We start from the raw sequence: 122,887 nt of genomic DNA, 5'->3' as shown, positions 1-122,887 counted from the left end.
TACATATCCTTTGGAGCAAATTTAACATAACTTAATGATTTACTGATTCGAAGGGTATAATTCAGTGTTTTTTAGTACGGTTGTGTTGTATAACCATCGTCCTAATCTAATTTTAGAACATCTACATCACCTAATCCATGTGCCCATTTGCATCGCTTACTGTTCTTGCCCTAACCTAAGCTAACTGCTCAGTTTCTTCCTGCCTTGGTGTACTAGTCTTGTCCGACAGGTCCTATAATTAGAACTTTGCAATATGTTATCTTTGGTGTGTGCCTTCTTTCACTTAGCTCATTTCTGAATTTATTCACATTGTAGCATGTATCAGTACTTCATTCCATTTTGTTGCTGCATACTATTCGATTGTGAATATGCAACACTTTATCCATTTACTAGTCAGTGGGCATTTGGGTTGCTTCTGCTTTTTGGAACATTCCCAATCCAGTCTTTGTATGCATCTGTTTTCATTTCTCCTGGGAGTAGAACTGCTAGATTGTATGGTAAGTCTGTACTCAGCAGAGGAGGGTTCCAGTGACTCTATTCTCTGACCAGTGCTCACCTTCCTGTTGACGATTGCTGTTCTAGTGAAGATGGATAGTATTGCATTATGGTTTCCCTCTGCATTTTCCTAATGAAGGTGACACCTGTTTGACCATTCATGCAACTTCTTTGGTGGAATGTCTATTCAGATCTTTTGTCCCATTTTGAAATTAGGGTTTTTGTCATCTTGTTGAATGGTGTTTCCTATAAATTCTGGATGCAAGTTCTTTACCGGATATGCGATTTGCAGGTTTTTTTTTTTCTGCGGTCTGTGACTTGTCTTTTCATTTTCTTAATGGTCCCTGTTTGAAGCAAAAAGTTTTTGATTTTTTTTAAAGTTCCTATTAACAGCTTGTTCTTTATTGCTAGAAACCTCGATATCATGTCTAAGAAATCTTTGCCTGATCCAAGGTCACAGACACCTTTATTTTCTATAAGAGTTTTATGGTTTTAGCTCTTAATTAAGCCTATCGTATTTGTCCTTTGGCATGTGGGTCTCTCTTTTTTTTTTATTCTAATTAGTTATACATGACGGCAGAATGCATTTCGACTCCTTGGGCACAAATGGAACACAGCTTTTCATTCCTCTGTTGCACGTGATGCAGTCACACCATTCATGTGGCCATGCACATACATAGGGTAATATAAAGTCCATCTCATTCCACCATCTTTCCTACCCCACACCCTCCCCTCCCCCACCCTATCCAAAGTTCCTCCATTCTTCCCTTGCCCCCTCCCCGCCCTTTATGGATCACCATCCACTTGAGAAAACATTTGGCCTTTGGGTTTTGGCTTACTTTGCTTAGTTAGCATGATAGTCATATATCCATTTGCCTGCAAATGCCATGATTTCATTCTTCTTTAAGGCTGAGTAATAGTCCATATTGTATATATACCACAGTTTCTTTATCCATTCATCTACTGAAGGGCACCTAGGTTCCACAGTTTAGCTGTTGTAAACATTGATGTGACTATGTCACTGTACTTATGCTGGTTTTAAGTCCTTTGACTATAGACTTAGAGTGGGATAGCTGGGTCAAATGGTGGGTCCATTCCAAGTTTTCTGAGGAATCTCCACACTGCTTTCCAGAGTGGCTGCACCAATTTGCATCCCACCAGCAATGTATCAGTGTGCCCTTCTCCCCACATCCTTGCCAACGCCTGTTGTTGCCTGTGTTCTTGATAATTGCCATTCTGACTGACATAAGATGAAATCTTAGAGTAGTTTTGATTTGCATTTCTCTAATTGCTAGAGATGTTGAACATTTTTTCATACATTTGTTGGTCAGATGTGTGTCTTCTGAGGTTTCTGCCCAGTTCCTTAGCCTATTTATCGATTGGGTTATTTGGTTTTTTTGGTGTTAAGTTTTTTGAAATCTTTATATACCCTGGAGATTAGTGCTCTATCTCATGTGCGTGTGGTAAAGATTTTCTCCCACTCCGTAGGCTCTCTCATGATGTTTTTGATTGTTTCCTTTGCTGAGAAGCTGCTTTTTAATTTGAATCCATCCCATTTATTGATTCCTGATTTTATTGCTTGTGGTTTAGGAATCCTGTTAAGGAAGTCAGATCCTAGGTCAACATGGTGAAGATTTGGGCCTGTTTTTTCTTTTCTTATATGAAGGGTGGCTAGTCTAATTCCTAGGTCCTTGATTCACCTTCAGTTGAGTTTTGTGCAGGGTGAGAGATAAGGGTTTAATTTCATTTTACAGCGTATGGATTTCCAGTTTTCCCAGCACCATTTGTTGAAGAGGCTGTCTTTTCTCCATTGTATGTTTTTGGCTCCTGTGTCTAGTGTGCGGTGACTATGTGGGTTGGTGTCTGCGTCCTCTCTTCTGTACCAGTGGTCCACCTGTCTGTCTGGAGCCAGTGCCGAGCCGTTTTTACTGCGCTCTGCAGTGCAGTTAAGGCCTGTGTGACGCCTCCTGCTTCCCTCTTACTGAGGATTGCTTTGGCTATTATGGCCTCTTGTTTTTCCAAGGGAATTTCTTGCTTGCTTTCTCTGGTTTTGGAAGTACGTCACTGGGATCCTAATAGGAATCGCACCGAGTCTGCATGACTGCTTGGTGCTGAGGCCATTTGACAGTTTCAGTTCCGCCTGTCCAGGGCCAACGCAGCCAGGCAGACCCTGCCGCAGGGCCGTGTGGGGCGTGGCTAGGGGAGCTGCGCTGAGAGGACGCGGGGCGCTGGGGGCGGAGCGGGGAGTGACGGCTCGGTGCGTGGCCTGTGCGTGGCCGGGAGTGGCCTGCGCAGCTGGAGTGGGGAGCCAGGGGCAGCAGCGCTGCGGGCCACCCCGCTCTCCCCCGTACCGTGAAGACTCGCCTCTTCCCAGACTGAGTTCTGGGTGCTTAGTCCACCGGCCTTCTGGTGGCCCACACCGCGTGCTGCCAAGGTGGCGAGGGGTGGAAGGTCCGGGCTGACGCTACCACCCGTTTATCCGCCCTCAGCTCTACACTGAAGAGCTACCATCCCCTCCGTCCACACCGCCTCCCCGAGCCTCGTGTGGTTTGGCTTCATCGTCAGTTAACATTTGAGAAGTCTGACGACGCCCCTCGTGCTTAGGGCACCTTTGCTGCCTCTGGTTCACCGCTCTCCTTTACGTACTGCAAAGGCCTCCGTTCAATGATGTGTTTCCAGAATGCTGCTGCCAGACAGTCGTCTTCTGGGGCAAGGTACCGGGGCTTGAACCTGGGGGTGCTCAGCCACTGAGCCACGTCCCCAGCCCCTTTTAGATTTTTTTGCTCAGTTTCTCAGGGCCTCACTGAGTTGCTGAGGCTGGCTTTGAACTCAGGATCCTTCTGCCTCAGCCTCCTGAACTGCTGGGACGCCTGGCTGCCAAACAGTTCTTTGAATTCTTTCATCTTCCCTCTTTAAACTGCCTCCCTCCAAGTCACATTGCCTCAGGAATCATCCCGTGGTGGTTCATGACGGTCTGGTGAAATCCGGGTGGCGTTGGTGTGAGAGTCCACTGCTCAGTAGAGCGGCTCACATGGACCTGAACTGGCGTGGCTGCCTCCCGTTTCTGGCTCCTCCTCACAGGCAAAGCACACAGGAGGAGCTGCTTGGCTCCGTGACGCCTGCCGTGGGTGGCAGGCACCCAGCCTCGTGCTGGCTTCCGGTGTTGAGCAGGAGCCCCAGGCGCCCTGGGCGCATGCTCGCTGCCCTGCTCTCACCAGGCGGAGCGCTGCGCGGTGTTGTGGCCTTATTTTGTATGCACTTGAAACGTCTGAGCTACCCTGGACCGTCACCTACTTTCCCTGTCTGAGATGCCTCTGCTGACGTTTCTGAATGTCCAGGGTGCTTGGCAAGGATCTGGCTAAAACCAGCACTGGAGAAATAAAGAAGGGAAAGTAATATCTGGATAGTTGGGTTCATTTTCGAAACCTAAAGGAGTGATTACTCAGCGCCCTCCCTTTGCATTCATACCACTCCCCTCCTTACAGACAAGAACACAGATGCCAGAAACTTCCAGAACACCTGACTCCTGAGACGCGTAGAACAGAACTATATCTTTATGTGAAAAAGCGTGGAGGAGGAGAATTGTGTCTTACCCAGTGAAAACCTTTGCTAACCATCCTAGATACCGAGAAGCTCTAAGTAGGTGCTTAGTAAGTGCCTTTTAATACGTTCAAGCCTTGGTAACAAACTGGACAAGGCTGCGACCGAGGAGTCCTGTCCACCACTGCCCGCCTTACTGGAGAGCGACTGGGCTTTTCACTGCTGACTGCCTGCCAACCTCGACTTGATGCAGTTCTACCTATGAGAGGGTTTCTTCTTGTGTTAGGAAGGGGAATCAAAGGCAATTGAAATTCAGTTGTTCAGGCCTTCGTGAGGGCCTCTGGCTCAGGCTCTGATGGAGGGGCAGGCTTCTCTCTGCCCCCAGAGAGTTGATACCCTAAAGAGAACACACACAGCTTTCAGCTGTGAATAATTTCACATTGTAGTTGACCATCATGAATAGACACCGTGCCAGTTGGTGACAGATGCTATGAATTTCCTGAATGCAGTGACAGTACCCCTCCTTAGCTTTGCTCTCCTCTTTGGTGGTATGTCGAGTGCTTTGAAGCCATCTTGACAGGTCAAGGCCTCGAAACCCCCCAAATGCTTGGAAATTTGCTTGAAATCTGGAAGCACCCAAGCTCACACTTGAAATGCTGGGGCTTGGGGTGGTATGGGTGTGAATTAGAGCCACGAGGCCACATGGTGACTTGAGGTGTGGGCAGGCACCGTGCAGGCTTGGGGTTGTGTGCTGATGGAGCCCCTGGCCTTCCCACAGGTTGGTCCTGGGGAAGAGGCACTGCAGGCCTGCCCCTCCTGTCAAACATGGACAGCAAGGGTGGGATCATCCTGGCAGAAGAAGGAAAAAGGTGTTTGAAGGTATTTTGAGGAGGTGACCCTACCGAGAGGCAACTGACTTCTGACTCATCCCTACAGACACCAGCTCTTTATACAGACGGAAGGATCCAGGAAGCAGGAGTGTGGGCAGCTGGCCTGAAGTCCTTAAGGAGGGTTCAGAGTCTGAGGTGTCAGATGCTGGCCTCTGGGGACACACCTGTGAAACAAAGCTGGGTCACACTGCCCACGTGGAGTGCCAGCCCAGCCCACCTGGCGCCCACACTGCGGGGCGGTCCTGCCCCACTCCAGCAGTGGGTTTAGAGCAAGAGCCAGCAGTCTCGCCAGGCTCGGGGGTCCCGATCAGCAGCACCCGACGTCACCACTGGCTCCCCCGCTGCAGTGTTGGCAAGGGAGGCGATCCAGCCCCTCACGCAGCAGCGTGTCACGTTACACCAGCTGCATTTTATTCTCTGCCTCAGTTGAGGCCTTGAAGACACTGTTGCCGGTGGAGGCTGAACACGTTCCGAAACGGGTACCAGAGTGACCTCTCGTGCACTAAGTGCAGAGTCCCTTTGGCCAGGGCCTTCCGGGAGCGCAGGGGAGGATGCCTCCCCAGCCTACACGACTCCCTACAGACCCAGGCAGCAGAGGCCACCAGACACAGGCCACGGTGGCACCAAGCACTCCCCCAGCCAGCCCAGGGTTCCCTGGGAGACCTGCTGGCCAGCGGGTTGCTCCCTCCATCCGTCCCAGCACACCTGGAGCGCTGGCTCCTCCCAGCCTCGAGCAGGGTCAGCGGCCTCTGGCTGAGAGGTCTCGCCGGCTGCTTCTCTTGCTTGGGATGGGGCACCTGGGGGTGCTGGGTGGAGCGGTGTTTGGGAACTTAGATCGCCTCCTTAATGGGGGGAGAGTGACGCGCTGTCAGCACTGCCAGGCAGCTCCCGAGAGCTCCTGAGCAGTGGCCGTGTGGGCGCAGCTGTCCCCCTTCCCCGCGCTGCCCGCGTGCAGCGGGACTCCTGGTGCACCTCTTCCTGCCTGGTGCCAACCCCGGAGGTCAGCCTCACTCCCATTTCATGGATGCAGTGGGCACTGAGTGGGCTCTTCCAGTGAGTGACCTGTGCAGACTGCCACCTGGAATATCGTGGCACTTTAGAGGGGCCTCTGCCCCACTCTGGGCCCCAGCTGAGGCTGGCCCTGAAGTCCAGGGGCAGGCCAGCCAGGGCTCAGACAGGAGTGTGCACACTAAGTGCCTCGTGGGGCCCCACCCTGGGGAAGCACCCCGGTGTTCACCTGTGGAGCTGTGTGCTTCGGGCCTGGTCCTCGGGCAGGGGAGCCGCGAGTGGAAACTCGGTTTCCCACGAACGGGCAGGTCAGAGTAGCTCCTGTCTCACCAGCGGGACCTGTCAGTGGCACCCTGTTGTCTCTCAGAGCTCAGAGCTCGCTGGTACGGCTCATCAGGTGTCTTGTGCCTGGGGCGTGCTTAGTGACTGAGTGGGGCGTCCTGTGGTGGACTGCTTGGCCCGCCCTGGTGTGGACCAGTGCCTCTGCTGTGCAGCGCAGCACAGCAGCTTTTGCACACGGGGAGAAAGGCGGGTTTCATCCACGCTCATTCGTACCTGTCAGTCAAGTGCCACTGGCATCTCGACCTCAAAGGACAGACATGTTCAGTGTCCCCCTTCTGAAGAGCCGCTGCTTCAGGTTCCGCTGCTTGGCCTCTGGCCTCTGCTGGCTGACCGGGCTGCAGACTCCTCCCCGTTGGCCAGCTCTCCCAGGCCACTCAGTTTGCGAGAGCAGAGACTTTGAGTGGTGTGAAATGGGGTCTGGTTGAGAGCCACGGGGGAAGCCGAAGCTCAGAACGTCCTGGTCCACGGGAGCTGGTCTGTGGAGCCCGGCCCTTGGCTGCCCGGCCCTTGCTGTCTTTATCAAGACCCGGCTCTCTGAGGGGTCTGCGTCGCCGTTACTGCCGGGCTAACAGCAGGCGCAGGCCGTTTCCCGAATGGCTGCAGAACACCCGGGCTTGGTGGTGGCTTCATGTTCGAACCAAGATGAGCTTCTAGGGTTGGGCAGCTCCTTCAGGTTCACGCAGTGACTCCATGTCAGCAAGACAGAAACCAGAGCTGCCCTCCGGAGGACCTTCGCTGTCTCCAGCCCTGCTCGTCTCCACTTCCCACATCTTCGTCCTCCGAGAGGCTCCCGGAGGCACAGCCACCCAAGTTGCTGTGTGCCTGCAAGTCTGCCTCACCCCGGGCTCCCTGGCGGCTCCCGCTGTGAGCGTGGCGCGTGCCAGGGCAGAGCAGGGTGGAGGGCGGGCAGTGTAAACACGCACCACAGGTGACCCAGACAAACTCTTTAATTGTTTTTCGAGGCATAATTTAGTCATCTTACCTAAAGCACTTTTTGCTGTCTCTGGCAATCAGGGTTACAGAAGACTCAGCACCAGAGGATGGCGGGGTCCTGGCCCCTCTGTCCCAGCCCTGCTGCCCCGCAGCCTCCGAGACCCTTCGCATTCTCCCAGAGGCAGGCTCACACACAGCCGCACACGCTCTCCCCTGCCCGGCTCACACACATGCACACGCACACACACGCACACAGACACGAGTGAAGAGAACACCAGAACACACCGAATGACACAGGGAAGAAAAGCTCTGGGAGCGCCGTTGTCCCCGTCCACCTCCGAGACCAAACTCCATGGCGGGAAAGACCTTGATGTGTGCTCGTCCCAGCAGGGGCTGGCCCCACCTCATCACCGCGTCCCACTCAGAAGGCTATGCAGAGACCACCCGTTCCCCAGGTTCCTATCGGAGGCGGCTCGTCCCCGAGTCAGTCACTCTGCTTCTGTCTGTTGTCGATGTTGCCGTAGGCAGAGCCCTTGTCAATCTCTGTCACACCGATCATCCATCGGACTCCCATGGAAGCTGCAGAGACAGGGCGGGAGCAGAGGTTAGGAGGAGAACCTTGAGGAGGCAGCTGGCTGGGAGTCACAAACATCGGCTGAGAGCTGGCAGAGTTGGGGTGCCTTTTCACGACCCCCACTTTATATCAATCTCGTCTTAAGTGACGTTGAAAGGAACAGAGCAGGGCCGCTCTGTTGGGTTTTTGTTCTTTGCACTGGAAGTGAACCAAGCTCAGCAGCCATGTGCAGCTGTTCTGGGGCCCACAGAGCTCTGCTCTCCCTGCCGATCCCCATAGTGAGAGGATTCTTTTGCCAGCACAGGGCTCCAATATCTACCAAGCACCCAAGTTCAGCACTGCCTGGGGCGCGCATTGGCGCAGGAGTGAAGTCCCTCCCTGGCGGAGAGCCTTCGCCCCGCGGATGTGACCTGTAACAGAACCGCTGCGGGACCCAGGTGGAGCCCAGGTAGCCAGCAGGAGGCTGGAAAACAGGGTTGCTGCTCAGAAGTTCCCTCGGAGAAGGCAGTGTTCCCTCCGGAGAAAGCAGGCTTCCAGGTCTCTGGGTGCGAGGACCTCATCTCAGTCACCTTGATGTGCCCCCTGATCCCAGGGCCTGGCAAACATTGCGTGATCACCTCACGAACAAATGGGCATGTGCGCGTGTCAGAGCAGAGCAGTGGCGCCGGCTCTGTAGGCTTTCCCCGTCACGACCAGGCAGACAGGCAGGGGCGACGGCCCGCTCGGGTGGGCCACATACCCCGTAGGTCATTTAAAAGTTGAGGCCACCTCTCGGGAAGCCAGGACAGGAGCCCCGACCTGATTTAGAACTCGTGTGGAACGCCTCCCTGATACTGTCAGGTACGAGGGGAGCAGAGGCCGTGAGGAGGAGAGGGCAACATCACGGCTCAGGCCAGGCACAGGGTCCTGGCCACCAGGATGTGGAGCCCAGGAGTCTCCTGGAAAACCGCTGTCCACACCCTACTCCTGGGCTGAGGCTCCAGCCCTGGGCACTTACTGCACAACTAGGGACAGCGCTGTCCCCAGCCTCCTTCATCTCTAAGGGGTCGCAGCTTTCCCTGGGAGGGCACGGTCTTTCTTGGCCTTCCTGTTGTTGGGATCACAGGCTGAGCGTGTGCCCAGCCCCCTGGGGCTGGCAGCTGTGGCCTGCAGGACTTCTGGCCAGACTCCTGCACAGCACCCAGAGGTGGTGGTGGGAGAGGGGTCCCTGGACTGACCGGGGAGCAGGGGGTTTTCTTTTCCATCCTCTTCTGTGCTTTTTTTCTTACCAAGTGTGGTATTTAAAAAAATTTTTAACATTAAAATGTATCTTTTTAAAAAGCCACAGTGCGGCTTATTATAGGGACAGGAGAGGGTCTGCCCGTGGCAACCATACATCCTTGAATGCCTAGCCCGATGCCAGAGAATGAAATGGGTTCCTGTGTTGTGACCCAATCTGGTGTCACTGTTTATCAGGTGAAACTCCACTTGAGTGGCGTTTGCAACTGCACCAAACCACCAGTAATGGCTGTCTTTGGGGATGGCCCAAGTAGGATCTGGTACTGAGGCACTCCGTGTTGTGCACTCTGACGTCGTGTGGCCTCTGGCAGCGAGAGCATCTCTGTTTCACAGGTAGAGCAGACCCGGGCGGGGAACAGGCGCCGTGGTCTCCCGGCCTCGACCCTGTGCCATTTCTCCTCAGTCTTGGAAAGGTGCTCGGACTGTCCGTTCTCTCCGGAGCCTCAGGAGGCCACCCAGTCTCTGGGGGCAGGGAAGCTCCCTGTCTCCCTTGCCTCCACCAAGCACAGGGCAGGAAGCTGGCACCATGAGGTGGCAGCACGTGACAGGCTTGGTGCACAGAAGCAACGGCAGTGGCTGGGAAGGACAGCCAAACAGCCACTGCAGACGACGGACAGCGAGCTAGGGAGCACTCCCTGCACACCGTCCACTGGCCACCGAGCTAGGGAGCACCCACTGCACACCATCCACTGGCCACCGAGCTAGGGAGCACCCCCTGCACACCGTCCACTGGCCACCGAGCTAGGGAGCACCCACTGCACACCACCGGACCAGCCCAGGCCTGCGGAGGAGGCGAGGAGCTGCCTCCAGGTTCCCTGGGCTCCCCTCCTGGCCCTCCTCAGGAGGAGGGGACACTCAGACTGAGCAGAACTGTCTGCAGAGGCCAGGGCATGGGAGTGCTGCCCCCTGCCATGGGGCGGGGAGGAGGGGACCCAAGGGAGAGGGAGGTGAGGGACCGGTGCTCTAGGTCCCTGGGCCTGGGGCCTCTTGCTCTCCACTCACCCATGCAGAAGACAAGGATGAAGCTAGCCAGTGTCACAGAAGAGCCGCTGCTGACCATGCTGACCAGGAACTGGAGGAAAGGGTAAAGCAGCAGCGAGGCCCAGAACAGCCAGTTGAGCAGGGCCCAGGGCCGCCGTGCAGGGACCCGGGGGGTCTCTGGGAAGACACCGGTCCGGTAGTATTCCTCCTGAAAGGCATCCTGGGGGCAGAGAAGGGAACCCTCTGACACAGCACTGGACTGGGCTGAGCTGGCCCGCCCAACCCGGGACTCACACCACACGACATTCTGGCCTCTCAGCACAGGACCCTGCAGTCTCCACATGCAGCGCACCAGCACCACCGCCCTGTCTGCCCTGCAGCTTCCCAGGGACTGGGCTTCAAGACCACACTGATGGCAAAGGGCCGCAAGGCCCAGTAGGAGCTGCTCACGGGTGGTGCTGGGCACATGCAGGACTTCTCCCTGCACGAGAGCATGTGAGGGAAGTATTAGATGCCCCCGTCCCTAAGGTCCTGCTCAGAGGAAGGAAGAACCAGCCAGGGGCCCAGCAGCTGGACCACAGGCGGCACAGGAGGCTCAGGCAGGTCTGAACCCACCACGGCAAACCACCCTCGGGGCTGCATCCTGCTTGTGCTGGCGATGTTCTGATCAGGCCGGCAACGGAACTGTTGACCCAGAAGCAACTGAGACTGCGTCCACTGCTAAAGACGACGGCAGCATCCTGCAGACACGCCCTGCCCCGGGGCCACAGCCAGGAAGACGGGCAAGGCTGCTGGGCCCTTATCCGCCCTGGTGCCCTGCACTCATCAGATAGCTTCGTTCTCTCTGTGGAGCCCCGTAAAGACAGTCGCTGTCCCCTACCTTCTCCTGGTAGAGCTTGTGCAGCCAGGCGGAGCACTGGTCCTCGTCTTCAGGGATATCTTCCATTGGGATCCGCCTGCAAGGGCAGAGAGCGGTAGTGGGGAGCCCCGCCGGGCACCCAGCTGCTCCGTCAGTGTAACGGTGCAGCTGCTCAGGGCTTTCGCCTGGGTGACCCGCCCAGCGTGGAAGCAAAGAGGGCAAGTCCACGGATAGGACGAAGCCAGGGTGCAGCCATGGTCCACGCAGGGTGGAGCAGGACCTGACTGATGCCGACGGCCAAGAAGCGCCGACACCCGCCCGCTGCTGCTTCCTTCCCACCTCACAGAAACGCTCCCCAAATCTGACCCTTGCCTCTCCCAGAACACACAGCACTGCCCAGCCTCCACAGAAGGTGATCCGGCATAGACAGAGTCTGTGTTTAGCAGGTAACACGCTAATCGTTCCTTCAGCCAAGTAGCAACTTCATGGCAATGGCCGAATACCTCCCATCCAGTGCTCCTGCCTCGCGACAGCAGCGAGGCAGGCCCCTGCCAGAGTGTCCCACACGAAGTGACCTGGGTCGGGGAAAACAGGGCATCTGCCACAGACTCTGGGCTCAGGGATTCTGGTGTCACTTTGCACTGCAGTTCCTGTGTCACAGATTCAAGGGTGGCCCTGGGGCCATTGCTAGAAGGGGCATGAGGCTGGTGCTGCAAACGTCCGTCCTGAGCCAGGGAGGGAGCCACTTGGCCCTGACTCCTGTTCTCTTCCCCTCCCCCTCGGAGGCTGCTGGCTCTTGTGACTTCAAGGAATGTTCATTTACTTGCTTTGTCCTTGAGAAGGTCTGTCTGGGTCTCGGTTTCCCATGGCTCGTTTCACTTAGCACTGCGCCCAGGAGTATCTCAGGAAGAAGACACTTTCAGAACTTCTTGGCCACAGGTGTGGGCTGTTCAGAGAATGAACCATGGATTTCGTCTCATAAGGGATCACAATGAGCCGCCACTGTTGGAACAGGGGCTTCCTTTGAGGCAGTATTCTACAGAGGTAAGTTTTTCACCTCATGAAAACTGACCCTGCAAGTTCCTCTGGAAATATTCTTTCACCTTTTCTGTCCTTACATCTGTTTCCACAAGTACACGATTTCCTTCTTTGATCTTCTGATCTACCCTGGTTTGCAACTCAAGTCTTTCGGGGTGGTTCCTGAGGAGGTTGGAGAGGCCTGCCGACTCCTCCTCTCTTTGCACAGAGGGAGCCGGGGTGCTTCTGCTATTCCAGTGGCTTCCTTGGCACCGGTGCCCTGGACGTTTTCATGCTTCACCTGGAGGGGCAGCATGCCCTGGAGGAAGGCCTCGACCATCCTCACCGGGTCACTACACAGACGTGAATGGAGTAGCAAGAAGAATCTTCCTGGGGGTTGGGGATCCAGTCCCATGGTAGAGCTCCTGCCTTGTATGCATGAAGCCCTGGTTTGATCCCTCAGTCCAGGAAACAAAAGTCTTCCTGGGAGGCCATGAGTGAACTGGCTTAGAGGGCAAACTTGACAGCTTGGCAGGAGCACAGTTTGGGGCGTGTGCTCCGATTGCCACGAGGCTCTGGAGAATTTCAGTAACCAGGGAGACAGCCTCGTGGATCCGCACGTTGCCAGCGGTCCAAGTAGCTCCTGTATGGAGCTCCTGCCAAGTGTTGAAGGAACCTGGGGGAGAAAAGTCCACTTTGTCCCTGAAGAAGCCCTCCCTTAGGAAAGGTGAGACTCGCACACTTGTCAGGCAGCAGCTAGTGATAGAGCTGCGGACTGCACCATTAGGAAACAGCAGTTGCCGGAAACTGCTCTCTATTGTTTGTAGGAAGCTGGGTCATTTCCAGGCAGTAGAGTAACTTTGACTTAGGCTGTCAGTGCACCAAACATCTTGCAGAGCCCAGTGAGAACGATCAGCTGTGGCTGCCCAGCCGTGTGGCAAATTGGCATTGGTGGAGTCTCGAATCAGAAAGTGCGTACCACGTGCCTGTGTCTCTGCTGGGTTTTCAGAAGCTCTCAGTCAGCTTTGGAGGAGGCACCCACAGTGCAGGAAGCCAGGCCAACCCCACTGGGGTCAGAGGGGACTTGAATGAGTAAGTCACTGACCTAAGGCAAGTCACCCCATGTTTTACCATCTGTAGCTTCTCTGAATTCTTCCCACTCATCTTGGTGACATTCTGGAGATGAGGCGATTGGTCCATTATGTCAGTCACTGAGCAGGTGAAGAGAATCGGCCTTGGGAGGGTTTTCCATAGCGTCACGACTAACCTGGAAAGTCAGCCAGGCGAGGTCCTGCGGGAGTGTTCTCCACACTCTGCCCCTCCTCTCCGGCGGTACATGCCACCATTCAGGTGTATTTCCACAGGGCAGACCCATCTTCCAATAAGAAAATCGCTTGACACTCAATCTCGAAATGATCGATCATGAAATATGATCAGCCTTTGTCCAGCCAGGGCTCTGTGATCAAAATGAGCTGGGATAAGAGGGTCAGGAAGTAGCTGGGAGGGAAGGAGGCTTCCCCAGATTAGATCGTTCCAAACAGTAGGAAGTGTCTCAAGTCAGTAATATAAATAAATGAGTTCAAGGTAAAACAGCCTGAATTCGAGACATTAACCAGCTGTCCCTAGAAGAAGGTCTCTTGGTCATTTGTGACTTGTTTACTTAGAAACGAGCTGTCTCTTTTCTGGAAAGGAAACAGGCAACTCACCTCACATAGCAATCAGCATGATATTTCTTTCCATTTAGGACTCCCAGCAGTGTTGGATTTTCATTATTTCTGAAATTGAGTGTACAGTCATATACAGCTGGAACTATAAAAATAAGACAAACACAGAGCAGTATATAGCATGGGAACCCGTTTCTGATTGCAGACACACATTCGAAGACATCACATCGCTAACTGGTTGTCTACGAATGGCAGTCAGATTTCTTTTTGCTGTTCTCTGTTGTTCAGATGTTCTACGTTGAACATGTAATCAAAAACCCCACTGTAGTCTATTAATAGAAAACAGAATAACTGCTGAGGTCAGATCATTTTAAAACTGTAGCAGTGCTATGATATCAGACCTAGATGTGTGATAGCAATGATTTGCTACTTCCTAATATTCATGGCCTCAAATGCCCGTATTTACACAAATAGGGACAGGAGACAAATTAATTGAAAGCTTACTGCACATCTAAGCCATGTCTAATTTGCTGCACGGCCATTCCGTGAGCATTTCCCCCCTAGAACAATAAGACAGCTACAAGATACCGACTGGAAGTCCCTCAGGAATTGAATCAGAATCCACGGCAACGTGGCCAAGAAAGTGTCTGTGAGGTTAACGGTCGCGCTTGGTGGTGAGTGAACCCGTCAGCATATTGGAAGTAAAATGTGAAGAGCTGCCGTTGTAGCCCCGGGACCTGCACTTGCTCAAGAAGCTCTGGGTCAAAGGGTGGAAGGTGGCAAGAATGAACCAGTGAGCGGCAGAAGGACACGAGGAACGTGGACAGGCACGGGCCGTGGGGGGAACAGGAGGTTTGCAGTCAGGCTGGGCATGAGTCCCAGGGCAGCTTTCCCAGTCGTGTCCTTGGACAGGCTCCCCAGCCCTCCAAGCCTAGTTCCGGAGGGAGAACTTCCCCATGCCTCTGTCACCCGGTGGCTGAAATGACAGTTAGGCACCTACTGCAGACCCCGCACACTGCTCACTGCATCGTGAGCCTCGCCGCTGACTGAGAACTCTGTGTGTGCCCCTGCTGTCTGTCAACAGAAGGACCAGAAGGTGATGGGAAGATCAGAAATGCTTGTCTAGTTGGGAATGTGGAGAACCAAGGTTCAAAAGTGATGAAATCCCTGGCATATTCTTCTACCTGTTACCTGACCCCCGTGCATGTTCTGCAGGTCTGTCTTCGGCAGGGGGAGAGGGTCCCTCCCATGGACCTGAGATAGTGCCTGGAAGCAGGGCCCCCAAGTCCACTCTCCCCATCATTGGGGCCCCAATGTGAACAGCACCACAGAAATTGGCTGGTCCAGCTGGGCGCTGGACCACTTGTGATCCCGGTTTCTCCAGAGGCTGAGACTGGAGGATTGGGGGTTCAAAGCCAGCCTCAGCAACTTAGCAATAAGCAACTTAGTGGCACCCTGTTTCAAAATAAAATATGAAAAAGGGCTGGGATGTGGCTCAGTGGTTAAGCGCCCCTGGGTTCAATCCTTGGTACCAAAAGGAGAAAAGAAGAAAATAGTTGGTCCTCCATCCCCTCAGCACCCAGCTGAATCCTGAGGCTGACCTGGGGAACAGTTTGGGGGCTCTTGCCCTTTGCCCCCCACAGAGGAGAGGAGAAATGAGGACAAGGCCATGGGAAACCGGCAACACCAGGCAGGAAGCCGTAGGATGGCTCTGGTGACAAAGCAGGGCCCAGCCTTGCCCTCCTGTCCCCACAGGATGGAGCCCAGCCTTTCCTGGGTGTGCCTGGCACGTGACACCCAAGGAAGGCCTGTCCAGCCAACCGAGCTGCCCCGGAGACGAAGCTGTGTCGTGGCCCATCCGCCCTGAGGGAAGCGAGGCCTCCTTCTGAGCCCAGGGGCAGGACGTGGGGATTTGGGAGCAGGGGCCCATGAGAGAACAAGGAAGGGTGTTCTGAGCTGCAGAGAGGACAGAGGCCAGAAGCCAGGGCTGCTCTCCATCTTTCTCCTACTCCAGTAACTCGAGGCTCAGAACGCTTAGGTCAGAGCCAGACAGAGATGGCCATCAGCTGCAGGCCACTGATGCCAACAGAGCGGCCGCAGGAAATACCCCGGACCAACAGGGCTCCCTCGCGTCTGTGGCCAGGGTGCCCAGGATCCAGCACCCGCAGGCGGTCCTGCAGCAGTGCCACTGCTGAGCAGCAGAGGGCAGTGTTTGCTGGGACGCGCGGAGGAGAGGGGCCCAGCCAGCGTGCGCCTGCCCTCCCTGGTCTGAATCCCTCAGAGACCCTACTTTAGCAGCACTCCCGGCTGCCAGCCACGTGCTGGCTGCAAGGCGCTGCCAGGGAAGAGCGCTGCGGACCCCGGGCTGCGGGCTCCTGAGCTGGCGGGAGGCCTTCTCCTTACCTACGTCTCTCAAGCACCTCACAGTGATGGCGAAGCCCTTGGTGCGTGGCAGCAGGTGGTGCTTGAGGCTGGGCAGCCCCTTGGCTCGGGCCACCTGCATGCTGATCTGGTGCTTCTTCTCAGTGAACCGGGTGCCCTCGCAGTGGATCAGGAACTGGAAGGCAGAGGGCGGCGTCACACAGGGCCCTGTGGGTCCAGGGCGTCCCATGGGGACACACAGCCCTGGGTCACAGAGGCACCTGAGATTGTGCGCCACCCCAGGTCACACAGGGGTGTCACACCACACGTCCTGAGCTCACACGCCACACGCCACCCCAGGTCACATGCAATTCTGCGTTCACCCCATGACGTGCACCGGGTGTCATGGCCACAAAGTCCAACAGGCATCGGCAGGCACGCTGCCCCACGTACGAGGTACTTCTCGGGATAATCCCGGAGGTGCAGCAGGCTCCTGGCGACCGTCTGGCGATCTTGCTCCCACTTGCGTGTGCAGAAGATCATTTCTGTGAAGTACCACATCCAGCCGATGATTGGGACGTAAGACAGCTCTTTCTTGGCCAGGACCTTGGAGTTCTGAAACGGGAAGTAGCACAGGGTGTCCGTGAGAGAGAGGGGTCACCTCGCGTGCTGCCAGGGATTTTAGTGGGAAGAGCAATGTTCACGCTGGAGGCCGCCTGTGTTCCAGGACACCCTGAGGCCAAAGCTGGGGCCCTGGAGCCCTGCCCCTCATGTCAGCAGGAGTCAAGGCCTCTCACTGCCCGGGACCTGGAGGGAGGAGGGTGCTCCTCGCTCTCAGTCCTCAGCAAAGCTGCAAGGCAAGCTGGAGTCCTTTACAGACCAGGAAGTGGAGGCCAGCAGGGGTCCCAGGTCCCCAGCAGCGGGTGGCGCGGAGTCCTCTCAGACCAGCCGGGTGCCCTGGGCGCTCTGCCCAGCCCTTGCTCTGTCATCTCTGAGGCAAGGACCGGTGCTTGAGTGCCCAGAGACATCCCTGAGGTTGGTGAGGGCACCACAGCCCGGCCCACTTGCAGGCTGGAATCCCTGCTGCAGAGCCCCGAGGGCTGCTGGGGTGGCCCCACCAGCCGTGCCCCTGACACACTGGCCTCCTCCAGGCTGGGAGCCCCGGGGCTTCCACGGTGGTAGGGAGGTGACACAGAAGCAGCTCCCGAGAACTTGGGCTTCCATTCCTTCATCGTCTCTGGAACTGGCCAGGATGCTTCTCCCTCAGGGCCGGGAGGTCCCTGATGTGCCTGTGGGAGTCAGCCTGAGCCGCCCCGACGGCTGTGTGGGTGAGCCCTACACCTGAGCGTCCAGCGCCAAAGCGGAGGTGCTCCCACACAGCACCCCCGCTTCTACCTTGTTTAAAAAACAAACTTCGTCCATGGAGAAGAGGAAGCACAGGCACCTTTCAGGTTGAATGTCTCCATGTTTTGATGGGCTTTTTGTTTTTGACACAAGTTCAACATGGAAATTCTCTTAAAGAGAACCTGGCCATAATATCTGCCTGCCACGGAGGACTTAGGAGTGAGTGCTGGCAATTGTGGGTACTCTTCAGTGGGAGCAATGGATGCCCTTTTGCCCACACGAGGCCACACACTTTACACGAGTTCTATGTGATTCTAAAGCCCCAGGAACAGGAACCTCACTTTAAAAACCAAGGTTCAGAGACATGAAGTAACTTGCCCAGCATCACACATCACACGGCTAACAGCTGGAGAAGCTGAGAATGTTGGCCAGTCCTCCCTTGAAGGCTGAAGTCCATGGGTTGTGTTAATGAGCATGGGAGCGGATGCTGTGGGCCACCTTCCCAAGAGCCATGCCCTCCTCTTCCATTCAGACTCTCCCTTCTGTTCTAAGTACCCTTTGCACAGGGACAGAGGTCCCGGGGATTGCTCTGAGTGACAGGAGCCCACATTTTCTGAGCTCCGGGCTTCACAGCTGTGCCACGAGGAAACGGACGCTGATCACGCAGCGTCCCACGAGGACCGACCAGCATGACCCCACCACCGCACATCACACCGCACCAAAAAAATATGGGAAAGAGCTGGACGGACATGGAAACCCAGAGAAGCTGTGCTGGGCTTCCCCCAAGAACTCCGGAGCGTGGCTCTGATCATGGACCAGGGCCCACACTGAGCAAGTGTTTCTCCTCGTTCAACCCATTTTCTAAGCCCAAGGTTAGCACGATGATAAGTCAATGTTCTGTTTATTCCAGCATTGAACAGTGGGCTCTGTGCTAACAACTTCCTTGACTTAACTCACTTATTACTAACAGACTAGAAGTTTCAGTCCCCAGAAACAATGAACCCTAAAGATCAGGGCGCTCCCAGGCCCTTTGGCGGTCTCTGTACGTGGGTGGCAACAGTCTCAAGAGAATGTGCAGGAAACGGACACTGACTCTGGAGCTCGCTCGAAGGTAGGCCCAGCGGGCTCGTCTCGTGACTCAGGTTTGATGCGCAGACTAGAGGCAGCACGTCTAGAAAACCCAAGTCTCTCAGGCAGTACAGGCCAATCTCTACTGGCTGTTGGGTCACCACCATTATGACACATCCTGCAGTTAAAAGTTTACCAAACTCGTGTGTGTGTGTGTGTGAGAGAGAGAGAGCGTGAGTTAGGGGTATGTGGGATAGTGAGGGGTGCGGCTCTCCTGGTCATCCCATGAGGTAGCCAAAGTCAGGACCACTGTCACCCAGGGAAACAGCCATCGCTAAGCCCAGAAGGCAGCACCTTGGCCAAGTGGACCACCCAGTACAGGGACCCATGGTGGTGGAATCACAGATCAGTGCTTTCCAGTCCTGAGATTGGGTGGCTGTCTTCACTTCTGCAGTGAAAAATGGTCAGAATGGGCCCTTCTAGTTACCTGTCCTTCAGCATCATCGATGGCTGCTAGTTAAGGTTTCCTCCAACATGGCGGCCGGCCAGGCGGTAGGATGAAAACCCTCAGTGCTGGTGCCTGATTTTAAGTGCCTGGAGGCAGGAGGCACACACATCCGGCCAGGTTTCTGCGATGCCCCCACGTGCTCCAGCCACTCGACAGGGACCAGCAGAGAGCCTGAGCAGGGCAAAGACCAGGAGGGAGATGGCCCCTGATCCAGGTGTCGATGCACGACTTTCTCTTTCTGGCTGTCAAGCGCAGGCCCGTTCCTACAGGTTTATCAGTTTGGCCCTAGTTAGTCATTTGGTTCACCCGTGGGCATTTCTTTTTGCTATGTATATAAAACGAGGTCTCTTACACAGCAATCTGAAAACAAGTGAGACGTTTGTTAAAAATAAGCGAGGCAGCCGGGCGTGGTGGTGCATGCCTGTAATCCCAGCAGCGCAGGAGGCTGAGGCAGGAGGATTGTGAGTTCAAATCCAGCCTCAGCAACAGCGAGGACCTAAATAACCCACTGAGATCCTGTCTCTAAGTAAAATACAAAATAGGGCTGGGGATGTGGCTCAGTGGTCAAGTGCCCCAGAGTTCAATCCCTGGTACAAAAAAAAAAAAAAAAAGCTAGCCAAAATGCCCACACTTCAACTCTTGATGTTTTCATTGGCCACGAGCCGGAGAAGGTGGAAACTGACGTTTGGTGGAGACCAGCCGCGAGCCTCGTGGGCAAGGAGAGCAAAGCTGGCCATTTCTGTTACGTCTCTGCCACTGACTCCCGCAGGCGCACGCTCCTGCACAGCTGCTGCATGGAGAGGGACCGGCCGCGCCGAGACCCGCCTCTGAAGTCCAAGTCCCCAGCGGGGGACACACGGGAGATGAGAGCGGAGCTCAAACTGATGCCCCAGGAACGCACGTGCATGTGTGTGTGTGTGTGTGTGTGTGCGCGCGCACGTGTGTGAGTGTGTGTGGTGTGTGTGTGCATGCACAAGCATGTTTGTGTGTTAGTGTTGTTAGTGTGTGAGTGTGTGTGTGTGTTAGTGTGTGTGAGTGCACACATGTGAGTGTGTGTGTGTGTGAGTACACACATGTGAGTGTGTGTGTGAGTGTGAGTCTGTGAGTATGCTTGTGGGTGTGTGTGCTCATGTGTGTTTGTGTGTGTGTGAGTGTGTGTGTGTACGCATGCACATGCACTGAAAGATGAGAGACTCCATTTGTGCAAACTAGGGTGCTGCGGATGAGGCCCGGGATTGCTTAGGGTGCGCTCCCTTCGCTGCTTTCTACTTTCTCTGAAGCTCAGAGGAAATGCTGTGGACTGTGCACTACCGGAAAATTCTCTGCAGCCTCTAAGCAAAATGAGCCCTGTTCCAGGATTAGTCACAGCCCTGGGGGCACGCACACACCCAGCCCGAGACACGCTCTCTAGAAGCCATCCCTCCTAGGCTGGGCGTGCACACGCGGCCGGTCACTGCCAAGCCCACTGCGCGCAGCCCTTGGGTTCTGATGACACCTGCACCAATGCCCCCGCCCCCACGTCGCTCCCCTCACCACGCCTGGTGACGAGTTCAAGGTTGGGCAGGGACATTTGGTGACCAGTCAGGGAGCAGAGTCCAGCAAGATAATCACCACTGCTGACTCTGCCCCAAGGGGCTGTGGCGGTCAGGACGGCACGGAGGAGAGGAGGGCCTGCGGTCTGCCCTTGCTGGACGCAGGTCCTCACGGCCCCTCTGAACGGCTGGTCCAGGGCCTTCCTGGGGGGCTGAGTAGGTGGGAAGACGAGAGAGCACACGAGGGCAGGTCGCGGGGCAGCTTGCCCACGTCAGTGGCAGGCATGTGCCCGACAGCGGTGGCGGACGGCAGCCCTGAGCCAGCGTGTGGGGAAGGGCGGGCGGTGCAGCTGGCGGCACCCCAGAGCAGACCACGCGGCTGGCACGGTGCCTCGGGCCACGGGGGACCAGGCCGCCCCTCTACAACTGGACGGCACGCGCAGCTTGGCCCGTTGAAGACGCTGCCCGAGGACGCCAGTCCACCAAGCAGGGCCTGCGGCGTCTGCCGGAGACCAGCTTTGAAAGCCCAGGGCAGGCTGGCGGTCCCAGGACCGTGCTCACGAGGGGCAGGAGCCGGGAGCTCCTCTCCTGGCCCTGCTGGTCACTGTCCTCCCAGGCCCTTGCCCGTGCCAACCAGACCCAGCAGCCCTGCCCGCTCCACCGTCCGCAGGGGCCTGCCAGTGCTGCAGACGGGCGCACGCACCGCAGCCCCGCTGTGCCCAGGCGGGTGCTGCTTCTGAACAGGCTGCGTCTGCACGGGCGCCTAGCACAGAACTCTGGGTAAAGCCCGGGCAGCAGGTTCGCAGGCGCTCCCCTCAGCCTTACCCTGCTCTTCAAAAGAGGGAAACAGCCGCAAAGGCACCAGTGTCCCCTCTCTGGAGCCTTCGCCCTCTCCGGCGAGCTGGGGAACACCTCGGCCTTAGGCTGGCTGCTCACCCGGTGAAACTCCTCCCTGCAGACTCACCACCACCCCTTCCCACCCCTCCTGTGTTCTGTCTTGGCCACGTTGGCCCCAGCTCCTGCCTGGGACTCCAACAGCACCAAGGGCTAAGACCCACAGCCTCCCAGCCTCCCGGGCCTAAGACCCACAGCCTCCCAGCCTCCCAGGCCTAAGACCCACAGCCTCCCGGGGCACTCCAGGGAGCTGCGCGGAGAGCAGGCAGTACCAGCCCGGCCACCCGCTCCCTGTTGCCCTGGCAACACCAGGCCTCACAGGACAGCCACGCACCCTGTCCTTCACCTCCCTTCATACAGCACAGGGTCCTCAGGGGCACGACCTTATCCCTCAACCCACAGCACCCGGCAGTGTCCCTCCCCGGGAACTCGCGCCCACGGTAAGTACTCCTTGGAGACGTATTGTGAAGTTATTGGGATTGTTACCATCATCAAGAATCTTCTTATTTAACAGGCAAGACGTAGCTTTGTGAGGGGCATCAAGTCCCTCTCCTCAGGAGGAGTAATTCTGCGCTCCTCCTTCAACCATTTTCTAAACAGAGATGCAACGAAGTTTCAATCTGTTTGCAGACGGAGCTGCATTATCCTCTCTGGATCCTATTTATCAAGCGGAAGCGGGCAGGTCTGAGACTCTGGGATGGCCCAGTGATTTCCGGGCCTCATGCTCCTGAATCCCCTTCTAACAAATGGCATTCACAGAAGTGATGGGCGTCCCTTCTGAGTTCCAGCTGCAAAGTGCCCTGGCTTCTGTCCTGGGTGTTCGCTCTGGGCAGTGTGCTGGTCACATCCAGGGGAACCTGCACCGAGGCCCAGGTGGAGGGTCAGCAGTACCTGCAATGAGATTCGAGGTGGGCCACAGACACACGGAGCCCTTGGGTGGGACCACCGGCTCCGCCACAGTTTGCACCCTTGTGAGGGACTCCTGCTGAGCCGTGGCTGGACTCCTGACCAGGCGAGCGGAGGTCATTGTCCACGTGCCTGGGGACGTAAGCTGCTGTTTGGGGCTCCTCACGCCGCCGCAGATAACTCAGGCACAGGGCTTCTTTAAGGATCTGGAGGAAGATACCCCGATGGCCCTGGAATGCCCCCGAGCCACACCTACCCAGCAGGTGAACACTGAAGAGAGCAACAGCTACATCCCTGGATGCAGGGCCCGCGCTGCCCGGAGGGAGGCAGGACAATCTTGACCGTGGCGTGTGCATATTTTACCAAGGTGAAAGATAAGCAAACGGGGCCTTTGCCTGCACACCCCAGTTTCCCCGGCTCGGTGGCAAGCACCCTCGGCCATCTCCAGGCCACACGCTTCCCAGGAAGGAAGAAGCCAGTGAGCTCCGAGATCCCATGCAAGGCTGTGCAGCCAGAGTCTCCCGGTCAGGGGAGTGGACTTGCCACCAGCCATACTGACGGGGCCTTCGGTGGTTTTCAAAGGTCAGAGGCTTGTGTTCCAGATAATCCCATCACTCTCCCCTCAAAACAAATCTAATAACCCCTTGTTCTAGATTTTCTGCAAATTTCATTTAATTGGGTTTAAACCCATTTCCTCTGGGGCTGTTCCACAGGTGAGCATGGAAGCTGCCTGGTCAGGACCTGCTTTCTTCCTTCCTTAAAAATAATCTGCTCCGGCTCCAGAAAGATCTCCCAACGCCAGTTATGAACAAGAGAGCGTGGGAATAAGGGGCTGTTATTAAAGTTCTTCGAAGACAAAAGATTCTGCTGATCGATACAAAACGCTGTTCTTACACTTTCTAAGGTGGCAGGGGCTCTGGAGAGAGGCCAGGCACTCGTCCAGCATCCTCTGCGAGACCGCAAAGCTGCTCCTACTGCACACGGAGCGGGGCCTGGCACCTCCCGCCACTCCCCACCAAGTCCCCGGTCCCCGTGCTCTCCGGCCTCCCCTTCCTCCTGCTCACCCCCGGCCTCCCTCACTCCCCTCCTCCCCTGCTCACCAGGGTCCACTCTCCACCAATACTCGGCTTCACTGGGATTCGGGCGGCTAGAGCACCAGAGAGAACGGGAGGGGCGCGCCTCCTTTCCACCCTCCTCCCAATTCTAAGGACACTCAGGGGCTCTTCAGTGAGAATCCAGAAAACCCGAGGCGCCACTGAGCATCACTGCCACCTCCAGCGGGGACGGAGGCGGCACCTGGCCCCAGGCCTAGAGACCCGCCCCCTGGCCTCCGGGTGGCCTCCGAAACCCCAGCTCCTAGGACCAGTCGCACACTTACACACATCAGGTGTGCAGGTGCAACGGCTCAGGTGAACGCCTCGGGATCGGGGACTGGCTTAAGGAACCGAGGGCGAGGACAAGGAGCTCCCGACGCACAGCCGGGCTGCCAACGTCCAGCCAGGGCCCTGCGTCCAGGGAGGAGTCTCTCAGGTCTCAAAGCTCTGGGGAGAAAACTCTAGCAAGGGTTAGATGGAGTCTGCTCTGGGGAGGCCCTCGCTCTGGGGCCCAGAGTCCCTTCTCAGCCCTGGGCCCCCTCCTGTCCTGGGTCCCTCTCTGACCTGGGGCCCCTCTCCTGTCCTGGGTCCCTCTCTGACCTGGGTCCCCTCTCCTCTCCTGGATCCCTCTCTGCCCCTGGGTCCTCTCTCCTTTCCTGAGTCTTCTCTTTGTCCCTAGGTCCCCTCCACTCTCCTCTCCTGGATCCCTCTCTGACCCTGGGTCCCCTCTCCTCTCCTGGATCCCTCTCTGCCCCTGGGTCCTCTCTCCTTTCCTGAGTCTTCTCTTTGTCCCTAGGTCCCCTCCACTCTCCTCTCCTGGATCCCTCTCTGACCCTGGGTCCCCTCTCCTCTCCTGGATCCCTCTCTGCCCCTGGGTCCTCTCTCCTTTCCTGAGTCTTCTCTTTGTCCCTAGGTCCCCTCCACTCTCCTCTCCTGGATCCCTCTCTGACCCTGGGTCCCCTCTCCTCTCCTGGATCCCTCTCTGCCCCTGGGTCCTCTCTCCTTTCCTGAGTCTTCTCTTTGTCCCTAGGTCCCCTCCACTCTCCTCTCCTGGATCCCTCTCTGACCCTGGGTCCCCTCTCCTCTCCTGGATCCCTCTCTGCCCCTGGGTCCTCTCTCCTTTCCTGAGTCTTCTCTTTGTCCCTAGGTCCCCTCCGCTCTCCTCTCCTGGATCCTTCTCTGTCCCTGGGTCCCCTCTCCTCTCCTGAGTCCTCTCTCTGTCCCTAGGTCCCCTCCGCTCTCCTCTCCTGGATCCCTCTCTGACCCTGGGTCCCTCTCTGACCCTGGATCCCTCTCTGACCCTGGGTCCCTCTCTGACCCTGGGTCCCCTTCTCCTCTCCTGGGTCCCTCCCCTCCCGCTGCTTCTCCCTGTGCACTGTGGGTTCCATTTTGTGCTGGCCGTGGACCCTGGGCCATCTGTGTCCCTGAGCTCTTTGTTCCCGTGGCTCCATCTCTGACCTGGTGGGGGACCGAGCCCTGGGTGCACCCCAAGCTAGGACAGTGCTCGAAGCCTGGTCCCTCTGCTGCTGGCTGTCATTTCCTGTCTCTGAGGCAGGCCCCTGGCCCAGGGCCCTGCTTTCCTTCCACACCTTCCAGGGGAAGAGCAGGGCTCTGGAGTGTGACTCACTAGCTGCCACCCCTGGGAAAGTCCTTACTGGACTGAGGCGCTGGGGCTTATTTATAAAGCGCGACTGATGCTGTTCAAGGTCAGCTGCGGCCAGACATGGGCAGGGTGCGCACAAGGAGCCCGAGCGGCAAAGCTGCCACGCACAGAGGGGTCTGAGACCCCGGAGCCCAGGAGGCCCTTTGCTCTGGCACAGGCACCCCTGCCTTGCGGCCACTGACGCCTTCGCGTTCTGAGCAGGCATTGCCGCCAAAGCCACCTGGGCAGCGGGACACCAGCCGCCTGGACGACCCGGTTCCAGGGGCTGTTGGCATATCAGGAAGCAAGTTCTGAGGGCCAGCACCTGGGCACCGCGTGCCGCTCCCACACGCAGGAAGGGTTCCATCACCGACCACCGGTTCCAGGACAAACCAGGTCAGGGACTATGATGTGAAGGGTGGTCCTGCCTCAGAGGGTACAGACTGCAGGACTGTGACAAGACCCCAGGCCAGGAGCTCTAGGGAAGCAGAGGCTGGGGCCGCAGTTCCCCTCAGCCACGACCCAGTTTCCATGGTCTCAGTTACCCAGGGTCAACAGTGGAAAATTCTAGAAATAAACAATTCAGGAATTCCAAATACTTTTGTTATAGTATATTATAATTATGTGGGTTTTTTGAGTAGCTATTATTAATTTCTTGCTGGGTCTAATTTATAAATTAGACTCTATCATAGGTGTGCATAAGAAAAACCGTGCACACTGGTGTTCAGAAGAATCTGTCATGTTGGGCATCCTCAAAATGGCTTGGAATTCGCCCCAGAAGGATAAAGGGGAAACTGTACTAGATGGTTACTTTTGTTTTACACACACACACACACACACACACACCAAAGCAGCACTGGAGGACTAAACAGAAAAATGAAGGAGAAGCTGGCAGCAGGAGGCTCCGTCCCCTTCCAGACAACACAGCCCCACTGCGGTTTGCCATTCCCAGCTGTGCTCGGGTCCCAGTACTCTAAACACCATGACAGGTCTCGGTGGGCTGCCAAGAACAAGGGTGATGTGAGCAACCCCCAATGCGCTTGTTCCCAGGTGCAGAGCCCTGAACTCCAAGTCGAGGTGCAAACCGCCGAGCCCCTCCTGCCAGGCCCGGGGACGCTGGGCTTCCTACTGCAACTCTCCAGTGCCACTGGAGGTTCAGGGATGTGACGCAGGCTCAACCATGACACACCTTTGTGTATCAGAGATGATCAACGTCCACGGGGAGACCCAGTTCCAAAGGCACGTGAGCTCCATGCAAGAAGAAATCAAACTCAGTCGAGAGACACAGAACTTAGTAATATTTAGGAATCATGCAATTCACACTTGCTCACTAGGGAGCTCAACGTTCCTAAGCCTGTGATGATGGAAATTCGGAGATGAATTTTGTGAGCCACATAGGCAGGAGAGCAGGGTAATTAAGAAGGGAGATGGGAGTCAAAGCAGACAAGTTCAAATCCAAATCCAATTACAGCTGTGGACCCTGAGCAGAATATTTAAGCTCTAACTTAGATTTTTTAAAAGGGAGGGCGGTGTCTGTCACCCACTGGCCTGGCATCTCCTCTGTCTCTGTACAGATGAAATAAACTGTTACAATGCCTGGTCCCAGCAAAGGCCAGGACCCTCCTTACTGCTCAGCCTACGAGGTTAATCCCCATCCCAGCAAGAATAAAAAAGCGGCTCTTAAAGAACATCCAGCAAAACCTCCGCCGAGTCTTTGGCAAATTCTGGATGAGACCAAAGAGGCAAGTGAGGTGGATGCAGAGAAAGGCGCGGCGGTAACCGCACCGCTTACCCCCAAGATCCCGAAGCGCTCGGCCAGGCTCCAGCCGCAGAGGAAGTCGATCTCGAATTTGTGGTTGAGGATGACGATGGCGTTCTCCTTTCCGTACTTGGGGAAGGCGCCGGGGTCGGTGTAGATGGTGCACTCCGTGCCCGACCACCACTCCAGCAGCATCACCAGCTCTGGAACGAACCACAAGGACAGACGCTTACTTTGCCACCTGTGCGCTCAGCGGGCTCCTCCGGGCCAGGCCAGGAGCAGGGCGCGGCCCTCCCCGCGGGGGCAGAGAGCAACTTTTAGGGGGAAAGCCCCGGGTCACTTCAGACTAGAGCCCAGACCTCGGCAGGGTGTAGAAGCAGAAGGAAACGTGAGCGGCCACAAGTCTCCAGGGGAGAAGGGGACGCTCTGGAACAGCCAGGGACGTGCATCCCTCGATTAAGGGCCCTGGGGAAAATAAAACAAGTGGGACAGGCAGGAGCCACCCTGCATCCCCGTCCTTGTCGACAGCAAAGGCGGCGCGAGATGACGTGCAGCATCCTGAACGTCCTGGGAAATGACCGACTGGCACACGTACAGACCACCAAGGAACACCGAGCGCCCCGTGTCCTCTCCCGGGAGATGCGGGAGCTGCGGGGCTCAGGCGCAGCCGCGGCCCGGGAAGACGAGGGCGAGCCCCGGCCGTCACCCCCAGGGCTGGCAGGAAGCTGACATGTCCTTCGGGAGACCTGACACGTGGACTTCCTTTTTTAGGTGATAATGACCAAGTATATTCTTGAACGATGCCTCCGAGCGACCAGTTTCCAACCTGGTAGCCTCAGGAAAAGCCCCGGTGACGCATGTTGTCCAGAAACACTTCAGAGTGCGTGACCGCCCGGTACCCCGAAAGGAACGCTAAAGCAGACTTAGGTGGGCGCTGGGGGCCCGAGCCTCCGTGAAGGCTGTTCCCTGTCACTCACCCCTGGGCAGAGAGCTCCCTCCCCACCCCACCCACACGCACGCGAAGGCAGGTGGCGGTCCTGGGCTGCCCTGGGACCCTTCCTCCCGGAGCCTGGCCCCTGTAAGGCCTCCAGTCTGGTGTCCACGGAGGGACACGGTGGGACTTTGGACAAGCTCACCTCACAGTGCCACAGCGTCCTAGTCTAGGATGGCACGGTCTCGTGGAGGCACATGGCGGGCACACAGAACACAGAACACAGGAAGCCTTGATCAGTGTCATTAAAAGCAAGTGAGAAGGTGCCCTTCCTTTCGCAGAAGCGGATGACAGACGTGACCGCCTCGTCCTAGGAGTGGGGAGCGTGCCCCGCTCTGCGCAGCTGTCCCACAAGGTGTCGACCTCCGCGGGATCCAGACGTGGCAAGCCAGGGAACAACCAGGCACGGCCAGCAGGGACCCCACTCTCCCGGCAGCGGGGAAGGAGGCTTCTCGTGCTGCAGGGTCTGAGAAACAGGAGGGCAGGCCCCGCTCCCAGCAGGGGAGTCGGTGACACAGTGCGATCGCTGGTGCCACTCGCATCCTAGGATGCCACAGGGCTCGCGGGACTCCCCTGCCTAAGCCAGCGTGCACCCCACCAGCTGCAGGTCCCCGGCACCCTCTCCTGCCCAGCACCGTGATGACAGCAGACGATCTCCCTCATTGCGACCCAGGCGCCAGGAGGCAGGAGCTGCATCGTTGGGCTCACCCAGGGCCTGGTGCTTTTGACTTGTGGTTACCTAGTGCATGTGAGCACCCTGGGATTAGACCTGCTCCTGGGGATCCCTGCTCAGGGACGACAGCGCAGTGACCACAAAGCAGCATGACAAGGGGAAGGAGACGCGTCTGTCAGCGACAGCTGTGGACCGTCTGCTCGGGGAGTTGCCTCCAGACCTGCTGCGCCACCCCCAGTGGTGAGGCTCTGGCTTGTGTCTCAGGACCCCCTGGTCTGTGTCTCAGGAACCCCTGGTCTGTGTCTCAAATAGGGGTAGCAAGTGCTGATCGAGAGGCTGTGTATTAAACACGACTCTGCATGCAAGGTGCCCGGCGGGTTGCTGAGCATAGTAGGTGATCAATAAACAGCCAACTTTTCAAGCCATCCTAGGCAAGACCATTTATCACACATAGGTTCTGGGACCGCAGACGGTAGAGGGGGGATGGAGACAGAGACCCAGAGAGACTTCTGGACCAGGGTTGTGATTTATGACTTCACAAGGCCATGAGAAGCCACTGGAGCATTCTTAAACAGGCACACTGCCAATTCCTGCTCTGAAGCATCGGTCTGACCCAAGTGGGACAGACACGAACAGGGAAGGCAGAAGCAGGCGAGCCAGTGAGGAGGAGATCACAGTAACCCAGCAAGGGGATGGTGGCTGGTGGGCACCAGCACGATATTCCTCACTCGCAGGCCAACTCTATATGGGACCAATCTCACTGCTAAAAGAGTTTTATTTCCCTTCTTTTGTTTTCTTCTTTTACCTTTTTCTTTTCTTTTCTTCATTTTTAACCAAAAGGTTTCCACTGTTTTTTCTGTTCACAAACAAACATGACAATATAGTCCCATTGTAGGAGAATTCAAATGGCCCAGCGGGACAGAGAGCAAGCGTGAACTTCCTCTGGGTGGCCATGGGATGTGGTCACTAGGCTGGCCAGGGCCGCTTTTCCCAGACTCCCTTCCTGTGCATTCCTGGGTGGGGAGGCCCCTGGGCTGCCCGTGGGCAGCAATGGCAGACGGCAAGTGGCTCAGGTCTGCCCCTCACACGCTGCTGCTGATCCGCTCCTACACTGCGTGGGCTTCAAGCAGCGTCCGCAGCCTCTCCTTTCCCGATTCATCACCAGCTTCTCTGACTCCCTGGCCAGGTGCTTGGGCAAGATGCCCACCCCATCAATGCCAGACCCCACCAATGCCAGATCCCCACCAAAGCCAGATCCAATCAATGTCAGATCCACCAATGCCAGATCCCACCAATGCCAGATCCAATCAATGCCAGACCCCACCAATGCCAGATCCCACCAATGCCAGATCCCATCAATGCCAGATCCCACCAATGCCAGATCCCACCAATGCCAGATCCAATCAATGCCAGACCCCACCAATGCCAGATCCCACCAATGCCAGATCCCACCAATGCCAGATCCCGCCAATGCCAGATCCCACCAATGCCAAATCCCATCAATGCCAGATCCCCATCAATGCCAGATCTGTCAGATCCCCACCAATGCCAGATCCCAACAATGCCAGATCCCCACCAATGCCAGATCCCAACAATGCCAGATCCCCACCAATGCCAGACCCCACCAATGCCAGATCCCACCAATGCCAGATCCCACCAATGCCAGACCCCACCAATGCCAGATCCCATCAATGCCAGATCCCCAACAATGCCAGATCTGTCAGATCCCCACCAATGCCAGATCCCATCAATGCCAGATCCCCATCAATGCCAGATCTGTCGGATCCCCACCAATGCCAGATCCCACCAATGCCAGATCCCCACCAATGCCAGATCCCACCAATGCCAGATCCCATCAATGCCAGATCTGTCAGATCCCCACCAATGCCAGATCCCACCAATGCCAGACCCCACCAATGCCAGATCCCACCAATGCCAGATCCCACCAATGCCAGATCCCATCAATGCCAGATCCCCACCAATGCCAGACCCCTCCAATGCCAGATCCCCACCAATGCCAGACCCCACCAATGCCAGATCCCACCAATGCCAGATCCCACGAATGCCAGATCCAATCAATGCCAGATCCCACCAATACCAGATCCCACCAATACCAGATCCCACCAATGCCAGATCCTCATCAATGCCAGATCTATCAGATCCCCACTAACGCCAGATCCCCTCAATGCCAGATCCCACCAATACCAGATCCCACCAATACCAGATCCCACCAATGCCAGATCCTCATCAATGCCAGATCTGTCAGATCCCCACTAACGCCAGATCCCCTCAATGCCAGACCCCACCAATGCCAGACCCCATCAATGCCAGATCCACTCAATGCCAGATCCCACCAATGCCAGATCCCCATCAAAGTCAGATCCCTACCAATGCTAGATTCCCTCAATGTCAGATCCCCCTCAACGCCAGATCCCCTCAAAGCCAATCCCCTCGGTGCCAGATCCCCTCAATGCCAGATCCCCAACAACACTAGATGCAACAAGATCTGATACAAGTTTCAGCCCACTCCCGTGGGGCTCCCACCCTTCCTCTCCCCTCTCCCCATTTTACATCCCTGGCCCCTCCTGCCTGCCCGTCCTGTGAACTCCTGGCTCCAGCCTCAGATGCAGGTGACAGCCCTCTGGAGACCCCCTGAGCACTCCAGTTGGTCAGGCCGTTCCTGTGACCAATGCCTTGACAGCACGTGGCTGTGTTGGCTCTCCCAGCAGCTCTGCTTCTCTGGTAGAGTGAACCGAGAGCCTTCTGCCCAGACCACCCCTGCTCCAAGGCTAACCATATGAACAGTAAGGACAGTTTGGAAGGAAGACTTCCAGTGTGTGGCATCTACACACACACGCACTTCCTCCACAAATGAACCCAGGGGTGCTTAACTATTGAACTACATCCCAGCCCTTTTATTTTTTATTTTGAGACAGGGCCTCACTAAGTTGCTCAGGGCCTCACGGCATTTCTGAGGTTGGCCTCAAACTTGCGATCCTCCTGCCTCAGCCTCCTGAGACACTGGAATTGCAGTCATGTGCCGCTATGCCCAGAAATTATCCTCACTTTAAAGATGAAGAAATGGAGATATGGGGGATCTTTCATTCTTTTTTAATACGTAAAAAAGTCATTTCAAGGTTGAAAATAGCTAAAAGGGCAATTTCACAAATTTCAACAGCAGTTGATGTTAAGGGTGTAACATGACTTCTTTTTTAGCCATTCATCTCCTGATTAACATCTCTCCGTCTTTTTTATTGTAACTTTTTTACTATAAGAATCATCATTGAAAATATATGGTTTTAAAAATATTTGTACAAGTATTTCTCCAACTTGGATATACAAAAAACTGGAATTGAGGACTGAAGAGTATACATATTTAAAATTGTACAGATACTTCCAAATTGTTCCTCCAAAAGAACTTTCAAATTTATGCTGAGTCAACAGTGTCCCAGAGAGTCCCCTTCCTATCGCCTGGACTCATATGCAAGCTCCTGGAAGGCCAAGCCAAGCGCAGGGCACACGCTGCGCAGATATGGACAGTTCCTGTCCGTCGCACTGTGACGCCCACTGGTTCGCCTCTGCATTCCCACGTCCTTGCCCAGATATCCAGCCCGCGCTAGATACTCGAAGGCTCTGCCTTCAGCTGAACGGCGACTTCCTGGTGGTGGTTTGGTTAGGTGTTCCCATGTGAACGCCTGGGTGCCACTTGCAAACACCTCCGCGGATTCGGGTTTCACTTACTCCCCGTGCCCTCAGCCTGGGCTGCCGGGCCCTGTGGGTGCCGGGGTCCACCTCACTAATGCATTTCAGCCCGTCCTGCCCCGCCTGCCCTCCGCCCCGCCAGCTCTGACTCCCTCACTGCGCCGGGTTCCACCCTCCACTCTCCCTCCACGGTCTATCACAGGACACATCCTTGGGCACCTCCAGGGTAACTTAGAAAGATACCAAAGGCCATCCAGGGTCGCTCCTGACCAGGTGCGTTAGGCAGATTTCTGTTGCTGTGACAAAACACCCGAGAGGAATCAACCTACAGGAGGAAAGGCTCATTTGGTCATGGTTTTGGGCTGTGGCTCCCTGGTTGGGGCCTGTGTCGAGGCGGCACGTCACGGCAGGAAGCATCGATGGGACAAGACCACTCACCTCATAGTCACTGGGAAGTGAGAGAGAGAAGGGCCAGGGTCCCAAATCCCCTTTAAGGGCACGTCCTCAGTGACCCAACCTCCTTTCACCAGGCCCCCAACCTCCCAAAGAGCCACAGGTCGACAACCAAGCCTTTAGCAAACGGGCCTCTGGGCGACATTTAAGACCCAAATAACAGCACCAGGGGAAGAGGGGCCTGTGGAGCCAGTGCCCCTGGTTAGGGGAAAGTCGCTGGTCGAGAGCTACGGTCTCACTATAACCCGCACTGGGAGGCCAGGAGCCTGAGATCAACGCGAGCAGGGCAAGTCCAAGAGGACAGAGGCCGGGCGTTGCCACTCAGGCGACCCTGCGCATCAGCAGTCACTAAAAGCTACTGAGATTGTCACCTAAGAAGGACTGGAGCCATGCATGGAGAGCTGATCAAAAACCCTGCTGGTAATCCAAACCCTGCAGCCAATAAGACTGAGGCAGAAGGGGAAGAGAGGTGCTCTGTGGGCCCCGCCCAGGACCCAGGCTGCAAAGGACGGCCCTGGGGGAGGCTGGGGAGCCAGGCCGAGGGAGCGGGCCTGGAGGCGGGAGAGTGAGCTCGTGCCCGCCAGCTGGCTGGAGAGACGGGGGATGCACGAGTGTGGGCACCCAGAGGCACGTACAGACCTAGCGAGTCGCAGGAACCAGGACCACCAGGGTGCCCACCCAGGAAGGCCACCTGGGAACAGCCAGTGCGTCCAGGTAGAGGAGGCGTCCGCACAGCCCCGCCGACCCCCACGCTGCTCACTGGGCTATCCGGCGAGTCCAGGGCAGGCCACGGGCCCTGCGGCTGGTCATCTGGGTGGGGTCCTGCTGGTCTGGCATCCCTGGAACAGGGAAGGCAAACAGGAACCTAAGGACGCCGGCCACGGAGCTGCATCTGTTGTGGCCTGGGTGCCGTCCCCACAGAGTGACTCCACTGGAGCATTTGATGACCCAGAAGTTCCTTCTCTGCCCAGTCTGTGACCCTGACTTTGAGAGTGATGCCAATAGCCGCCGAGGCTGTCCTGGTCGGTGTGTGGTCCCTCCGGGCCCTTTCCCGGCTCCAACATGTCAGCAGCCTGAATCCCCTGCACCTGCAGGCCTCGGAGCCATCAGACATTCCCAGGGGCTCCTGGTGAGACTGAACCCTGTGCCCCAGGCTGGGCGCATAGCCCCAGCTCCGCCAGTCAGCCACACCCCAGGAACTCATGTCCTGCGTGGGGCGGCAGTGAGTCACGCGCAGGCCAGGAGCCGTCCAGCTCACCTTCCCCAGACCCCGGGCTGCTTCTTCCTGAAGCGTCTTGTGTGTTGACCTAATGTCCTTCCAGTAAGTCTCATTGTAGGGCTTACATCGTCACTACTGGTAGCCACTGAAGACCTTTGCTCCCTGGCCCGGGAAGCACCTGGGCCGTCCTCCCTCTCCTCCACCCCCTCCCCCTCGGAGGAGTCCCCCAGAGCTGCTTCTGCCGGAAATCACTCTCTTCCCGGCACCACCTGAGGCTGGGGACCCAACGTGCTCTTGGTGGCACCTGCAGCAGGGAAGGTGCAGGGACTGGAGCTGGGGTGGCGTCTGGGGACGACTCTGGCCTGCTATGCCTGTCGTTGTGCTGTTCTGCTTCAAAGAAGTAAGAAGAAGTGGATGGGCCAGTGGAGGAGGGAGAGGAAGAGGCTCGGGGCTTTCCTGGCTGTAGAGGAGGGAACGGCGGAGAAGGTCAGTGGCCCCTGAGTTAGCTCCTGACATCCTGTGTGAGACACTACTACACTGTCCCCTGTGGAAGAGGAGGACACTGAAATACAGAGAGAGGAGACCAGGGCCCACCCCCACTGCCAGGATGCGGGCGTGCTGGGGCTGAGCCCAGACAGGGCCACCAGAGCCCACGGCACCCTAAGAGGCCTAGGGACACTAAAGCCATGATTACGTGGGGGGTGGGGAGGGGCGAATGAGGGGTGGAAAAGAAAGCTCGGAGTGCAAGGACCGCGCCTTGACCTCTGCAGGCCTGTGGGCAGGTCCTCATCTGCAACAGACGCATACAATGCCAACATACAACGGTGGTGCCCGCCTGGAACCCCAGGGGCTCGGGAGGCTGAAGCAGGAGGACTGAAAGTTCCAAGCCAGTCTCAGCAACTTAGCAAGGCCCTGAGCAACGAAGTGAGACCCTGTCTCAAAATATAAAAAATAAAAAGGGCTGGGGGTGTTTCAGTGGTTAGGTGCCCTTGGGTTCAATCCCTGGTACCAAAGTGAAAAAAAAAAAAAAAAAGTTTTCTGAAGATGGACCGTGCTGAGGTCCCGAGGGCGCCGGGCGCAGGCCCGGCTCAGAGCCAGTGCCCTGCCTTCTCCGCAGCACACGGCATGGTGGCAACGGTGGGAAAGCCACCAGGAGCAGAGAAAGGGAAGAAGGGAGAAACCTGCCCGCAGTCTGCCTCTCGACGGCCCTGAGGCCTCTAGACACGGCTGACCTGCAGCAGCAGGTCAGGCTCCGCGGGACGGGGACCCTGGGTTCCACCTCCTCCCTGGAAACCCCAAGGCTGCATCAACCCTGCCGACACGGTCACCCCAGCCCAGGGTCTGCCTCCTCTTCCCTCCGCCCCCGAGCTGCTAGGAGAAGTGCCAGGAGGAATTCTGCCAAAACCGAGGATGCCAAGGCCCTGCAGCGAGAGCCCAGGTGCCTCAGGCCGTTGAGGGAGCCCTGAAGAGCTGGGAGTCCCTCGTGGGAACGCCCCGCCCCCGCCAGCCTCCCGTCAGACACGAGCCGCACCCGGGTTGCCACCTTCATCCTTCACCTCACCCCACCAGTGACAAGACCGGCAGCTAACCGTGACGAGTACCTGGAGCCGCGCAGTTGTAGTAGCTTTAAACCATCATGATTAGGTTGGGAAGTAAACAAACCTCTCTTCCTCAAAAGCCTCAGTGCAGAGGCGCAGCCGGGAAGACCCTGGTGCCCGAACCCGAGAGCGTTTCCCGGGAGCAACGCCAGAGGCAAACGTGTCCCCCGCATCTCTCCAAGGCCTGGAAGGCCTGTGCGCCCTGCCACAGCTTCACCTGGAGGTCAGTCTGCCAACGGCAGGCCTCCCCGGGCCCTCAGGGCCTTGCACACAACTGAAAGCACCATGTCAGACATCAGCAGAAGCCCAGCGACAGGCAGGCTTGGCTCCAGCTCCAGTTCTCACCACAGGTGTGAGGGTCTGTCCCAGCTGAGCCTAGGATGCTGCCAGCTCCAAACCTGGCTGGGGACCCCAAGGCTACCACACCCCAGCTCCCGCTCACCACGCCCTCCCTCTCCAGCCCCGGCCTCCCTCCCCACGCCCGGCCTGGCCTCCAATCCCCACACATCCCCAGCCTTCCGCCCAGCCGCCTTGGGATCTCAGCCCACGCAGCCGCTGGGTCTTCCTGAGCTACTAACGCCAGCACGGTCGCTTCACTCGGACCCTTGCTGACATTAGATGTGTTTTCTCCATAATCCCATTTTAACGCTTTCTGTGACGCCCAACTGGAGCCCAGGTGTGTCTGACATTCCCATCCCCATCCCAGAATCTCCCCAGGGTCTGCATTTCCCACCTATCTGCCCAGATCCTGGAGTGGAGCCGAGATTCTGCTCTGAGGGGAATGGAGTTTCTGCCTGAGGTCTTAGAGGCTCCTTCTGGCTTCTTGGTTATGGTCAGATGATTTTCTGTGTTCTGGAGAACCAGCAGGTCTTGATTTGTGCTGACATATCAAGCGTCCTCAGTGGGGTGACATTGCCCCCCAAGGGGTGAGATTTGTTTCTTGGGGGAAAGATGTGGGGACAAATCTTATTGTGTTAAAGCAGATGTATACACAGCACGTAAAGAGCACGCAATCCGACTGTATGTTAAAGCTTCATGGGGCCACTTGAAAAAACTAGTCTCAGAAGGGTTTTAGAGAGGGCAGTAATGAAGCCTGCTGAGCAGGCTTGTGGAGTGGGGTGGCCCGCCTCTGACGGAGCTGGTCTGTTGGGAGCTGGCACCACCACAAGCCAATTCCTCTGGGTGCCTGTGAGCTTGGCACACCCATCCTGCCTCCTAGGCCCAGTGCGGGACCCAGGTCTGTGCAGGGCTTGCCGGGCAGGCAGAGGGAGGTGCTGGGCTGCCGTGTGCCCACCCTGACGTGCGGAGCTGCTGCTGACAGCTCGGTCAGCACACGTGAGCTCCACAGCCTGAGGGTGGCAGCGTGTGGAAAACGCCATGGAGGAGGACAGGGAGGGACCTGGGCAGAGAAGCAGCCTGGAGGCTCTGGGGACGTCACGGAGGCAGAGCCGGCCTCACTGCTCAGGACAGCAGGGAGGCCATGAGGTTCCAGGGGTTTAGATCTGGAGTGGGCCTCCCCGTCTCATGGTGAAGTGTGGTTCCGGTGCTTGGGAAGAGACCGGATCACAAGGGCTCTGGTCTCATCTCAGATGACTCCACTGATGGCTGAATGGACTACTGGGAGGTGGGACGAGCGGAGGAAGTGGTCCCTGGGGGTGTGCCCTGGAAGGCTGCACCTCCCCTCTGGCAGCTGCCTCCCTCTCTCTCTCTCTCTGTCTCACTCTCTCTCTGTCTCTCTTTCTCTCTCTGTCTCTCTCTCTCTCTGTCTCTCTCTCTCTCTCTCTCTCTGTCTCTCTTTCTCTGTCTCTCTCTTTGTCTCTCTCTCTCTCTCTCTCTCTCTCCTCTCTCTCTCTCTCTCTCTCTCTCTCTCTCTCCTTCCTGGTTCCATGGTCTGAGAAGCTTTCCTCTGCTACACCCTTCCGCCATGACCAATTGTCTTGAAGTCAGCAAACCACGGACTGAACCTCTAAAACTGTGAGTCAAATAAATCTTTCCTCTCTTCAGTTGTTTGGTCAGGTGTTCTGGTCACAGCCAGGAAAAGCTAGCCAACTGCAGTACCACACAGTCTGTCTCATAACCGGGACGGCCGCTTGGGAGTAACGGGCGGGTAGCGTATACAATGTGGACACACAGGACAAAGGATGATTTATGTTCCAGGCAGGACGGGGAAGGAAGCTGCTAGGTTTCATCACCACACTCAGAATGGTATGCAATTTAAAACTTACTTATTGTTTATTTCAGGAATTTTTCATTTAATATTTTTGGACTGCGGTTGATTGTGAATAACTGAAACCAAGGGAAGCAGAACCGCAGACGAGGGGGCCTGGAGTGCATTGGGCCTAGAAGCAACGCAAGCTCAGTATCAGTAGCACTGTTAGCACCCGGAGTTTGTTCCCGTCTCCCTGCTGCTTTTTTTAAGGACCTTGCCCCCCACGGTGAGGCAACACTGTGTGGAGCATTGGGAAAAACCATTGCACTCGAATCTCTCAAGAATTCATACCTAGAGAACATCCAGAATGTGGGATGGGGTACCAGACGGGGCTGCTTTTTAAAATATTTTTATTATTATCTTTTCCCAACAAATCCATGGCAAAATTAAAAAAAAAATTTTTTTTAAAGAATGGAGGTTTGTTCTAAATTGAGAGACTTCAAAGACTTCAAACACATAACAACTACACACAATGCGTGGGCTGTGTTTGAATCCTGGTTTAAACACTCCAAAAGTGCAAAAGAAAAAAAAAAAAAGAGGGCATTTTGGAAACAAGCAGAGAAAGCTGAGTATTACATGATATTAAGAGAATATTGTTAATTTCTATAGTTGTGATAACGACATTGTGGTTATGTTAGTGAGAAGTTCTTACTCTTTATAAAACACGTCTCATAACCCAGCGTGATGTTTCATGACAAACATGTCGGGAATTTATAAATTTTCATCACCCAATTAATAATTCAATAACTGCCAGTAGGATAAAATATTGAAAGTTAAATGTAGGTGCTATAAATATGGGGAAATCTGGAGCTGTCTCTGTGTACTTGATATAGAAATTTTTTTGGAATAAAAATAATTAAAGGAATCAAGTTGCCTCTTTCATGGAAGAGGAAATCCAGCAGGCAGGAGCCCGGACAGAGGCACTGCCGGAACACCCAGCCTGGGATCCCAGGTCCTCCACCACTTCCCTAGAGCAGCGAGGACAGGGACAGAGACAGACATCCGGCGAAGGGTGCCCTCGAACAGTGAAGGCCAAAGTTGTCCATGGATTTTCTTTTGTTTTTTACTTTCTGAAAGATGAAGATTAAAATGCAGTTTGAAAATACCTCACATCCCAATGCTGCTGTACTTGAAGAGATTAAAAGCTCTGAAGTTCCCCCAGCTTCCCCAGGGCTTGGCCCCCCAACATCTGACATGGAGGCAACGTCACCTCATGGGCTGCAACGCAGCCTGTGTCAGTACTTGGCACATAGGCCACAAGCACCAGGAGCCGCTCTGTAACCATTGAGGGCTTTGGGCACCCTCTTAAATCTAACGAGCAAGTACAGGGTTGGCTAAGTGCTTTCTCTGTCGGGGAAGGGAAGACAGCAGAAATTTAAGCTTCCATTCGATGTAACAAGACCCCGAAGAGAGGCACCCCCGCTGACCGGGGTTATGAGCATGCCCTAGAGCACCTGCCGCGGGAGGCCAGCGAAGGGCCACTCACTAGCCACTCCGACCCTTGCCCCTCTCCTTTTCTCCTGATCCAAATGCCACGCCCCTCAAAAGAAGGGCCGGCCCCCTTCCCAGAGCTGCCCCAGGCCGCAGCCTCAGGCCGTGCGCACGCCTGGCTCTCGCTGGAATGCCTGCGATTTCAACTCCTGTGGTTCAGGAGCTCTGCCAACAGACAGGGCGCTCAGGCTTCACCTCTCCCCTCCCAGCGGGCACTGCTAATGTGTTTGGGAGGAGGGACACTTTCTGAAGCCGTGGTTCTCCGCCGAGGCTTTACCTCCCCACAGGTGAAATAACCTTGCTGAGCGTCAGGTCCAAATGATCCACTTGAAGACAGGGGTCTTCCTCCTCCAGGAAGAGACGTTCCTGAAGCTGGGGTGTGCTCTAGACATGGGTGACCCACATGCAAGCTGGAAATAGGGGCACACTCTGGTGGCTTGTCCCCTGGGGCTTCGTGGGTGGAGGCGGGGTCCTCAGTGGGGCCTTTAAGAGTGGCGCCTGCAGGGAGCGGCAGGCCTGGCCCTCCCAGGTGTGCTCTGGCTCTCTTCCTCTCCCTGTGTGCCTCTGATCTCTTCCTCTCACACACATTCCGGCCACTGCCATGCTGCCTGGAGTGAAACCCTGCCCAGGCTGAGCTGATGCCAGCATTATGCCCTTGAACCTCCTCTACTGTCAGTTAAATAAACCTCTCTTCTTTATGAAATACCCGGTTTCAGATATTTAATTACAATATTGAAAAACGGACTAATATAGACTTCAAGGAGGTTCCAGCAAAGTTAAACTGTGAGACAAATATCAAGGAACAGGGCAGAGATGTGCCAAGAGAGCCGATGGTCCCAGGCCTAGCCTTGGATACCAGCTTAGTCTACAGACAGGGCACATTTGTAGGAAGAATGCACCAAGAGGAAGGAAGGCCCATGGGCGTTCGGGAGGCAAGGTGCTTCTTGGCTCCAGGCAGCGAGGCCTGAGCACGCAGGGGGGCCTGTCCGCCCCACCACACACCTCAGTCACTTCTGTCTCACTGCCTTCCAGTCACTGGTGGTGACTGGTGGAACCTCCCTTCCAGCTCTCTGTGTGGAGATTGCAGATGTTCTCATCAACCTCCGAGTGTCACCAGATGTCACTGTGGGTGAGCCTTCGGGACAAACGTGCTGACGGGCACACAGAGGCTCCAGACTGCCTTTTCATTATCGAGAGACTGATGATTAGCTGCGTTCCTGCTTCTATGCGTACACATTTCATGAGCTTGCTTGGCATGAGTTCATCACAGCCTGGTCAAAATGACAATTCACCAGATTTCTTACCCTAAACACTGAGGACCATACTCTGCGATGCAGTGACTCTTCAGAGGCACGCCTGCCCTTGAGAACCTCCACACACCTCGCTGCTCTGCCCCGGAGCTCCCTGCAGACAGCCACACTGTACGTACCCAGGAAATTCAGCGCAGGGCCAGCCCCTCCGTTCACAGCCCATTTCACTTTGCTTTTCTCTGCCCATGGCACAGAGTCTGTAAAGCAGGGGGCGGTGGGGTGGGTGGGGTTTCTCTTTCATATTGTCCTTGTGGCTGCCCCCAGGATACAGGGCAGGGTTTGCACATACTGGGTCTCAACAAATACTTGTAATTCAACAACCTGAGTCACCTAGCTAGGAGAAGATTCACCAAGATCCAGTTCATGTCAAAAACCAATGAAGAGCTAGGAGCAGTTGTGCACAGCTGTAATCCCAGCAGCTCAGGAGGCTGAGGTATGAGGATGGCAAGTTCCAGGCCAGCCTCAGCAACTTAGTGAGGTCCTAAGCAATGAAGTGAGACCTTGTCTCAAAGTAAAGGGGCTGGGTATGTGGCATACCTGGGTTCAATCCCCAGTACAAAAAAAAAAAAAAATCAATTAAGGATGGTACAGTCCTAGAGCCATCTAAAAAGTTTACTTTAAAAGCAGCATTAAAAAACCAAGAAATCAATCCAATCTTTTTAAGAACATTTAAAGCAAATTTAAAATCTACGTAAGAATTCTTGCTTTAAGTTTTCATCTTTTAATACCTTCTCTTGCTTTCTCTCGTTGGGATATAATCAGGCTTATTTTCATAACTCAAATTCATTATTCACAGAGAAAAATACATACATTCACATAACATAATTTTGAAAAATATTAAAAGATTAAGGGCTAAAATATATGCAAGCACCAAAATAATTCTTAGGGATAGAAATGCAAAGGAGAAATTATTCTGAAACTGATTTTCAAAGTTATTTCCTTCATATGGACCTGGTCCCTTGTCTCCAGTGGAAGCCCCAGAATATTTAGCTTTGCCTCTTTTTTCACACAAGACCAACTTCTGCAATAGAGGAACTCTAGTTAAGGAAGGTAGTGTACAGACTGTGTTCTGTACCTGAGCAATGAGGTCACCAGACAGATATGAGATGTTGCCCTAACATTAGTTGTTTCTCATGAAACTTTTTCCTGGGGTTTTTGACAAGGTAATATTTTGCTCATATTAAAGTTACTAGATAAAGTACAAGATACCTACTTCAATTCAAATGCAAGATAAATTATAAATTATTTTTTAGAATAAAGATGTTGTATGCAATCCTAAGTGAACTACATACTAAATAATGAGCCAGGCTCTATTTGGGACAAATACTAACATGTTATTCATTGCTTGCTGAAATTAAAATGTTGCTGGGTGTCCTGAAGCTTTATTTAATAAGTCTGGCAATCTCAGCCCTCATCCGCCCAGCAGTAGCCATGGTAACAAGTACTGATGTGGCTCAGGGATGCAGATGGGGAGGAACTGGAAAAAGTCCCCACAGGGGAAGAGCCATGGACAGGTGAAGGGGGATTCCAAAAGCATCACTTCACAAAAGCCCCAGGGTACCCACCAGATGGGCATCAACACCCTAATCCACAGAGGACACATGGAAGACGATGCTTTTCCCAGGTCCTCCAGGCTCTGGGGAACACTCAGCTGCTGCCGCCTTGGAACACCTGCCGGTTAAGGGTGGCTTCCTCGTACTCTGTGGGTCTCGTGCACATGCAGAACTAGTTTCTCAGGAGCTTAACAGGTTTGAACAGTCACCTGTGCCTCGGTTCCATCCCAGCCTTTACAAGGTCCATGAGAAGTAGATTTCCCAGGGCTTATCCGAGGTTGACTCGCCCAGTCGTGAAGCCAGTGAGTGGGCAGGACTGTGTTGCTAGTTGTTTAGCAGCACTGGGGACACTGAGGTCAAGAGTCAGGAGGCTTTCTAGCTGCAGACACTCCTCCCACCTGGCTGTCAGTGTGAAGGCCAAGGAGAGTGCGGAGCATTGATCCTGCCGGACACAGGCGGCGGGCTAGGCTTGTCACACACACTAGCTCATGTTTTGATCCCCATGGTCACCTGTCGGGATTAGAATTCCTCCCTGCAGCTGGAGAAACAGGCTCACGAAGTGTGAGGGACTCGCCCCAGGGCACAGAGGTAAAGGTTCCTCTCTGATCTGTGCACGTCCCAGGTGGATCAGGTTCGGGGGGCCTGGGCCGCAGCCAGCACCACACGCCGCCCCGCTTCCTCCTGCCTCCCCATCGCCACCTACCTGGGCCTCACCTCCGCCCCCCTCATGCCTCATCTCCACCCAAAAGGCCAGATTCAAACCCTGAGCGCAGTTTTCAAACCTTGAGAACTTGCTTTGTGTTCAGCAAAGCGCCGTATTTTGGGCAGGCCCGTGTTCTGAGGGGCTTCTTGGCTCACGTGTTCACCTGCCTGAAACTAGGACGTGCCTTACTGTTGAGGATTCACCTTGGTCTCACTGGAGCCTTTCTTTTCCCTTCTTAGAGATACATAATGAAAATGTCCCTTACCATCCATGACGTCTCAGAATCTGTGAAATACAGAAATCAAAGCCAAGCCAGGGCTGGGCATGGTGGTGCCCACCTGTAATCCCAATGAGTGGGGAGGCTGAGGCAGGAGGATTGCAGCTTCAAGGTCAGCCTTGGCAACTCAGAGAGACTCTGTCTCAAAATAAAAAATAAAAAGAGCTGGGGATGCGACTTAGTGGTAAAGCATGCCTGGGTTCAATCCCCGGTACAGAAAAAAAACAAAACAAGAAGCAAAACCTAGCAAGCTGATGTCTTTAGACAAGCTATACCCAAGGTCCTTGTGCCTGGGAGGCTTCAGGGGTTGGGGAAGGGAGGGAGAGATGAATAAGGGTAGCACAGGGACTTTCGGGGCAGTGAGACTCTTCTGTGTGGTACTGTGGTGGGTATAGCATATGGTTTGTCAAAGGCTATAAAATGTACAACACAGTGTGTAATGTAATGTAAACCAGGAATCTTATGAGTAATAAGGTTCCAACATTGGTTCATCCATTTTAACAAATGTACCACGCTAGTGTAAGATGGGGGGAAACATGCTTGTGTGTGAATGTGTGCATGTGCATGTATGTGTGTATGCACGTGTGTGTGTGTGTGTGTGCGTGTGTGTGCATGTGTGTAGGGGAGCACATGGCCCTGTCCGTACTTTCTGATCAATTTGCTCGTAAAACTAAACAAGCCCTTAAGAAAGAAAGTCCACCAGCTGTGCCGGATGTACGTCCAGCACGTGTGAGGCCCCGGGTTCCTCCTCCAGTTCCACAAAACAAACACATAAACTCTACTGATTAAAAATAAACAAGGGCTGGGTGATTCGATCCTTTCTTATTTCTTCCATTAAAAAAGTGCTGAAAATACTTAAAACACGTTTCTGGCCTTGGTGGATTCTCCCGCCTCCCCTTGGGCTTTGGTCATACACCACCAGCCAGCGGAGTTAAGAGACGCCAGAAGCAAGCAAGCCTGCAGCGCCGCCAGACCTGGGCCTTAGGGTGGCCATCAGGAGCACCCAGATGTTGAGCATTCTGAATCTCACTCCCCGCACACACATGGTGGAGAGAGCTCAGCAACGTGCAGGTCCTCACACCGGCCATCTGGAAAAGACAGGGCTGCAGGAAAGAGTTCCCGTCGCCAAGGGCAAAACTAAAGTGCCAGGCGGTCCTGGGGCCCTGGCAGGCTGCGGCTCGACAGGCGGGCCGTTTCCTGGATGTTGATCTGGGGCGGGTTAGCTGCTTTTCTTCGATGCTGTTTTCAGCTCTCAACTCCCTCCTGCCACCTTCCCTCGAATGAAGGCCAGAGCTGTCCGATGTCCAGGGAGGTGCATGCTCTGCCGGGATGCTGGAGACTGCCTGGCTGTGTGTTCTTTCTGTCCCAAATAATATGTGGCTTTCTTCACTCTCCTTTCTCACCTTCTTTTGGAATAATCAAGTTTTCCTCTACTAATTTAGAAGTTACGCATTCTTAAAATATTACCTCAATTATCCTCCCTCATTCTTTTACATTCTTCTGGTTTAACGTTTTAATTTTCCCCTTCAATTGGACACCACAAGACTTTACATTTGCTCCATACAATGCTCATTTGTGTTCATCCATATAATTCACTTTCTTTTTCTTCTTTTCTTCTTGCATCGCAGATCATCCAACTGAGATCATTCTTCTTTTCCTGAAATACCATCTTTGGCATTATCTTTAGTGAGGGTCTAATGGCTAGGTTTAGCCAGTGTTTATCTGGAAATGCATTTATTTTGTCATTATTCCTAGAAGTTGTTTTGCTGGGTGCAGAGTTTGAGACTAGAACTTCTTCCTCTTTCAGGACACAGGAAAAACATGACTACGTTGTCTTGTGATGTCTGCTGTAGCTGGTAGATTTTTACCCATCACTCTTTGGAAGGTGGTCGGTCCTTTTTCTTCTGGCTACATTTAAGGTCTTCTCTTTCATTCTGGTGTTCTGAAATTTTGCTAAAATGTGTTTAAGCATGATTTCTTTTTCCTGTTCTTTCCATAGGTTTCATTGAACTTCCTGAATCTTTGGATTAGTATCATTGGTCAGCTCTGGAAAATTCTTCACCCTTCCTCTTCAAATGTTACCTGTCTCCCCAGCTCCTTCTAGAAGGATGTCATCTCTTTCCTTTTCCCCTTTTGGTCTTTTTCATCTCTGTATCTTTACTGCATTCTGGATATTTCCTTCTGTTTTCTGATCATGAAGATCCTGGTCAGCTGTGTTTAAGCTGGTGGTGAACCTGTGTATTGAGTTCTTCCATTCAGGAGTTTATTTTTAATGTCTAGAGATTCTTCCGGTTCTTTGAAAACCTGTTAAGCTCTTTCTTATTGCTTCTTGCTCCTCACAGGTGCCACATGCTGGGTCCAGGACTGTGCAGGATCCTGCGAGGCTGGGCATGCGCAGAGCATCTGGGTGAGGGGAACTTGCCCCGCAGTCCGCAGGCAGGCTGCTCTGTGGTCACAGTTTCAGGGACATCTCAGAACCAAGGCAAATTCCTTGAGGACCATGGGCCTGCGGGGGTGGGTCTACTTTGATTCTTTTGGTTGAGGTTATAGCCACTTGGGGTTCTGGTTTTATGGAGGGAGAACCTCCTCTTGGGCCCTGGAGCAGACGCTGGCTTGGATGTCTGCTGCATGTGGCGGGGCCTGGTTCTGTATCTGATCTGGAAAGCACTTTTAGAGCCCTGACTCTCTGAGATCCTGCTGTCCCTGAGACTTCCCCTGCGATGTCCTCGCTTTCATGAAGATCTTGAAAACCTACTTTATCCCATATTTTTAGGTGCTCACAGACAAAGTTTGGGCAAAACACCCTCGGCAGCCACACCACTGAAACGGGCTTTCCCTCTGCTTGAAGGCAGTCAACCTTCCTACTGTAAACAGGGCTCGCTACCATCTTCCCTGGCTGTGATCTCCAGCGTGCAGCTGCCTCTGAGCATCTGAAATGTGGCCAGTCCACATGGAGACTGGAGCTGCCTCTGAGCATCTGAAATGTGGCCAGTCCACATGGAGACTGGAGCTGCCTCTGAGCATCTGAAATGTGGCCAGTCCACATGGAAATAAACACTGGCTCGGGAAGACTTAGCACAAAGAGAAAGCAAAATGCCTCAATAACAGTTTTTGAATGGATACAGTGAAATTATATTTTGATAGAATGCATTCATCAGATAAATTATTAAATTAGTCACACCCATTTATTGGATTTTTAAAATCTATCTACCAGAAAATTTAAAACTTTGTATGTTTCTGCTAGCAGACAGCACTGGCCTGAAAGACAGAGTGGTAGCTTCCTGGAGATGTCACAGTGACACTTTATGAGTCATTTCTGCTTCCCTGTCACTCATTGTGGCCCGGTGTGGCCGCCATTCCTGTGTGTGTGTGTGTGTGTGTGTGTGTGTGTGTGCACACACTCATAGCTGCTATTCCTCTGCAGGACTGATCCCTGAGAGAAGAGGCTGGCCTTGTTCCTCTCTGTTAGGAGGCTGGGAGCTGGTGACAGTCAGAGCCCCACCGCAGCTGAGAAGCTAGTGGATGGACGGGGCCACCTCTCCCTCTCAGCAGGGATCTGTCCCTGCCCCCTTACTCGCTCGCCCCAGCTGAGGTGAGGAACTCACAGACGGGTCAGGCTGCCCTGGGCCCCGCTGCTGGACCTGGATGGGCGAATCTTCCCAGCCGGGTTTGCTGGGAGGACCCTTCAGTCACACACAAGGTTGCAGGCTTGGACACTAGGCTCTTCAGCAGTACAGGAAGATTTTCTCGCTACCATCTTCCATGCCTTTGCTATATTTCTTCAAATTGTTCAGGAAAAAAAACTGAGAAGGGCACTATTGATCAGGGCCCTCTTGGGATCTCAACATTACCTAAGTCCAAAATTGAATCTATTCTTTTCTCCAGAAGAACATAATGCAATTTAGTTTACACCAGAAGCATCATTCAGAATCTGAAGAAAACTTCCACTTAGCCCAAGGGTAACCAAAGGCAAGCAGATGGCTACTATTTTCAGGGTAAGACTCCAGCCTTCCCTGTCCAATGCGAGTCTTCGAGAGGATAGAGGGATTCCGAGAAGACCAAACCTGTAGGGCACAACCGTCCAGGAAGAGACTGCCCTGCAAATACCTTCTCAACAAACGTTCACGGTGCCGCAGGTCCTGTGGCAAACACAGCCACTCTTCACGATCACCAGAATCAGTGGCCGGTACGACGGCCCGGCATCTTGAAAAGCTCAGGGCATTTCCTAGAGTGCACTTAATGCCTCTGTCCTGGGCCTGCTCCTGACGCCTGCAGTGAAGGCACTCAGAACCCATCCAGGGGTCAGAGACGCAGGGGAACCGAGGCCCTGCGCCACGGAGGGCCCCAGCCTGGCCACGGCTCGGCCATCTCAAGGACGGGCAAGAGCCGCGAATCTAGAAAGGAACTCAAGGAAAGCTGCCCTCCCTCTCTTGGGTCCACAACTTTACTTGTCCGGAGACCTGAGACACAGGGAGTTCACCATGTCCTTGGGGCCCGTCACCAGGGCAGGTACTCCTGTCTCTCCCTCAGCGGGTGAAGTGGAGCCCTAGGTCAGCCTTCCTGTGCTTCACTCAGCAGACAGGCAGGGCATGAGCTCTCTGGGCTCAGTCTTACCTCTCCCCAACAGCTGCTGGTGACAATCTGCCCTGTCCACACAGTGACCCGGGCAGCTCGCTCTCGCAGGGCTTCGTGACTCACACAGCTGCTGCACTCAGCCCTCAAGAGCGCTGAGGGGTTGGATGGCAGGATGACACACCGTAATGTCCCTAAAGATATCACAGTCACAAGGCGGAAAGGGAATCCCGGCCCGTCCTTGTGAGTCACTCTCTTAGAGTCAGTCTCTCTAGGAGAAATGAAGGGCCGAGGTTGGGACTTAGGAAGACTTTGGATGCCTGGGCCTACATTTACAGCAACAGTAAGAAAATTCAGGAACAGGGTAGTTTGGGAGGCTGGGGGAAAGTCAGGAGAAAGAATGTTCTGGAAACTAAGAGAAGAGGGTATTTGAAAGGAAGGAGAAGGTGATCAGTGCTAAATGATACACAGAAGTGACATCAAATAAGACAGTAACTGGGGGGATGGGATTAAGTCAGCGAGGGGTCAGGCTGGGGGCAGGTGACCTGGGGTCCCAGGGAGGTCTGAGGCAACAGAGTTAGGGCAAAAACCAGAGTTGGGGGTCACGTTTAATTTAATGTGTTGAATCTGAAGAACAAGGAGAGGTCAGCCCAGGAGGACCCGTGGGAAATCTGATGTCTGCAGTGACTTCAGGACCTGTCACTGAGCCATCACCAGAGGAGCACTCGCTAGGCGTGTGGCCCTGTCCTGGGCACGGGGGAATTCTGCAGGGAGCAGGAGGCAAAGTTTCAGTCCTCTTGGAACTTCTGGGGTCATGGGGGAGGCAGCGATGGACGGGCAGGTGGCAGGAGTGCTGTACAGGAACACCTCAGGTAAGGGGAGGCGGACAGTTTGACGAAGGGAAGTCGGGGAGGCCCCTGGGAGCTGGTATCCGAGGACCCTCCAAGGGGGTGTCTGGAAGAAAGGTCTGCAGCAGCAGGAACAGAAAAGGCCAGTCCTGCAGTGGGGCGCGCCAGGTCCACCCCAGGTGCTATGGGAGGTGGAGAGAGACCAAAGCATGGGGGGGGTGAGGTCAGAGGCCACAGCTGCTCAGAGCACGCTGAGCTGTAAACCACAGCTGGGACCTTGGATTTTCCTAGTGGGAAACCAGGAGAGGATTTCAACACTGGAATGAAAAGCCTGATGTGTTTTTGAAGATGGCGTAAGGTGGGCTGAGTGAAATCAACAGCTCAACTCTAGACTGGGCAGGGAGAGTCTCATGGGGAAGGGAGCTCATGAATGAAGGAAGGACTCTCCTGGCAATCCGGGCACGTCAACAGGCTTTTGCTTCACAAGTCACTTCTAGGGAAGATATTCACGGTTGGTTGAGCATACACAGAACCACATTCCCAAACTCTGTCCCATGGAACCCCAATCCAGTCACAGTTTGCTAGTTGATAACTTTGGGGAGAGTGGTCATTTGGAAAAGGAGGGAGCTAACCCCCTGTCTTCCCCATGAGAGCCTTCAGGAAATAGGGCAGCAGGTGTGTTCAGAGAAGGGTTGAATGTGTGGCCCAAATCTTTGCTGCTAGGACACTGAAGACTAAGCCCCAGCAAGTCCGGTGGGACATGTTGCCCGGGAGGCTCTTAATGAATTAAGTCCATCTGATGATTTCATTTATTAAAGTTCTGTTCCACGTGATCGTGGCGAATATTTTCCATGACAAAGAACTGGATCTGCTTACGGTGGTGCACACTTGTAACCCCAGCAACTTGGGAAGCTGTGGCAGGAGGATCCACGCTCCAGGTCATCCCCAGCAACTGAGCGAGAACCCATCTCAAACTGAAAAATAAAAAGGCTGGGATGTAGCTCAGTGGTCCAGTGCCTGGGTTCCATCTCTAGTACCCCGGGAGAAAAAAACAAAAAAGCACTAGACTATGCCTTACTGATATGCATATTACAGGGTTTTAGTTTTTTATTCTCATTTTTAAACATGGATAAGTAAATGGTTCATATGCTTTTCTCCAAAATATAATGAAAACCTCTCAATTAAACTACTTACTTTGTACCTAATATGTATGACCTTCAAGTCATTTTTCGTTCTATGGTGGATGGCTCTTGGCTGATAGTGATTTGTCCCTCATCCCAATCCTGGGAACATTTGGCACTGTCTGGAGGCTTGTGGGTGGTGACAGCCAGGGGTGGTGCAGGGAAGAGGCCAGGGGTGCTGTCCAGTGCCCGGGTGCGCAGGGCAGTCCCCGCAATGAGAATCATCTAGCCTCCACGTCAGCAGTGCTGCCGCTGAGAAACCTGCTTTTGGCCATCTGCAGTGGAAGGGACAAACCGTGACGGCAAGCTGGCCTTCAGGACTCAAGGTGGGCATGCGATCGCTTGTCCAGGTTCGCATCCGGACTCCATCACCTCCTGGCTGTGGGGCCTTGAGCAAGGAGCTCGCTCCACGGGGCCTGGGTCTGCTCACCTGCAGAGGTTGCCATGGGCGTAAGGAACTGACCGTGCAGACAAGGGGACAGGACCCAGCACCCGGAACGCCAGCAGAGGAACGGCCTGGAACTCCGCTGCTTTGCCCACGGCTTAAAAGATTACATTGCTCACTGGGGGAAAATGCCGTGTTTATCTTATCCAAGGTTCCACATCTGACCTCTAGAAAGCCCCGGACCAGCCTACACAAGACGGCTGCTGACGCTGACTTCTTCCCTGAGGTCCTAGGACTGGAAATCCGTGGTGCAGCATGGCTTGGGCAGACTCTTGCCACTCATTCCGAGCATCTTTCCTGGCCTGTTACAGAACATCTGGACGTGAGTCACGCTCAGTAACACAGGTTTCAAAGCATTCTGGTTTTCTCTCATTAGAAAGAAGTGATGAAAACCATTAATTGGCCTGAGTCCTTCTGCATAAATGACCCTTGGCAACACTGCCCCCGGCTTGGGCACGCGACGCCACTTGAGCCAGCTGAGCCGGCGCTCTTCTGCCTGGCATGCGCTCTCCCCTGGGCCCGCCCGCCTGCCATTCTCTCCTGCTCGCAGGCCAAGGAGGCGGACGCTAAGGGTGCACACCCGACACACGAACCAGTGGCGGCCAGTCTTCTGTGCCTGCTGGGCCGGGCTGCAGCACCCAGTTACTTAACCAAACACTGCGCCGGGTGCTGCAGCGCAGGCTGTGTGCGGATGTGGCTCCATACACAGACACACTGGCATACACACAGCGATTCTCAGAAGGCTGGAGAAGGCATGCCCACACGGGCCCCTGGAGGACAGCGGCAGGCTGAGGCTGCACCCACCGTCCTCGCTGGGGAAACATCTGGGGTTATGCCCCAGCCCCTGTCTGCCCCCACACAAGGCCGAGTACTGCATAAAGCCTTCCCAGCTCTGATCTCTTGGATCACTAGCTTCCCCAGAAAGTCTCCCAGAGCCACAGACTCCTTTGAAGATGACCAGAGTGACAGAGGGATGAGGGATAGGCACTGGATGTTTCCAGAGAGCAAACTTTGCCTTAGGGTGAATTTAGGCCTCAGGGAAGTAAGAAGTAGGGACGGGCCTAAAGAGAAGTCAAGAAGCTCCACACTGGCCCTTCAGCCAGGGCCAGACACCCATGTGCGACCTTCAGAGCAGACCACGGCGGAGAGCGACCAGAAGAGGCAGCACAGACATGTGACCACTCAGAGAGAGAATCCACCTGATAAGTATTATTAATATTCCAAATTAGGCCTGTGCTGCTGCACTGCAGAGACTTGCAAGCCAGAAAATAATGAAGTGGTCATTTGGGTTTGGAGTTTCATCTTAAATAATAGGCCATTTATTCTCCAAACAACTGTGGGAAGATCCTAATGATCCATGGGAAGCCAGGTGTGTGGGCATACACCACAGGGCAGCTCAGGGTCACTTTGCAGAGAATCACCTGAGTGTCTTCTCCTCTTCAATTGCCACTTCATCACTTATTATCAATTGTCACTTTATAATGTGACCTATGTGACATCATGTGACCTCCCTTTCCTTAGTCAAGAATCAGGGACAGGAGCTGGATTGTAGCACAACGGCAAAGCCCCTGCCTAGCATGCTTGAGGCCCTGGCTTCCATCCAAATACTGTGTGTGCAAGCACACACACACACACACACACACACACACACACCCCAAACAAAAACCAGTGACGAATGGGTTCCATGTTTGAATCCAGATGTGGATCCAATTGTTCTTGGGGCAATCCAGGCCATCAGGGGCATCGACTGGACTGAACTGACGCACTTGAGCCTGGGAGGGTGGCGGTGGTGACTGGGAGGCTGCATGGGTGGCCAGTCCTCCACGGCAGCATGGGAAGCTCCACAGCTCCTGCCTGTGCATCCTCTCTGTCCTGGGGCCACTCAGACAGCAGCCTAGCTGAGGAGGTTGTCCTAAGTCAAGCAGTTACAAAGGAAATCTTGTCCCATTGATCGGCTCAGGTTCCTCTGCAACATTGTCCAGGTCCTTTCTGTAGAAAATGAGCTGGCAGGGGAGAGGGGACAGAGGCTTTGTGAGGGAGCCTTAATTCTTCACCTAATCAGATAAGGCCGAGGTTAAGAAGTCGTTAATGAAAATGACAATTTTCCTTGGGACTGGATTAATGAGCACTACGATCCCAAGAGAGATGTTAAATTACTTGAAGAAAAGAAAATTGCAGGAACCAATTGACTTTTTAAGTCTTATTTTTATTCAAAGAGCACTTCAGGTTAAAAATAGAACATAGAAATAAGAAAGTCATTTATAAAAAACCGGGAGAGATGGCTTTCTGTTTCCTTTCTTAGTCACTTCTGGGTTTCCAGGCTGTCACCTGAATCTCCCTCTGTGAGCTCCACCAGGGCACAGAGCCTCTGCCCTCTGGGTTTCTTGAAGTAACAGCACTTGCGCCTTGAAACTCACTCTAACGCAGATTCCTAGGTCTGGGCGGAGGGCCTGAGATTCTGCATCTCTAACAACTCCAAGCTGATGCTGAGGCTGACTAAAGGGCAGAGGGGCTGGTGCATTCCTGTGCCCGACAAGGACAGGGACCTGGTCTCAGCTCTGTAACCGCATTAGCTCTATGGATTCTCTGACCAGTCCAGAGGAAGTCTCCACCTGTGGTCACTTAGCTAGACGCTGGTCACTGTTCACGGGTGGTTCTCTTCCTGTTCCCAGCGTTTCCACTTGGCACATCCCAGTTCACGTAGTGCAGTCTTCGTTCCCAGTCTAAGCCACTGAAGACTCATCACACACCTTCCTCCTCCAGGAAGCCTCCCTGACCTGGTGCTGGGACCGGGTGACTTGGTACATACCCAGTTCACTCTGCCACACACCAATATGTGACTGTACACACGTGCTACCTACTGCTTAGTAACAAGTACCCCAAAACTTGTGGCTTAGAGTAGTTACTCTATGCTGTTCACATAAACAGTGGCTACCTGATGGTTTCTTGAGCCCAGGAATCAAGGACATGCTGAGCCTGGGGTTCTGGCTTGGGGTCCCTGGGAGGATGTAGTCAAGAATTCAGCTGGGACTTGACTGAGGTTAGCACATCGATGCTGGCTATTGGCCATAGATCTCAATTCTTTACAAGGGCCTCTCTGAGGACTCCTCGGATGTTCTCATGCATGAAGATCTTAGCTGTTGGCTTTTCCCAGAATGAGAGTGGACAGAGACACAGAGACAGGGCAAATGCCAGGCAGAACCCACATGTGTTATGGCTTTGCCTTAGAAGTCATGCAGCATCATGAAGTCACTAAGTCCGGCCCGCACCAAAAGTTAGGTTCTATGTATTGCAGGGAAGACTGTCAGAGGCATATTTTAAAATTCTGTCTCAACAGATAGCACTTTCCAAAGGTGGAGGTGATGATATCACATCTCCCCTGTGCTCTTCTAGAATGTGGTAGTTCTCCCCTCGAAGGCAGACTAGAATCCCCCTCCTCTTCACCTGGAGGGTGACGATGGTGCTTGTGACCAGGGGAGTGGGTGGAAGTAACCATGACTTTCGAGGCCACATCATAAAAGGCAGAGCTCCTCAGCCCTCCAGGCTGGAACACTCACTTTTGGAGCCCTAGCTAGGGACTCCTCCTGCCTGAGGCTGCCACGCCAGGAGGAGGACCAGGCCACACGGACAAGTGGCTCGTCTGACAGCCCAAGTGAGGTCCCAGCCAGGAGGTGAGCTCAACTTCCAGAACAGTGAGTCTGCTGTTGGCTCCTGTCTCCTCTCTCCCCACAAGTCTCTCCACCAGGAACCAGGCCTGCTGGGGGAACTCTAGCTGTGCCCACTGGTGCCTGGTCAGATTCCAGACCCACAGACTCCACAGGCATAATGGGAAGGTTGTTTTTAGTCACCAAGTTGCAGGATAATTTGTATACAGCATAGAGTAACTGGAATGTATTCTGCATTATCATTGTTTATTTATGGTCTCTCCCTCCTTGGATTGTTAGGCAGTAAATCATTTAGGTCATTAGATTGTGTCTTGCTCATTGATATAAAGCAGGCACCCAGTACAGTGCTTGGCATGTGATACAAGCTCAGGCAACGTTTGTTAAGTGTATAATGAATGAATAGGAGTTTGTGAAATTCTGGGGGGAGAATTCTCTTTGGCTGGAACTCAAGAGGCCCACTGCTTGGAAGCCCTACATACCAGGAAGTTGCCACCATCTACCCAGCCAGCTGGGTGCAGCCATCTCCTGCCCCAGTGGGTTTTGCTGGTTTTATTTTCCCCTTGCCCTTTCTTTGACCTTCTAAATTGACACTGAAAGCATTTTATCAGGGCCTGTTTCCACTCCTACACAAGGAATTGCATGCCATTAACAAAATCAAACAGTAAAAATGATCAGAAAAGTGGTGGCAACCTCAAAGCCAATGACACTTAGTTCACGGCTGATTCCAGGTAGTTATGGTTGACTTGACTTCTCAATTCTACACACATAGCCAGGAAGATGTATTTAAAAATCTGAAGTTTTTCTCAGTTGTATTCATACGAGTTGGATGCATTTAATCTTCACATTAATAAACATACACGAGGGAACCAGGAGGGGGATGTTCATTAATCATGCTGTTTTTCTGTGTAAATGTAGAGTAGCAGTTCAATGTGTGGTCTTTGAGGAGATCATTTCTGAGTTGCTCTGGATAAAGTTTCATCACTACATGCTCAAAATGTCCTTCAGCTGGTCCCGAGCCTAATTTGTTATCGTATTGTGTTTAATGACGAATGCCTCCGCTAATATCCATGGAACCGATTTCCTAAGAGCTCTCCTCTGAAGACAAATACTGCAGGCCCTGCTAAATCCTCTCACCATATTTATCCTTCAGCAAAGACGGTTATCTAGAAACGGCACTCAGTCCTCATTATCTCATTATCATCTCTTGATTAAGTTTAACTCCCTGAAATTTTACAAATGCTAATTAAATCTTAAAAGGCAAACACAATGTCAATCAAAACTGATCTGCAGTTGTTCATCAGCAGCACTTTTACAAAACAATTCCCTCAAATGCAAAGTAAGTGCCCTAGTGCCAAGCGCAGGGGACACACTCTGATGTGGTGGATCGGAGGCAGGAAGGTCTGCCCCAAGTGGAACCCACACTCTTGGGGAAGCTGAGCCGTCACTGGGCTCCTTTGGAATTAGGACTGAGTCAGCGAGCGGAATGATTTTGCTGTGGTTAGAGAAGAACAGTCCCCCCAAATTAGAGAGGATATTAAATTCAAAATGAAACCTGAGGGCTGGGGATGGAGCTCAGAGGTAGAGCACTTGCTTAGTGTGGCAGAGGCCTAGGTTGGATCCCCAGCACCATGAAAAGGAAAGGAAAGTTAAATAAACATGTAAACCTGCTACAAACAACTCCATGCCATGGCTGATTCAAAAGCACCAGAAGAAAGCAGGATGGGACCAAGGAGTTCACTGTATTTTAGGGAAAGTCTGAAGAGCACAGCAATGACAGCCTGTCCAGAGTTGAATAACGACCCACTAGCACGACCCGTACTGAAATGTGTGCCTTTACCTCTGGTCCACCCCCGCCCTCCTGGCTGCCCCTCCACGGATGGTGGGATGCATGTCCCACTGACCACTGGGCCTGGTGCCACACACACTCCAGCTTGTCGGAAACTCAAGCAGTGGGGCCAAGTGGCTAGAACCAGCCCAAAGCAGGAGCAGAGGTGGTCATCAGGGTCCTTGCGCCTGCACTTCCTGGGGCTGAGGTGAGAGCATTCTCTTCCTGCATCGATGCTGGGCAATAACTCAGCAGCATCAAGAATGACCAGGGGACACTTCAAGGTCAGAAGCCTGAAAGAGCAACACCTCCCAGCGAGAGAGCGAAGGGGTGCCTCTGAAGTACACGTCCCCAGCGACTTAACACGCAGGTGCTGTATTTCTGCCCACGGCATCCCTGACCACCATGGAAGATAAACTAGGTGAACAGCTAGCTTTAAAGTAAGAAGCAAGGGCACTTTCAAAGGAGAAAGGGTGTCCTAAAATGTCCTACTGGCAGGTCACAACCAAAGAAAACATCAAGATGTAGGGAAATCAATTCTGAGAAATGGATTAGAGGAAAATGCCATTGTAGGAGTTGAAATTATAATAAGAGCAAACGTGCTCACATTAAAAACCCGTTCCTTTTGGATCTTAATTTTCAGAGTAGTTTCTTCTACAATAGGCAGGGGGCTGGGCTGCAGCTCAGTGGAAGAGCACTCGCCTTCCATGCCTGAGGCCCTGGGTCCATCCCCACACTGCAAAATAAACAAATAAACTGGGACTGTAACGTGGTTCTTCCAGACTTCCAGGTCCAGCACAAGGCGGAGGAGGCTTCTTTCTGTTCCACTAAACCACGGACACTGCGTTTGAAAACGAGCTTGAGTTCCGGGCAGACTCATCCCTATGCATTCACCGTCTTTCCAGCTTTGGTGGTACTTCCCTTTATTTTCCTTCCTTGAAGTCCTTCAGGGAAACACGGGCATACACACTCATGTGTACAAATGTGCACACACAACAGTGTTGACGTGGAAAGGTTTGATTTCTTTCAAAGCATCCACACAATTTAAGACAAAACTCAATAAGGTGCCTACCCCTATCTTCTTAGATCAAATATGAATTCACTTAAAACGAGAGTAACTACAAACGCTTGCAAGGAACTCCTTGCATGAAAAAATAGCTGTCATTCATCACTTAGAGTTTCAAGATTCATAACTGCAGAAAAATAAAACTTAGGAGAAGTATGTGTGTTTAAAAGAAAACAATTTGATGCTGATTGGTATAAATAAGGAATTCATTCCCAAGCATTTATATAAGGAACATTAAAAATTTAAATCCCATCAGTTCAAGCAGAAGCCGGGTGAAATGTGGAGCTGCCCAACTGTTAACAATGAGAAGGAACAATGCCCCCAGAACCCTCCATGGGGCATGAGCCTCAAGTGGGAGACCCGCACTGGAGGAGGTCCCCAAAGCTGCCACCGTGACCTCCTGGGCATCTCTGGGGAAGATGCACTCGCAGCAAACAGCAGTGGAAGTAAACCTACGGGGGAAGTCGAGGTGCCCACACGTGAGCTTGGACCCTGCTACCACGTGGGCAGGACTACCATGCTACAGGGTGAGCTGCTGTCTCACCAAAGTGGGACTGTGACCCATGAACGGAGTCCCTCCAGGACCCTCTGGAGGAGAGCTGAGCAGAAAGCCACAATCAGAAAGCCAAAGACTGCACGAAGCTCTGCTTCCTCCTCTACGGGGCTTGGGCGAAGCTCCAAGCAATTCCCCCACAGTGTGTGACACGACGCGAACCCCAGGCCTGGAGAGAAGGACTTGATGACCACTCACTTAGGAGGATCGTGTTGCCCCTAGAAAACGTTTCCACAAACTTAACCGTCAAACATGTTAACGGTTCTCACCAAGAGGGAAGGGAGTTTTCTGTTTCTTTTGATGCTGATCTTGCTAGTCTGCCCCATCGCCAGTGAGTGACCCAAGGAGAATTGGACCAGGAGAATAGGGGCATCTGAAAGCTCAGGGCAGGGGAGACGGGAAAAGAGGCAGGCAGGACAGAGCCAGAGGCCACTTAAGACTCCATGTCAAATCCTGTGGGCTCCTGAGGGTCAGAGGACAAGTCTTGGACTTTGCAATGAGAATACAAGCCACAAATAGGCCTTCATTCATCTGCCCTGCTCCTAGAAGAGGCGCAGCTCAAGCCGAGTCTGCTGGGTGAATGAATGAAGTCAATTAGGGCACACGTGTGCTGGGTCAGAGACCAGACAGACCCCAAGGCCAGGGCTGGAACCCAAGGAGTCGGAAGGAGACAGGAAACTGCAGCCAAGGCAAGAACTGAAGGAGCCCCCTTTGCGTGGCTCAGCTCCGGGGCTCCTGCACAGTCCTGTGGCCAGCCTGGACCCTGCAGGTCACTGACCACATGTGCCCTCAGTGAGCAGAAGGGTGGACATCACTTCTTTGGTCTCCTGTGTGCTTCCCCATGTAAGCACTGGAAACGGTTCATGGGCACCATTTCTGGCTAACCAAGTCCCAGAGGAGCTATCAAAGACGTGTTTGATCACCAGGCTGGCAGGCACGTGTTCAAGGCCTAGCTCGGCTGTGAAGGTGCCCCGGAGAGTCCCAGCAGGAGCTCTTCAGAACCAGGCCTCCCGGCCTCCAAGCCAGTTGGGTCAGCTCCCCAGGCAGGCCTGAGACAAAGGCGACGGCCGTCTATGTCTTGAACAATCTGCTCTCCACTGCCAGCTCCACACCAACGAGTTTTTCGTTAGTGAGGCTACCAACTCTGCTCTTCATGTGATATTTTAAATACTGCTTTAAATCCCCCAACGGGACTACCAGGATGCTCCAGTGTCTAGAGAGTGGATACAGTTTTAATACTTATTATTAAACGAGTCTTTACAATTGGGCGAGACATGCTAATTATCCTATTTAATTTACAGTCCACTCCTACATAACCCAGAGCACTGCTTTCTAATCCACTGCTTGTTTGTAAATGTCTTCGCAGAATTGGGGTCCCGCCCCCCGTGGGTTGGGAGTGTTCGCGCACCCCAGTGGGTGGATCTGTGTTGGATCTCAAGTTCCCTGAGGTGGAGGCTCACTCCTTCCCTGGCTCCTGACTTAGTGGAACACACAACCCACTGCCTGTGTGGAGGGACTGTGACTTGGTGCCGCCTCAGCCCCAATGGTCACGTCCAAATCTTGCTTGTCCCACATGAGTAGGTCACAGGTCTGTCTCTCTGGCACATTTATAGGTTGAAAATCACAACTAGGTCTTTTTGAACCTCGGATAATCTGGTCTTTGTGTCCTGGAATCCAGCACATTCCTGAAATGCTGAGAGCCTTCCATGGCTCAGGACTCCGCTCACTCCAACCACCCAGCAAACCTGCTCCCCACCACCGCTCAGAAAGAAACCCAAAATAAAACCCAGGTCTCTTGCTGGTAGCTCAGACTCTGACAGTCGCGACCCACGGTCACCATGCACCCTGATCTCTCGCTTCGTCCTTCACGCCGAATCACCTCTCAGTCTGTACACCAACTTGGGCAGAGAGGACCAAGCCGCGTTCCTCTCTGTTCACCAGCAAAACTCTGCCCGGGCTGCCACCTTCTCGGTCCCCAGAGCTGGAAGCTGTTTGGCCTCAGACACGCCTGCCTCTTTCTACTGCTCCACGTCCAGTTGACAGAGACCAAAGAAAACAACAAGGCCATTCAACCACAGCCAAATTCAGCAGGCTGCCAAGAGCTCCCCGCCCCGCCCCACCTCGACCCGGCTCCTTCACAGCCCAACAAAGACCAGCAGCTGAGACACAAATGCAAGTCGGAGATGTCTCTGCTTCACAAACAGCTCCGACCCCGATGAGGTCATGGGGTGGGTGCGAGTGAATTAGCAGTCCAGGGGTGGGAAGGACCGAGGCGCCCGGGGCTGGCCCTTGCAGGGACGCTGTGGGCAAGGAGACCAGCGCCCCTGGGTCTTCGTTCTCAAGCAGAGGTCAGCGCGAGCAGCTCTGCTGGGTCCCGGCCAGGCAGCACGGTAGCTGCCAGCTCCAACGGGCAGCTCAGTTATCAGTCCAGGGAGACAGGGGCACCGGCCAGCCCCCACCTGGGCGCCAGGGGCACAAGCCCAAAAGATGCTGGGCAGCATCTGGCTCCAGGGCTCCCTCACTGAGGCGTGGCCCTTGGTGACCCGGTGCTCACCCACCTGCCTCCCTGGCCGTCTGGGCAGGTCCTCCTTCCACCCGTGACGGACTCCGCTGGTCCCCATCTCCTGTCACATGTCCCCACTTTCAGGCTTTCTGTCCTTGTCCCAATTTCCTCTGAGGTATGTCCCCACTCTGGCTTGACTGGGTCATGAAAGATGAGCACACAGCAAGAGGGGGCCTGCCAGGGGAGACGGTGGGCCCGGCGTGGGGACTCGGGGGACAGGAGAAGGGGTTGCTCCACTCGGGAGTCACGGTGTCAAGGAGCTGGGGCTGGAGACACAGTGTCAAGACAGAAACAGGCTCCGTCGTCTGGTGGTAGCGCTTCAGCCCAAGGCCCGGCCTGTGGTCAGAGCAGGGCTCGGTGACCGTCCACTGAGGACCCTGGGCATTTGGTTTTCTGTGCGTGCTTCTAAAACCACTCCTGGTGTCAGGCGGAGGCCTCACTGGTGGAGGGCCGTGGTGGAGGCTCCTGCTCAGAGGCTACTGCACTGTCCCAAGGCCTCTCTTGGACCCGAGGGTCCATCCAACTCACGCAGCCCAGGACGGCAGCACGGCTATCTCCCCTGCGTTTTCCCTCACTAATCACGTCCTGCTCTCGTTGGAGACGTGGGATATAATTTGTTACTTTTGATCTAAAGACCTCGCTGTTGGTACAGGAACTGTTCATGAGCAATCACATTTTTACGAACATTGTAAGTATTCTGCTGGAAGGGCTGACTCCATTAGTGTGTTCAGATTTCCAGGGAGAAATACCCAGTCGGAAGAGGGCGAGTCCACAGTGCCCACCTGCTCTGCAGCTCCGCTGGGTGAGGTCGCCGAGGTCAGCTCCCTGCCACCTCCTGCAGGGCCCTGCGCTCACCACTCAGCCATTCCTCGGACAGAGCGTGCGTAGACCTCGTTCCCCCACCAGTCCTTGACGGGGTGGAGCGGCGAGAGTCTGCGTCCCCTCACCTCTTGGTACCAACCACAGTGCCCTGCTGCCACCTGTGAAGACCACTGCCTGCCTCCTCACGGCCTGCGCAGGGCTCCGCGATGGCTGGTGTCCAGGACCTGTGGTGCCCTTAGCTTTGGTAAGATGACCGCACGCTGGGCCTCCAGGAGTGGACCTACTCACAGCGATGGTGCACACCGCCCTGTGCTGAGAAAGGGCCGGCCACCAGCTCTGGGGCGGGGGACCCTGATTACTAGTGCTGCTGATTTCCATGTGCAAATACCCCACTGTGGTTGGTGTCCGGCCCACCTGTGAGAAGCTGGGAAGAGATGTAGGGCAGCTCACTGTTTTACATAACTTCTAGCACTCGGCAACAATAATGCAAATACCCTCAAGGGCAAGAGAGTAGTACATGTAGTCAGCTACCCCGGGAATGATGCGTGTTGAAACCATCTTTGCTTTTTATTTTTTATTTTGAGATCAGGCCTTGTGAAGTGGCTGAGGCTGGCTTTGAACTCGCTCTCCTCCTGCTTCAGCCTCCTGAGCCGCTAGGATTACAGGTACGTGCCACCACACCCCGGCTTATCTTTACTACATAACTTAGTTCCCGTTTATGTTCTCTTGAGTTCATCACTGACTGGGAAAAGCCCTGACATTTTTATCTGCTGGCACTGGCGAGTGGCCCAAAGCGCTTCTAGCACACTACTAGATGCAGTGACTCAAACTGGGCCAGGCGCTGGAGCTGGGGGCCCTGGCCCTCGTTGGAGCAGAGAGGAAGGCAGGCGAGCTGGCAGCTGCTGGCAGGCTGACTCTGGGGAGAGGCCGCTGCAGAAGTTGAATATCAGACAGTGTGTCTGCCCAGGCAGCCACGTGGCGTGCTGCTCAGCGCTCCCGTCTCTGCGGCCAGGACCGAAGCTCACCGCCCACCCGCACTGCCTCTGTGAGCTAGTAAGTCCCTGTCTTTGGAGCCAGTTGGGCTTTGGGCCCAAGCTCCCAGGCTCCCTGGCCAACCTTCCCTGCCCACCGGAGGCCACATGGGCACACGCCCTTCCCCAGGCCTTGCTCCCGTTCAGCCCACACACACCTCTGCCCCTGGCTCTGCAGTACTCTCGTCTCTCCCACGTGGGTCAGGAACTAGCCCCACCATCCCGTGTTTCCTTTCATGGCTGAAACCAGATGTGCCCTCAATGCACAGGTCTGAGCTCATGAAACCATTATGACGTGAAGCCATGAAAGGCAGTGAAATCATCCGGGTCTTCCCATCAGGCAAATGAAGTATGGAGGAAGGAAGTCAGGAAGCTCTAGTGGTACAGGGCTCACACCAGACTCTAAAGTGGTCTTCTGTTCATTTATTCTCCCCCTTAGCCAGCCCTTGTCCAGTGCAGGGCAGGACTGGCTGCTGACCCCATGATCTGACCCCAAATCCAACATCACTGCCTTCAGAGTTCACCTGGCCAGCCAGGGGCGGTACCGCAAGCGCACCTGCTGGGAAGCACAGGAAGGGACGTGCATCTCTCTGGGACTTGAGGGGAAACTGTGAAGACAGTGTCTTCACGCCATGGGGCAGGACCTCAGCGGAGTAAGACACCAGGTCCTTTAGTAAAATACCCACCAGTCACCCACATTATATATCTGCCAAGTCTGCCAAGGAAGGCACCACTTCATTCTCTCAGTGTGGCAATACCCATCCATAATGCCGTGAAGATGGTCTTAAGCATCACACACACATTATTCTGCTGCACCTTCACGTGCCTGCCAGTAAGTCCCTAATCCAGCCAGGCCTCCACCCGCACGATTATGTGTGGAGTATGAAAATGTCCTTCCCATACAGTGCTCAGACAGCAATAGAGCCCTCGCTTTTTTTAAGTGTTGAATTTATATGTCTCCCTTCTTTCCATCAGTAAATAACTGTCTGAAGCAACACACATGAAGGTCAAATTTATAAAACTCAGATGCTCAGCCTCAGTGTCTGCTCAGAGCATGCAACCAAAGCATCACGTCAGGCTGTCCAGAGATGCTCCTTGAGAAACGAGCAGCGGTGGATTCGCAGTACAGAAGGTAGTAGATATTAAACCTGGGAGTCGGGGTTACCATTGCATCTGCAGTCCTTGCCTCGAATCACCCGCCACAGCCAGGAACGCACAAGAGCTTGCTCTGGTTCTGGAGATGGGTTTGGGCCTGGGGATCTGTACTTAGAGTGACCAACCTCACCTGGTTTGCCTGAGAATATCCCAGTTTTAGAACAGGAAGTCCCAAGAACAGGAAGTCTGAGGCTCATGGGAAGGTTGATTGCCTGAAAGTCCCTCTGTGGAAACAGGAACAGACTGGGAGGAAGGCTAAGTGGTCTATCAACATCTCAAGCCCTCTCCCTCCTCTTTGCCCATGACCTTGACCATCACCAGCAAAATGGCGACCACAGTGGGATCTTACCATCCGGTGAGGCTAAAATGCTATTTTTCTTGCCAAACAGTTTTAATCCTGTTATTTTCGACAGAATTTGTCATACTCCTCCCTCTGCCTGTCCATCCATGCATAAGCAAAACATTTACTGCTCCATCTGCTCATCCATCTAGCCTTGCTTTTTTCTACTCTACATACCTGAAAAAAACCTGGGATCCTTTTGTTAAATGCTAAGGACCACCTCCTCAGGATGACTTCAAAGAGTGTGTTCTTGACACACTCGGCGGCAGATGCAGCCCTTTCCCCCATTATAGTTCTCACGGATTCTTAAGGCTGGAAGAAGATTTTAAAGGCTGTGGGAAGAAGTCTTCTATGCCGATGGGTGGATTGAGGAAATCCCTGCGAATCCTCCCGTTAGCCAGTTGGACACAATCTAGGCAGAATTCAGAGGCGGGAGCTGCACTGTGCCCAGCCTCCTGTTGCATTCTGGAAGGTTCCTACCATCAGAGTTCTTTTGCGTAGCTTTCTCCAGATGCCCGAGTCCTTCTGCTATGAGACCTGCTGCCAGTTCCTCTCCCACAGAGTGTGCTTCAAACACAGGAGCTCAGCTCTAAGACCCCCGGGCCCAGCACCCGGCCCACGCGGCACCCCATCACTTCCTCTGCACATTCCAGGTGGCCAGGCTCCGGGTACAGCAGGCTCAGCACCATCTGTCAGCGTGATGGCCTCGCTCCGGGCGGAGCAGCAGTGATCCTACCTTTTGTTTCCATAGCATGTTAGAATTTATTTCCCTTGTTTTGCTAATGAGAAAACAAAGCCCCGGGTAAGGGTCCAAGTCACCAGGTGGCTAGGGGAGCTGTTGGAAGCCAGGGCTGCAGGCTCCAGTGTGGGTTAGCGTAACTCAGGTTGGCAGGATCCCTCCTAAGGGAGCCGAGAGCCGGGCGGCCAGCTGCTGCACTCGGCCCTCTCCCCAGGTGGGGGAGCCCGGGGCTGGTGTTTTAAAACAGTGATGAAACACTGAACCCGCCGGAGCATGTCTAGAGTTCCTTCTTCAAAGCCAACTGAGGAGTAGCATGCTAAGCCAAACAAGCCGATCCCAAAAGACCACAGGCCAAGACTTTTGGTATGTGGATGCTAATTCTCAACAGAGGTGGGGGGCTAGGGAAGAACAGAGGTACCCTGGATTAGGCAGAGGGGAGTGGAGGGAGGGAGAGGGTCAGGGGCAGGCAGGACAGTAGTGAATGGGACATCATGACCTGTGTGCATGTGTCCACAGGACCTGTGTGATCCTACCTCCTGAACCACCAGAAGAGGAGAGTCACACTCCATTTACGTATGAAGGGTCCAAGTGCACTCTACTGTTGTGTGAAACCAATCAGAACAACAATGACCGGGAGGACTTCCATCTAACATCCCTGCTCCTTCCTGGGCCTGGGGCGGCCTCGGAGAAGGGAAGCCTCAGGAGGTTGGGAAATGCCCCATCTGCCCTGGCAGCCTGAGCTAGGGAGAAGTGGAGGAAAACAACAAAAATGCTTTGCCATTGGTCTTCCCTTCGTTTTAATGAAATTAATTTCCCCCTTACTTCAAATCGTGTTATTTAACTTCTATTTCCAGTAGGCTGAGATGAAAACCCACAGGCTAACACAGTCATCTTCAAATATTTGTTTAAAAAAACAAAAAATGTACCCTGAGCATATGCAAATTTTAGAAGCATAAACTTTGTAGTTTATATAATTTACAAAACATATTTAGAATGTTTAATCCTATCCAGATAGGTATAATGAAAGAAACAAGAGAAGCCCTGAGGTTTCTTTCTTCACCCTGATGCTTGTCTTGCTTACCTCCTGGGAACACCCACCCTGCTCTGAAGCATCTTATGAAGTTACAAGACACCAAAGTCAAACTTACAGCCTAATTTGAAAACTGTAACTTAAGTCACAAGTGTAACTTAATACTTCCAAAAACAAACGGGCACCTTGGCTGAGAATTAATATATTTATAAACTATCAACAACTAAGGCAACCTGCTCCAAACCAGGCAACCACTCATGCAATTCAGTATCACACTGGTGTTCCTAATGCACTGTCTCCTTAGTGTTCCTGTTTGCAACTAGGAGCAGTTAAGTTCCCTAATTAAAATGTGAAGTCATTTATTAGACTAAGGGCCTCAGATTCATAGGAGAATATATGTATGTATATCCCATACTTTCTCACACACACACACATTTAAGATACGGAAGTGGAGTATTACTCAAAATAAAGAAGGCATGGGATGACGTAGTTATGTTACTCTTTGTAAGAACTTGAAAGGACAGTGGCCTTCCTTATCACTCTCCTTGGACTGAATCAGCTGCCAGTCACAGGTGTATCACCCACACAGCTGTGATATTACTTGACACACTGAGCTAAGAACACATGAATGGAATCATCAGATCTCAATCCCAATACCTCTTTCCCCGAAATAAACCAAAAAGTGTCGACACAAAGAGCTAATTTTGTAATAAGCATCATGTGGAAAAGTTCCACAAGGTAAAGTCCAGTCCTAAATAAAGTCCTTTCACTGGGAAGGGACCAAACACAAGGCATCAGGACCACCCTGATGACCCTAGTGACTTGGTCCTCTGCAAAGACCCTATCTCCAAACCAGGCCACATTCACAGGCCCTGGGTGTTGGGTCCTCAATGTCCTGGGGTGGAGGTCACAACTGAGCCCACACACTGGACACCCAGCTCTGGTGGCCTTTCTGTCCTCCCAGTTCCTTTCCAACGAGCTGGGACAAAGGCTGACTGGGCTCCGCTCAGGTCCCGTGAAGGCATGGCCTTCTGGAACCCCGGCCCACCGCCTCTGCTGACCAGCTTGGAGGAGGCCTTCAGTCGATCCACCATCGACCACTCAACCATGGTTTGGAAAGAAATGCCACCACATTTTCTGTTCTCTTCTACTCTCCTCCACCAGTCATCTCCTACCTGGTTCTCTTGACGGTGTTGCTTTTGTTTCTTGTTTTTGTTCTAGTTTATAAAATGCATGCTCCTTGATATACTGAGAAATCTTGAAGATCTAAAGACAATTTTTAAAAAAACATCCCTAATTATGATTTCTAAAAATAGCATTTTGATCAAATGTATTTCCAGACTATATTTAAAAATCCAGTCTTAGTCGTACCAACAGCTTTGCATTGTGCTGTTTTCACTTAATATTATACTCAGCGGACAATGTGGTTCAAGGAAAGAATGACCCAGCTGGGTATCTTTCTATAAAAGATTATGTGGTTTTTCAAAAAGCAAATTAACAATTTTCTTCAGGTACACTGTGTGCAATGGTGCTCAGGGCAAGGCAAAAACAAATCTTGGGGTTCCCTGGGACGGGCTCCCAGAGCCCATCCGGTGACAGAGTACCAATGGCTTCCGGCCACAACCCTGTCTACATGGCCACTCTCTGCAGGCTTCTCGGAACTTCGTTCCCACAACAGGCTGGTGACACAGGGGTGCTGATGTGTCCCCAGAAGTTTACGTGGGGGAACAATTCCCGAATTCATGCTACTGTGTATGGAGCTGGGGCCTTTGGGAGGTACTGGGTGATGAGGTCAGGAGAGCGGCCAGGAGGCCCTGGTGGCTGAGGCCCGAGGCCTGCCTGCTGTGAGGCCCTGCCATGCAGCGGTGCAGCGGGAAGGTCCTCGCCCCCTGCCAGCACCACGCGGTGGGACTTTTCAGGACTGTGAACTGTAAAGGACCCCGCCGTGGAATCTGGCTGTAGCAAAAACAGACTGAGACAAGGCCATGACGCAGAAGGCCGTGACAGTCCCTGGGTCCATCTCCTTTGAAGCAAGGTTGCCCGAATGCACGGGGTGAGCCCACAGGCCCCTCCTCTGAAGAGACACCCCTTCCTTGTCTTGCCAACAATTACGGCTCCCCTGTTCTCCAACACGCTGCTGGTGGCACTGCTTTGGTGAGACCTCATCCCCTGACCAGGAGTGATGGGCTGTCCTTTCTCGAGTCTAGCTTTGATCTTACTGCTTTACCATGGTTTGGGCCCGTAAGTCTCTCCACCAGATGGGATCCCAGGAAGGGTAGAGGCCACACACCCTCCACCTGTGTACTCCCAGGGCCAGCCCAGAGACTCCTCTGAACGAACTCAAGAGCATGTCTGTTCAAGAACATCTGCTGAGCAGTGCAGGCATTCTGCAGGTTCACCTGGAGCTGAGACCACGAAACAGGATCTAGCAGACGTATGCTTAGCGTGGTCCACAGGTACTAGGATGAAACTCAGAGCTACTCTTGTTCCAAAGCATAGCAGGGGAAATGGATTCTGAAATTGCAGCTGTCCGACTTACTGTGTGGCCTTAGACAAGTCACCTGAGCCCTCTGAACCTCAGTGAATGGACTGACAAACGAGGAACCGCGTCTGGGAGTGGTCGTGTGACGGAGCAGGCCGTGCTATGGAAGGGTTAGCACAGTGCCCAGCGCTTGGTCGACGCTTGGCCAGGTACCGCCAGAGCAGCGAGTAGAACAGAAAAGACACCTGTTCTGGTCATATTTCCATTTTCCTTAGCCCTCCAGAGTGTCCCTGGGAGGTTCTGGGTTTGTGAGCACATCACTTAACCACCATCACTGGGCCACACCCGGGAGCCTGGCTCCTCAAACGAAAAGCAGGGCCAGGTCCAGCAAGAGAAAGGCTCCGAGATCCCCTGCTCCCAATCTCAGCTCCCCACCTCCTGTGTGACCCTGGACTAGTCACTTACATTCTCTGTGCCTCAGTACTCCCCGTAAGCAGCGGCTGCAGTCTGCAGAGTAAGGGGCAGAAGGGGCCACCCGCGCTCACACTCCTTGCTTCTCTTTCCTTCCTCCCACCCACCATTCTGGTGTCACTGGAATCCAGACACTTCAGTTCCTGGGCTCCAAGAGGATTTTAAGTAAGATCTACATAAAGACTTCTGGCTTGAGCTCTGCTGTTTGTTTGGCGCGACTTCCTCGTACCGTTGGGCTTGTTTTTAATACTATCCAAAGAAGAAATGGAACGAGGCCCACTCTGCCCAACCTCGGGCGAGCGGGACAGTGCTGGTCTGTGGATCCGACTGGTGTGACGTGTGCCAGCCAGGACTTGGTGAAGACGCCCTGAAAGCAGCCGTGACGGCCTTCAGACCCCAGACTGCGCTGTGTGGGGGCGGGGCAGCAGTGGCCAGCGCCCCCTCCACCGCCCGGCACCAAGGACCTTCCAGGTGCTCTCCAACACCTGTGGACCGGGTCACCCCAAAATGACATGGAGCCAGGTCTTCACCGTTGATTCGGTGCAGCCTCACCTGGCAGAGGGGGCATGTCATCACCCGGGACTCAAGACACGTCCCCTTAGGCCTAGAGAATAAAAGGAAGATGGCTGAACTCCACTGGTGCCCAAGAGCGCCCACCACACCACCACCTGTGGAAGTCAAGGACTCTCCCAAGGCCAGGCCTCCACAACACGCAATTCCAGGTGACATCAGGCCATACTTCCTTGTCCACACTGTACATGTGGAAACACACGCTTCAGGGGAAGCAAAAGGTCCCAGCAGGTGACAGCGCTGTTCCCAGGGAAACTCACAGGGCCCTGCCTGGTGCGGAAGAAGGGCTTTGGAGTCTCAGGCCTGCAGGTGGAGAGCGGAGGCCCAGGGAATCGCGGGGCCTGTGAACTCCCTTGCATCTCATTCGATTCACTGGCCATTGGTGCAGCTACAGTGAGGGACAGAGTGCTGGCTTTGGGTGACACGGCTCCTGTCACCAGCTGGAGAGGGTAGCCGCCCTTGGGAACTGTTAGGGATGGACCCTGAGACCTTCAAGGATGAATGCGTTTTGAACAGTGGTCCTCCAACAGCGACCCCACATCTCGCAGGCTCCAAGACGGTGAGGTGAAGGTTAGGACTGGGGACTTGGGACATTTTAATGAAGACTGTTTCTGATGCCTTAGAGATGAGTCGCCACCGGAAGAGTCCAAACCTGCCGGCACTGAGTGGAGGCTCAGCTGGACAGGACGACAGAAAGCAGCCTCACCATCAGTGAGGTCGGCCAAGAGCTGCGGACAGAGCTGGCGGCACCATGGCCAGAACACGCTGCTTCTCCTCGGGTCTTGCGGCAGCTGACCATGCCACCAGGGCCCCTCTCGGAGGGATCACAGCTTTCTTCCCAGACCCCCAGACCTGCCTTGTATTTTCACTGAATGGGGGCCCCAACGGTGAGCCTCGTCTGAGGCTCAGTCCTGCTTCCTCCCTGCCTCTCCTAATTCCGCTCAGACACAGCAACCTCAGGGGAGCTGAGCCACCCGTCCCCCCTCAGGAGGCCAGCTCTGCTAGGCTCCTTGGAGACAGGGTGAGCAGGGAGGCCCTTCTGCTTCCGGGGTGGCGTGTGCATCCGGGCGATGTTCTGGCCAACATGATCATAATGATCGCCCTATAAGAGGTGGTGCCTGGAAGTTCAGGGGGAATTGAGAAAGGGGCTTATAGGTGTGGCCCTGGCTCATCTGGGATTCCCTCCTCATCTCCAGCTGCACCATGACTTTCTGGTGTCAGCCACCTACTCAGAGGTCCAGGGACAAGCTCTGGGCAGGTGGGAGGTGTGGCTGACTCTGAGGACCGCTTATCTCCTGACCCCTCCCATTTCTCTTCCAGGGCCTTGTGAGAAAAGGCAGGCTCCTTCCTCCTCCATTCCAAGGGTCCCTGGCCCTGACCTCTGCTCTCTCCTCCAGCAGCTCACTGTCCTCGGCCCTGCTTCCACCTTCCAGGCCCTGGATAAATGAAGCTCAAGGAGAGGAAAAAACAATATATCCCAGAATCTGGACCTTATATCATGGAGCTATGTATTGAAATCCTAGCCTGTTTCAGGATGGTCTCGGGGAGGAGAAAGGTTTTTCAATTTGAGCAAGACAAAAGAAGTAGAAAATATACAAAACTGTCAAATCAGGGCTTTGGAGATGGTCTTGCCTTTGAGTCCAATCAGCCACACTGCAGGGGAGCAGGCTCACAGGCCAGCAGGTGGGATCTGGTAGATGGGGCGCCGAGGAACCCTGCAGCCCACTCAGTGGAGAGGAACGGCATCTCTAGAGAAGGCTGGGTCCCCACCGGGGATCTGGGGAGGGAGACTGTCCTCTGTACCTGGGTCCTTCCACCCACTGTCACCCAGCAGTGAATACCCCTTGGGTGGAACCAGCACAGGACAATGCCCGCGGCCGCCCAGCAGCATGAGGACACCTCGGGGAATAGCTGGCAACTTTGGGGGCAGTCCTGTCAGGGCCAGTGGAGAAGCAGAATGGCCACATCTACGAGGTCCAGGTGGCCTCAGGAGCCCCAGGTAGAACTCCAGGCCACCAGTCCAGGATAGCGTTGGACTTGGAGCCCGGCACAAATCGTGGTTGGAACTGGCTGCACAAGGTGGTCCAGTCTCCACTGGAGGCAGGAGAGGAGGGCCGGGTCATGGGGCGGGGGGCAAGGGGCCGCTTTCATAGGAGGTGTCCAGCATTGCCGGTCCTCCGGAGGGGAGTCCAGCAGCCTGTTCCTTCCTGCAGCTCCTCACGGGTCGTCCTTGGAGCCCTAGCCCACACAGACTGACCCTGGCCTTCACCTGGGGTCAGGTGGGCCTCTGTCCATCCCTGCACGGGCGGGCTGGAGGCTTCGCAGGAGCTCAGGGTTACAGGAAGGTGGGCCTGAGTCCCAGGGCACTGCTCTGTGGCTGGGGTGAGCTAAAAGCAGGTTTGACTCTCTCTTCCCTCTGTCCACGCTCGGGCCAGGGCTGCTTCCCCTGCTCCCCATGGCTCCCCAGCTCCTGCCTCAGCACCGTCTCTTTCGTCAGCTCCACACCGCGGGGTTCTGCAGAGCCTCTCTCAGCGGCACGAGGTCAGTGTTTTCCGCTTGAGCCACAGGAACAGTTGGGTGCCTCGTGGGCCGCTGCCTCCCTAGTGGCCACTCTAACTGGAAGACGGTGGAGGGGGTATGCCAGGGAGTGTCACAGCCCAGCCCAGGTGATCAGCTTGATGAAGCCACCAACTTGGTCTTCTCATACTTCTCAGAGTCAGAAAGGCAGCGGGTGGCCCTGGAGAGCCGGGCCGATTTGGCATTGACTTCCCGGGCACAGAATTCACACCTGTGGCCTGTTAGTCAAAGCACTGACTATCCCTCATAGCATCCTCCTGTCCTGCCTTCTGTCTTGAGGGGCCTGCAGAGATGTCAAGAGACTGCAATCTGCCCTGCCTGGCAGGGCTTCCCCAGCGCAGTGCAAGTGAGATCACAGTGAAAGAAAAAAAGCCCGTTTTTCAGTTTGCTGGGTGGTTTGGAACCGTAATGCGAAAGGGTACTTTGTCTAAGGAAGTGGGGTTCAGATTCTGGCCTCCTGGGCAGGCCTGGCAGCCACACCTGGAGACAGTCGCAGGACTGGTGGAAAAGCAGACAGCCTGCTGATCTCTGGGACCGCTCTGTGCAGAACCCAGCACCAAGCCGGAACCCACCCAGAATAACCAGAAGCAAGGCCGCTGCAGCTCTCCGGGGGATGCAGAACAGAAGCATGGGGTCCCCTTCTGAGTCACACATCACAGGCTGCTTCCCTCCACCAGCTTCATCTTGGAAGCTCTGCAGACCCACCTGCCAACTCCTGGGCATAACAAATAAGAGCATGAACAGATTCACCCCAGAGGTATGCCAGGGAGTGTCACAGCCCAGCCCAGATGATCAGCTTGATGAAGCCACCAACTTGGTCTTCTCATACTTCTCAGAGTCAGAAAGGCAGCTGGGTGGCCCTGGAGAGCCGGGCCGATTTGGCATTGACTTCCCGGGCACAGAATTCACACCTGTGACCTGGGAATCAAAGCACTGGACTATCTCTTATAGCATCCTCCACCGGCACCCTGTGCAGAGGAGGGACAAACCAAGCCTTCCACCTGGCCAGGAGGCCTGACTGCTCTGAAACGCCACTGGAAGCCCCCGACTGGGTGGAGAATCTGCTCTCCCAGGGGCAGAGCTGACTGCCACTCTCTGGGCTTCAGTTTCAGAGAGGTGTGCCAGGGAGGCGGCTCCCGTCCCTCCTGCCTGCACAGTCTCTGCTTCAGCTGTGCCTGACAAGTCCCCAAGCCGGTCCTCCCTTCCAGACAGGGTCACAGACGACTTCTGCCAGGCTTGCTGGCTGCTGCTGGAGCCCCTAAGCACCCCCAGATGTCTACCATGATCACAGTAGGAAGGTGAAGCTTATTAAGGCAGGACCCCCACGGTGGTGGTCTCAGGGGGCTTTAGAGCTGTTTGTCTCCACGCTGGCCACTCCCATCCACCCACAAATACAACACAAATAAGCTTCAATAGGGGGTGGGGGACATGGACCTAAACATTCCCAAGAGCTAAAACAACACAAATATCTAAGCCCTTAATTAAAAGAAGATCAGATCCCGGTCCGTTTTATCCCGTCCTCGTGCTTCACACGTGGTTAAGTGTTTTCTAAGTTCCTGCTCAGGTCATGGCCACGGAAGGACACAGCCCCCTCGCCCCTCTTCCGTGCTCTCCCTCCTCCGGAGATGAAAGTCCCCATCTGCCCTGAAGTGGATGCACTTCCAGCACGGCGCACGGCTCTCTGCTTTACAAGCAGCCCTCGCACCTACCGGGCTGTTATTCGGACCCGAGGGCTCCCGGGGCTCGCCCACCGCGGCACGGCCTGGGAGTGCGTGGGCGGGATGTTTTATTTCACATCCTGACACTCCAAATTCTGCCCCCTCCTTGCCACCACGTGGCCTTGCCGATGAAAGGAGCTCCGTGGAGCCGTGCGTCACAGCCCTTGGAAACCAGGGGCAGCGCGCTGGAAGCACAAGCGCCAGGCCCGCCTGGGCACCGGGTGCGGCCGCGCTGGGTTGGAAGCCAGGCCCCCGAGCTGGCGCGCTGCAGGGCGGGGTGTCTCCACCTTGCCTGTCTCTCCAGTCCTTCCCGGAACTCTGGAGTCACCTGCGGCCGGCCCCGCCCTGCTTTTGTTTTGTTTTTTTCCTTTCTTTCTTTTAAAACATTGATACGAAATAAAGTGTCCTAATCTTTCTGGTTTTGCCTTTTAAAAATGCACCATGTCAGGAGGAAGAAAAAACAATTGTCAGCCCTGGCCACCTTTCCCTGGAGATTAAAAGGCACACTGGCCCTACGTGAAGTCCTACCTTCACCCTGCTTCTCGCATCTGACCTACTCTTCTTGACCTTAAGGAAGCAGTTCCCTCCTTCCCCCCTCATTCTGTATACTAAGCCAGGCGGACTCAGCACTTCCTGTCTACAAATCCAGGGGAAAACAAGACGGCCCCTAAAAACCAGCCATCTGGATTACAGAGCCGGCAGGTTGTTAGCCAGGAGGCTGGACCTGCACTCTGGGCATCCTGTTCTTTCTTGTGCTTTGACAATCATTGACATCATTGTGGCCTTCAGCACGTGAGGGCCATTACGCCAGAGCTGGTGGCTGCCTTGAACCCCTGTGTTACAACATCCAGCCCTTAACAAATAATATTGAATGTAAGAAGGGACCATGCATGGCCCTGTTAGCGAAGGTGACCAGGTGAGGGATGGATCTGCATCCTGAGGAAACCATCTACTCTGCCTTTTTCTTAGAAAATCAACTGCGAATGATGAATGTGACTGATGTTTCTACCCTTCGCATGATTCATATGCCAGAATACACAGCTAGACCCATGCATAGTTTTTAATCTGAGCTTGGAGAGAAGAGGGAGCTGCACCAAACTGAAGCTGCACAGCCCTCTGCTACTCCAGCTGCCCACCAGCCCATGAGCTGTAGCCCATGGGGTCAGAGCCCCAGAAATTGTTCTTCATGTCTTTGGAGGTTTTGAAACACTCCAGGCGAGAGGGAATCTGTCAATCAGAGCAAGGAAAAAGCAGCAGCAAAAAAGGCCAGCTCTGCACCCGATGCCTGCTGGAACACAGGCCAGGCAGAACCCTGGACATGGGGCACTGTTCCTGATTTAAATGGACTCACCGCAGTGAGGTGCCTAAGCTATGTCCAGCATGGATCTCCTTGCCTCTGCCAGTCTCCTTCCCCAGGAGCTAGGACTGCTCCTCTAGAGAGAAGTCTTCCCTTCTCCTTTCAGATCACTAGAAATTCTGCTACTATCGGCCCCAAAGCCTGTGGGCAGTTACCCTGGGGTAGCAGTCACACAGCACTGCGGGTCACACCTGGGTGGAGGTGCCTGCCCTTCACCACACTCTGCCTTGAAATGCTAGTTGTCTTACACGGTTAATTCTTGAGTTTCATTTGCAATTTGTTCTAAATAATTTAATTTGTGGCGATAAATATTCGGCCTTGTTTTCTAAAGTTGTTACTCATTAATCTGCACAAGAAACAACCAGGCTGAAGCACCTCAGGAAGGTAACCACACGATCCTACCATTACCTTAGTGAGTCAGACCCACTGGGAACAAACCAGAGTGCTCTCAGCAAGCTGGATCCCAGATCTGATTTCCTAACTTCTTAACTGCAAACGAGTACTCTGACCCTTAGACGCCATCTGCTTGAAATTTGGACAGGGGTTATGACAGTGCAAATATGAGAAATTTTACATTTCAACCTGAAAGATTTTGGGATCTCCCAAGTGCAGTCAAATTATACAAATGCAGGTTTCAATGAAAAGTACAACCAGCGTTGCTGTATAAAATCTAATTTTGTAAAACTAGAAAACTATTGCCAGAGTGCAACACGTGTTTAAGATCATAAGGTTAATCTCAGTCACCTAGCTCCTCTCTCTCAATTATGTGAACTCCTGTCTTCAAACAGCTCCAGACCATCTCCTGCTCTCCCTGCCCTGTCCTGACAGGTCTCTCCTTTCTCTATACCACTCCACACGGCTAAATACCAGGAGAACAAGAGCGGAGCAAAGCCTATGTTAAAGAGAAGTACATTACAAGATGTTGGATTCAATGGGCATTCATACCTAACAGGCCACAGACAAATGGATTGCAGAGATTTTTGGACCATTATATCAGCCTTATGATGTTATGGACGTTTTCAAGACGTATTTATGTAGAACACTCTAGTATAAGGTATGGTAAATATTGTGTTCAAATCATATTAGAAATAGCATCTGACATATTTGCAAGTTCTGAGTTGGTAAAAGGCACCACAAATAAGGATGTTTCTATCACTTTTTCCCTCCCAGGGTAGTTTAGAAAAATAAGATAAAAGGAAATGGGACTGGAATCTGGTTGACTAGAGGTGCCTGATGTGCTTTTCTCCACAAAAAAGGACCCAAGAAAGGGAGACCTAGAGCTACTCCCCCGGAGGGCTTGGGGCGGAGCACTGGGCACAGTGGGGTGTGGCAGCGGTGTCATGGAGCACGAGACGCCAACAGCCTTATGAAGAAGGGAACGAGGCACAGAGCATCCACCATCCCTTCTCCCCAGAGATCCCGAAAGCCAGGGCTTTCACCCAGTGGGAAAGCAGGGGCCCCAACAGGCCCAAAGCATCTGCTGCTGAGAGGTGTGCAGTCCTGTTGGGCAGATGCTGGGTCACTGTGCTGCAGCCCCACTCTGGACAGAGCCCAGAAGCACTGTGTCCTGCTTGTGCAGGCTCTTGCCACATGGTGCGTTTTGACACCCACCCGCCTGGAGTCCTGTGGAGCAGCCAGGCAGCAGACCCAAGGTCAGCCTGGCCCTGTGAACAGCCAGGTGGCTCAACCTCCCTCTCACACCACAGGAAACAGCCTGTAGTGCATTCTGAGTGGCTCAGTCCACAGGGAACCCCTGGGAAGTGGATGGGTGGTCCTATTCACCTCAGCCCTTAGGAAAGCTGGGGAGCCTGTCATGGGAAGGTCAACCCATCAATGTCCTAGGAAGCAGGCAATCCTACCCACTGTCCACAGGAAGCAACTAGGTAGCCTTGCCTGAGCTGCTTGGCTTTCTGACGTCCCAGAAGGCAAAGAGGAAACTCACCCAAAGCAGATTGGTACCCCCCATGGCTCTGTAAAGGCATTTGCATGGCCCTGGCACACTGACAGATACCCCACCAGGGCCCATCAGTGAGGCCCAGCTACCTTGTGGGTCTCACACGGTAATACCCAGCCACCCTCCCTACCTCACCAGTCATCCTCACCCACAGGGGCTCACTGCATTCACAGCCAGGCACACTATTCCCAGAGCTGCGAGTGAACCCATCCTACCTATGAGAGTTGCATCCCAGCTGGAGGAGCAATAACCACAAATGCCGACAGTCTAGGCCACACAGACAACCACAGACATCACCGATATTGATTACAGCCGGACCACTGTGAGAACGACTCTACTGCACTCCCCTTGAAGCACAGTCAACACAGCCTACACAACCTACCTCCTAGACACAAAGGCAGGAGTGTCTTCTACTACGAGAACCACCTTAGCAAACTGGCCGAGGCCAATGATCCACCAGATGTGCAAACATCAACGTAGAGACAGAAGAAGCATGGAAACAAGGTAATACGATGCCTCAAAAAAAAAGTAATTTTCTAACAACAGACAACTAAAGAAAAGGAATCCATGAACTTCCTTAAAAAGAATTCAAAATGATTGTAAGGAAATTCAGTGAGATATAAGAGAATACTGACAATTCAATGAGATTGGGAAAACAATGCATGACCCAAATGATAAGTTTGGCAAAGAGAGGGATCATAACAAACTACCAAATAGAAATCTTGGAGCTAAAAAACTCAAAAAATGAAACAAAAATGCAGGTAAAAGCCTCAACAACAGACAAATCAAGCATAAGAATTTACTAACTTGAAAAGAGGTCTTTTGAAATAAAGCTGTCAGACAGAAGAAAGAAACTTATGGAATGAAGGAAGCTTATGAAACAGACAGAATACCAAGAAGCAAACAAATATTTGCATTATAGGTACTCCAGAAGAAGAGAAGAAGGGGAAAGGCATTAAAAAAAAAAAAAAAAAAAAAAAAAAAAGCCTAGCCTACAAAATAACAGCTGAAAACATTCTAAATCTTGGACAAGATATGGACACCCAGATTCAGGAAACTCAAAGTACCCATGACAGATTCAACTAAAAAATACACTTTCCAAGGAACATATAATTGAACTGTCAGAAGTACAAAACAAAGAGAGAATTCTAAAAAGGGCAAGAGAAAAATTAGAATTCACATATAAAGGAATCCCTATGAGACTAACAGCAGACTTCTCAGCTGCAAGCTTACAAGCCAGGAGAAAATAGGATAATGCATTCAAAGTCCTAAAAGAAAAATTTGCCCACCAAGAATACTATGCCTGGCAAAACTATCCTTCAGAAATGAAAAGGAAAGTCATAACCAATGTCTATAGGAAATGCTTAAGCATCTTTAAAGATGCAAAAATAGATACTATCACTATGAAAATATCAAAAAGTACAAAACTCATTAGAGCAGATACACAAAACAAGGAAGAGAATCAAAACTTATCAATGTGGAAAACCATCAAATCACACACAGGAACAAGAGAAGAAAAGAGCGGAGGTCTTAAAAAAGAACGAGAAAAAATTTAAAATGACAAGAGTATGTATTTATTTATAAACAATAACCTTAAATGTAAATCCCTTGAATTCCTCAATTAAAAGATTTAAACTGACTGAATGGATTTTTTTTTAAAAAGACAATGATTTGCTCATCATAAGAAACTCACTTCACTATTAAAGACACACAGACTGAAAATGAAAGGATAGAAAAAGATTCACTATGCAAAGGGAAACCAAAAGCCAGCAGAAGTGACTATACCTCACATAAAACAGACTGCAAACATGAAATGTAAAAAGAGACAAGGAAGACCACAGTATAATGACAGAAGGATCAATTCAACAAAAAGAAATAACAATTGTAATACATATGCACACATCCCTAGAGCACTCAATTATATAAAGCAAACATTACTAAATCTAAAGGTAGAAATAGACTCCAAATACAGTAATAGCTAGGGACTTCAATTCCCCAATTTCATCAGTGGGTAAACCATCTAGACAAAAAAAAAAAAAAAAAAAAAAAAGAAATCAACAAAGAAACAATGGAGTTAAACTATACTACAGGTAAAATGGACCTAATAGATGTTTACAGAACATTTCATCCAACAGCTACAGAACAACTACTAATCAACTCATGCGACATTCTCCAGTACAGAGCACAGATCAGCATGCAAAAGACATCTCAACAAATTTTTAAATATCAGAATCATATCATGTATCTTCCATGGAATAAAATAAGAAATCAATAAGAGAAACTTTAGAAATTGTACAAATACGTGGAAATTGGTACATTCTTAAATGATCAATGATCAATGAAGAAATCAAAGGGACATTTTAAAATTTCTTGAAATAAATGAAAATGGAAGCATAACATACCAAAATCTTAGGGATAAAGAAAAAAAAAGAATACAAACAGAAAAGTTTATAGAAATAAATGCCTAGATCAAAAAAAAGACAAAAAAAAAAAAGTTTCAAATAAACAACCTAAAGATACAACTCAAGGCACTAGAAATATAAGAACAAACCAAACCTAAAATTAAAGTAAGAAATAACAAATATCAGAACAGAAATCAAACAGAGACTTTGAAGAATACCAAAGATAAGTGAAACAAAGAGTTGGCTTTTTAAAAGGAAGCAAAATCAACAAAATTTTAGTTAGACTGAGGAAAAAAAAAAAAGAGAGGAGGAGCAAATGAATAAAATCAGAAATAAAAAAGGAAACATTCAAATCCATACTACAAAAATGCAAAGGATGCAACAGGACTAAGTAAATGGCTTTCCTGTTGAATATGAATAAACTTTTAAAAGAGGACTAATATCGATTTTCTCAAATTCCCACCCACCCCCCCAAAAAAGAAAAAAGAAAAGAAAAGAAAGGGAAAGAACACGACAAAAATAATAAGACCCAACACCACCAAAACTGAACAGGAACAACCCTTCCAAATTCATTCTACAAGACCGACTAAAACCAGACAAGGACATTGAACTATAGAAAGGGACAAAGAAAACTACAAACCAACGCCTCTGATGAACACAGATGCAAAAATCTGCACCAAATACTGGCAAACTCAATTCACCAGCCCGTCCAAAAGATTATCCATCACCATCAAGTGGGGTTCACCCCGGGGTGCGAGGACGGGTCCACGTGTGAATCCAGAAATGTAACACATTCATCAACAGGATGAAGGCCCTAAACCATGGGATCATCCTAATGGAGGCAAAACATCCAACAAAATTTAACATGTCTTCATAATAACGAGACTCAAAAAGTTAGGTGTGGAAGGAATGTTCCTCCATAAAGGCTACAGATAATCCCACAGCCAGTATCATTCTGAAGGGGCAAAGGCTGAAGTCATTTCCATTGAGCTCTGGTACAAGACAAGATGTCCACTTCCACCACTCTATTCAAGAGTAGCGTAAGTCTTAAACAGAGCAGTAGTGTACAAGAAGTAAATAAAGGGTATCCAAATAAGAGAGGAGAAAGTCATACGATCCCTGTTTGCAGGGGACATGATTTCATATGTAAAAAGCCTAAGGACTCCACCCCAATCTGCTAAAACTGATAAACAAATTCAGTAAGGTTGCAGGATACATGATTGATGTATAAAAACCAGTAGCATTATTATACACCAAGAACGAAATCACTGAGAAAGAAATGAAAGCAATCCCATTCACAATAGCTACAAAGGAAATAAAATGCCTAGAAATAAATTTAACTGAGGAAGCAAGTGGTCTCTACAATGAAAATCACAAAACACTAATGAAAGAAGTTGAAGAGGACACACACACACACACACACACATACACACACACAACAGAAAGACATCATGCTCATGAACTGGAAGATTCAGTGTTGTTAAAATATCCATGCTGCTGGGCACAGTGGCACACACCTGTAATCCAGTGACTCAGGAGGCTGATGCAAGTGGATCTCCAGTTAGAGGCTAGCCTCAGCAAATTAGTGAGACCCTATTTCAAAAACCAAATAAAAAGGGCTGGGGTGAAGCTCAGTGGTAGAGCATCCCTGGGTTCACTTCCCAATACTGCAAAAAAATAAAAAATAAAAATGTAAAATGCCCATGCTACTCAAAGTAATCTATAGATTCAATGCAATTCCTAACAAATACCAATGACATTCTTCATAATCATAGGGGAAAAAAAACCCTCCTAAAGTTTGCATGGAAACACAGAAGACTCAAAATGGCGAACGTAATCCCAAACAACAGAGCAGAGCTGGAGGCATATATGCCTGAATGCGAGACTCACTCGAAGCTGTGGCACTGGTGTGAAAGCGAGAGACTGATGGGATGATGCAGAGCACCCGGAAACAAACCCGCATGTTTATAGCCAACTGATTTTTGACAGTCAGCAAGGACAAACATGGGACAAAGGACCATCTCCTCAATAATATTGGGAAAACTGGATATCCATATGCAGAAGAATGAAAGTAGATCCCTCTCAACATTTTAAAAAAATCAACTCAAAGCGATCCGAGTTATATAGAAGACCCAAAACTCGATAACTGCCATTCTGCCTGGAGTGAGATGAAATCTTAATGTCATCTTGATTTGCATTTCCTTGATTGCTAGAAAGGTTGACTATTTTTCCATATATTTATTGGTCATTTGTATTTCCACTTTTAAGAAGTGTCTGTTTAGTTCCTTTGTCCATTTGTTAATTGGGTTATTCTTTTGGTGTTAAATTTTTGAGTTCTTTATACATTCTAGATATTAATCTCCTGTCTGAAGGGCAGGTGGTAAAGATCTTTTTCCATTCTGTAGTGTCTCTCTTCATACTCCTAAATGTTTCCTTTGCTGTGCAGAGGTTTTATAATTTGATGCTGTCCTATTTAGTGATTCCTAGTTTTAAATCAGAATGACAATTATCAATAACAATAAATGCTGGTAGAGATGTGGGGGAAAAGGTACACACATACATTTTTCTTGGGACTGCAAATTAGCATGACCACCCTAGAAAACAATATGGAGACTCCTCAAAAGAGTAGGACTGGAACCGCCATATGACCCAGCTATCCCACTCCTTGGTATACATCCAGAGGATCTAAAATGAGCATACCATGCAGCCACACCAATACTTATAGCAGTGCAATACACAACATCCAAGTTATAGAACCAGTCTAGGTGCCCGTCAAAGGCAAACAGGAAAAAAAAAAAAAAAGGTATATCTACTACACAATGGAGTTTTACTCATTCATAAAGAAGAATGAAATCACCGCATTTGCTGGTAAATGGAGGGAACTGGAGAACATCATGTGAAGTGAAGGAAGCCAGACTCGGAAAGTCAGGGTTGAATGTTTCTCCCATATGCAGAAACTAGACCAAAATAAGGGGGAAAAGAAAAGTAAAAGAAAAAGGCCGGGGGGCATCTATGAAAACAGAAGAGAGACCAGCGGAGTAAAGGAAGCCGACTGAGGAGGAAGGAGCAGGGATAGGGAAAGGGAAGAATGGTGGAAGGAACCTTACCAAACTTTCCTATGTACATATGTGAGTATACTACAATGAATTTCGCCTTTATGTACATCCACAATGTACTAATTTAATGAACATAAATAAATAGAAGAAAGACCAGGACCTAAAGAAAAGGTAATGCGGAGAAGGACTGGGGACTGAATTGGAGCAAATGTGATTTCATGCTTGTATAATAATGTCAAAATGAGCCCCAACCAACTAGTCGTCTGGCAAGGGGTTCATATCCAGGACATTAAGGAGTGCAAGTAACTCAACGATAAAATGATGATGGTGATGGTGATGGTGAGGATGGTGATGGTGATAATGGTGATGATGGTGATGGTCATGATGGTGATGGTGATAATGGTGATGGTGAGGATGGTGATGGTGATGGTGATGGTGATAACGGTGATGGTGATAATGGTGATGGTGGTGATGGTGATAGTGGAGATGGTGAGGATGGTGATAATGGTAATGGTAAGGATGGTGATGGTGATGGTGATGGTGATGGTGATGGTGGTGATGGTGATGGTGATGGTGAGCTGATTTAAAAATGGGCAAATGACCTAAACAGACATTTCTATAAAAAAAAAAAAGTATAAATGGTAAACATGAAAAAACACTCAGTATCACTATTCATCACAGAAATGCCAATCAAAACCACATTGAGAGACCATCTTACCCCAGTTAGAATGGCTGTTATCAAAGAGACAAAAAATAGCAAGTGGTGGCAAGGATTCAGGGAAATCCAGCATTTCTAGTCGTACGAATTAGCACAGCTATTGTGGAAAGCAGCATGGAGGTTCCTCAAGAAGCCAGAAATAGAATTGCCATATAATCTAGCACTCCCACCACGGGGCAGATATCCAAAGGAAAAGAAATCAGAATGTCAAAGAGACGCCTGTACTTCACAGTGTGTTACAGCACTACTCGACATAGCCAATGTACGGGTGGAATCAAGCCAGTGTCCACTGAAGGATGAGCGGATGGAGAAAGCATGGTCCACATCCGTGGTAGAACATCACTCAGCTGTGAAAGTGAACGGCGTACTCACTCACAGCAACATGAATAGAACTGAAGGACGTTATGCTACGAGGGATGAGTTAGGTGTAGAAAGACCAACTCCACAGGTCCTCGTTTGTGTGCAAAGTTGGATGGTGGTTACCAGAAACTGGAGAGTGAGGGGGCAACGGGTGGAGAGGCAGCCACCAGGTATGGCGTTGCAGGGTGGAGGAGTGACTTCAGTGCTCTACAGGGTAACCATGACAGACATCGGTGGTATATAAAACATTTAAAAATGATATTTTCAAAATAGCTCTTAGAGAGGGTTGGAATGTTCCCAAGACAAAGAAGTAACATTGTTTGAGATGATGGATATGCCAGTTATTCTGATCTGATCATTATACTTGTATATATGTATCAAAGTATCACACCACACCCCATAAACATGCATGTACTACGTGTCAATTAAAGGTGAAAATACATTAAGAACATAAGAACTAGCTGAATTGGCGGTAACCCATTTGGAAAATTGTATACAGTTTTTATTGTTTTGATTCAAATTGTTTTTTTAAAGGTTTCAAAAAATATCAGTGATTTTGGACTAGTGGCATGATCTAAGGCAACAGATTTTGAAGTTGACTAATTTGAAAGCAATCATATTTTGAAACATATCTGTACTCATGCGTTGAATGCTACTGATATGGTGCATGTTCCGCTTTTAAGAAGAGATATGAGCTTAAAGTCCATCACAGTAAAGGTGGACACAGCTCTAGATACACAGTACACTGATTTTCCTTTTCATTGCCGAAACTCAGGCTAGTTAGATTAGTCATGTGTGAAACACTTTGGCATACACATGCACTGACGAGTGTGTATAAAAGTGGAGAAAGCCAAGAAGCATTCGTGGATTGTCTTAATGTCAATTCCTTGGTTGGGATATTGTAAGATGTTACTGCTGGGGGAAACTTGGCTGAAGGGCATTTGGGATTTTGCCTTATTGTTTCTCATGACTGCATATAAATCTATATTATCTCAAAATAATTGGTGGGGAAAGCAAGGAAGAGGCTAGTATAGTATACTGCCATTCGTTTTAAAAATACATGCATATTTGATCCCCGGCATTGCAAAAAAAAAAAAGCATATATATTATGTATCGGTGCACAGATGCGCGGTGGGGTTGTGGCTCAGTGGTAGAGTGCTTGCTTACATGTGTGAGGCACTGGGTTCAATTCTCAGCACCACATGAAAATAAATAAAATAAAGGCCCACTAACAACTAAAAAAAAAATATATATATATATATATATATATGTTTAAAAATGTACATGTGCAGAGAGATTCACATGTACGCATGTACACAGGGGCCAGACATATGCCTGTTCCTCTAAGGGTCACTGAGGCGCCACGGACAGGGATGGCCTCGGAGGAGCAGGGTGGAGGCCTGGGGTGGGAGCCACACGCCACTCCGCCTACCGAATCCCACGTTCCTGGCATTCCTCATTCAAAGCATGATTTTCACAAAGTCACAACAAAAACAGGTATTTCCAACAGAAAGCTGACCAAGCCAAACACAAAGCAGCGTGGCAGAGACTGAACGGGCGTCGAGCCCCGTGGAGAGCCGGTCTGGCATGTGTGTCCCGGGAGGATGGGGAACAGAACGGTAAGGGAAGGTCTTACGGCTGGAGACGCAGTAGGACAGTCTGCAGTTGATCCTCCTGAAGAGCTGCTTGTCAATGGGCCAGAGGACCAGCGTGCAGAGCTGGATGGTGTTGACGATGAGCCCCGAGGCAATGAACACGTAGCAGAAGACCAGGTGGCACAGGAACTGAGACTTCAGCAGTCCAACCAGGTCCATGACGCGCGGCGCTCTTGTCCAAGATAAATGAGTAGCTGTGGTAGAATGTGTCCAGGCGCAGGGAAGACCCAGGACTCAGGAAAGGCGGCTAAAACACAGATAGACACCAAACATTAGTCAAAGCACGATGTGCTTTTAACATCAGAAAAGATGCTCTGGAAAGGAAAATGTATGCTTGAGACTAGACTCTTGGTTTGCCGGCCGATTGACTTTTATTTAGCAAATATTGCCACAGCACCTACTTCCTCCAGGACACAGTCTGAGTGCTTTTAGAACAACCCACCCTTTATCTCTCTGGAGCCCTCTGAAGTTAGTACCATTATTGTAGGTGAAGAAACTGAGGCCCGGCCAGGGTCTCCCGCCTTCCAGCTAAGCGGTGGCCGGGTGGGCAGTGAGCCTCGTCCCCACATGCTGTCCCCGCCTGCTGTCCTGGTGTGCGCTGCTCACAGCACACGCCTCAGCTCTGGGCCCTCCCTCTGGTTCCTCCTCCCCACTTGGCCCTGTCCTCCTTCTGTGTCTTGGTCAGGAGTTCGCCTTCCTCCTCTGGGCTGTCAGCTGCTCCATCTTGAAGTCCAACACCATCTCCCGGCCCTGGAGGACCATCCTCAGCACAGGGATGGAGCTCAATTACTTTTCAATATTTGCAGAATGATGCAATGGAGGTAGACAAAGCCTGAACTTTGAGGATGCCAGCAAACTCTCCTAACTATGAAGGCAAGAATCTGCCCACTGCACCCCCACACACATCCTAAATGTCCTAAATAAAATCAGAAACTAAATAAAATCAGAGCGGTGAACCCTGGTCCTGTAATCAGACTCCAGTTCCAACAGGAGAGCATGAAATGACTTCAGTTTGGCAAATAAAGCCTCTGAGGAGCAGCGTGGAGGCAGGGGTCGGATGCTGCATGAGAGGCGGGCGGAAGCAGAGCAGGCTGGCTTCTCCCAGCCGCAGAATGTGCCCCAGGAAGAACACAAGTTCTAGAACAAACTTTAACAGCTGGCAGATCCCAGATTTGTTATGATCTTCATCAATAATGCCACAAAACGAATGATCTACCTGGCAGCTTCACATCCATCACCTCGCTCAAGACTCCCACGAACCCTGCGAGATGACTGGTATTATCCCATTTTTCAAACTAAGAAACCGAGGCAACTCCTACATGGGTGACTTGGCTGAGGTGACCTGTGGCAACGGGTGGCTGACCTTGGGACGCGGCTCTGACTCCGAGCTCGCTCCTGCCCCTGCCCTGGCTGTGGTGCGCCTGAGGAGGAGGAGGGCATTCTCTTGGGCTCAGAACTCCCCTTTACAGAGCAGCCCAGAAATCATCCCAAGGGCAAAAGACAGCGTGGCCTGCAGTGAAGTTCATGGGCTCAAAGGACGCTTGGAGTCGGGAGATGGACTCCCTTGAGAATTCCAGGTTGGCGTGGGATGATCTCCGCTGTGAGGATGGTCACAGGAAGCACAGGCCACTTGCTCAGACCATCTGGACTGTGCCTGTCTCAGGGGAAATGCTACGGAACCTTTGGCCTGGTTTCTCTGCAATCAGTTAGCAAAGCCAGTCAGCGTGGCCACATCTCCGGCCTTTCCTCGACAGCATGTCTGCAGACAGTTCTGGACTATGGCACTTGACCCAGGAAGTCTCCCTCTAAGGATGAGGCACAAAGCTGGCAGCTCAGTCTCCTTGCGCTTGACTTGAGCAGCCATGAGCAGAGTGATTTACACGGGTGGCAGTTTGGCAGCAGTCAGAGTCAGAGAGTGAATATTCATGCGGTTTATTCCTAGGACCTGGATCAGCCGCTGATAGCTTCCAGACAGTCTTGCTAGAGGAAGTGTGAGTCTTCCCTGGGTTTCTGGGGGTCTAGCAAACGTTTGTAAAATATTTGACAAATCCTTTTTGCTGATTTAACACTAAGAAAAGGAAACCCACCAACATCAGGGGTCTAGGACCACCTTCTTCAGCTTCCCAACCAGTGCTAGGGCACTAGGGACCTTGTAAAAGTTCAAGACCACCAAGCCCTCAGGTAAGAGCCTCACTAACACTAACAAACCGGGGCTTAGCACCAAGTTGGTGGTGTTCAAGGGGGACCTGGAGGCAGGCAAGCCCGGTTTCTTCTGGTTCTTAGGTTTTTAACCTCCACGTCTGACCTCAAGTGCCTGTCCTAGCGGCCTAAGGCAGGGGGCGGGGAGTAGGCTTGAAGTCCTGGGTTCCCTGGGTTTGACCCTGCTCTACCTCCGACCTGTAAAAAGGGATAATAGATTTTAATCCACATCCTAAGAGGGATATTGATTTTGGATTTTGTCGGTGTGGTGACGTTGGGGTGGTGGAGTCTTTCGGGGGGGGGGCCTGGTGAGAGGTGGTGAAGTCACGGGGGGAACTGCCCTTGGAAGGGATTAACGCTGGTCTCAAGAGTGAGTTCTCATGGGGGCACATTGCCGTAAAACAGCGAGGTGGTGCTCCTCACTCTCTGGTCCTGTCTTGCCACGTGATCTGTCGCTCTCCCATGCTCCTACCCTCATTCCATCCACCATGAAGCTGTCATCAAGGCCAAGCCGAGGAAATGCTCTGCTCTCCATCCTCCAGAATTATATGCTAGATAGACATCTTTTCTTTATATACTACTCAGCTTCTGGTATTTTGTTCCAGCAATGAAAAAATGGACTAATACACTGATTCTGAAATTCATATGCAAAAACAAAATAAGAATAGTCAGGAATTCACCTGAAGAACAAGGTGGAAAGCACCATGAGCTTGTTAAATAATTTAACTCTTTAGTCTTAGTGCTCATAATTAAGAAAGAAATGAAGTTAAATTATTTAGAAAGGTGTCAGGGGGATAAATAAATGACCTATATCTTAAGTTTATTTTAGATAGAAGTTTGGGCAAATCATCCTTCCCATCTTTCTCTTATAATGTGGAAATTAGTCAATTTACTGTCAGGCTAAGAAAAGAGGGCATAAATATCTGACTGGTGATGACAAGAGCCAGAGAGAAGACATTTTAAGATGGCTTGCCTGTCCTCTGTCAGCTTTGAAGTACCCAGAAAGTTATGGAGATAAATTGTCCAGCAACCCATTTTGGTAGCATGTTATATGAGCCTAAGATGAGACTAAGAATTTTATACTCTTTCTGAGAATATCAGAGCAGTAACTTATGGAATTCATAAATCAACAAAAAACTATGAAGCTGTTTTCCACTTTTCTGTGAAGAAAGATATTTCTTATTGTCAAGGGCAACAATGAAGAACTCATGTGCCCAAAGGACCAAAAACGACATGCCTTTTGTTTGTTTTGGGCGCTTACAAAATGAAACAGCAGTGGTCTGCACGCAGCTGAGCTCTGGAGTGGTGTTTAGCCCTCCCCTGAACACACCACGGGACCTTGGGAACGGCCCCTGCGGATGTGAAGTGCAGGGAGTCCGTCCTGCTGGGCATCCCCCTCCAACAGACCAGAGGCCAGAGCAGGCCACCCTGGAGGGCAGACGGAGGAGACACAACCGGAGCTTAAGGTGCAGGTGTCTCCGGGGTGAAGAGCACAGAGGAGTCTCACCAGAGTGAGTCAGAGCAGTGGCCCCCAGTGAACCAACACAAGTGGAGGGCTCTTGAAACTCGAAGGCTTTGTTCTAAGAAGTCAGGAGAACAGGAGCAGTGCCAGCAAACCCAGTCTGCACCACCATCTGAATTTCCAGCAGCAGAGTCTGACCCATGCGCTTACCACAGACATCACCTGCAACTTTACTGAATCTGTTTTAAACACAGGCCAAAGAAAACCGTGACTGGGAATCACGAAAGGTTCAAACTGTCTTTCTTTCGCAGGTGACTGATAGATGAGTCGATGTTTAACTAATCATTGAACCAAGTCTCTGCAGGTCCTTGAGGACCAGATGGAAAGCTGTTGACTATGGGTCTATTTTGTTAAATTAGTTCATAACTATTGGAGAAAACAAGGCAGTGCCATTAGTGCGGGGGGGGTGTTATTGGAATATTTTGAGTCAAACAGTTCCCACGGAAGCATGACTCTGGGCTGTGAAATGACCTAGGTACCAGCCTCAGTGACCTCCGTAGCCCTACCCATGGCTATGAGTGGTGGCTGCACTCTGGCTGAAGGACTGTGGCTCAATTCTTTTTTACTCTGTTTTATTTTTCTTTTCTCTGAAGAGACTGCCCCCTTACGGGGTGGGCCACTTCCCAGCCCTCGGGGAGGCTAGTGGACAGGCCGGGGCTAGTGGACAGGCCGAGGCTAGTGGACGTGGGAGGCAGGTGGGGCACTGCGAGTCTCCAAGGAAAGCGCTGCCAGCTGCCAATGTGCAAAAAGGATGCTGGGTGGACTTCCTGTTCAAGAGCCGGGAGGTGATCGTGCAGCCAGTCATGTTCAAGAGTGTTCAAGGTGATTGTGCAGCCAGTCAGCAACAGAGGAAAGGGATTCTGGAAGGTGGAGGAGCCGAGGTCACATGGAACCCGGCCCCGTGGTGTGGGTGGGATGACAGGGCCCAGGTGTGGCAGCTGGGGCCACACTCCCCGCTGGGCCACTCGCAGCTCTGGAAGGCACTTGCTCGGCCTTTCCTTTCCCCTCCTGTAGTGTCAGAATGGCCCGTCAACGTGAGGTGGCTGTGAGGAGCCAGTCGGACACGCTGGACACCCTGGGCCTGGTCCAGGGCGCGCCTGGAAGAGGAGAGCTCTCTGGTTGCGAGAAGATGAGAAGGCAGGAGAGGGCAGCTGAGACGTCCCCCTCTGGCACTTCAGGGAAGCCAGTGAGACACAAACTGACCCTTTTCCTTCTTACCATTCATCTAGATGCCCATGTTTCCGTAAGAAGCCCTTCAGCAGGCGGCGACACCTGCCTAGCGTGTGCTCACTCAAGCCTCTACCCGCCAGGGACTCAAGACCCTGCCTTCTTCACTACCTGCCAATCTAAGGTAAAAGCCCAAGCCAGCAGTGCGCTCCCCGGCTCTGGGTGCCTCAGGTAGCATTCCTAACTCCACACACACACTCACACACACACACACACACACACACACACATGCTCACACTCACACACACACACACTTACACACACTCACATTCACACACACACACTCACACACACTCACACTCACTCACACACTCACACACACTCGCACACACACATACATACACACTCACTCCAGCAGAGCCTTTGAGCCAGGAGACTCCTAAAGCGAGTTATGGGTGGTAAAGCAGATGTACCACATGCTGTTTGGCCCATGTTGGTGGAAACATAGGCAAATGACAGAAAGTGCAGAATCCACCCAGGAGAGGGTTCAGGCTGCAAGGAGTCTCCTCTAAACAGACATGAAGAGCTGTCAGCCTGAAGATTAAATTAGGTAACAAACGAGAAGCTCAGTTAAGACTTCCGTATTCTGCCTTGGTCCACGTTCCACAGCTCGTAAATAGCACGCGCCTCAGTCACGCTCAGGAAAAGGCTGAGCCCCAAATGGGGTTAACTCTGTCAACAGCTTGTTTTCAAAGGTTTGTTTATTTATTTATTACTCACATCACAGTACTCAATCAAGGACTGTAGAAGAGGCGAAATTTTCATTCTTCCCAAGAAATCAATCTAAGAATTGCTAAAATAATATTCATGCCAATTTAGCAAAACCATTAAAGCCTAAACAATGCCTTACTGAGACTCTTTTTACCTCAAAAATCCAGAACAATTCATAAAACATACAAGAAGAGATCAAAGGAATGCAAATTCTATTCTACTACCTTTATAATTCCAAATGAGGCTTGTTTATTTTAATGATAATTCTCCAGGACTCCCTGCCCCAGAATGAGCACAAAGCCACACTCCACCTTCCCACTAAGCCATTTGACACACACAAACAGGACCTTAAACACCTGCACACAGCCTGATCTCCTGAATTGGCAGCTGACAGGCTGCGTCAAGGACAAGATCAAAGCCTGGGAAAGTCTCTCCCGTGCAGACACTTAGCAACTGCCGCTGTGAGCACCCAGTGAGAGGCACTGCACACCTGAGCACCAGGAAACGGAAAGTGGATCACGGGAGACTCACCTAGCAGAATGGAGAAAGGCCGCCATCACAGGCTTGTAAAGAGGATAAAGTTCCGTTACGACATTGAGTGACAAAGGCACAAAGTCATACAGAGAGAAGAATCACATTCTAAAACCAAACATAGAAGATGGAAGCCCACCAAACACCGACAGCAGTGTTTGTGAACTCACTCACACACTCACACCCCACAACACATTCACTCCACACACATGAAGACACACCCCACAACTCACACAACGAACACGCCCCTACACGCCACACACGTGCCCACACCCAACACTACCTGAATGAATGCACACCATACAGGCACGCACACACACACCCTGCAACAAACACATTAATACGCCACACTCACAACACACACTTAGCAAGCCAGCCCACCTGGAGCCTGGCCCGGGCCCAAGTTTTATTAGCTCTCCATCCTTCGGAAGCTGGCTAGGTTCGTCCCAGGAGCCGCTTCCCCACGCAGGCCATCACCGCGCTCCCAAGGCAGCTGTTGTTTATTGTTTTTCAATGCATTTTTTCCTCTATGGCGATTCCGGATCCAGCTCCACCGTGCTTTTCCAACTCCTGACTACGGGGACGGCGCTCGAGCGGCCGGCTAGCCAGGTGACCAAGGAAAGGAAACCGCAGCAGCTGCCTTGGGACCACTGCTCTTGGTCTGCTGGGCCACGGTGCCCAGAGGAGGGGCGGGTGAGACCCAGGAGAAACCTGCGTGGCGGCTTCTGGGCACAGAACATTCGGGAGGTGGCAGTGCTATAGGTGGAATGCGCGTGGCCAGAGGCCCCCCAGGACAGCCAGGACCTGGACGGCCCTGGGCGAGTCCCTTGGCCCTTAGTCCTGACAAACAAGGCTAAGTTTAGTTTTTGGATTCCTTGCAGGTATGTTGGCCTAAGGCCCAAAACAAAACAGGAGAGAGAATTCCCTAGGAGTTAACTGTCACAGGGACCATCTCTAACTAAAATACTCCTCAATTAAAAAATCATCATAGTCTAAGAGTTCAGCAGAAGCCTAGGTAAAATTAGCTTATTTAAAAATTTTATAGGGCAGTGCTTTGTCCAAGATCCTGTCCAGTACATGGTGTCCTCTAAAACAAACTGAACTCTGAAGAAGCTCTAAGTCACACTCGAGCTTTTCATTATGTCCTCTAACAAACAGCCCTGAGTCCCTCTGCAAACTGTAACTGTAGGATGGTAAAACTGAAGTCCACAGAAAACACACGCTTGCAAGAGTCGGTGTCAGAGTTGGTTGAGTAGCTCATCAGAGAAAAACAAATTCTAGAAGCTTTCATAGCCCAGGAATCCAAGACTGGGAGGAAAAACACAGATGGATAACCTAGGTAACACTTTTGTCATGAGAAAGAAAAATAAAGATGGAAGAAAACAGGAAAGGCTGGGTATCCTCGTAGGCCTTCTGTAGCTTTAGCGTCTGTGAGATAAAAATGTTCCTCGTTCAACATCACAGGTCTCTGAATAGCCATTGGTGCAGCCAGGTGAGCGCCATAACATTGGACGTACTCGCCTCATTGTCACAGAAGGCCACTGGGGGTTTAGAGCAGGTCAAGCGCAGAGGTTGCCGGTGGACACACGTGGGCACCACACCTGCACCAAGACTCACGCTTTCAACCCGTCACGTCCCCCTTAGGCAGAGGCTGAGACTGCTGGACGTCACCACGACCTTCGGCCTTCACAGTACGTCCACGGAACCACTTCCAAAAGTTGGGGCAGTGGTGAGTTTTTAGGCTCCTACCCTCTGCTGGTCAGTCCTGTGGCACCCCAGTTGTGCCCTCCTCCCAGGTAAAAGGCCCACCACCTCCAAACCCTGATCCAGCTCTCCCCTGCCAGCGGGGGCTGCAGGGCTGACCTCCACTGGCTGGCCACTTTCCCAACAACCAACGTACGTGAGCTATTTTAAAAGATGCTCAGTGAATATTTCTAAAGTGTATTCTGTCTCTAGAAGCTTCCAAATTTTTTTTAAATCAAATCCTAATGAAAACTCCAATAGCATGGAACCAGAAATTGAAATAAGGAAAATTTAACTTCCGGATGGGTAAACATTCATTCCTTTCTGATTTAAATGAGAATATTCCAACTGATAATGCAGCCTTTTCAAATACGGAAGGAAAGCAGATGTATGTGGAACTGAAGCTGCTGCTGGGACCTTCATGTGGCCGTGACCACCAGGTGGGTCATAGACCCAGGAGCCCAGAAGCACCCGGCTGAGCAGCAGGTGGGCAGTGGCCTGAGACTCAGCTCCAGGGCCACCAAAGCAGCCCAGGGAGATGGCCTCACCAGCCGGCACTGAAACAGAAAAGAGAGCTTTGTTCACTCCACACACCAGCGCCTACTGCCCTCTTCCCATCACCTGGCCGTAGGGCCCGCCATCCTGCCCACTAACCCTCAACAGAGGGCAGGGCGGAAGCTCATGTGGAGAGGCCCTGGCTGGTGCCGTGTGGCCTTGGACAAGCAGCCTCTCACTGTGGAGTGTTGGGTTCTGCGAGTGTGTCGTGAGGAGGGGACACTTGCCTCCTGGAGTGCTGTGACACGGGAAAGCAGCAGGCCCCAGGACCTGCAGGGAACACCTCCTCAGCCAGTCCCCACTCTCACTGCCAGGCTGCTCCTGGGCTGTCCCCTGCCCCTCCATGGCTCCCAAACCACCCACAGGGTGAAAATCTGAAAGTCCTTATCTGAAAATCCAAAATCCAAAATGCTTCAGAATCCAAAATGTTTTTAGTACCAATATAATTAATCACCTTCCGGCCTCGTGTGGAAGGGGTAGAAGAAGCATGTGAATTTCCTATTTGGACTTGGATCCCATCTCTGAGATATCTCACTGTATATATGCAAATATTTCAAAATCCAAAAATAAATATCTGAAATCCAGAGCACTCTGGTGCCAACCATTTTCCATAAGCATGACCATCTTTTGCCCTGTACCACCTTTATTATAAAACTCTTCCATTATGACTCTAATGATCAGTTTGTTTTAGTAAGTGTTCTCAGCTGGTCTATTCTCTTTTCTTCTGACATCCATGCAATGCCAGGATGGCCCTGAGCTTGTGACTCACAGGATCCCCTACAAGCCCACTCACAAGTTTGAAATGCTGATGTCCTTATTTCCATCTTGAAGGAAAGCAGTCAAAGCCATTGGTTTTGAGGTAATAACTGAGCCTCGTAATGGGTAGTCACTGTTCAAACCCCACACAAATCTCACAGAAGAAATGAGTTGTAGATACGACATGGGCCCTGTATCTACTACGTGGAAGAGAAGTCAAAATGGTATTGAAAAGACCCAGACCGTCATGACTTCAGTGCTTGCTGAGAACACCGGTATTGCCCTGGTCTCGCGAAGCCCTGTGACAAGAGCTGAAGATGCATTTCTGCCAGAGGACACGTGAAGAAGTAGATGAAGATGCACCTGCCTCCCGCAAGGCAGCAGAACGTTGGGCAGGGCTGCGGCCGGCCAGGGCTCCCAGTGCAGGTAGACCACCAAATGACGGCATCCCCCACATTTTAAAAAATAAAATCTGATCCTCAGTATTTCAAAACAAAACAAAAACAAAATATTTGAAAGTCTATAAAATCCAGACATAACAGCATTCAAAGCTTTGTTGGAACTTTTCTTACACATCGATTATCATCTAGTATCTTCAGTTTTAATCCCCACTGGGGAATGGGCTCACCCGTCTTCGGTTCTCTGCCGTATGGCCAGACAACTCACCTTCTGCTGCTCGGTGAGCAGACAGGCCAGGGTGCCCTCAGGATGATAACCGGGAGCCACCAGGGACAGCCAAACCCATCCTCTGGCCTTGCTTATCTGGAAACGCCGAGAAGGTTGCACAACCTCATCACGCAGCCTAGCCCACCTAGCCTGTCTGGGCCAACTGCTCCGTCAGGACGGATCACTACCATTTCTCACGAGGTGAAACACTGTCATTGGCCACAAAGAGCAGGGTTGGAAACCAACAGAGATCACTAGATACACAGGCCCAACCTCCAGACCTGGGAGGCGTCCAGTAGCACAGACTGGCTATCTCAGAAAACCCAGAAGATGAGAAGACCTATAGCAACCAGAGCTTAAAACCTGGGGAACAAAACTGGGATGAGACAACCCACAACCCAGCTCACTTTGTGCAAGCGCACACCAGGAAGCCTTACGTTGATTGGGAGCTTATTTTGCACTGGCCTGGGCCACTTGGGCTTGAACCCCGCTTTAGAACCTAGAAACTAACTCGACAGTGGTGGAATCAGACTATGCAGAGGGGAAGGTGCCCAGAACTGAGAGTCGGGGCATCTGAGTTTGACTCTTGACAAGCAGGTGGACTTTCTTTTCCTTCCTCATCTCAGACACTAGCAATTGGGCTCTTTTCTACTCCCTCTGGTTGTGATGTGCCCTTGACCCTTGAGTTCTTGGAGAAGCTGTCATTGCCTATCTTTATTTTCTGGTAAGGAGTGTGGGTGGTAGGAGATCAATATGGTGAAGTCTTCAATCTTTTTTCCTCTTATTCTCATACAGGAATGCCAAGTGAACCTAGGCAATTTCCCCAACCTGATTCAAACATAATGGGCCTGGATAGAGATTTATTAGAAAACAAATGCACCTAAATGCTTTTCTGACATGAATCATTTATTGAAGACAGAATTGCTGGCTATGAGTGCCCAAAATAAGTTGACTTACAGTATCCTTGTTTCTAGACAGCTCTGCAATATAGCCACAAGAAAATTGACGCACTCAGATGTGAACAATGTTTTTGGGGTCATCGCGGACTGGCTCTTCCTCAAAAGCTTTCATTAATGGGAGCAGCGAGGAGACACGAAGCCCAGCCTGCTTCCTCACTTTTGTGTCTTGATTCAGTCATAAAGCTCAGGAGCCAAAGAGGCTTGGGAGCCAGTAATGTTTCTCCAATTTCTACGTGGAATCCAGGATGGGCTCTTTAGTTCACGCGTACATTCATTTGTCCATTGATGTTTACCCGTTCATTAGGGTGTCTGTCCTTGAAGCTGCCCATTCATTCATCGAGTTAAAAATTCATTGGCTCACGTTTGGGCGCTGCATTAGACTTCTGAGCACAAGTCTGGGGGATCCTTAGAGAGTCCTGCTCCAGGTTTTAAGTAGGTAAGTACCACGTCCAATAAACTAAAGTACTTTTAGTCCTGGATGAACCTCACTCCTCCCCCTTCCCTCAGTATAGACAGGTGCCAACATGGGTTGATTCAATTCCAACACGTAAATGATCTATGTGACTTAATCTCCATTCTGATGACTCTCGATTCTCAAAAACAGTACAAAAGTGATAGCACAAACTGATAAGAGTCCTTGTTGACAAGACTATCACAGTCTGATGGCGGACGACCCATCAGTTTATTATCCTTGCAAAAGCCACAGACAAACCCACACATTCCCTAAACTATCCCATCGCGTGAGCAGCCGGAGAGCTCCTCTGACCAACGCCGAAGCTGCATGAGGCAATTTATCAAATTGACATGGAAATAACCCAAATGAAAGCAAATTACCTGCCCTAGCAGGGCAGCTCAGATACTGGTTGAGGAACACGGAGCTGACTTTTTTGTTTTTTGAACAGGGTCTTCTATTAAAATACAAATTGGGTAGAAGCAAAGGAAATTATGCTCACTGTGAAAGTCACTTACCCAAAGTCATGAATTTTTTGAACAGTAATTTCCCCCCATTATAACATTAATTCACATTCACTACAAAATCTATGGCATTCTAAAATGTAGAAATTTTAACACCTAGAACATTGACGACGTTTTGGTTTATTTTCCAATCTTTGGTGACTGTGGACAACTTTTTTTTTCCTTTGCTAGATAAAACCATGACAGAGCCTTTTTTATTTTTAAATATAGCTGTGATCTTATGTTCAATCAATTTTAAATGCCCTTTTTTAACCTTTAGTGTGAGATCATAGTCAATTTCCGTATCACAATATAAATATCCTTGTAGTAGAAATACTAGGCATATCATAATTATTGCCCTATTGTTTCATTATTGTATATTTAGTTTTCTTTCTTTTTGTCTTTTCAAGAATAAATAATGCAGTAAGATAACAAATGTGGACATAAAGCTTCTTTCCCGGAATCTTGAGTTATTTCTTTAGAATATATTCTCAGAAACCAGATTTGGGGCCCCAGAGACAAACATTTAAAGGTATCTGGTGAACATTACCAAGTTGCTATCTAAATAGTATTTAACTATTGAAAAATGTTCTTAACAATTTACATTCTCATCAGTAATACACATAAATATCCATTTGACCACATTCATCAGTAACAAGAATTCTCATTTTAAAACAAATAAAACTAGCTCATGCATATATGCGCCCCATCCCAGCTATTTGGGAGGATGAGGCAGGAAGATTGCAAGTCTGAGGCCAGCCTGGGCAACTTAGCAAGATCCTGTCTCAAAACAAAACACAAAGGGTCGGGAGTGTCGCTCAGTGGTAGAGCACTTGCCTACCATACACAAGGCCCTGGATTCCATCCATAGTACTGCACAAAATAAACAGAGACAAAACTAAACAAACTCTCCATGCCTTAGAAATCGTGTCTCATTATTTTAAATTGCATTATCTGGATGGCTACGAAGCTATGCAATTTTAAAATTTATTCAACTATTGCTTTTTCCATCCTGAATTCCCCATATTATCTATTGTTCATTCATCTCTTGAGTATTGATTTGTATGACTCTTCATATATTAGCTAGAATAGCATATTACTTATTTCATTTAAAATGATTGTTTTTTTCCTGTTGTTTGCTTTTACTTTTAGGTTATCAGAGGTTTAAATTGTTCTGAAGTAAGTACTGTTATTTCTTTCACAATGTTTAAGCTTAGAAACGTTTTCCTTCTACTCTAATTTCTTGTTCTGCGGAAAACTGGCAAATGTCCACTTACTTCGTCTAGTGTTTCTATAGTTAATTTTATTTTCAGCAATTTGACTGTCTGCCATTTATTTTTGGGTGCAAGGCTCTGTGAGGATCTAAATGCACTGATTTCCTAATACCAGCTGCACCCGAGACGATTATTGAAAGATCCTTGTCTGCCACGTTAATCGCCATTACAGGTTCATACACTGCATACCAACGAGCAGAGATGAAATGAACTGTGGGCATCAATACTCTACTCGTTTTAGAGACGAGAAAACTGGCGGTGAGTGTGCCCAGTGCCAGCCCCGTCACTGCTGGTTAGGACACGGAGGGCTCTGCCCAGCTCTAGCGGTCCCAGCTCTGCAGCTCTTTCCTCCCTCAGCCTTTCCACCCGATGGCTCTTCTCTCTCCTGGGGTCCAAAATGTCCCCCTGCATTACAGCTCAGTCTTTCCAGTCTCCAGTTTAGGGTCCACAGGATCAAGGGGAAGTTGTGCCCTAGACCTCTGCCCGCTCGCTCATGCCCAGGTGGGAATGAGGCAACTGCCCTGTCTACCAGGCCACTCCTGGGACTCACTGTCCCCGCTCAGAAACAGGAGACATGGTCTTGACCCTCCCATGGGCCCTGCCTGTCCATCTGCTAGAGGACAGGTCCCCTAGAGAAGCAAAAGCTGAGCAGTCACTGTTCAGAGGTTCGTATTTTTCCCGAGGGGAATATCACCTGTTAGTGCTTAGGCAATGGATGCCACAGGGCCAGGGTGTTTAGCTGTCCTAAATGGTGGATCCCTGGCCCCAGAACAGGAACTCCTGCGGGAATAGAGTTCTGCACATCCTCAGAGGTCCTGGACACTTCTCCTTGATGGGCCTCTGGCCTGGGACATCGGAAAACCCATAGAAGTCATGGGTAGAGACAGTGACTGGGTAGGAAGAGGAGAGTCTTCCTTCCAACCCAGGCCTTTGTTTGATTATTGATTTCATGTCACTTCCCAAACTTTGGAGAATCTTTAAATGGATTCCATGCATTTTTTTTTTAAACTTTTTTTAATTTGTTCTTTTTAGTTATACATGAGATTCCATGTGTCTTGACTAAACCAAATTGTATTTCTGCCTCTACTTTTACATTATGTGTTCCTTCAGTGCCAAATATGATTAAATGAGCTCATAATTATGATTATAAATGAATAAATAGGAAAAATTTAAAAGAAAGCCCCAGCAATTTTGTTTTTTTCCTAAAAATGTTCCTCCAAGAACATAATGAAGTTGAAACAGAAAGACAGGAAAAGCGAGGGCGCCCATTTGTGACAGAAAAGATGTTTACAATATACGGTCAACAAAAACCTACACGTGAGGGATGGAGTTGTGGCTCAGCAGTAGAGCGCTTGCCTGGCAAGTGTGAGGCCCTGGGTCGGATTCTCAGCACTGCATACAAATAAAGATTCATTGACAACTAAAAAGAAATATTTTTTAAAAACCCATATGGTATGAGTCAACAAAAAAATGAGACAAAAAAATAACATGTCTCCACACTTAGGAAATGCCCTGAATGGTAAGTTGTCCAACTGCCCCCCGCCCCATGCCGAAAGTATTTTAAACATGCAAAACATACAGTTTGTTTTACCACATTGATATCTCGTCACGTCTTTGTTTAAAAATATATATATATTACAGATCCCGAAGCAACCCCACAACCTAAGGTTGAAATGAGAGTTTCCGTCCTTTGCTGCAGGCAACAGGAACGGGACATCATGTGCAGAGTTCATCCTCGTGTAACTTCCTTTCTACTCTCAACACTGTTTTCTGGGGGTTTTTTGGAAAATGTTATACACCGAGTCAGTTTTCATGGCGATGGAGTAGTCCTTTGTAGGACTCCAACAAAGGCTGTTCTGTTCCTATATTGATGAACATTTATTTAGTTTATTTCCAGTTGTCCTCACGTCACGAACAGGGCCTCAGTCAACACTGGGACTGACGTGCACGTCCCCAACTTGCTATATGTTAACAGACTGCTTTTCCAAACGGTTGGCCAATCAGCGCTCCCGGAGGCTGTCGGCCTGTGTCAGAATGAGGACAGCCGGTTTCTTTCCTGTGCTTCTCGCTACTTTCCAATTATTTTACAAAGGTTATTTACCACTTGGTTAATACATTTCAGTTTCAAAAAAGAGTTCAATAGTAAATACTGTTAGCTATTATTATTGTTGTTGCAATTATTAATTATAATAACTCAAGTCGGAGAAGTTTAATTTTTAAATGTTAAATAGTTTTTAGGAAACTCACACGGTTATTGATAAAAGGCTTTCAAGAAAAAAAAAAGGAGCTCAAACTTTTATACTGCATTTGCTGATTACGAAGGTAGCCTAACGTATATCATTTGATATTGAAAAAGCGCTGTGGTTTGCTAGGGTCCCTGTTTGATGGCTCAGGAAATGGAGATCTGGAAAAGTTCTCCGCCGGTTCCGTGTGGCCGCCAGCCTGTTCTGACCGGCCTTCCCTGGGCCCCGGCCTGTCTCCTGCTGGCTTAGCTCACAAGACGGCTGGAGACAACTGGTCGGAAACACTAAAAAAAAAAAGTGATGCGCAGGTGTACACAACACACCCGATTCACCCAGCTGGCATTTATGTGGCACCTGCTGTGTGCCCTCGACCTGGTTGTATGGTTGTGCTCTTTACATCTTCACCCCGTTCACAGCAAGAAGTCACAGAGTAGAGCACAGAGCAAATCGTGGGGTCCTGCGAGAGCTCTAGGGGCCGCTGCGATGGGTTCCTCTGCAAAGAGGCATGATGGAGCAAGTCCGCGGGCTTGCTGAGGCCCCCCGACTGGCTGGAGAGCCTCCATCTCCGCTTTAAGAGCACTTAGAATCCCAGAGCTCGGCAAAGGAACCAAGGGAGAGAACAAACCGCAGTCAGTCCCGGAGGCACGTGCGTCTGCCCGCGGGCCGCTCCTCACAGCCCTGTTTCTAAGAAAGCAGATCCTGGCAGAGGGGGCAGCGCGGGACCCAGGCCTGGGCTCAAAGATGCCGACTCCTGACCTTAGTAAGAAGGAGCCTCCCGCTGCTGCAGGCGGCCAGCTGACCGCGCCGGCCAGCGAGTGGGCAGAGCAGACAGCCAAGGCCACGCCACTCTTCCAATCCAAAGACGCCCCCATGACCCACCTGGTCAGCACCGCCGGACCCCAGGTTGGACCACTGACCCTCCTAAGAGGCATTTCCTTCATTTTCCTTTGTTGATTCCACAATTATATTCTGACGTAGGTCTGAACAATAAAGGGTCTTGGGGTTGAAAGTCTAAGCGACCTCTGTCATGTATCATTGCTTCTTTAGTCTCAGAGATTTGGGGAAGTGAATGAGAGATGCTCATCTGGCAACCTGAGTTGCCCAAAAATCCACTCGTAGGTATCCAGTCAAGAGAAATGAAACACACGTGTGTGTAAAAACTTACACACCTTTCACAGCAGGAAATGGCCCAAATGCTCATCAGCTGATGTGCAGTATAGTCATAAAATGGAATATTACTCAGCCACAAAAAGTAATGGATTACTGATACGTACTACAGCACGAATGAGCCTCCAAAGCATGTTCAGTGAAGAAAATCTCAAAAAAGCCCCGGTATTATACAACTCCTTTTATATAAAGCATCCAAAACAGACAGGTAGAGGTTCCAGGCTGGAGGAGCTGTGCAGTGCAGTGCAGTGCCTGCTGAGAGGTGCAGGGTTTCTACCCGAGGTCAGGAAAGGGAGACTGGACACTGGTGGTGGCCACTCACTGTGAAAATGCTCAACACCACTGAAGTGCACACTCGAAATGAGCAGATTTCAGGGGATGGAAATTATACTGCAATGAAGTGGGAGGGAGGGAGAGAGAGGAGGGAGAGAGAGAGAAGGAAGGAAGAAAGGAAGGGAGGGAGGGAGGGAGGGAGGGAGGAAGGAAGGAAGGAAGAGAGAGAGAGAGAGAAAGAAGGAAGGGAGGGAGGGAGGGAGGGAGGGAGGAAGGAAGGATGGAAGGAAAGAAGGAAGGGAGGGAGAGAACACTGTCCCTAGGGTACTGTAGGGACCCTTCCGTAGAAGAGATGTGAGACTGTCAGCTTTCGGTCTGTGTAGTAAAGTGGGCAGATATGTTGTAGCATAATGTTTAGACAAAGGAAATGAGTGAGCCCTCAAAGCAGGAAGAACCCAGAAAATTTCAGCCTGTAGGGAAAACATACTCCACCATCAGTCAGGGCTTGGACTAGGCTAGCCCACTGAGGCCAGGCATGGAGCAGGCTAGCCCCCGAGGTCTGCTGGTGGACCTCAGTGCCACTAGTGCCCTTTGGGGAAATTAAACACCGGCCCTAAACTGAGCTGATCTGTTAGACAAGACCCTGGACAAAAGCAGGACGGAAACTCAGGTTGGACCTGAGCACAGGTGTTGGGCAAGGCCCATCGGGACATTACGAGTGGCTGACACCCTGGGCTCCCCGAAGTCCAGGGACAAGGGAAGTCCCCGAGGCACATGCACCACCAGCAGCTCCTGCTGCCATCTGGGGTAACTAGACTGCGTGCTAAGATTCCGAGAAGACTACAGGGGATCCAAGTTTTCGTTTCTTTCTTTTTTTTTTTTTTTATTTGCATGCAAAGCTGCTTTGAAACCTGAGATTCGATCCTCTGCTGTGGCTCAGCAGCAGCAGCAGGGCTCAGAAGCCTACGAAACAGGCGAGCGTCTTGGCTCTAGCAGACTCGCTGGGATGCAATTTGGACAAAATTCCAGGGCTTGACTACGTGGGAGAAATAAGGGCAGGCGGGTGGAACTCGGTCCCTGTGGGAGCCAGCAGAGCAGAGCGCCTGCCCTCCCTGGGCCCAGCATCCCACAGAGCAGACACTGAGCGAGACACTCGTGAATGAGACTGCTGAGCTGCCAAAAGCTTCATTTGGTTAATGCGATCAGAGGGGAGATAAATAATTGAGAGAAAAGAAATGAGTTCCTCAGGAGGCAATGCTGAAATTTTAACATATGTTGGACAGGAGATAAATTAGCCCTGGGGTTGGGGGTCAAGAAGTGCTGTCCCTGCCAGGCACAGTGGCATACACCTATAACCCCAGACAAAGGGAGGCTGAGGCAGGAGGATCGCAAGGTCAAGGCCAGTTTTGGCAACTTAACGAGGCCCTCAGCAATTCAGTGTCTCAAAATAAAAAATAAAAGACTCCCTGGCAGGGACCTCTGGGCAGCGGTGGAAGTGGGGAGTGAAGGGAGGGAAGGGGCGTGGGGGCAGGAAGACAGCAGAGTGAACAGACATCATGACCTCGTGCACATGTACGACTGCATGACCCATGTGATCCTGCAACATGTATCATCAGAAAAGTGAGAGACGACACTCCATTTATGTATGATCTTTCAAAATGTATAAATGCATCCTGCTGTCATGTACAACTAATTAGAACAAATTTAAAAAATAAAAATAAAAAACTGAAGATGCAGGTAAAGCGCCCGAGTTTAATCCCGAGCACCAAAACAAAGCAACAAGTGGATCACTGCCTGCGAGGGATCAGAGGCGCAGGGGAGGGGCTTCGGGGCCCAGGGAGGTCTGGGGTACCAGGAGGGTTCTGGGCTGGTTTTGGTGATGGTTACGAAACACAAAATGCACTAAAACCATTCAACTGTACACTTCCAATGGGTGGATTTATGGTATGTAAATTCTACAGCAATAAAACCACTAAAAAACAAATGGAAGAAAATCCAGCATCAAAGGAATGGCAGGAGGGGTCACTGAATAGGAGAAGTCAAATTAATTTTCTTTATGAAAATTTAGAAGGAACATGAGGAAGAAAAATGGAGAAAAGATCAGAAGACAGAAAATGGGCAAAGACAGCCTGGGTCCCTCTTCTGCCTTCCTGCGTGGTAAACGGGCCCCGCCATGACCCACCTGGCCACCCACCCCAGTTTCACCAGCATGCACACAAGGATGCTAGAGTGAAGTCTGTCCGAAGTTTACATAAAACTAACACCCTTGCTCTGGCCTTCTCTCAGATGACTCACCCAGTGAGGGCACCGGTGGCAGAGGCTAACGCAGCATGATTTAGTTGTGGTGTCCGCATCCTGCCTCCAAAACACTTGGGAGGAACCAAGTCCTGCACACCAGAGTGAAAGCTGTGGCATGTATGCTGCCCAGCATTTGAAGAGAGGGAATTTCACTCGTCTTACTTCCCCATCTCCCCAGGAGACCTCAAAGACTGAGGGCCGGTTAAGCTCACTCTGTCCCTCAGGAGGTGACTTGTCTTGGCTGGAACAATGGGAATCATTCAAAATGGCTGCAGTTTCACCTTCACACTGTTCAATCCTTTCCCGTTTGAAAACAAACTTCTTGCAAACAAGGTTAGCAGATTCTCCGAATAGCTGAGAGTAGCCAAGTACAATTTTGAGAACTTTGTTTTTTTGTTTGTTTGGTATTTTTCCCCAAAATGTTATCTTCCCTGAATATAAACTTGATGCTCTTGGAAAATTTGAAAGGTAGATTTTTATTCATGACTTGAACCTCAGAGACAGCCAAAATACAGAAAGCAGGGGGAGGATAATTACACTGACACACACACAAATGATTAATCTCTCATTCTCATTGGGTCAAGAGTTCTCTTACTTGGAGCAACTTCAGGCCTGGACTTTGACAACTTTACACGTTAGGAAATGATTCTTAGTTCCCTAGAAAGCCAGAGAAATATCATCCACATAGAGCCATGCTTCAGGCTGGGTTTTCATTAAGATTTGGCTGAAAGTTTAATGACGTGGCTGGATGTGAAGGACTTGGCAACGGTTTCATCACAGATGTTTAAAGCTACTTTTTAATTGACAAGTTAAAAACCATGTATGTTTACGGTATACAACCTGATGTTCTGATGCACATTTACACTGGGAAACGATAAATCAAGATGGTTAAGATCCATCACTGCACGAGCTTATCATTTGTGGTGAGAACTTTCACAACCTGCCCTCCCAGCCCTGCTCCAGCACAGAGTTCATTATTATCAACTGCAGTCGTGATGCTGCTCAATAGGTCAGAGGAGCACATGGAGGTCTAAGAGCCACAGATCACCGTTTGGAGACTAGGATGGCACTAATGTGACCCACGCTGTCCACAGCGCCAGGAGCGCACTGCTGGTCACGACCACTGCTTTCTAGGTAGCTGCCCAGCCTCAAGGTCCTGCTTTTGCACACCTGTCCAGTTAGTTAGGGGGACACTGTAGCCGCCCCATAGTAACAGGCACACATGAAAACTCAATGAACTCTCCACTCAGTGCAAGATGCGATGCGTAGTTTGCAGGACCAGCACAAAATGAGAGAGTGTGTTCTTTTTGAAGACTATTAAGGACTTCTCAACTGGAAAAGCAGAGCTTCACCCTGAGGGGTCCTAAGTGAGAGCCCAGTTTACCACTAGGAAGCTGTCCTGACTCAGTGGCACCCTGACCTTACTGATGAGGCAACTGCTCAAATCTGTCCAACTCAGGAAGGTGTTTTATAGCTACCAGAGGGTAAGGACATGTCGTTTGAAAAGGGATTTTTTAAAAAGTCAGCACTAGCTCGATTGTATATGTTGGTGAGCTGCACGGGCTGGCCCCCGAGTCTGCCAGCTCAATGAATTGCACCCGTTTCTGGCATCTGACCTCAGACCTGAGCAAGAGGTGCCTGTGAAGCCATCCCCATTGCCAGGTGCAGTCAGCGTTAGGGACTGGTGACTATATGGTACGGAGCTACATGCCGCTTCAACAAACAGAAAAAATCAAGATTCGGCCTCTTTTTTTAACAAAGCAGCAGCTGATCCAGCAGCCTGCTGCTACGACGCAATCCTGGCTCCAGCCAAGCTGCTGGCGTGGTGGAGGGGCAGCCCTCCCCTGGCGGGGGCGTCCACCTCTCAGCCCCTTCCTCCGGGGTCTTTCATTCCTTCAACAAATATTTACGGAAGCACCGACCCGGGGAGCGGGGACACCGAATGTTCCCAAGGAACTTGCTCTCCTGCAGGAAAGAATGGCAAGAATTCAGAAGATAAAGCGGAAGCCTCGCTGCTGCCGGCCTGGGATGTGCAGTGTGTTTTGAAAATAAAAAGTGAAAGCGAGGCCCCTGCCTCCCCGGGGGCAGTGAGGAGGCCGGGAGAGCCCTGTGCTCTGTGGTCTGAGCAGGACTGGCGGCCGGCTTCCCGGCCCTGCCCGCGGCTCCACCTGCCCGCGGCTCCACCTGCCCGCGGCTCCACCTGCCCTCCTCCCCATCGCCCATCTGCAGAATGCAGTGCTCCACCCTCGCCCCTCTCAAGCCCTGCGCCCACACCGGGGCCTCCTTCCCTCTTCTCGCCATCCCTTGACGCCGCTCACTAGTTGAGAATTTGCCAATGGACTGCAGTGACTGCTTCCCGTGAGAGTGTGACCAGTGGCATGAGAGGTCCTGCACAGGACCTGGGCCGCGTGGTGGTGATAAACGTCACCGCCCTCACATCCTGTACATCCACCCTCCCGCAGGGCTGGACTCCTGGGGAGCTTCGGTGTGTCCCATCCTTGTACCCAATGTCCCACATGGGTCTGGCCTGGTCAGTGGTGAATACCCATAAAATGAACCGACTGAATGGTCAGCCACGACCACCACACAGTCCCAGAGAGACACCAGCTCATGCTGATGAGTGCACTGCAGCCAGACAGAGGCCAGGTTCTCAAGAAGGCGCATCCACGTGAGCTGGAAGTTGCCCTTTCCAAGCTCCTCGGCTGTGCTTCACGTGGGAAACTCGGCATCTAATCTACCAACTGTCCAAACACGGCTGTCCATCAGAGCCAACGAGCCTTCTAGAACCTTCCATGATGCCCCCCAAAAACATCCAACAAACGTTAGGAAACCAGCAACCAGCCCCCCGGGGAGAAGGGGCACCCTGCAGGGAGCTAGTCTTCTCATTCCTTCTCTGTACTGAGTGGACCTGAGATGCCCTCTCCAAACACGAGCGAACATGCAGAACCACAGGAGCTGCGGGTGTCAAGGTACCACCGTGAAACTGGAACAGGGACTCAGAGCCACAGGGCTGACGCCTCCAAGGGCTCCACACTCCTGGGCGGGCTACGCGAGCTCAGGGTCCCACCTCTGAGGCGCAGTGACGTGCTGCCGGCTCCACTTTCCCAGAGGGCCAGCGGGGCAGCCAGTCGTTCCAGCGCTGCGCCGGCCGTGTGGCGGGCCAGAGTGAGGTCGGCCGAGGCCCACCGAGGTGCAGGGCTCCCCACAACTTCTCTTCTCAGTGCATATTCAGGTTTGGCCAGGGTTCCACGTGGCCGAGTGCGGTCACCCAGACACAGGTGATTCTGGCTCCTAAATGGGTGACCTGTCGGCAGACTTGTGTTCAATCTGAGCTGCACAAGCAGCTCCCGTGGTCAGGAGCGCCCTTCCGCACAATCAGCAGACCCACCCAGTGTCCGCTGCCCGGCCCCCACGAGCACGTCCAAAGGGGTTTCACTGGGGTGGACACTCACCACTGTGCACAGATGCCACAGGGCCAGACCCATTTTTATGACTGCTGTGAAATCTGGGCTGGGTAGCACTTCACAGCCACAACTGACAACACGGTTTAAAAAGAGCCAGGACACACGCCCACATGCACACACACGCGAGAAGGACTTCCACTCCTTCCCTATTATTCTCCAGCATATCAAATGAAACCTGGTTCTCCGTCCCTGGTTTGCCTGTCCAGAGCTGATTTCCCCTCCAACATCAAACTGTAAAATGGTCCCTCTCCCATTTACTACAAGTCCTACCCAAGCTTCTTACTTCACTTAGAGGTTTGGGTCCAATTATTCTCAGCCCCACTGGGGAGCATGAGACCCTCATAGTGACGTTCAAGGTGGCTTGCTAAGATGTGACACTCCATTTATGTAGGATCTATCAAAATGTACAAATGCTTCTACTGTCATGTACAATTAATTAGAACAAATAAGAAATTAAAAAAAAAAAAGATGTGAACTGGCAAATTCCACACACGTGTTGTGCTCAGATTTCAGACAGCCCCAGGGAAAGTAGCCTGTATGAGAACGTGAGGGTGACGTACAGACAGTGGTAACACGGTCGGCAAGCAGTAAGAGCTAAGGCTGCAATCGCTTGTCCAAGGGATGGGGGAGAGTGCACCAGCGGAGCAGGCTTTGGAATAATCCAGAGAAGGGGTTTTTCCAGCAGGAACAAAGGAAGGCACATAAAGGTGGGTGACCAGAGTCAAGGGGCAGGAGAACTGAGCAGCCCTCCATGAACTGTGCCCTCGGAATGGGAAAGCGAGGGAAAGAGTCCAGGCAGGTATGCTCTGGCGGGTGACTCCACCCCCACCCCCACAATTTGGAAATGGACAGTGGAAGAGAGAAGAAAGGAGGCCGCCATGTGGTCCTTGCTCCCAGAGTTACTAGAGACCACCCGGCTCAGTTTCATTCCCAAAAACCACCACAGAAATGTTCCCTGAGCGTGGGAGGCTGCACCTAAGGCTGAAAAACCTCTCATGCAGAGTGTGCATGTCGTATCATGGCCCATGAGTCCTTGTTTTAATTTTAATAAATCTTTTCCTTGGGAATTGTGCATCGTGGTGCACACCTGTGGTCCCGGCAACTTGGGAAGCTGAGGCAGGTAGATTGCTATTCAAGGCCAGCCTGGGCAACTTAGTGAGACAGTTTCAAAATAAAATTAAAAGGGGCTGGGAGTGTAGCTCAGTAGTACAGTACACCTAGCTTCCAACCCCAGTATGGCAAAAAAAAAAAAAAAAAAATGTTTCCTCGGGTCTTGCAAAGCTGATGCTTGAGTGTTGATGCTTGAGTGTGAGACGGCTGAACCAATCCTGCAGCGCTGCACACCACAGAATGACCTCAGTGTGCAGTGCCTCGGTTACCAAGCGTGCATTCACCCGATTCTTCACTGACCAGACCAGGAAACGGGGCCACACTCAAGGAGACATCCGATGAGCAACTCCCACACCAAGGCTGACACACCCCAGGAAGCAGCTCCTGGTCTGAGTGATGTCAAGGTCTCATGGACAGAAGGTCAAAGGCCATGCTTGAGGTCCAGCCAGGCTGTTCCTAGTCCTGTTCCCTCTGCTCTGCCACTCCTCATAGTCCCTAAAAGGCCCCTGGTCTACACTGCTCATGGAAAGTGTTCCGAGGAGCAGGCAGGCAACACCCCAGGTTGTCATTGACGGAACATTCCCACCACATCAATGGCATGTGGACTGGCAGCTCAGCACCCTCAGGACACAGCTTGATCCAGACCTTACACAGTCCAAGTTGAAGGGGAAGCATTTTCTCTGGGGAACAAGCCAGACGGGAGCTACTGAAGACCTGACTATCTAGAGATGGGCAAATATTCAGCCATTTGAGAAGAAAGAGGGAGGGAGGAGGAGGAGGAAGCCCTAATGTAGCAAGACCTGGAAAACTGGGTACTTTTCAAAACTCTCTGTGGTCCTTTTTCCCAGTCACCTGTAAAATTTCACTCTAGAAATGGGGGCCAAATTCGTATGTTAGTCATACCTTGAAACTTTCATCATATCATTTGGTCTTAAGTAACTTCTTAAGTTTTCCCCTGATTTGGGGGATTGAGTTGGAAAAAGATATCTGCTAAGGGAAATTTCTTCAGCCTTCAAGAAGGTCCAGGGAGATTGGGGAAGACAAGAACACACCACGCATGTGCAATTGTTGTACAATTCTCTACAAAGCAAAGTCACAATGACTTTAGGAAAGTTAGTTAACCTCTGTGGTCCTCAGTTTCAAATCAGAGAAAATAATTCATCACTGGTGGGGTGGAGAAAGGAAGAAATGAGATACCTTCTGCAACAACCATGTTGCTTATTGAGGTGCATAAATGGCAACATTACAAAGCTTCATGCAGTAAGTGACCATTTGGAAAGAATAACAAAGAAAAGGTTTTTTTCTTCTGTATTTACTATTCTAGAATGTAGAAAAGGCCCTCCATACAGTCACCTGCTGAACCCACAGACCTACTTTCTCCCCTCCATCCCCCTTCCCCAAGTTTCCAGAGGACACTCTTAACTGCCTCAGGGACAAGATGCGAACCTAACTGGGCCCTTTACTTCCTGCAGGGACAGTCCACATCCTTCTAGGGTCCCAGCAAAGCTCTAGGATCACCCATCCTCCAAATCCCTTCCCCACCTGGCCAGATCCCTCCATCTCCATCTCTTACTAATTCTCCAAGAAAAACAAGTGTTGCCTCCCCCACCCCCAATCTTGTACTGCCCAGGTGACCTACAGAAATCCTACCCAGCACTAATCTTGCTTATCTCTGAGGACAAGGATGCCTGAAGGCCAGAAATTCCTCTTCATGTGGACTCATGGAACTGGCTGGATCTAAGATAGCTGCCAGAATGAACCCAGGCAACCTCGATCTTCATTATAACCCAAGCTGCATGCTAAATGCCACCCCTGCCCTAGCACCACTAGGACAACCAGAAAGAAACTTACAAGGAGCAAAAAGAACTGGGGCTGGAATTCCTGGGAAATCTCCACCCATTCCCAGAAGAGACATGACTAGCCCTCCCCTTCACCACCCCCCTCCATTCTTCTACCCCAGTCTGTAACTCCAAGCCCTAATGGTGGGAAACTGATCTGCGAGTCTACCTCCCATTTCTCCCGTTCTGGCGGAGGATGAAAGTCCCCTTTGCTGCTCAGTGGGAGTTTAGTCTTTCCCAATTCTGAGGGAAAAAGAACTAGTTTGGGGTCAAAAAAAATGGGTAACACAAGCACACTAGGATGAGTGTTCCCCACACCCACACGTAACTTAGGGTTCACGCTTCTCTAGGAAGCATTTCTGGAACCCCCGGTTTGGCAGTGTGTGTGTGGGGGGGGGTCAGATGGTCCCCTTTCTGTGTCCCCACAATGCTCTGTGTACACCCCAGACCGCACAGTGTTCGCATGGCCTGTTCAGGTTGCTACTCTGCCCCGCTCCAAGGCACACTGGTACAGATTGATTCCTGCACCCCTGATGCAAGGTAATTGGTAGCCTGAACACAAGAATTTAACCATAAATGCTCTAAGAGGGTTCTGGAGTTGGGAGAGAAGCAGAATAACAGACTCACCTCACACCTGCCACCTCTGAGGTCCTGGAAGGAAAGGAGGTGGGAAGATAAAGGGATAAGACACAGGGCTTATGGAACTCAAATGTCCCCCAGGGAAGGACAGCTGAGGCCCCAGCTGAAGTGGGCAGAGCAGCTGGCCCTGGAAAGCGTCAAGGTGGCCCCTCATGTGGGAAGACAGGGGACAGGGGAGGCCTGAAAGGATTGGGGTGGGTGCTGGGAAGCAAGCTGACAGCTGGTGATGCTATCGGAACTTGTAGATACAGAAAAACACACGGGACTCGGAGAGAAGCACCCATAAGCTGTTGGAATAGAGGAGACGCCTATGAACTGAATGAAGCATAAAATAAGCACCTGGTGAATGAGCTGGACCTCAACCTTGGCCCACGTCTTCACCTGCAAGAGTGACCCAGCGTGGGGTCAGCACACAGGGAAAGTCAGCACGAATTGTGTAACTCCACCCAGATGCTACCTCCAGACCATCCCAGCTCCTGCGGTGATACGTCCCTCCATAAATACTATCACCCCAGAGCAAGGGGTGGCTGCTTCTGGCTCTTAAGATGGCCGCGTTCTCCCTGGCCTGCGTCTCTGCTTTCCTAATCAAGTCTGTCTGGGCCTCTGACACGTCCTTAATTTCTGCTCTGACCTTCGTGGAGAAGCCCAAGGTCCCGAGTGGAGGCCCTCCTCCAGACCTCCTCCAGTGACAGCCAGACTCAGCCACAGGCAGGAAGTGGGGAAATTAACTTGGTAGATTGGCCGGGAGGAGGTCTGAGTGCTCTCAATCTTTCCTTAGCTATGCTAATCATCGCTTAATCAAGGTTAAACTCATTCCACCTGAGGGAGAGGAGCCCGCTAGGCAGGGGGCGGGGTCTGTCTGAACAGGCCCCGTGGTGGGTGGAGCCCTGTCAGACCACCCAGCCCTGCCCAGCTCCCAGGTCAGTCCGCAGCCCCTGGTCACCAGGGCACTCTCCGTGCAGATTTACTAGAAGGCACTAAATACTTCACTACTGTATGTTACATGTTTGCCTCTCACTTAGTGTATTATTTTCCAAGTTCCCTTAAAGTATTTATGAATTTATATTGAGGAATTGCCATTTTGGTGGGGACACCCCCCCATCTCTGTCAGCAAATTAGTCCTCAGAAATGGGTTTGCACTGAATCAGGGAGCAAACCAACAGGGTTTCTGAGAACAGGGGTTGCATGTGGGAGTTCCCTCAGCCCTAGTTCTCAACTGTGGACTGCTCTGTCCCTATAGGCAATAACTGGAAATTTCTGGAACATGTTAGTTATGACTTGGGCTGGCTGACTACTAGGCATCTAAGGGGTATAGGCAGGGATGCTGCTCCACAGCCTAGCCTGCACAGGACAGCCCCTCAACAAAGAATTCTTTGGCCCAAAACCTCAATAGTAATGTGACTGAGAAATCTTACCCTTGAGGAATGTCACCCTGGGAGAACCTGGTTGAGGGGACACAGCTGACCTGATCACCTGACTTCTTGTGCTCACTTTTTCTCCAGGCTACTGCCCCAAGTGCATTCAGCACCAGCTGCTCGGCTCTTTGCTAAAAACGGTACAGTTGAGAACCTCGTGCCATCAATAAGAACCAGTGCAGTAATCAAGATTAAACTGTCAAGAAAGAATCGTCATATAATACAACCATGCATCTAGAAAGAGAATCTGTTCTAGGAAGGATGAACAGGGTGGAGAATGTCCGAGAAACGTGGAAGGGTTGCTAGACAAGGTGTCTACATAGTCGAGGGCGGAAGCGGCTCATCTCGCCACCTTTGAATCCATCCTTCCCCACAGCAGAGAAGGGTGGACAGAGAAGGAATGAGCGAGGATGACTTATGAGTAGGACCCGGGGTAAAATTCTAGGTGCCTGCATTGGCTGTGTGATGCTGGCTTCAGCATCCTGGGAAGCAGCTGTGCCTGGTGCTTTAAAATTTCATCAGCCTTGGTTAACCTCTGCCCGCAGAGAATTGACTGCTTGGGAGGAGCCCATGGAGATGGGAAACAGACCAAATTTCACTCCTGGACCAATTCATTTCTCCCATTCTCATTTCCAAGTGTGTCTACGATGAGGCCTGGCAGTAATCTGCCTTTCAGCTCAGCAGTGATGGAAGTCAACAAAAGGTTGAAAAAAACCTGGGATCCCATCCATCCATCCACAGCCTCGGAAACCGGGAAGAGCAGCCGGTGGGCGCCCTTCAGTGGGCGCCCTTCAGTGCAGCCACTCGGAGCTTCAATCCTTGGCTAAACATGAGTTTGAGGACAGTTTGGATTTAATTTATTACAAGTTCTGCATTGTCATTCAGATATTTTAGCCACAGGGTCCTCCCCTGCTCCCACCTCAGGGCTTGGACTAAAACATAACAGAGGACCACATTCCCTGGAAACAGAGTGGCTTGTCTTAGACGCACTGCTCTCAGCTTTCGTCTAACTTCTAAAATCCTTCTCTCTTTTGCAGTATTTCTGCAACTCTTAAAAGCTAGGAGGGAAGCATGCAAGGGCAAGGTCTTTGTGGCCCAGCTTGGTTCACTATTTACAGGGAAATCTGCACGTCTGCTCTGTACTGAGCTGAGCACCAGGTACTCAGCCTGCAGAATTCACCTCAGCCATGCAGGAAGGCTGGGGTTCAGAGGCAGGGCTCTGGAAGGTGAGGGTCTGGGTTCAGTATCAGCTCTGCTACCATCCTCGGTGAGTCACTCAGTCTTGTTCATCGTTACTGGCTGTATCTGTAAGGTGGGAAGTAATAATAGTTTTGACGTGCTAGTGTGTTATGAGGATAAAATGAATTAATAAACGTAAAGACCAGGTAACAGACTGGCACACGGGAAGCCCTCACTCCAGGTGACTCTCAAACATCCTACGGGTTGGCCCGTCGCCTCAGTGTCTGTGCAAGTTGCCAGTCAGACCCCAGACTGAAGAGCCCACTCCTGCAAGCATTTTAACGTCGGGGTCAAACTACCATGAAATCCAAAATTTACCTCTCCTCTTAGGACTCCACAGCGGAACCACCCTGAACTAGCTCCTCTGTCTTACCTGAGAGAGTGGAGACAGAAGCGATAGGGATCAGCTTCATGCTGGAGGGACAAGCTGACCTCACCCGAGATTGAAATCACAAAGAAAAAGGAGAAAAGGCTGCATTCTTTCTCCAAGACCAGCCAAGCAGAGGGGAAGGTTTTCCATATGAACCTCGGCTAGCTGCCCATATCATTTCCAGACTAAAGTAGAAATGAAGTGGGACCAACAGGAGGAACTTCGGGACGTGAAGGAATAGGATGAGAAAGGCCAGCAGCAAAGTTCTAACATCCCTAACGTTGGGCGCAGGTTCATGAGCAACCACAACTGTTAGGGAATATACCCCCCTTATTTCTGTTGGAACAAGCCATGGACTTGGACTGAGTTGTGGGAAATAAGTTTCACAGGAAATGAGGATTCATTACGCCAATGGGCATGTAATTTTGATGCAGGTGGCTTTTCTTTTAAAACAAAACAAAACAAAACAAAAAAAACCCCACAATGCTACATTTTACATCTACCTGGGAAATGTAGGAGCTACTCACAAGAGGGAAGTTGGAGATGGTCTCGCTCGGCTTGCTTTTTTGGAAAGAGATGCCCAAGACTTTCCTTCCAGGATCAGAAATCCTACTTCCCATTTTGCTAAGTAACAAACATTTCCCAACCTTACACTCAACCAACAAGTGGTAAAAAATGTAAAATAGACAACAATCAATGACTAATCACACGTTTTTCCCCGTCTAGCATGATCTACGCATAAAACTGTTCAATAAAACAACATCCAGTGCCATTAGCCGACAAATGCCTCGGTGGAAAGTAACAGCCCTGGAGTCTGCTCCCTGTTGTCCCTGCGTGTCTTAGGGGAGAACTGCTTTCCTCTTATTGCTACGTCCATGCATGCAGAGCCTGTGACGTCACGCTCAGTGCCATTTGCTGAATGGATGGATAAATGGATGGGCAGACGGATGCCAGATGGCAGTCTGCCTGTGTGGGTGAATGAATGAATGAATGAATGGTGGCTGGGAGGTGTGACTTGGGGTCAAAGGGAGAAGTAGAACAAAACAGAAGGAAATGGGCAGGAAATCTTGGTGGGGGGAAGGGTGTATTCTGGAAAAGACCTGCCAGAAAGGTGGCTCCATGATGATTTTCTGGGAAAGTTGCTCTTAAGACATTTCTTCTTGTCCCATCGTTAGAAGAAAAAGGAAGTCAGCTGGTCAAAGGACGTCCCTTAAAACTCCACTGGAGAGGTGAAGGCCCTGGCACGGAAAGTGCCCTGCTTTGCTCCCGACTGAGCCCACAGCACCCGACACTCAAGAGATGCACAGTAAGCTCTTGTTCAGAGGCGTCCTCTTCCCTCAGCCTTGGCAGGCCTTCTGCACCCCCACAAGCACACACATGAAGCCACATTTCTGGGCTCTGATGCCAGCTTTCTAACTGACTCCGTCATAGACGAAGGCTGCCGAGTTGAAGCCGCCCTGGTTCTATTAATGTTGCACAGCCGTTTACCCGTTTCTCCCACAGGTTATCAGACACACACAGAAATGTGAATGCTGCTGTCTCCATCCCCACCAGCCATCCTTCCAGAATATGGCAGGTAGAACAAAATGCAGGTGCGCCTGATGCCCATCAGAGCACCCACGACCTCAAGCAACTGCAGTGGTGGGAGTTATTGCTGGGACGTCTTAGGTTAGAAGGTTCCCGCTTCTCTAAGTTCATTCTTACATGTTTAAATTTTGCCTTAAGTTTAGTCCTCAAGTGTTGAGCTCCAGCTAAGGACTCTGTGCACCAGATAGCACACACCTGTAATCCGGTGTTTTCCACCTGTAGGCAACTCAGGAGGTCAAGGCAGGAGGATCACAAAGTCACAGCCAAACTGGACCACATGTCTCAAGATAAAATTTAAAAAGGGCTGGGGGTGTAGCTCAGTGGTAGAGTGCCCCAGTTCAAACCCCAGTACTGGGAAGCAGTGGTAAGGACTCTGTCTTGCTTTCAGTCTTTCTTCTAAGTCTTTCTTGAACTGATACATTTTTTTGAATTTCTATTCCTGAATCTGTATCTGCTTCTATTCTTTCAGCCAGCACACAGCGTACCTGCTCAGTTTCTTCATTGAAGACCAACTTCTCCTGCTTGGACCAGGAACCTTGCTAGACCCATGATGCATTCTTTATCACCATCCTGCTCTCTGGGGTACCCTGGTCTTTTTCCCTTGGAAACGCCAGTGGCACCAGCAAGCCTTCCCCTTGGTGATCTTCAAGGACTGGCTGCATCCACTTCCTCTGACTGTCTTCGCCTCCTCTTTACACTGTACCACCGTATTACAGTGGACTTTCAACTTAAGGGCAGACCTAGCCTGAAAGGACCTAAAGGCTGCACATTCGTGACCTTCCAAAGCACACCTTCTACTTTTGTTACTAGCTTCGCAGCAACCAGTCAGATTCCTGAGGATGGGGAGGCCAAGGCGATGGCTGCCTCCTGCTCCAGCAGGTAACTTCCGTGGTGTCGCCTCCTTTCAGCCTCTTCCAGAGAGCCTCCGATTTACATCTACTGCTGCATTACCTAGCCAAGATCAAGGTTGCTAATTATTTTAACCTCTATCTGCATATCACAATTTTTGGGGCTATGCTTGTGAATGGTTCTTCCTTCTTTTCTTTGAATTCCATGCCACTAGGCTTTTTGTTGTGAAATTCCTGCTCAAGAGAGCTCACAAAGCAGACTTTGACTTTGGAAGGTCATGTGGAACTCTACATCCTTTAGGTCCATTTTCAGGCTAGAAAAACAGTGACTTGGCATAAATTCCTTCCAGAACAAACACTAAAAACCTACCAGCCCACCTTCACTCTGTGTGTACTGATGTGCTTTTCAAAACGAGGGTCGTATTCTCTTTGATAATACTTTTCTGGGTTGTGCCCTTTAAATAGTTCTCCCGTCTTTCCTTTCAGCTCTAGCTTTGTGCCTGCTGTTTAGCCCCATGATTCTTGGAGACTTCTGAATCTGAAATGCTAGGATCTCTTGCACTCTAGTCAGTTTTATAAGACATAGATAATAGCATGTTTAGATAAACCTCTCTGAAAACACAGCCTCATTAAAACCGCCCCTTCTTCCTGCTTCCACCTGGCAGGGTTACTCAGGATTCTAAGCAATGTTTTTGGCTTCCGTCAGTGGAAGGTAGGGATCGAACTCAGCAAACTTCACAGATCGCATTACAAATAATTTTAGGAATCCAGTATGGAGTTGGTACTGATCTAGCTTAAAGAGGTAATTTGGTAATCTGGGATGCCCGTCAAATGGATAGGGTCCATTATTAAATGTCTCCTTGTATACTGAAAAAAGCATCAGTTTAAGCAGCACTTGTTAAGAGGTCCATTTGGACTATGTCTTTCTAATAAATGTTATTTAATTCTAATTATATTTAATTTGCTAGGTATATAATAATTTTCTCTCATTTTTTTCCCCTGAAAATCAGTTTTTCTCCCAAAGAGAACAAGAAGAGGATTCTATAGTTTTAACTTAGGACTCGTGATTTTTTTGCCCCTGTCCTCCCTGCCCATCTGAATGCACTCGAGGGGACACACACACACACACACACACACACAAACTTCCTTTCCTAAGAGGCTTTTTTTTTTTCAGCTGAAGATGGTTGACTAATAAGCGCAGATGGGTCCGTCCCTCAGTTTGGAACCTTCACTTTAACAGGGGTGAGCACACTTGGCAATCCACTTAAGGGCACTGCACAAAATGAAGCCTGAGGAATCCTGCTGGGTGGCCAGCATTTGGTCCTCCAGGGTTTGAACTGAATTTCGAATTAATGCTACCTTAAGTTCAGACAAGAGCAAAGACCCATTTTAAAAATCCTGAGCTATGTAGGCAAGCCTGGGCAGCTGATAACGTATTTATCAGTGTGAGTTCTCAGGCGCTCTCTGAAAGTTTATTTCAAGGATCTCACCTCCTATAAAGAATCAAGCACTCCTTCCCCTTAGCTTGCAGTCAATAGCACATCTTGAGAAATGTTTAGGTTTTCTAAAAAAAGACCAGACACTGAAGACTTAAATAAACATCAAAGTACTCCGTTTTTAATTCCTAGATATGATGAAGAAATTCATAGGCCGAAAACTGAGTAAATAAAGAGGTGATTACAAATGCCTGTTTCCTTGACAACTCCCCTCCCCCAGCCCTCCTGTGATAGGGAAAAACCAAAATGAAAGTGAGGAGGGGTAGCCACCGGGCCATGCTGCTTCCCGCGAGCCCAAGCAGTCACAGGCGCAGAAAGGAAATACAAATAAATCAACTGAGGTCGGGCTGCATTGGGTGTAGTATTTTTGTGGTTGCCGTAGAAACGCCAGAGACGGAAGAACATGTTGCACGACACAAAAGAGAGCAATAGGTATCAGGAACGTTCTCCCCAGCTTCATCTATGGCAGAGAAAATGCGTGCACAGGGGCAGCGGGTGCAGGGGCCCAGAGCCGCGGCTGCAAGTGGAACCCCGAAAGGCACGCTGCCCAGCCAGCCCCGCACAAAGCCGCGGTCCTCGGTGGCCGCGCGGCCGCCCCCGGCGCCCCGCAGGCCCCCTGCGCCTCCCCGCTGCCGCCTCGCTCCCGCGGCCAGCCTCCCCTCCCGAGGTCCCAGGGAAGCCCAGGCGAGGGGCGCCCGGTGCGGGAAGGGGAACCCAGGCATCAGCCACGCCCAGAGAAGGTGCCTGCAAACGGCACGAACAGCACCTACCTCCTTCCCGGCGGCCCGGGCACATGGACTGAGAGCCAGACGCTGCCTGGAGCGCTGGGTTCGGAGGCTGCCACCACTTCACAGGAGCGGTAAGTCAGCCAACCCGGGAAGAAAAGCAGACTCCACCCAAGGGGTGGGCCCTTCGGAAGGAAAAGAGTGGTCCTCACTGACGTCTCTCCCCACCCATGTCACTTCCTTTTAAAGCTACGGCTTGGCGGCCAGGGGAGGGAAGGTCGCGCTGTAATATGAGTCACTCCTCGCCCCTTCCAGTCGGCGCGAGCAAGTGCCCCGGCCCGCGGCACGTTCGCAATCTCGTTCGCGTCCCGCCCGGGGCGCGGCCGGCATCGCGGACAAAGCCGGCCGAGTGGCCTTCTCGCCGCGCCTGCTCCCCAGCCCTGTTGCATCCCCGCGCCGCCGAAATGGCTCCTGCAACCTCAGCCTCGCGCCGAGGGCCGGCGACCTGGGACCTGCCCGAGGCGGCTCAGCTGGAGTTAGGCACCGGACGGACCCCCGCGCTCTCCAATCCCCTCTCCGCGCCCCGGCGCTGCTGGAGGGACGAGTCCCACTGCGCGAGCCCGAGAGCCCCGTCAGCGAAGCACGCCCAGCGCTCGGGAGGACGAGACGGTGAGGACCCGGAGGCCAGGAGTCCCGTCGGGGTGGCCTCCTGCTCGCCCAGGCACCGAGGTCGGCTGGCACTCGTGTGCGCTCACGCACGTGGCGTCTACACGCGGAGTGTTGCAGGGCCGGACACACCTGGAGCACAGAGTCCCCACGGCTTCACGAGGACAGGCTGTGGAAACTACCGACGTGCCGGGGCTCCAGCGATCCCGGAGGAAAAAGTTAAGGCGGATGCCCTTCAGATGTGCGCCACCAGAGCCATTGTCTCCAGTGCTTGAGTGTTTACGGAGGACTCCGTGCACGCCGGGGTCTCTAGGTGCCGCAGTCCAGGGGACTCGCCGAGCCAGGGCACAAGACAGGGCCACCAGGAGCCAGAGAAGCGCCCAGCCGTGTGTCGGGCAAGCGGAGAGTGGACAGAGCTCTTCGGGCTTTGATGGTGCGAGGGGAGGGCTTTCATAGTCCAGGACCCAGGGTTTCGACGGTCCTCTGGGGCCGGCGGCATTTGGATCCCCTGGGATGGGAGAGAAGGGGAGCAAAGTAGGAGGATGGGGATCAAGGACCCTGGAGGCATAAAAGATCAGAACTGAACCGACTTAGGGCAAGGGCTGATGTTAGTATCCTGTGGACATACACTTGGTCATCTGGTAATGCTTGTCAAGGGTAGGACTGAGCTTCTTGCAGCAAAGCTGATTCCAAGAGTTCTTCTCAACTTTTCAAGTTAACATTTCACGATCTCATTGCTGGCGGAGACATGAAAGGGTTTTTTCAAAGTACTTTTCAAATAAAGCTAGTGGAGTTTTGAATGGGGATTTATTTTAAAATCTACAAGTGCATAAATTCATGCTGTATTTATAACAAGTACAGTCAAGATTGCAATAGAAAGAATGAGAGATTTAAAATTTTGACAATTGAGATTCTTATTCCATCCTCAATACTTTAATGTCTTTATTCCATTATTAACCATTAAAATTAGTACACTCATTATTTCTAACACTGCCTATTTAGACAATGTTCCTCACAGTCCCAATTATTTCAGAAGTAAAGCTGAGAAACAGGGACAAAAAATTACTACTTCTAAAAATTTAAAGTGGAATTACAACATTAATGGATTAAACCCTAGGCACTTTATTCAGAGTCCCGTTTACAATCTGTCTTTATTTTACATGCCCTTATTCAACTATTTTATCTTAACAGGGAATTGTGATTGTTTCTGGGTCATAATCTAACAATCCAGTTCAACAAATACTTTTTGAGTAGCCGAGTCACAAAAGCATGAATAAGACATGGACATTGTCCCAAAGGGCTCAAAGTCTTAGAAGGGAAAGAGACATGTAAACAATTAAGATGCAAATAGAGGCCATGATTGACATCTGTACAAGGTTCAGAGGTGGGTGATCGAGAGAAGGGCGGTGGGGGGAGGGTTGTGTCCACACAGTTTCTCAGCTCACAGCAAACTCTAAGAGCGGTGGGATGAGCCACATATACAGCCACCAGACAGTGAGAAATAAATACTGTAGGAAGTAAGTCAGCTTGAGCATCCCTAGTCCAAAATTCTGAAATCTGAAACACTCCAAAATTCAAAATTTTTTGAGCTCCTGTGTGGCACCACCAGTGGAGAACTGCACTCCCACCATTGCGATGGGTCACAGTAAAAATGCAGGCAGACTAAGAGTAGGGAATCAAGTTCCTGCAGATGGTGTATAAGGAGAACAGGAAACAAAATGAGATGTCATGTTTAGCCTTGGGTCTCATCCCCAAGACAATAAGTATAAGCAGATATTCCAAAATCAGAAAGAAAAAAAAAAAAAAAAAACCCAAAATCTCAAATCCAAATCACTTCTGGTCCCAAGCACTTCACATAAGGGCTACTCAATCTGTCCATTGGAGAGTGCAGAAAGGAATTTAGAGACACAAGGCACAAACTAGTAGCTCAGAAAAGAATGTGTAAATAATGCACAAAAAAAGATACAAAGGAAGATGTCATTTCTTCCACTGTCCACGTTGAAGAAACCACAATGTTCGACAAGACCAGGCTGCCATGTGACAGATGGTAAATTGATACCATCTCTGGAATTCAGTTAAACAAGATATTTCATGAGTCTTTCAAATGTTCTTAATTCAGTAATTCAGCTCACTAGAATTTATAGCAAGGAAACCAGCAGAGAGAAATCCAAAGATTTAGACACATACGTATACATTCATCAAAGACTGGAGACTTCCTGTCTGAATTTGCAGGTTAGCCCTTCAAATGATCATCTGGTCATGTGGCAGACCACTCTACAGAAACCAAAATCCTGTTTTGAAAAATGGGGATGTTTTCATGATACAGTAAATGGAGAGACAACTAAAAATGTAATCACCTTATTACGATTATACAAATATGTATTATATTGTGTGTAGGGTTGAGTAAGTGACCCCCCAAATTCATGTCCATCCAGAACCTCAGAATATGACCTAAAAATAGGGTCTTTGCAGATGTGATTGGTAAAGATGAAGTCCTATTGGAGTAGGGCCCTAGAGCCAATGACCAGTGTCCTTTATAAGAGGAGGAGAGAAACATGGAGAACCATAGAGAGAATAAGACCCTACAATGATGGAGGCAGACTGGAATGATGTCTCTTGGGCAGGACAGGACTGCTGGCAAACATCAAACGCTGGGGGAGATGCACAAGATAGTCTCCTTCAGAGCCAGAAGCGGGAACTGACCCTGCTGACCCTGTCATTTTGGACTCCAGGCCCCCTGACTGGTGAGAGAATCAATTTCTACAGTTTTAAAGCACGTGGTTTGTGATCGTTTGTCATGGCAACCCTGGGAAACTAACATTGTGTGAAAAGGTCATTAAGCTCTTCACAATGATTGTTTCTGGAGAGGGAGATGGAAGAGGGTTTCTATTTGCTTTCTTCTGTTGTATTGCATTGTGTAAAGCTTTCTACAGTGTACATGTTTGATTTAAAATAAAAAGAACATCATGATTAAAAAACAAATGATCCAAGGTTTCGCTCTAGGACGATTTAGCAAAGAATAACCCATGATGATTATGACACGCTAAATCCCAAAGATGAAAGTATGCTCAGCATCCTCTGCAAAGTTTGCATTCTGTTTAGATCAGAAGGGTCATTCTAAACTAGGTTTGGGGACTTGAGTGATGAATATCACTGATCTGATTGTTAATTGCATACCATGTACTTAACTGTTGTACTAGATAGTTGAGTGATAGGTTGTATTATTTCAAAGTGCCCTTTTTCTTGACACATCATTAGCTACATATTGACAATATTTTGGCTTTATGTTCATTTGTCTTGCATTGTGAACATCAATATAGATATCCATAGAGATACACAAATATAGTTTCAAATTTTTCTCATTATAAAATGTGAAGATATCATAAGTTTGCAATTATGATCAATCTCACTGTACACTAAATTAGGAATTGTGACTGTTACAACAAAGGAAAATGCAAATAACAAGGTTGATTTGATATTTGGAATGCCTCATCTTAAATTAATAGTTATATATTTCAAAATCAACTCTATTTGGGTTTTATGATTTATCATAACTATTTTATTTTATTTTTTTTAGTTGTAGATGGACATAATGCCTTTATTTATTCATTTTATGTGGTGCTGAGGATCCAACCCAGTGCCTCACACATGCAAAGCAAGCACTCTACCACTGAGCCACAATTCCGGTTCATGTTGTATCTATTTTAAATGACCAACAAATTCTTAATGTATTTGCAGCCCTCACTGCTGATCAGTTCTTATTGGTAGGGATCAAGTCAAGTCCAGGGCCTCTTGCATGCTAGGTGGCTGCTCTACTACTGAGCTATGTCCCCAGCCCCTCTCAATCTATCTTAACTCTGAATGTTATCTTAAGAATTATCCTTGGTATTTGCTTAGCTCCTTTCTCCTTTAGACATCTTCAGCTCAATTCAGCCAGACTGGGGATGACCCTGAAAGGTCATCTGTTCCCCTCTCCTGAATCCCAGCAATGAGCATCTTGAAATCATACAATGCAGGAGCAACTCTCTTCACCATAGAAGGAACCAGATTCAAATCAACATCCAAAAGATTGGTGGCAAGTTGAAAAAGATACTAGTTTCATGATCTGATTTTAAAAAGATGAACACTATCTTTTCTCCAGTGAATGTTTTTGGCATCTTTGTCTAGTATGAGATAATTGTTTGCATAGGTTTATCTCTGTGTCTTCTATTATGTACCAATGGTCTATGTGTCTGCTTTGGTGCCAATATCATGCTGTTTTGTTACTATGGCTCTGTAGTATAGTTTAAGGTCTGGTATTATGATGCCTCCTGCTTCACTTTTCTTGCTAAGGATTGCTTTGGCTATTCTGGGTTCCTTATTTTTCCAAATGAATTTCATGAGTGTTTT

The 122,887-nt window shown here is 51.2% G+C and overlaps 2 protein-coding genes across 2 annotated transcripts; one reads left to right on the top strand and one right to left on the bottom strand.

Moving 5' to 3' along the window:
- Window positions 1–7,186: 7,186 nt before the first annotated feature.
- Agpat4 (1-acylglycerol-3-phosphate O-acyltransferase 4) lies at window positions 7,187–118,149 on the bottom strand. The gene is made up of 9 exons (XM_047559428.1): window positions 117,878–118,149; window positions 84,005–84,270; window positions 26,723–26,892; window positions 16,396–16,557; window positions 15,985–16,138; window positions 13,624–13,726; window positions 10,922–10,997; window positions 10,063–10,261; window positions 7,187–7,787 (listed from the first exon to the last, which is right to left on the bottom strand). The coding sequence occupies exons 2-9, from the start codon at window positions 84,180–84,182 to the stop codon at window positions 7,693–7,695; spliced, it is 1,137 nt and encodes a 378-aa protein (XP_047415384.1). The 5' UTR covers window positions 84,183–84,270; window positions 117,878–118,149; the 3' UTR covers window positions 7,187–7,692.
- On the top strand, window positions 117,552–119,751 carry LOC124989566 (translation initiation factor IF-2-like). The gene is made up of 2 exons (XM_047559429.1): window positions 117,552–117,966; window positions 118,082–119,751. Exons 1-2 carry the CDS (start codon window positions 117,570–117,572, stop codon window positions 118,771–118,773), a joined length of 1,089 nt encoding a protein of 362 aa, XP_047415385.1. The 5' UTR covers window positions 117,552–117,569; the 3' UTR covers window positions 118,774–119,751.
- The last annotated feature ends 3,136 nt before the right edge of the window (window positions 119,752–122,887 follow it).

This window comes from Sciurus carolinensis, chromosome 7 (genome assembly GCF_902686445.1).
Source record: "Sciurus carolinensis chromosome 7, mSciCar1.2, whole genome shotgun sequence".
NCBI classification, from domain to species: Eukaryota; Metazoa; Chordata; class Mammalia; order Rodentia; family Sciuridae; genus Sciurus; species Sciurus carolinensis.
The sequence above is the reverse complement of the archived record's forward strand: the minus strand, read 5'-3'. Positions and strand labels throughout refer to the sequence as shown.

Coding starts and splice junctions, on each gene's coding strand:
- LOC124989566 (XM_047559429.1), top strand. CDS start 117,570: ATGGCAGAGAAAATGCGTGCACAGGGGCAGCGGGTGCAGGGGCCCAGA. Junction 117,967..118,081: donor GCCACCACTTCACAGGAGCG/GTAAGTCAGCCA, acceptor TTCCTTTTAAAG/CTACGGCTTGGCGGCCAGGG.
- Agpat4 (XM_047559428.1), bottom strand. CDS start 84,182: ATGGACCTGGTTGGACTGCTGAAGTCTCAGTTCCTGTGCCACCTGGTC. Junction 16,139..16,395: donor ATTATCCCGAGAAGTACCTC/GTACGTGGGGCA, acceptor TCTGCCTTCCAG/TTCCTGATCCACTGCGAGGG. Junction 10,262..10,921: donor ACAAGCTCTACCAGGAGAAG/GTAGGGGACAGC, acceptor CTCTGCCCCCAG/GATGCCTTTCAGGAGGAATA.